Below are 144,179 nucleotides of genomic sequence, written 5' to 3'. Positions count from 1 at the left end.
TACCAAATATTACAAGAACTATATTCATGGTATTTCATTACAACTACCTACATTTTGACAAAAACATAAATCAGTGCAAGGAAGACCCTGCTCCTTGCAAACACGTGCTGCCTAGCATGTTTTCCCCCTTACATGAACTAATTAGATCTTGTAGAAAGTCCGATGCCATTTGTCCCTCAAAGAAAACTGGCTCTAACGTGTCATGTTGCGCAGTTTTCCAACAAAGGCACATGGGGAGCCATTACTTCGGTTGGCTAGATTTGCCGACAACCAAACTTTGATTTGCCACATTGTACGTAATACGTGATGCTTAAATACAAATTAACATGCCGAAAGCTTTTCGGTTGAATTGTTTTACACTGTCTTATCGGGGCCTTTTATAGCTGACTGCGGTATGGCCATTTGGGCTTTGCTCATTGTTGAAGGCCGTAAGGTGACCTAAGGCTACATGATTACCGGAACGGCTTGTTTTTGTCCTAAAGAGGTTGAATACCGACTTTTAACCGATTCCAAAAAAAAATTTGAAGTGAAGTCACACCAACCCAGAGCATGAACGACCGGCATAATAAAACTTTAAATGGAGTAAGTATGCTATTACAATTTGACACCAGGCACTCTGCGAGAGTAGCACATTTTCTCCGAATGTCATGCGAAATATTCATTGATACTGAAGAAAATGTTTCAAAAGACTTTGTCAAGAGACAAATAACAAAACTTATCAAATAGGTTGACAACATTGCTTCTGACATTTCCAACGATATGCATTTGTACTTGGTTATTTGCACGATAATAATCCCTAGATATATAAATATTTTCCATTTTTTGTCATAAAATTGAGGCTGCTTCATAAAGTACATACATACCGATTTGTCGTTGGCTTTGGTGGAGCTACATGTACTTAAGTCGGCTTTTATCTCAACCATTTTTATGCCCCAGCTACGATGGTACAGGGGCATTATGTTTTCTGGTCTGTGGCTCCGTTCGTTCGTCCGTCCATTCGTTCGTCCGCAGGTTAAAGTTTTTGGTCAAGGTAGTTTTTGATGAAGATGAAATCCAATCAACTTGAAACTTAGTACACTTGTTGCTTATGATATGATCTTTCTAATTTTAAAGCCAAATTATACTTTTGACCCCAATTTCACGGTCAACTGAACATATAAAATGAAAGTGTGATTTTCAGGTTAAAGTTTTTGGTCAAGGTAGTTTTTGATGAAGCTTAAGTCCAATCAACTTGAAACTTAGTACACTTGATGCTTATGATATGATATTTCTAATTCTAAAGTCAAAGTAGACTTTTGACCCCAATTTCACGGTCCATGGAACATGGAAAATTATAGTGCCAGTGGGGCATCCGTGTACTTTGGACACATGCATGCATTCTTGTTAATTATGCTTTGATGTTATTCGCTGTCTTAACAGCGTCTCCAATGAAAATATCGCTAGCAAATACAATGCTAGATTTATATTGTCCTTGTTGAGCAAAAAAGGCAATGACATCCCTGTAGTACTCTCAAGTTTAGCCTTATGTTTAGAGGAATTACAGTATGTCTTACTTATTTTATCAGGTAAAAAAGACTGATACTTTGTCAAAAGTGATGATTAAACAAGAGACTTTTTGTCAAGAATAAGGTCTTTTTTGGCATCTAGCGGGACCCGTTTTAACGAGATTGTTAAATTGTCCATGTGATTGAATAAAAAAACAAATCAAACACACCTGAAAACCAAACGAACCCGAAAATGAAATTCACTTTCCCAGTTCAATTCAACAAAAACGAGTATACAACAATACCAAACAACATAAATTAATCACAAGGCTTTGGAAATTATAAAATGAACAAGAAATATGCTTAAAAATGACTACAAATGACCTTCGCTAAATCGCTGAATGTGCGACTATAACTAGAAACCACAACAATGTCGGTAAATCTGTGACAAATATTCGGACTTGAAATCTGGATAAAAAGCAGATATTTAGTCAAATATTTATATTTTTAGGAATTAACTTCAAAAAGTAAATCGGGTCGATTGAAGTATTATACGGCGGCTTCATTGTTGTGCCTTTAAAATATATCTATACTGCACGTGCAAATAATGCTAGATGAAAAACGATGATTTTTACAGTGTTATTTTCAACCATTTTCAGATGCATTAAGCATTAAATTTAGGACTATTTGGAAATGCCCTTACATTGTATGAAGTTCACGAATAACTTTATTTACCTATTTCATTCAAAAATTATTTTTTAGAACGGGTTTGTTATGAAATTTGACTACCGAAACGGCAGTGGGGTATGCGATGCAAGTTGGGTAACGTCAGTAAAGGCTATTTTTAACGTCATTTGTACCACATTTGATATTGACGACAAATATTTTTCTAAAGCTGAATAATCGATAAACATTTTAGGACCTTAAAATTCCATGAGGTATTTAGGTAATTTTAAATCGTTAACTAAGTGACTTTTTCAACATTCGCCGCTCCACTATTAACTCATATAGAATAAAAAAAAATATAAATAAAATATATACTTTGTAGTATATTCATTTGGATTTTGATTTGTTTTAATGAATGAATAAAAATAATTTGAACATTTTTTAGCCAAGTAGCTGCATAGATGTTGATATGCAATTTTAGACTATATATTGCTCATAACTACTCAAAGCGTTTATTCATCTCCTTAAATCACGATGCTATTTTTTATCATTATATTTTTAGCCGGACAAATAGCAAAAGACTGTTAAAGTGCTATTTGTCCGGCTTGGCGGATGAATAGACATATTTTTACTGTTTGTCCGGTAGCCGGATGAATAGCTACTACCTAAAAGGAACGCTTACTTAGTAGAAGACACATTTCTCAAGATAACTATATTATATTTTTGACGGCCTATGAATCGATTTAGATATATGTGGCATAAGTTCCAATGATACATCTCTCCACCTCAGTAATTATTTATAAAAGTAAACCATTATAGGTGAAGGTACAGTCTTCAACACGGAGCCATGGCTTACACCAAACAACATGCTATAAAACGAGAACTACGTATGAACTGCATACACAAACTTGACGTTTACTTATGTTACAAGACCTATGTTGACATATAGCTAGGTGACTTTTATGTTTTATTTCGTTTCGTTGGGTTACTGCAAGATAAGCAACATATATCTAGCATATCTTTTTGTCTCTTTTTTCATTCAACAACTTGATATTTTGTAATTAAAACAGGAAAGTTATAATCCAATCACTTATAATATGGAGGCATGGATTAAATGTTATATAGGCAGAAAGAAGAAATGATAAGCAATTAACACAAAGTAAAGATTATGTGTGGTTGGGTATGAAAATACGTTCGCTATGATGATGATAATTTTTACTGTCATGAACTATATAACTATATATTGAACAAAATAAAATGATCATAACAAAGTGTATTGACAAATCGTTGTTAGAGAAGACAATTATCAGAAAAAGACTGTTTCCTTATTTTCAACAATAAGTTTACTATAACAAAAACAAAGACATATGTTCATGCGTTTTAAATTCATGTACAATATGACAAGAGCGGGAACGATAGCTCTACATAACATTTAATGAAAATGCTGATTAAGCATTTCTCACGGCTATTTGAAACTGGGAAGGGTTATGTTTATCATCTCTCTCACTTTTAAACATTCCACTCTAGTTTCCTCTGTAACAAGTGTCATTTATAATTAATCTGACAGAGCGGGAAATCATTAATGTCTGTAGTATTGTGCTACATATTGTGAAAAGGTTTCTACACGAGTTCATGTTTTAGTGTACGCAATTAACCTCCGATTCTCAACTTACATTTCGACACCAAAAAAATAATGTTCGATTCAAATATTAAGATCGATCTCCTTAAAACCACCTCTATAGGTAGACTTTTTAAGTCCGATTGAAGATCGATTCTATTCTTTTTTGTCAGTGTAAACGGGATCTAATTTATACAAAAATAATAGACAACTCTTCACTATCAAAGTCAGGTAGCTCATAATCAACACATACTGTCTTATTTTTGTTTTTGTTTTATTTTATGTTTTATTTTTGGATCAAGAAGAGCGATACATGCTTTATACATGGATATTCTAGTAATCATATTCAAACCACGTTGTTTGTCTCGCCCGCAAAAAAGTCTCTGATGGCGAGACATAAGGGAGCTACCATTTGATTTTTATGGGGGGGGGGGGGGGGCTAGGATGAAAAATTTTGTCCTGCATTTTTTTTAGTTGTAATCTCTATCCGGTCCTGCTATATCCTTTTTTTTAGTTTATCCCGACTTTTTTTTTTACATAAATTGTCATCCTGACTTTTTGTTTTTGCAAGTGTCTCATCCTGCCTTTTTTTTTACTCAAAACTCCTGTCCTGCCTATTTTTTTTTAAATTTCATCCTGGTTACGTCAGTTTGATAAGAACTACAAATGTACTTGTGATAAATCAATAACATTTTGTATGAAGTTGCATTAAGATCAGTTCATGATATTATTTGACGACTATTTTGAGGCATTGTTCCCTAGGTCCGGTGACTTCGAATCAATAAGCAATTTTTTCATGGTTAAGATTTCTGCTTAAGTCATTTTGTGATAAATGAAATATATTCTGTAAAAAAAGGTGCATTACAATCAGTATATATGTAGGACTCGGAGGTGCGATGGGGACGTTGGAGTGCGATGGTCACGCTGAAGTGCAATGGACACGCTGACGTGTGATGGTCCTTTCGCTGAAGTGCGATGGTGTTGCAAGACGTTCCAACATTGTGACTTTTTCGAATATAACTTTCAAATACAACATTGATTTTCATACGGGAGGATAGGGTTTTGTAGATGAGTGCATGTTTCATGCTCACACAGGAAATGAAAGGAAAACGAAAGAAAGGAACGATTCAAGTCAATATTAACAGTTTTGAGCATTACATTTGGGAGTTAAAAAAATATTTTTAACCATGTCAGGCAGTAAAATATGGGGAGCAACGGGACTGAATAATGATTTTTGTCAGCAAATGGGCTATCCTATGTTAGGAATAATACTGCACGATAAATACAACAGAAATAAAGTATACTGATATAATTTTAAAGATTAAAGTTAATTTATCTTTTAGTAAGATTCTCGTGATTAAATGTTGACAATTTAATAAAAAAAAAAATGTTAATGTTGTTTAAAATCGAGATAAATCCTGATTTCTAAAGACACCGTCGCTCTAGTATAATTGTATTGCGGTTACAGTGTAAATTGTCTGCAACATAGTAGTCCGAAATTAACCTGACTGCTCCCTACGCGTACTTCGTAAAAAAATAAATAGGAATAATTGTTGTGTTTGTCATAACATTTGATAAACTGATATGAACCCTGTTTAGTGTTATCGGATAGACATACAACCTTAATAACAAAAAATCACCTCTGAACACCCTTTATCTGACTCTATACTACTGCGCGCTAATCGGAAAATGACAAATTTGAAATTACATTTACAAAATCTCAAAAAGTCTTTGGTATGACTTGAACAGAAATTACAAGATTTTTCAAACGTGAGCCTAGCAGCTTTGTAAAATCTAAATAATTTGATTTCATTTTAACAGCTCATGTACATTTTTCTTTTTACTCAACGTCGCAGATTGACCATTGCACTACAGCGTAACCATCGCGGTTCGGACAACCATCGCGATTCCGAATCCTACATATATATCACGTCTTGTTAAGGCTCTGTCCTCAAGGTTCAGTGACTTGAATGATAAACGTGTACTAACAAGTAGTTATTAATATTAATAATGTCCAATATATTAAGTTTTCTGTTGAGTTATTAGTTTGGCAAGAACTACTTGTGATAGATCAATATTTTCTGTAAAGAGCTACTTACACAGAATAGACAACAGTATTTTCTATTAAGTTACAGTACTGTCTGTCTGCACCCAAATTGTCTAAAGATGGACAACACCATTTCTAACTATCAGCATTGTTTCCGATACATCTTAGTTTTATAATAAAAAATAGTATTTGGTATGATTGCCGTTGAGACAGTGAACTATTTAACTTGATTTAAGGTTGTAAACCTTAGTTAAGGAAAATAATTCTTAAAATTGTCAGTGTGTTTATGTCAACCATTTGCATAAGTATATTCTAAGCTTTTACAGGTTACATAGATTATTTCCAATTTGTTTCAGGTAAATGCTTAGAATATATTGATAAAACTTGACTTAAACAAACGCATTACTGATTTAAAGAGTTATCTCTCTGTAATAAATTCGACACCTTTGTTTGGAATTATATCGGCAATCGTACGACCTCAAATAATAATATAAACGATACTATATACCAATAGACGTGTCAAAAAAGGCTCCGACATGAAAAATATATAACAATTCAAATCGAGAAAACCAATGGCATATTTGATACTATTAACAGATAATTCTATGAATAACGAATATTACAGACATGAACAAATATCAATCACTGCATGAGTCCGTTCATTGGAATCTAAAACGTCACATCAAACATGGGCATAGCGAGCTTATGTAATACGATATATAAACTACCGCAAGACAGTGCCCTAGAAATATCACCGTACAGTATACGAAAATGGAAACTTTAGCAATATCCTTGTTCATATACTTCGGGTGGCGAGATAAAATAAAGAATTTGTGTAATAAAATAAAATACATGAAAAATACAACATGTATAGCTACATGTATAGATATAATATATATAATAAGAAGATATGGTATATAAATTGCCAATAAAACAACTCTGAGTCTCCACCAGATACAAAACGATGTATACATATAAACAACTATATGTCACCGTACAGCCTTTCACGATGATCGAAACTCACGCTTTTAGAAAATGTCAGCGCTATTGATCTCATTTTGCATCTCAGATTTTAATAAAAACTAACAGATCTACTTTGTATTTAGTTCCCGTTAGTATATGCATGCAACACAAAAGAAAGACTATAGTCCAAAGAATAGTGCCTGGTCTATTTGCCCGGCCAATGCAATGCGCATGTCTGATATAATGTGCGTTCGGAAGTGCATGTAATATTATCTTCAGTATCACCAAGCGTGTAAATCGATCACTGATTTTCAATTTTAAGATCATGGCTGAAAACGGCGATATCAATATTTGTGATAAAGTTTAAAAGTCTTCGGAATTTGACAATGGAACACGATAGTATATGAACTTCAGAGAATGATATAATCATATAAAAGGGACTCCAAATAATTGAAGTCACAAGGAAAAATAAACAACTTTGATAATTGATCGGAGAACTTTAGTTTTACAAAATTATTTGGCTAACTATAGCTGTGCAAATGGTGGAAAAGACGTTCAAAGCAAGAGTAGTTGAGAAAGGCATTTATAATTGCATGTCTAACTGAATAAAAAATTAGCTTAGTTACATTCCGAAAATGAATCTTACAAGTATAGCTCTCGAAATGGTATAATGGGTGGGGTGATTGAGGTTGCAAACTTGGAAGTGGGGATGTTGTATATACAGGATTATAAAAAGTGGGGTGACTTTATGTCAAGGGGTCTATGTCTCTTCGACAGCTTAAGACATATAATAATTTTGTACCTTTTCCAGCTAGACAAAATCCTTTACGTTAACTTAAAATGCACGAGTCAAACACTACCCAAGTTTAATTGTTTTATAAGTAATTTTTTCTCCTTCTTATATAAAAAAAAATATTGGATACTAGTATATATGATTTTTTTCTAATTATTCGTTATTCACATTGGACTATATAATAGTATGAAGAAAACAACAATTTTAAAGTACCAGTAACAAGATAAGGCCATAACAATACAGATTACAAACATTTACTTCCCTAGTGGTATTGAAGATTATATTACGCGCACACACAAATATAGTGACATTCGCATTGTATTGGCCGGACAAATAGTCCTAGTACTGTTTGTCCGGCTGGCCAATAAAATACGTCTTCAAAACACTTCTAACAGAATGACTTGATTGCACTTTAACTTGTACTCTGTGTACTACATTTTGAGAAAAAATGAGTTAGAAATTTTACAGTATAGTGATGAAAAATGGGAGAGAAATTGATAAAAGTTGAAATTGACTTGTTTTCCAATTCTAATGAAACTGCCATTTTTGTAATATTGATGTAACAATTTTCACAATAAAATACTATTACAACTAAATAGGGGGCCCGGTTAAAGTTATCAGACAAAGAGGTTCTTCTCAGTAACATTCAGGAATTTATCTAAGAGTTTACAATGCGATATTCAATCTGTTTTTTTGTAAAGTTGAACTACTGATCGTTTATACATTTAATAAGTCCATACAGTTAGGGCCTATATCGTTTCATTTCGCTTTTGACTTCTCTTACTAGAAATTCACCATTCCTCTTAATTTGGATATGTGCATTTGTTTATCAACTAAAATTTGCATCATTCCTAAACTGTACTTTAATTGGCTAATTCCCATCAAAGTCCATCCATGTTTCCATATTTAGATTGAGATTCTATTCCATCAAATGCCTTCAATGTTTACAATAGTACTAAATATTTATCTAACGGTTGTTACTAAAAAATAATCTTTGAAAACTTTGCTTAAGTATTTTTTTGGTTTTTTTTTTTGTGTACTGTTGTTTTTTTAATACCACTCTTGGTTATATCATGGAGGTAACTTTATATTAGTGGTGGAAGCCGAAATATTTAAAGGACCTCCGACCTTCGACAGGAAAAACAATTAAGATCGCAATCGAACATGAGAATCAGGCAAATTATGCTTAGAATTATTGCGTAGGTTCTTCTTATGTTTTCTGACTCATACTGCATGTGTACAATCCCCGTTCATTATCACAATATTTACATGGTTAAAAGGCAACATGAATCTCTCGGCACATGTGTATTGCTGCTTTAGTCACAACGAGGTCTTCAATACGGATAAGAACAACTCTTACCTCACTGGAAGTCTATAAACATTCATCAGAAACACATTAATTTCTGTTGTCCATCGATGCTGTATTTTCCTGAAGATCTTTCTTTAATATCAATGTATTTCGCTTAATAAATTGATGCATTACAGTTTGCAAACATGTAAGTGACGTTACGCGTGTTCAGTATTCAGTTGCGTAATACGTCTAGCGTTTCAAGCGATATGTTTTGTACATGGGATTGCGTATATATGATTTAAAAAAGAATCAATGGAGACTGCTAAGATGTCGTTTTTGGTGCAACCTTAAAAAAATACCTTGTGGATATGACAATACTGTAACGATTCATATATACCTATTTCTTTCTTCCTATAGAACAGTTCCAGGGGCGAATCTAGCCATTTAAAAAAAAGGGGGGTCCTAACCCTGGGCAAAGGGGTTTCCGATTACATGTCCCCATTCAAATGTATTGATCGTCCAAAAAAGGGGGTTCCAACCCCCGGACCCCCCCTCTGGATCCGCGCCTGAGTTCCATGTCAATTAGCATTTGTCAAATAACAAAAGGCGAAACGCTTAAACGCAAAACCGAAAATGCGAGGTCGACAACATGAAAACGCAGAAGCGAGAAATCGTAAAGAAAAAATATTTCGCGTTTCTTTACTAAGCGTTTTCGGCCTATTGAATATGTAGGGCGAAATTGCGAAATAGTATAAACCAGTCACCATACTGATCTTATCAAATTGATTAAACAGAAAAAGTGTCGTCACTTCAAATTTACCAGATGCAGTTACACTCACAGAAGATATTTTATAGCTTCGAATAATACTTTTATTGGATACATTTTCATATATATGGGTGTGCATGAACCGTGTTACTGGAAAAATGTCATGAATACAATAAATATTGAGCAACGGCGTAATTTAATAAATGAATCCCCGAAACGCGCGCAAATCACGGTAATTCGCCCTAAAACACACACACATAAATACAAATACAAAATTTTTAATATATATATATATATCAATAAAAGGGTCAAAGTTATTTTGTAAAAATTGACAAAAACTATATTTTTTTTAGACCATGCTTTTATTTCAAGTCTAATATCGTTTTGGTGGTTGGTTTTCTTCTTGGATGAAAAAGTGACCTTCACGTACAATGAGCTCGACGAGACTGATAAGAACACTCACACTGCAAATATGAAATTAATGAAAAATCTGTGAGGTGTATCAAGATCTTACTAATCTTTCTGAGTGTGATAAAAATATATGTGGCGTCGACACTTCAAATTTAATAGCATCTCAAAATTTTGCGATCACAGTCGGTTAAAGAGCTCTCAGTCGGTTAAAGAGCTCTTAAGAGCTCATGTTCATTGTTATTATGTATATATATGCAACCCGACTTTAAATAAAGATTACTTTACTTTACTTTACTTTACATTAAAAATATGAAGTTATTCATTAATTTGGGAGTTTAATCGTGAACACTTAATTGTTACATTGTCTTTACAACTTGGCAGTACATTTTCCAATTTGACAATATTGCATAACTCCGCAATGTCGAATCAGAAATTTTTATAAAAGGGATCTTATTTCAATAGATACTGCATAAACAAATAACCAAATGATAACTAGTTTTTGTCCTAAATATTGGGAGAAAAAAAAACTTTCGTGTGAATTAAAAGTGTAAAAAAAATTATGATCAGGAGATTTCTTTTTAAATCGAAAGGGAACATAAACAATTCACTAAAGTTTCATGAAAATTGTTGAAAGCAAGCCAGAAAACATGTAAATTCCCTCATTTTTATGAATAAAATCCTTACAACCAGGAAACATAAATCTAAAATTTATAAAAATCGAAAGGTATTTTACGTCAATAGATAAAAACAATTCACCACAGTTTAATGAAAAAATATTGTTCGACATGACGGACAGACAGACCGACAGATAGGCGATCAACAATGTTATAATCATATAATAACATTTGATGTATGTTTCATTATAATACGTTATTATTATTGGCCATCTGCAACTTCATTTTTTTTGGGGTAGGGGTGAGCAGCTGAGACATCAAGTACCCCACCCTTTTCATATATTTGGTTTATCAAAAATATATACCTTGTCATATATTAATGAATAAAAAACAGACCTATAGATATATTTGGATATTTTTCATCTTCTTGTACATAATAGTTTACAAAAATTTTGAGTGAGGTCCCGCTCATTTTACGTTTTTGTTTAGATGCAACGCAGTCGCAATAATCACACCTTGCTTTTCCAATAAATTCTAAACTCCTCTATTTGCCCCTTTTATATCTTCAACGGCTTAAATTATGAAGAAATTTCAATTTTAAAAGACAATAAATATTGTTTTATCAGATAAATGAAGTAACACTTCAGAACGTATCACTTTTACTGAGTTGACATTAATTAAAAACTGATTTGACGTTGCCTCTTGAAGGACGCTAACACTATATGCTATGGAATTTCTTCAAATGTTTCATGTATGCAAACCTTTCAATGTTAATTAGGTGGAAATGTCAAAATGATTGGATTTATTGCATATATATCTAACATCAGTGGAAATACCACATTGAATAAATAGAGTTTAATTGGTTTGACAAATAGCTGATGCATTTACAACTGAGGTTTAACCGCATCAGAAATAAATATGAACATTTGATTAGTTTCAGATACTTATAATATATATCCAGCAAGTGATAATATCAACCTATTGATATATTTAATCTGAATTTCTCACCCTTTTCATATATCATGAAGACCTATTCCAGCGGCTCATCCCTACCAGTCATTACATAGGAAGTAGCCCCCCGAGATCTGCAAATCTCGCGTTATTCCTTTTAAAAGTAATTGCATAACACACTAAAATTTATCATTCATGATGACACGAGGTCCCACAATAAAGTGCAAAGGTGAATTAAACAAAAACTTAATAAAAATCTTGTTTTTATGATCCTAGCTAAATATTGTAATTATAAGTATTAAATGCTTCTTTTTGTAACTCTATAGGGTCGTAAAAGCGTTGACCGTGTGCACATTTTTAGGATGAAGGGCTTCCGCGCTTCGTACAAAATGTACTTCGGTCAACGCTTTTACACCCAATGAAGTTTATACAGAAAAAAGTATTCAATTCTTAAAATAATACACAAGTAAGTCTTGTAAACGGGCGTATACAAATAAAGAACACTAATTTAGGACTTTAAAATTACCACTAATGTAATTTTACAATTTTTTATATAAGAATATTTTATTTCTAACATCATGCGTTTTATTCAAGAAAACCTAGAGGTATTGAAAAGTATTGCAATTGATATAAATAAATGTTTTAAAATGAGAAAACTATCATAATAATCAATAGAGTACAGATATTGTTTTAAATTTTTAAAAGACGTTGAGAATATTTGCCTGTTAATGATAGATATAAATGTTATGTCTTTTTTCCTTCTAATATGCGCGGGGCTCTGATTTGCAGGCTGTGGTTAACCGTTTAACATCTTATAATTCATATTTATATATGATTTATATCAACATCATTGTGTCAATTAACAAAATCATTGTAATGAATTACTTTGCTCTTCGTGGGCCCTTTAATTGGAATAAAAAAAGATATTTTTAAATAAATATTATCTGTTGTCCAAAATATTCAGATAAATACTTAGGATGAGTTTTGTTTCACCCGTGATATGATAAAGACAAATAATTACATTTGATGTATGTTTCATTATAATACTTTACTGCAGATCATTTGTTATTCCGTAAGCAATTGTATCAGTCAATGCAACCGCCTGTCCTGTGTGTAATCTATAACATTCAAATCGCTGCACGCCGATCATGCTAGTGCGATAAAACCTTGAACTTTAACAATTTGCGTGGGAGTGTAAACAATAAAGCTGTCATTTCACTATCAAGTATGTAATTACCACTTAACCAACGCTTCGTGCGTGATGTTGAACACGCGCCTTATTGTCAGAATCCCTTTAATAAAATTTGTTGCTATAAAAGACTATAACTACGTTCTACTAAAAAAACATGTCACAAGACACAGCATACATAAGTAATATGACACGAATTAAATCGAAATTAGGTGCAATTTCATTTTAACTGCATACGATATTATATAATGCTAATTTAATTAATTGAAAATTTACAAAGATAATCATATTATTCCAGTAAATAGTCCAGAGTCCCTCGTTCACAACTATAAGGACTTGGTAATGTACATTATAAAAAAAAAATTCCCTTTACAAACCTATATGTTCTGTTCTTTAATTGTGAACTAAATTACAACATAACAGAAAACAGTCAGGACGGTGTTGTACGACAGGACCGACATGGACTTTCTACACTGTCCCTCTGTACGATTACCAATGAGGAACATTGGTCAATTATTCCCCTTTAATGATAACACAGGTGGCAGTGCTGTAGATCAGGTCCAACACACACAGCATGTCTGATCTATATCCTATTTAGAATTACATTGTATATTTGTATATATTAAAGAAGCTTTTATTAATAATTGTCTTTTAACTGATGTTGTGTATCTGGATGTGTCTTGTAGAGGTGGACATATGTTTCAAATGGATGTGGATTTAAAATAAAAAATGGACAATTGCAACAAACAGGAAAAATATGAAAAGCACATAGAATTGATAGTCCTATATTATATGTATAATATATGAGGGGGATATTTTCTTCTATTGTATTCATGATTTTTTTTTACCTATTTTGCTATCTATTATTTTTCATTTTTATGATCAATATGCATTAATTTTTATATGAAAATATCAGCAGAAAAACGATAAATAACGCAACTGTAATGCTTAAATGCATATATTGTAGGACTAAAATAATGGTCAGCTAGCAAAAACAGCTTAGTTTGCTGTGATCTTTATTTTTTGCATAGTGATCATGCATCAGTTAAAAGTTTTGACAATGAAAACTGAAGTGAAATATTCAATAAAATTAATTTATAACTAATAAAAATAATTAAATTAACAATTTTAGATTTTATGATATTTTATGAACTGTCGGTTTGAAATACTTTTTTTATAAAAAGTAATTCTTTCATTTCAGCATTGAATTTTAAAATACTTTATAATTTTTTTGAAAAGATATTTGAAAGTAATAGTCATGTTTGTTGGCCCAACACTAATTAACTCCCAAACTACCTCAGACAAGTAAGGTCAACAGATCTAGTGTGATCAGTTTATTTCAGGATGTATATGGGCATTTGAGTGCTAAAACTGTAATCCACTTTACTTTGGCAAAAAAATATTCATTTTTGGTTCCTTGCCGCTGGTATTTCAGAAATCTATTGTTCAATTGCAGCAGGAGCTGTATTGCAGAGTATTTAACACTATTGGTTCTAACCCGAATAATTCAGTCGTTATATTCCGCTGATCTACGACGGTAACATTAACCTCATGTTGTAGAATATCGGACACAGAAAGGGCCTGAATTATTCGAATTATATTGGTTCCAACTATATCTCTTTTGATTTGATGTAAATTGTGCAAAGTCTTTCCCAAAATTCTGATTTCTGTCATTTGATTCTCATTTGAAAATTTTTAAAGTGTCTTGATGAAAAAACCCATCCAATTTGTAATTGAAAGCTAGGTTTTGTTTTTAAGCTGTCATATACAGTCATGGGACAAAAGTGAGTTCTCACTCAAAACATATCCAATCATTTCAACTTAAATCGATATTTTTAAAAAAAATATTACCAAGTAACTGTAGGAGCGATTTTTATAAAATAGATACCAAAAGATGTAAAAATATCTGAAGTTTTATTGTTTATTTAGTCATAATTTTCTTGAGTTTCGTTTTCATCATCTGATGAGTTAACCACAAATGCAAATTTTTACGATTTTAATTTGGTAAGAATAATAGAAAACTTTTCAAGAAATATTTTTCTTTGTGTTCATCTCTAACAACTCTTTTACATTCCATTTTATTTTAATTTATAAAAAAAAGAGATAATAGTCTTTATTTGAAATTATGTGAAAAAAATCTCTCATTTTTCTTCCACTGCATGATAATACACGTACACTCCTTCAGTTCTTTTTTTAGTTTGGGCAATATGTCCAAAATTTGACACATTTATCATTATTTTTTTTAATAGTGATTAAGATAAAAAATAATACAAATTAATTAATTATAATTAAGGCTTATTTTCAACCTAGATACATATTTGTATTTCATGTGCCAATGAATGCATGCTGACTTCTTATCATACAAACAGATGTTGTTGGACCTGATCTACCACAGCGCCATCTGTAATTAAGTGGGGATAATCTTCACCAATGTCTCTCATTAAAAAACTTTTCACAAAAGCCATCATAATACGGGGTGCCGAATAGGACTCTTGTGATTTTGTACTCGTATTCAATTTTGTACGGACAAAAGTGACTTTTGTTCAACAAAAATGAGTTCAGTTTAACAAAATTTGTAGAATACTACAAGTTTAAAATTTTGTCATACAAAATTATCTTTTAGTGGAAAAAAGTCACTTTTGTCATGACAAAATTCATTTTTGTTACACAGACTTGACTTTTGTTACCAGCTTTGAAAATTGGGTGACAAAAGTCAATTTTGTATGCAAATTAGTTTAGTTTGGATTATGTGAACTAATTAGCATACAAATTCAAAAAACAAAATTGAATCCTGTCTCACACAATTGACTTTTGTGTTTTTAATTTCCATATCAGGTAACAAGAGTCAACTGTGTATGCAAAACTTATTTGCACACCTTTTTGACAAAATTGACTTTTGTCATGACAAAAATGAATTTTGTCATCACAAAATTGAAGTTCTCATGAAACAAGTCTATCACATAGTTTTGTAAGACAAAAATGATTTTGTTATGTAATAATTAGTTTTGTACAAAACCACAAGAGTCCCATTCGGCGCCCCGTACATAAAGCCTTCAACAAAGAGCGAAACACTGTGTAGTAACGAGGTCTGAGCAGTTGCAATAAGCATGTTTATCAATTCCAATTTACTGAGACTTATATCCCGCATGGAAAGAATAATTGGGATCAAAACGGACAACCACAAATATTACAGAGAACGGAGTTGGTCTTTTTTAGGGAAAATTTACCCATACACATAAGAAAAATGCAGTGTCGGAATAATGGGTTGTCGGAGTAATGGTTTGTCGGAATAATGGGCTGTCGGAGTAATGGGTTGTCGGAATAGTGGGCTGTCGGAGTAATGGGCTGTCGGAATAATGGTTGTCGGACTAATGGGATGTCACTATCGTGGACATAGTTTTTAAGAGTTTTATTTAAGATGTTTTATTAATTCATGTATAAATTTTAATCAAGAACATCTTCGCGCATTGTTATGACATTTTATCGAAAAAAATATTTTCAAATTTTGAAAGATAAAAATCATGAAAGTTGCTCAAGAAGCCATGTGCAATTCAGTTCCAAAGTATAGCCCATTATAGTAAAGATTTTTTTAACAAATCTATCAAACAGAGATATTGTCAATGATAAATCTATTTATTGTACATGTATATAATGATATGTGTCCATGACCAATCTAATTAAAAACCAATCTCTCATCGCTCCCGTTTTCTGATATGTCGCGTCCGTTGGTCCATGACTGACTGAATTGTAAATGCAATCAACTTAAACATTAAGCCAAAATAAGTTTGCTTATGCGTTTGTTGTTTTGGGGCTTTTTATTGTTTTTAATTTGTTTCTGATTTTTAATTTACCATTATATGTAGTCATATGCCTTTTCTTAATTTGAAAATGTGTGTATATCAATGTATCAAAATCTATTATACAGAGAGTGCTACATAAAGATTTCAAACTTGACTATGAGTAAAGGGAGATAACGCTTTCTAATCAACTATATTACAAATAACTGTAATATAAGCCACATTATTTTTGCATGTAATATTACTGATATGCGTTATATTACTTGGATAAATAATCGCCTGGACTGTATATATAGGGGTGATTGCATGCATGCATTTTTTTTCTTAATTAATGTTCACTGTAGCTTATGTGTTTTTTTTATCTTTGATATAGCAGATAATAATCTTTCGAAATATGTAATGAAATGACCAGTGTAAGACTTTTCATCTCAATATAGAAAATATGTGTTATATCATAGTCATTCCTGTACTTTTAAAGAAAACAGAATATTTTTGTTTGATTCCTTTTTCGACTTGACAATATAAGTAGAAATAACTCAGATACAAAGGGAGATAACACAAAGAAAGTGACTATCATAATAGAATGTAAAGTTAATTTACATATTTTGTCATGCAGCAAAAAACAACATTATTTCTTATCTTAAAGCATATTATAAGAGCTAACTTCTCATATTTATCTTAAAATTTTATGGTGTAGTTTTCATTTTATCTTTCACAAAAAAATGGGCTTTCACTGCATTATCTTAACAAATCTGAAAATTCACCAAATATGTAGCCTGAAAAAAGCCCGGTGACCCATAATTTTTTATTTGTTTTCGAAAAAAAAAGCATGATACAAACTTCATTTTGAGAAATTATTCCACACTATGGATTCTTATGGTGACAATTCACTTGGAAACTCAACATATACCCTCACGACACTAATCAAAGAGGAAATACTGAATAATCATAGGTCTGTTCTATGTTCATTTGGAATTTCAACCAATGATGAGGAAATGGATCTTCCATCACTGTATTGGATAATCAAACTACATAAGTGTCCTTAAAACAACGATATATTGCTGGGTCTTCCAAGTGGTCTACGAAACCTCTTTCCAAATTATTAACATCTATTTTATCAGCAATCAAAGCCGTGCTCAATAGTTATTGTGAAACTTTTTTCTAGAATGTATACTAAAACATTCCAAAGATATTTGAGAGTATATACAATCTAAGACTCTCTCATCTTGCAATAGTATTAAACTTTTGACTTTCATACACTTTACACAAGTACTACCCATTCCAAACTAAAAGAAAAATTGAAAGAGTTGGTATAACTTGGTTTCCTTAAAAAGAATGACTAACGTAGATACAAGTATCTTGGTTTGGGGAGGGATAAATCCTACTTTGTAAAGAATCACTCTGATTTTAACCAAAAATTTTCTGAAACTGACATTATCAAGATGTTTGATTTCTTGATTGATAACAAATTTGTTACGTTTGGAGGACGTGTTTTTCAACAGATTGTCTGAATTCCAAGGGGAACCAAGTGTGAACTCTTCTCGCCGACTTGTTTTCGCTATATATATGATATTCTCTCACTAAATAATACAAAATTTTGTGACAATCTATCCATTCGAACTGGAGATAAAGGATACTACAGATACAGCTAAGTCTGCCTCATATCTGGACTTACATTTAGAAATTGACAATTATGGTTGGCTGAAAACAAAACTTTTCAACGAAAGAGATGATTTCAGCTTCCCAATTTTTGAACTTTCCATTTCTATGTAGCAACATTTAAGCAGCGCCTGCATTCGGAGCATATATCTCCCAACTGGTACGATAATCCCGTTTTTTTTTTTCCTATCATGATTTGCTTGATAGAGGATTGCTACTAACAAGGAATCTTTTAAACCAAGAATTGGGGAAGTTAAATCATCCCTTCGTAAATTTTATGGACACCATCACGAGTTTGTTGACCGTTATGGAATAACCGATTCAAAGATGATATCGGATATGTTCATTATGTCGTAACTACAATACCCTTTCCCTTTTCACGAATGTGACCTAAAGAATTAGACTATTTACCGGATTTGTAATAACATAATCAACACGAATGGTGTCACATGTGGAGCAGGATCTGCTTACCTACCGGAGCGCATGAGATCAGCCCAAGTTTATGGTGGGGTTCGTGTTGCTTAGTCTTTACTTTTCTATGGTGTGTCTCCTGTACTACTTTTTGTCTGTTTGTCTTTTTTTTAGCCATGGCGTTGTCAGTTTATTTTCTATCTATGAGTTTGACTCTCCCTCTGGTATCTTTTCCCCTCTTTCTTAAATGGTCAATGCATACTAAAATACAGAGTAGTTCGATTAGATATAGCATTTTTGATCTAATAGAATTAACAACATACATAGGCTACACTCAATTTTACATTTATCAATTGCAAGTTGTGTTAACATGATTAGAGATGAAAAACAGAAAAATCTTAGATACTAAGATTACTAAAGAATTTACCTTTAACGTGGTAACGGATTACATAATTTATTGAACGATGATTGGGCAGGTGAATATTTGAAATCTTGAGTTTCCAAGGATTGTCTTCCTCTTCTCAACCTGATGACGAATATATCGTTTTTCATCAGTATACCGTATCATTCACTTTTCGGGGACTCCATTTATGACTTAGAAAGAGCATGGCGCTGCACTCGTTTGTAGTGCTTTTTTGGTGTACTATTTTCAGGAGGTAAAATTTACATTTGTATATCTAAAATTGATTATTTATGTATTTCGATGTGCATGTGAAGATGATATTTTATTTCAGTTAATGACCTTTTGAAAGAACTCTTATATACCTATATGGAGTTATTTTCTTTCAGAACGTCAGGTCATTCTTTTTCAGAATCTACCCGGACGATACCATGTTTCAATGGTATATGCCCTCCGGTCGGTCTTTCATTTGATCAATCCTTACACCCCTTGGTGTGTTCTACGACAAGAAAAACCTTAAAATATGCATTATCTATAACACAAACCTTTTCCAGTTATAACTGAAGGATATTTACTTTTAAATAAAGTAACCATTGAAAGGCTTCTTTAAATGTGCAGGTATCTGCTAATCAATTCTATATTGAAAGAAAAGTTAAGTTGACAATTAATAACTTATAGTCAATAAATGTACAAAGAAGAGTTAAATCTAGGTAAAATACAAAATCTAAAAGAATTGCATGAACTCCTCATGGAATAAGACTTGATGGGTTGATATGGTAAATAAACTCATCATAGAAACCAGGACTAAATTTTAAATATACGCCAGATGCGCGTTTCGTCTACAAAAGACTCATCAGTGACGCTCAAATCCAAAAAAAAGTTCAAAAAAGGGGCCAAATGCAGTACGAAGTTTACGATTTTCTTGAAAGAGGGTTACTGCTCACAAGGAAACTATTAAACCAAGAGTTTCAAATGGTGAAGTTGAAATCATCCCTTCGTAAATTTTACGGACGCAATCACGAGTTGGTTGACCGTTATGGAATAACCGTTTCACAAATGATATCGGATATGTTCCTTACGTCGTAACTACAATCCCCTTCCCTTTCATGAATGTGACCTACCGAATTAGACTATTCACCGGATTTGATATCACATAAGCAACACGACGGGTGCAACATGTGGAGCATGATCTGATTACCCTTCCGGAGCACCTGGGATCACCCCTAGTTTTAATGGGGTTCGTGTTGTTTATTCTTTGGTTTTCTATGTTGTGTCATGTGTGCTATTGTTTGTCTGTTTGGCATTTTCATTTTTAACCATGGCGTTGTAAGTTTGTGTTAGATTTATGAGTTTGACTGTCACTTTGGTATCTTTCGTCCCTCTTTTACGAAATAAATGCCTATCATCGGGCTATGCATTTCATAGGAAAGCATTTACATAAACAGTCATTATTGACAATTTCAGTTTACTCAAAGAAAATTGTAAAAACACTTTATTTACCCTCATGAATCAAGTAAGTTTTGAAATTTCAATTCGTATCGTAATGCAGTTCATGTTATCAATAGTGATCTATGTGGAATTGCTAATTGCAAATTAATTAGGATAACAAGAATATGTCGCAATATTTTGTATCAACGATGTATTTTATAAGAACTTTAGAAATACACGTAACCAGATTACGATTTTAAATAGGAACTCCGATTCAATGTCAGGAAAGCGGAAATTAGCATTACTCACTATTAACTCTTAATATGCCATTTATTCCAAACCTTGTTTGTTATTTTAATTTTAATTTCAGCTTTTCTGATGCAGGTTTTTGGAGTCATTACTATTTATGTTCGACAGACACTTATTCCTCAGAAAATATATCTGTAGACTGCATTTTTTGGAGTAGTATGTATTGGTCTGAAAACAGGTAATAAATTAACGAATATACTTTTAGCAGTATAAATTGCTTAGGGATTTTTTCTTTTATGTTTGTTATATTTTGGTTCGGAAGTTCTTTCATACTTAAATGGTTTTTTTATTTAAAATTGTTCAACTGCCTGAAAGTCATGCATGTAGGAGCTTTAGAAGTAATTGACCCTGATTTTTTTTTAATTTAAGGTTAATCCATTTTTACAAGTATATTGTACATGATGAAGTCAATGATTTTTTGATGCTGAAATTCAAGCCAACTCTTTTGTGAAAAAGATTACTAGTAGAACCATTGGGAGTAAAACATTAACTACTCTAGTATGCATTTTTACCAATTAGATTCTAGCACTGCATCGAGTGTAATACGGGATATATTCACTCGATACGAGTGGATAAGTACAGAATTGCACGAATTTGGTGGTGGAATCTATTTCTCTACTGATTTTGTAACCGATATGCAGACAATCATTATCCTTCGTTTAAATTGAACTGCAAAAAGGGGCATTCTTTCCGTGTGACGTATCTGGCAAAGTCCCCCGATTTATGATTTCACAATAGGAATTTCCGAGGAAAGCAATACCATTTGATGTTATAATCGAATTTTGACCATTGACATACTGAGATCACGAATGTACCTAATGTCAAGAAGTAACACGCAAATTGAGAGACAATAATATGAAAATATCTGAGACAATATCTGAAAAAGTCTCATGTCCATGTTCCATCTTTCTCCAGCAATCATTATATTATTCAACCATCTTTTTGGAAAATGTCAAGTTTCAGTATCAACAAGAATATATAATGCACCAACTATTACGAATTAAACACTCTTTTTTTCTATTTCTTAAAAAAAGAACCCCCCCCCCCAGAAATATTTTATTCAGCGGTTACCTTTGGTTCATGTTTGTCATATTTGTGTTTATAACTAATAATAACTATCGATTGTTTTCAAGTTCATACTAACTATCGATTTTTTGTTTAAAGAAAATGATTTATGAGAAAACTTTTAATTTTCCTGTAACTAAAGTCTGCAATTTAGTGTTCTCGGTGAAATTTGGATACCTAGATATATTCATAACATACAAAAACTCCTATCTCTGGAAGTTTACGGGCATAATAGATAAGGAAAATTTAATATAGTAACAATAAAAAAAATAGACAAACCAATGTAAAGCGTAGCTCATGTTTCAGACACTTATAGTTCTTTATTATTATGAGGCTGACTTCATGCAGGAATTTCTTAGGAAGAAAGATAAGAAGTTAGCAATATCCTTTAACTCTACTTTCCGCTATATAAATGATGTTTTCTCACTAAATAATTCAAAATTTGGTGACTATGTGGAACCCATCTATCCCATCGAACTATAGATAAAGGATACTACAGATACAGTTAAGTCGGCTTCATATCTTGACTTACATTTAGAAATTGACAATGAGGGTGGGTTGACAACAAAACTTTACGACAAAAGTTAGGATTTCAGCTTTCCAATTGTGAACTTTCCATTTCTAAGTAGCAACATTCCAGCAGCACCTGCATACGGGATATATATCTCCCAATTGATACGATATTCCCGTGCTTGCATGCATTTCCTATCATAATTTTCTCTATAGAGGGTTGCTGCTCACAGGGAAACTGTTAAACCAAGCGTTCCAAAATGGTGAAATTGAAATCATCCCTTCGTAAATTTTACGGACGCCATCACGAGTTTGTTGACCGTTATGGGATAACCGTTTCACAAATGATATCGGATATGTTCCTTACGTCGTAACTACAATCCAGCCCCTTCCCTTTCATGAATGTGACCTACCGAATTAGACTATTTACCGGATTTTTTATCACATCAGCAACACGAATGGTGTCACATGTAGAGCAGGATCCGCTAACCCTTCCGGAGCACCTAAGATCACCCCTAGTTTTTGGTGGGGTTCGTGTTGTTTATTCTTTAGTTTTCTATATGTTGTGTCATGTAAACTATTGTTTGTTAGTCTTTTTTTCATTTTTAGCCATGGCGTTGTCAGTTTGTTTTAGATTTATGAGTTTAACTGTCCCTTTGGTATCTTTCGTCCATCTTTTAATACCACACACATGACATTTATGATGTACCGCGCTGTATGTCACTTCAATATTTAAACCTCAACAAAAGTGTCACGTGCGTAGTCTGATTTAGTGTTTCTGTTGTGTTGTTGTTCTCTTCTATTTGATACGTTTCCCTCAGGTTTAGTTTGTAACCCGGATATGTTTTTTTCTATCGATTGATGAATTTCGAAGAGAAGTATACTACTGTTGCTTTTATTTACCATTTTCAATGGCCCAAATTACTTCATTAAGGATTTCTACAGATTCAGAATTAAGTGTATGCTGCACTTTGTTACCCTCATAATTCCAGTGGTATTCATTATCTACTTTGAGTTTTATTAACCTGCGAGAGTTTAGAGTTAATGCCATCTTGTTGTTTAACAGCTCTGAAAATGTCCTGCAAAGAAACATCAGGAGATTTTTCAAATGGTGTTGGATTCTCTTGATCCATGGCCAAATTTAAGATGAAATTTACCAAGAATATTGAACTGTTCAGATCGACGGTGACGTGCTGAATAATTACATGGGCAATGATATATCGCGAAAATAATCGTGAAGCGGGAAAACCCAACGCCCTCTATGCTACATTGATGAAAACACACAGGAGAAATTAATTTCACTTTCATGCACCGGCCGTTTAAACGAATTAAATTACAATTATACACAGTTAAATGAAAATAATTTTGTTGTTAAGTATACTTCTTCTTCTGTCGATATAATCTTCCGTTTAGGAATACCAAGAAATGTCTTGTATGGCAATAAAACTAATCGAAAACTTAGTAAATGTGTAACGATATGGGCCTCGTCTTTATATCTTAGTTTTGGGGTTGCGACTAGTTAATGAACAAAAACGTTAACGTGAACGACATTTAATAAAAGAGAGAGAGTAACTCAAAAAGGCGTTTCCGGACATCACTTGTACAATTCCGTAAAACATAGAAACTAAAGGACACATATATAAAACATATAATATATCTTTATATACTGAGTGCCAATGAAAACGCAACACTTGGTTTTTCAAAAATGAAATTTATATTAGAAATGATAATCTTTCAAAATAAACTGTTTTTTTGAATTAACAATTTTAAAAATAGATCGATATCAAACACAAATGTTTCATTGTCATTGTTCGGGCGCATTAGGTAAACGAAACATCCAATGTCGAATTATCAACTCACAGTCCTAACTAAAAATGTTACAACTCCGTGGTGCAGCGCTAACTCGACAGCGCCGTGAAATTGATTATCCCTAATTTTTAATGTGTTCCCGAGGAATGTTATTCCACTTGTCCCGCAAAGCAAACTCAAGCTGACTTTATGATATTAGAGAGGTTTTCATCGTCTAAACCATGTCAAATCTGATGCAAAATTTGCTCGATCGGACCAAAATCCGGCGAAAAGCATGATTTTTTGCCAAGACGGTTGCCAAATGTCTATGTAACCACCACTGACGGTTTTTGGTACATAATGAATGATTTTTGGTCTACATAATACGATGTTTGCGCCAGACAGCCGTTCAGATGTCACTAAGAAAATACTGTGGTGCTCTTTAACAATTTCTGCGCAAATGGTGCTTTTCTGAAATTGCTCCAAAGTTGCTACCGTGACCACCATTGAACTCTCGTGACCTTGGAATATCCATGAGAGTCGATATCGGATATGTTAAAGACCTAATGTATCGGTCTTCTTGAGCGTTTTTTGCTATTTGTACCCCGAGATGTGGCTTATCATTAAATTATCCATTTTGGTTGAATTTGTGGATGATTTGGGTTATTGTGGAGGCTACAACGTCAGTCTTCTTGTAGTTGTATGCTTTGAAAGGCTTCTTTGGATCATGCCCAAAACTGCATGTCGCTGATTCTCAGAAAGTCCTGGCATTTACTCAGATATTAATTGCAGTTTCTTTACAATAAGGGCTGGAAAATTCATGACATTAGCCAATCTTAACATGTTTTAAATTAAATGACAAAATCGTAAAAATGGTGCGTATGTTGAAAAGCAGTGAACTCGGTTTATGTACGTTCAAAATAACCCTGACTACCCATTTGTTCCCAAGATCCCTCAACCGTAAAGTTGTCTACAGTTGTCTAAAAAGTAATTTTCAACCAGCTATACAAAGTTCTAATATAAATAAAATAAAAATTATGAGATTTTTTTGAAAAAACAAGTGTTGCGTTTTCATTGACACTCAGTATATATGTTCCAGACCATATGAGAATTCAGACCGTACGCGTACGGTCCGGACCATATGAGAGTACTCGCAGTTACTGACAGTTAGTTAAAAGCCAAAACAATCAAAAATTTAAAATCATGCATTTCAAGACAAAAGTCAACGAAAACACATCCCAGGGTTTTAGTATTTAACGTTATAGACAATCAAAGAAGAAATAACTTTTGCAACGTCAATGTTTTTATTTACATATGACGGAGCTCTGTACTTGTACAGCCCTTCTTTGTGTTATTGTGCCATGGTAAATTTTTGCTCATATATTTGTTTGTTTTTATAGTGATAAAGGTAATAACACAATGGTGACTGCTGTTCCTCTTTTTTTGACATTTATACCTATTATGTTTGTTTGTTTTGTAACCACATTGTTGTCAATATAATGTAATTTTATGCGACTTTCATATAAGTGAGAGGTTTGGCTAGTTATAAAACCTGGTTTAATCCATAAGAAAATGCTTGTATCAAGTCAGAAATATAACAGTTGTTTTCCATCCATTCGTTAAATGTGTTTGAGGTTTTGATTTTATCTTTTGATTAAGGACTTTCCTTTTGGAATTTTACTCGGAGTTCAGTATTTTTGTGATTTTACTTTTTTTCATTAGGTTTTTAAAAGGAAGTGTTCATATTTTGAAATTTTACTCTACGTTCAGTATTTTTAGGAAGTGCTCATATTTCAAAACGATAAAATGTGGGCCATGAATTTCTTCCTTTTGTTTGTGAATGTTATATATAGCCGTCGAGTTAGTTCAAAATCAAATTTAATGTTAGAATTTAGAAATGTACAATCTGACCATCAGTGCTTAGCATTAATAACATTTAAATCAGGCAAACTGTAAAAGTAAGAAGTGAAAAGGAGCATTTCTCTTGACCACTGCCCAAATTCGAACTCTGTTTTTGGGGTAAGTTTTTTACCGATGTGTATGAGTGTCATAAAATTTGGATATATGCACTTAATTTTAAGTGCAAAAAAAATGTCAAAGTTAACTATAAATTCGACCGTGGGCTACCGGCGGGTACACAACATTTAACTGGTTCATATATATAAATAAACCATCAGCGAAATTATTAATCAAAAAAGAGTGCTGGTTCTAAAATGAATTTAGGACCTTCATACACTTCACGTAAGACTCTCTTTGAAAAAAGAACTAGGTCGGTAAATATAGTGCAAATTAAAACGAAAAACATTGCTGCCTCGCCGACGTGCATCCTGACTGTTTATCAAGCACTGTACTTTCATAACACATAAATATTATACAATTGGTGATTACCAAAGTCAAAAGATTTCATTTATATCAAGCCTAGATGGTCATTATCGAATACAGACATTGGGATCCCGCTAACATGTTTAACCCCGCCACATTATTTATGTATGTGCCTGTCCCAAGTCTGTAATTCAGTGGTTGTCGTTTGTTTATGTGTTACATATTTGCTTTTCGTTCATTTTTTTACATAAATAGTTTTCTCGTTTGAATTGTTTTACGTTGTCTTATCGGGGCCTTTTATAGCTGACTACTATGCGGTATGGGCATTGTTGAAGGCCGTACAGGGACCTATAGTTGTTAATGTCTGTGTCATTTTGGTCTTTTGTTGATAGTAGTCTCATTGGCAATCATACCACATCTTCTTTTTTTATATTGTAACAATCAGGTCAAAAATGGCAAACTAGTTATATGTTTTTTGTAGGACATATATCACACCATATTATCGAAAGTGCAGTGCCACAATATGCTGTGATGGATATAAAGGGCAATCCTGCTCACAAGGTAATTAAAGGATTTTAAAAAAAAATCTGCCACACTTGCTAACGGGCATGGATTCATTTTAGCATTATCTTTTTTGAAAATAACAGCTTTATTAGTATAAGTAAGGTGAAGTTACTTTGTCTGCTGTTGCAACAATAAGTGTAACATAAACCCTACATGAAACACTAGTGAATGAATTTTGATCTAAAGAGCTAATTAAGGTCCTACATGTACGATATAGTATATATCTCTTATTGATTTGTTTCTTGAAATTTGGGAGAAGGTCAATTTCAATGTGTAATTTTGAAATCTGCAAAGAAAAATATGCCTTCATGACTTATTTTTTTTTAGATAATTTGGTTTCGAAAATATGCATACTATTTGAAGGGACAACCATGAAATGTCATCAATGAGGAAAGTAATAATACTTTTTAACGAAAAGTCATAACTCAACCGTTTTTGGTTTTTTTGGTGAAAAACGTCAACTTGATCCATGAAATCACTATTCACAGTTTAAGGTTAAACCAAATTAATATTTTCTGAATTTATATTACTATAAGTGAAGTAAAGAAATCGACAATAATTTTGATCGTAAGAAATAATAAAATATCGTTGATGTTTTCTTAAATTTTGCGAAGCGTTTTTCTAAACATTATATGATTGATTGCAAAAGAAATGCTTTGTTATGCATTTTCATGTCGGGCTTTTCAAAGCTGACTATACGGTCTGGTTTGGTTGATATTTGTCTCCTGGGTAATCATACCAAATGTCCTTATTTTTTTATAATTGTTCCAAAATGTAATGAATTGTTATGATTATTTTCATTGATTTCGAGACCAAAATTTGGCTATACTGCATTGAATTCCCTTGGAGCTAGGAAATCGTGTTATTCTACTTTTTGACACCCATTTTGTTTATTTTACGATAAGCATGTTAAAGAAAATGCTATATAGAGGATCGCAACCTTATTATTTATTAGAAAAACTAAACATAAATGTTACACTGATTTAGGTCTTTCTTTTTAATTTTTGGCTAACATTTGTTTCACGTTGCTTTGATGCATAGATCTATAATTTTATCTCATAGTATTTATTTTGTATCCGAAACAAAAATATGTGTACATGAAAGATGCTATTTGATATTGTTTGTTCAAATCAATAAAAACTTGGACTGAAATTTGTAAAATATGTAGTTAAGGAATTGCAAACTCAGCATTTAACGATACATTAATTGTACAAAATCAGACTTATAACCGTGGATTATATCACTAGAGCAAAGCGACGGGTGCCATATTTACAGCAGGATCTTCTTACCGTTCCGGAGCACCATAGAGCATACAAAGTTTGTGGTGATCGCATTGCTTAATTTTTGTTTTTTCTCGATTGTGTTGTGAAGACTGTCGTTTGTCTTTTGCTTAGTCCTTTTTTGTCCTTGCATAGTGAGTTCGTTTTCGATTCACGTGTAATACTTTCTCTATGATGCTTTCCGCCTCATCCTGTAATACATGACAATTCCTACTGGTCAATTTGTGAATGTTAATTTTTAATCTATTTTTAGATGGTTTCCATGGTTCAACGAGTTGTCCAAGTGGGGAGATCTGCTACTCACCCAACAACTGCATCTGTAGTCCGAGGCATTATATTCTAAATTGTAATGGTGAGATTAAGACATAATTTGATTGGTATTTTGTCCCTAATTAACTTTATTCATTTTGAAGATGTCTACATTTTATACAATACAAATCGAATGTAATATACATATATAATAAAAACAGAGAAAAGTATTACTTATGCCCTTCGATCATAGTAATGTTTGTATTCATTAAATACTATTTATTTATCATTAATTGGGCTTCGCTGTTTATCTTTTCGTTATATTTTTATATATGACATATATATAAAAAAAATATTCGATTGCTAGCATCGAAAAAAAAAATTCTGACTCAGAAAAAAATCCATACCCCTCGTTCCTTTTTTAAGTTAAGTGGTTGCTCCTTTATGAAACCATTTGGATGATTTGCAGTAGTTTAAAAATACTCAAAATATATCGATTACGCGTTAAAAAACGTAGTTTGCAGCATAAAAAGGATCGAGGATGTGTTAAGAATCACTACATTCCTGTTTCAAATGGTATTTCTTCTCCAAGGAGTATTTGGCAAAGGGAGGGGTAAGGATTTAAAGGTTTCGAGATACTAGACAAACAATAAAATTTACCTCACACATTTAATAGAAATGCATTTATGAGTGAATCGTTGTTTGAGTTAAATAACCGGCCGCTTGACCTTTTGACGCATACAACAATCACTTTTCCATTGTGGCGTCAGAAAATTTTACGGGAACCTGTGTGATATCAAGTAATAGCGGACAAATAGCGATAAGGTGTATTTATATGTACTGTACGTCCAGTCGATTTGGGAAGACCTTTTCAAATGAATTATGTGTTCGGCATGATCAAAGCTACGTAAAGGGTTTTTTTTTATATTAAATACATTTATCAAGTCTAGACAAATATTTCTGTGAAAAATTGTAAAAATAATTGTTCAAAATATCAGTTTTATTAAAAAATCGTTTTTTCCTTAAATATACATGCCTAGTTTTGTGTACACTTAATCTACACTAGGCCTACATTGACTATCGACTGTATGAAGACAAAACATGAGTTAAACTACAGGTAAATATTGAGTTTTATCAATGGGTACGTAATTGTTTTTAGTTTATGTTTAAGTTACGCTACCATAACACCGATTTTAGGTGCCCTTAGGTCAATGTGAAAACAGCCTTAGCTACAGTGTTAAATGAAAAACCGTTAAAAGTAAGTTTATTTTAAGAAGCAACAAGTTCACATGGATTTTACTTGAATTTACGGATTCTATAAGCGAAATAATCTTAAAGAATCTCGTTAGTCAACTAGTTTGTACAGGTATAGCCAAAACAACAAACCAAACCTTGTGTCATTGACACAAACAGGTAAATTAAGGTTTGGAAAAAAACAATGTGAGTAACAAAATCCGATACGTCATAAAGTACCAGTTATTCATAAATTCCGTTCTTTGCACGGCCTTGTGTCTGATTATTGGTATAATACATAATTATTTTGTTGGTCTTTATGTTTATATATTTTAGGTCTCTCCTCTTCGCGAGGGAAGACCTTATTCTTTTTCTAATGGTTTTTGTTTTTGTTTTTAAGGTCTTTCCCTACTTGAGAAAAAAACTTATTCTTTTTCAAATGGTCTCCCTACGTTTCTTTTACCAAGACCAAATATGGAACATCGATAGACCTTATCATGAGGTATTACCAGATGACCCCGTTAAGGATTTCATCATCCCCTTTATAAGTTATCTTCCTTTCAATGTTTTTTTAACATGGCACACTCTCTTTTTTTTGGAGATAGCATTACCTTATTTGGACGATGGGTAGATTTCATCATGATGTATTACCGTATGAGGCTGCGTAAGATTTCATCATTCATTTTGAGAGTTATATCCCCTAGAAGCAATTTCTTTTATTTGCATTTTTCTTAAAAGTTTTTAAGATAGAATCAATTTCAAAATGGCAGCATGTACAAGAACAGATGACAATGTTAATAAACATAAACAATTATTTTGCTATCAACCCTTATAAGGAGTCAGTTCCCTTGAGAAATAATACACGATTTTGAAAATTTGTATTTTGTGAACCGGATGTCGTAGAGACTTTGGACATTCACCTATAATCTTTAGGTCATGTGAACTTTAATTTGCAACCGAGGTTAAAGGTCACCGAGTGCAAAAAAATTTAACGCTGCAATTTCAAGCTTACATATTAAAACTAGAGGCTCTAAAGAGTCTGTGTCGCTCACCTTGGTATATGTGAACAAAGGAAGCAGACAGTTCATGACAAAATTGTGTTTAGATGATTGTGATGTGTTTGTACATCTTACTTTACTGAACATTCTTGCTGCTTACAATTGTCTCTATCTATGATGAACTTGTCCGTGTAGTTTCAGTGGAAAATTTTATGAAAATTGTTAAAAATTGATTATCATGATTATAAAAGACAATAACTTCTTCGGGGGTCAATAGACCGTTTTGGTCATTACGACTTATTTTTTAGTCTTAAATTGCTGTACATTATTGCTGTTTACAGTTTATCTCCATCTATGATAATATTCAAGATAATAACCCAAAACAGCAAAATTTCCTTAAAATTACCAATTTAGGGGCAGCAACCCAACAATGGGTTGTCTGATTCATCTGAAAATTTCAGGGCAGATAGATCTTGACATGATAAACAATTTCACTTCATGTCAGATTTGCTCTAAATGCATTTTACCCCTATGTTCTATTTTTAGCTGTAGCGGCCATCTTGGTTGGTTTGCCTGGTCACAAAACACAAATTTTAAACTAAATAGCCTAATAATGATTCTGGCTATATTTGGTAAAATCAGAGAAGAAGATTTTTGTAAAAGTTAACGACGGACGACAGACGCAGGACGCCGGACGACGGACGCCGGACGACGGACGCCGGACGACGGACGACGGACGCCGGACGACGGACGCCGGACGACGGACGCCGGACGACGGACGCCAAGTGATGAGAAAAGCTCACTTGGCCCTTCGGGCCCGGTGAGCTAAAAACTATAAGATTTTGCTGCATACATACTGGGTATAAAATATTCACCTAGACAAGCTCTACATTTTACACATGAAGCCCAAAATTTTATCCGACCGTCTTTCCAACAACAGTTATGACGAAAGAGTTCTTAAAAGTATAGTATTGAGTATATCTTTGAAAAAGTAACAGATATCAACCTACAGAAATATTAGTCTAAACTTTATAAATTACAAAAATGATCAGTATTTTAAGACCTTCAATTTGAGGTCAATGCCAGGTCATGATGAAATTTAACCTTGAACTAAAAAGTGAACTATGACCTTGACCTTGTGAGACTTTAAAGGTCAAGTGGTCCTAAGTTGAATGGTGATAGTCTTATGTATCTATGACTTCCGGTTTTCAAGTTTGGTATACATTATATATTTGATTATTCATTGTGACCTTGATGAACCGTGGAATCGTCCCATTTTTTACAATGTTAAATTAAAAAATTAATTTGAAATTTTCATGTTTTGCATTGACTTTGTAAGTTTCATAAGTTCTGTTTATATAGTTGATATTGCATCTGTTTTGGCACTTTGCCGAAAGGAGTCCTTTTATTTATCAAATTGAAGGTATGAATAAACTCTCGATAAAAATGAAAACCTTTTTTTTCATCCCAGGAGAAGGTTGGTGTCGTTCAGTGCAAAAAAAAAATCAAATTTCTCAGATGGTAAGGTTTTCGCATATCGAATGAAAGAGGACAAAGCGTACATTTCAAATTTCAAATTGACGTTCCCCAAAAATTTGGTAGGTGGGGTCATTGAGTGCAACACTTTTTTTTCTTTTAAGATAAGGTTGTTGTATATCAAATGCAATGTCATGATGTGTACATTTAAAATTCCTTACCTTCAAAAACGAGTTGGATAGGGTTATTAAGTGCAAAAATCCAAATTTCTAGAACATGGCGTTGTAGCATATTAATTGAAAGATCATCAAGTCTATGTTACATATATCATACTTCCGATCTCGAAAATGTATGCGGATGAGATCATTAAGTGTAAAAACCGAAAAGTTTCAGAAGGTATGCTTGTCGTTTATCACACGAATGGTCGTACAAAGAACATTACCAAAACATCACTTTTACGGGAAAGACCTTTCAATTGTTTTACAAACAATTGAGATACTAGTAAATTGATATATTTTTGTTTAAAAGTAGCATGTAGATGCTGTTTATTGACAACTTAATAATATCAATGATTTGTTTACGTTTATGCAGACAATGAATTTTCATGGTAACGCACTATATTAATTATGATGCCAATGTATTGGATACACAGCCAATTTGGCACATGTACTATTTTTGTACTTAAAGTCTGTAGTACTGAAAATTTACTTTTGATATTAAGCACTATTTCTTCACTTTTAAATTATTGTACTATTTACGTACCTGTATTTTACAGTACTTGATTTGTACTTAAAATTGGGTACAGAAATAAAACCAAAAGCGATCACAATATTCCATGTTTGAAAATCATAATTTGAAAATAGACATACTATCAAAATGCTGAAAATGTGACGTTGTAACCAAAAATATTTAGTACTTAAATTTTCAATTACAAATCAAGTACTGTAAAAAACAGGTACCTAAATATTACAATAATTTTAGAGTAACAAATTAGTACTGAGTATTAGAAGTAGATTTGCAGTACTTCAGATTTTTGGTACAGACATAGTACCTATGCAAAAGTAGCTGTGTAAACATTTAATAGTGTCAGTGTTTTGTTTACTATAAAGCTGTTGATGATTAATGATGTCAGTCGTCAAATTTTTGGTTTCTTTCTGATGTCATGAACTAGCTATGTATACACTCATTCAAACTAACAAACTTACACATTGTGAGATGTTTGTTGTAGAGATACAATGTAAACAGATGTTTATCCAATAATAGTTTGTATAGTTTCTGTTCAACAAATACTGGTCACTTCAGTTGCCCTTGTTATATGTTGGATACATTTGATGACAAGAAAACATGTGAAGGTAAGTGTTTTGAGATAACATATTAGTTTAAAACTATAACAATGAGGAATGGTTGTTAACCTATAAATGTACTTTAATCCTAAATAACCTACGATTTCTAGGAGAAAAGTTAAAAACAAACGAGAACTTTTCAAACGTTTAAAAACCCCGTTAATTTAATGCATATTGGCTCTAAGTCGGTTAAATTTTCCGAAATAACCCGAATTATTTCACACATTGCTGATACTAGTACGTTATTAACCAGATAATAAATCGACCTTATTTAGATTCATATACATGTGACCAAAAAGTAAAATCACAAAAATTCTGAACTCAGAGAAAAATCCAATCGGAAAGTCCATAATCACATGGCAAAATCAAATGACAAAACAAATCAAAAACAAATGGATCAGAACTGTCATATTCCTGACTTGGTACATGCATTTTCAATGTAGAACCTGATGCTTTTGATGACAGTCTCATCAAATTCCTTTATATTTACAATGATGCGTGAACTAAACAGACATAATAAATAAAATAGTCAAAATAAGGGTACAGCAGTCATCATCGTGTAACAATAAATTGTATGAGTGGGACATGATTTTGCATCACTGTACTGAATGATATGAATATGGTTTATTCATGTAATTTGTTGGGATCCAGGATATTACGTGACTAATGTATTTTTTCATTTCCAGATGTTAATGAATGTATGGTAAACAATGGCGGATGTAGTCACATATGCATTAATGGAGATGGTTCTTTTGAATGTCAATGTCATCTAGCTATAGGTTTTGTTCTAAACAGAGACGGAAAAACATGTACAGGTGTGTTAAGTTATGCAGTATACTTTTTTTAGTTATTTCATTGTATCCTAGTATTTCACAAATATGAGATGCTAGAGTACTTGATGTATTATCTGCATTAAAGTTTGATTTTATAACTTGTTCTGCTTTAATTATGTAGTCGAGGAAATTATGTGACCTATTTATGTAGCATTTTTACTGTTGAAGCACAAACCGTGACCTATTATACTCAGTTAGAATAATAGTTCCAGAAAACATTAAGCGAGCCTTTCATAGATGAAAATGAATGTTCCATTTCAAACATATTCTCTCCTGCCCAAAAAATAACAGAATAGAGGAAACCGATATACCAAGAAATAAAACCACTAACCTTTCATCGAAACTTAAATTAAGCACTTCATTTGAATTGTACCCGAATATTGAAATCTTTTAAACTTAATTCGATTAACTCTTCTGTCCAAAATACTATCTAATGTTGATCGAAAAAAGGTTCAAGAAAAGTGTGAAATTATGACAAGTTATTTAAACAGTATATCGGGGTAATGCTACGGAAGCGTATTAGCGCCACACATTTTTTTTCCCTATGTTTGCGTTATAACGCAAACCTTTGCGTTAAACGCAAAGGTAATGTTTGCGTTATAACGCAAAGGTTTGCGTTATAACGCAAAGGTTTGCGTTATAACGCAAAGGTTTGCGTTGAAACGCAAAGGTTTGCGTTATAACGCAAAGGTTTGCGTTATAACGCAAAGGTTTGCGTTGAAACGCAAAGGTTTGCGTTATAACGCAAAGGTTTGCGTTGTAACGCAAAGGTTTGCGTTATAACGCAAACATAGGGAAAAAAAAAATGTGTGGCGCTAATACGCTTCCGTATAATGCTGTTTGCTTTTAGAAGACCATTAATTTTAAATTCCAGTGACATCTCTCAATCTTGTCCGTGATTTAAATAGTACACATTTACAATTCAAGATAAAATGAAAATAAAGATGATAGAATTTAAATAGACCAAAGGTACATATCCAAACGTTTAAACCCGCTGCTTTTTCTTGCACCTGTCCTAAGTCATGAACATGATGTTTAGTCGTTGTCATTTGTTGATGTGGTTCATTTCTGTGTCTTGTTTCTAGTTTTTTACATAGATTACACAGTTGGTTTTCCTGTTTGAATGGGTTTACACTAGTAATTTCTGAGACCCAATATAGCTTGCTGTGTGAGCCAAGGTTCCTTGTTGAAGATCCTACTTTGAACTATAATGGTTTAATTTTACAAATAATGACTTGGATAAAGAATTATTTCATTTGAACTCATACCAAATCTTCTTATATCTATATGAAACAATAAATACCTCCTCAAAAGTGACAAAATCTTTCAATTCGTAAATTTGAACCCTTAATTGCAGAAATATTATATCTATAGTTTCTATGTAAGAATTGACTGATAATAAATGTTCTTGAATGAGAACCTGAGTTTCACGCTTATATATTGACTAGTTTTAGATTTTCCTATGGGTCACTCATTATCTCTTGACCGGAAGTCAGAATAAAATAATCGGAACGTCTCGAAAGTTTTGGATCAGTTATATTGATAGTTATCCACGTCTTTCATACGGTCCTCTATGGCTAGGCTACCTGACATTGTAACAAAATTAATTGGAAAGTGAAAAATTAAAGACAAAGTTACCGTCAATATTTTTTTAAATATAAGAACCAAAAAATATTTTGTGAGTTGAAACTTGCGGCATATGGTAAGGATTTTGCGTATTGTTGAAGGTTGTACGATTACCTTTAGATGCTTAAACCAACATTGTTTGTACAGTTGATGTGTCTCATAGGCGATTGTTCCGCAACTCCCTAATACTAAATTGTTCAAGAAATCTTATGTTGAATAAAATCGGCCGCAGTGAAAAAAACCAGTACCAAGGGCTGGCAAGACGATACAAATCGCCGGCATTTTAAATATTGCCAAGTAGTTGTTCTTCTGGTAACAAAAATTCCTCTTAAGAAAATTAGAGTGAACGAGAATCACGACCCCACACTGACGCTAGGCAATAACTTGAATAACGCTGCCTCGGTACTTGGAGGATAAATGTTAAATTCGCACTTTTAAAAAAAAAATAGGAATTTATCTTTGTTTCAAATGGAGAAATACTTGGCATGAGTAAATTTTATCCTGTCCAGTACTATTGAAACTAGAGGCTCCAAAGAGCCTGTGTCGCTCACCTTGGTATATGTGAATTAAACAAAGGAAGCAGGCAGTTCATGACAAAATTGTGTTTAGATGATTGTGATGTGTGTGTACATCTTACTTTACTGAACATTCTTGCTGCTTACGATTATCTATATCTATAATGAACTTGTCCGTGTAGTTTCAGTGGAAATGTAGTAAAAAACAAATTTTATGAAAATTGTTAAATATTGATTATAAAAGACAATAACTTCTTAGGGGGTCAATTGACAATTTTGGTCATTTTGACTTTTTTTTAGTCTTAAATTGCTGTACATTATTGCTGTTTACAGTTTATTTCTATCTATAATAATATTCAAGATAATAACCAAAAACATCCAAATTTCCTTAAAAGTACCAATTTAGGGACAGCAACCTAACAACGAGTTGTCCGATTTATCATACAGATAAATCTTGACCAGATAAACATTTTTACCCCATGTCAGATTTGCTCTAAATGCTTTGCTTTTTGAGTTATAAGCCAAAAACTCCATTTACCCCTATGTTATATTTTTAGCCGTAGTTGCCATCTTGGTTGATTTGCCCGGTCACAAAACACAATTTTTAAACTAGATAGCCTAATAATGATTCTGGCTATGTTTGGTAAAATTTGGCCCGGTAGTTTCAGAGGAGAAGATTTTTGTAAAAGTTAACCAAGATTTACGAAAAATGGTTAAAAATTGACTATAAAGGACAATAACTCCTAAAGGGGTCAATTGACCATTTTGGTCCTGTTGAGTTATTTGTGAATCTTACTTTGTTGAACATTTTTGCTGTTTACAGTTTATCTCTATCCATAATAATATTCAAGATAATATCCAAAAACAGCAAAAAAAAAAAAAAATTACCATTTCAGGGGCAGCAACCCAACAACGGGTTGTCCCATTCATCTTAAAATTACAGGGCAGATAGATCTTGACCAAATAAACAATTTTACCCCTTGTCAGATTTGCTTTACATGCTTTGGTTTTTGAGTAATAACCAAAACCTGCATTTAACCTCCATGTTCTATTTTTAGCCGTGGCGGCCATCTTGGTTTGATGCTGGGTCACACAATTTTTAAACTAGATACATCAATGATGATCGTGGCCAAGTTTGGTTTAATTTGGCCCAGTAGTTTTAGAGAAGAAGATTTTTGTAAAAGTTAACGACGACGGACGACGACGGACGACGACAGACGACGGACGACGGACGCGAAGTGATGAGAAATGCTCACTTGGCCTTTTAGGCCAGGTGAGCTTAAAATTACACATTACATTTCCTTCATATAAGAAAATAACTGGAAGATAACCCATCAAATTTCTCTTCTTATTTAATCTATGAACTAGGTTTAGTAACCATGTCACCTCAAGTTTACAAAATATTTTATAGAAATCCCCCAAATATAACGGTTCTTTGAAATACCCAAGTTATATGTTTATGGCACGGAAAAGTTTTACTGCAATAAAATGTAGGATTAATTACCTACAACTGTCAAATGCAAAGGAATATTTTTTTCGACCTTTTTTCGCATACAACAGGATGTGACGTACCTTGATTTGGTGGTATTACACCTAAACAAGAGAAAGCGGTATACTACTGTTACCTTATTTTACGTTCTGTCCCTCATATATGAAACATACTAATGAAAAGCGTTTACAGTTTCTCCCTTGTTTTTAAAAGGTGTTTTTTTCTACAGATAACTTAATCTGCCGTATAAGAATTTCGCAATTTTCGGGAAAATCGTAAATTAGACAAATTTTAATGATGACAATAACATACACCTACTGCGTTATCCTGTTTTATAAGAATGACCACATTAACGTATTGGTAATTTGTGAACATCTCAGTCTATAATATGGTGGGGTGTTTTAAGCTTCTTAATTTCTGATCTAGTCCATTACTTCGTCTCTAAAGTGTTTAATGGATGAACATAACCACGGACCGTTTACGACTTGTTATCTACATGTATATCTAACTTATATTATTGTCATTAAATTTACTGTATTTTAGATATTGATGAATGTACAACGACTTCAAAATGCGCTCATTTATGTGCAAACACTGTTGGATCATATCAGTGCAGTTGCAGAACTGGATATGAACTCGCATTGGATGGAGTATCTTTTTCAGGTGTTTTTACGTTTATGCATTTTTTCGTGTTGAAAAAATCTGATATTTTTTAATTATCGAAATTAAAGTGTATAATTATGCTCTATGTAAAAGCCTCAATTCCAGTGTCTTTTCCTCCATAACATAAGATTTTCGAAATATTCAGTTCGTGGAGTACATTGGCGAATATATCTTTTGATGGATCAATCTCTACAACAACAAAACAAAACATTCTGCGGGTTGTGTGTGTGTGTGTGTGGGGGGGGGGGAAGGGGTCATCAACTTCAGGCTTCCGATTCCTTTTAATTCATATTAGCTAATGGCCATTTTAGTGATTTAATGACTATGATAATTAAGAACCACTAAATGTCTTCTGTCTACATTTATGCATAGTGTTCTTGTTGGACAGTAGGATTTAACCTATATTTCCCTGAATCTCTGTCCAGAAAAGTTCAAAGAATATCATTCTGTTCGTCCTGATGAATATGAGAGTTGTGTTTAAATTGATGTTGAGGAAATAAAAAAACAGACCCAAGATATACAGAACATATTAAGTGACCTTCTGAAATTTTTGTCTTAGGAGACATTGGTTAGTTTGTATACAATATATATCATATGCTGGTTTTCTTTTGATATAAGATTTATTAGTTGTTCTAGGTGTAAATTGTGTTTAACTACTAATTTCTTGTTACTGTTTCTTGTCATTAAATACGATTATTAATCAAAATCGCTTCTTAATATTTGTATGCATCAAATTCTTCCTTTTATCCGTTTTAGATCTTTGGCAATTACATGTTCATGATTTATAACATATGCCTATGCCGTAACTTCAATCACGTTTCCTTTTCGCGAATATGAGCTACCTAATTAGACTATTTACAGGGTTTGTAATAACATAAGCAACACGACGGGTGCCACATGTGAAGCTGGATCTGCCTATCCTTCCAAAGCAAAAAAGATAAACCCCTGTTTTGGTAGGGTTCATGTTCCTTTGTCCTTAGTTTTTTATGTTGTGTCTTGTGTACTTATATAAATCTGTTTGTCCTTTTCTTTTTTAACAATGGTGTCAGTTTATTTTCGATTTAAAAAAAAATGTATGTGTTTGAATGTCTCTCTGGTATTTTCCCCCCTCTTTTATATAGAACTTCTCGTTTACAAATTAAAAAAAATATTCAGGTACTAAGGTTCCAATCCCTTCAGTCAAAGTTCATCTTAAATACATTTGGCTATTCTATTTATATACTTTTGGATCGCAAAGCTCCTGGAAAGCAATTCATACGCAGGAAATAACACTTTATATTTATTCTATTTTCAAGCGCTGAGCTGTTTGTGCCAGAGATTTGTTTCAGCTAAAAAGTTGATGTTTCAGCACTGACAATATGAAAAATGTATACTTATTTGACATATCCCGTTCATCCATAAGGCAATATATAGAATCTGACGGGCCAAACTCCTTCAGATAAGTAAGCTATTGATTATATATTTTGAAATAAAACATTATTTCATTGCAATGTATCTATTTGTTTAGATGTCAATGAATGTTTGCTGATCAATGGCGGTTGCGATGAAATATGTGTCAATACACCAGGTTCTTATCATTGTCAGTGTCAAAATGGACCACCGCTGAACGCTGATGGTAGATGTCCAGGTAAGTTTTAGATACACACACCACAATTTAGCAATATATATATATTTATGTTGTCTGCAATTTTTATAAATATCCAATTACAAGGGATTTCCAGTTTTCTTTTTTTTTCTAATGCAGTTACCATCTGCTTTGCTTTACAAAGATGGCTTGTAACTTCAGGATTTATCCATACTCTTTTTAATGGAATATAATAGACTAGAATAATTTCTATTGCTAACCACAGCTCCCAAAGCTGAGATGAATCATTACATTAAATGTACATACAATGATAACAATGCAGATGAAATAAAAATAAAATACCAGATAAAAATAAATCAAACTATTAAGACCAGCAATAAAATTCGGTATGTACATTGAATTATAAATTATGTCCAGTACCCCAGTTCTTTAATACTCACCTATATGTATAACTATAATTTTATTTGAATAAAAATCTATCAATTAGCTGTGATACTTGTATGAATTTCCTTTTTTTTTTTTTTTTTTTTTTTTAAATTAGACAACATATTTATTTAAAAGTTTGATAATCTTGGGATCCTCAGAGTTCATAAGCCGGACAAATTGACTCATCAGCTAATGTTTTTTTTATTTGGCACCCTGTGTTCTATATAACTAAAAATTGCCTGCGCTCTTCTATATATTTTCGACATTTAAGTGAAAAATGTAATTCAATATTAATTTAACAAATTCGACATATTCTATCATTTACATCTTCATTTTTTTTATTTTCCTGCTTCTATTTCCAATTTATGTGCACTTAGTCGAAATTTAGTTATCATATGTCCTTTTTCATTATTCAAATCTAAATATGGTTCAAATTTAAATTGAGATTTAAACAGTCTATATGTACGCCATTTGTTAGTCTTATTACCATCTCTAAAATCGGAAAATATTTCGTTTTTCCAAAAGGGGTTATATTTTAATTTTAATTTTGAAAAAATCTCAGTTTTTTAAATTTAAATTTTGATATTTGTAAATAGCTCAATCAAGATCATGTAACTCTGATGATTCTTGCATTCATGCATATAACAATGTATCACAATTTTGAACTATATGTTTCTAGTACTTTAACATATTATAAATGGTTGCTAGAAAACGCTGTTAACGACCAACCTCTCAAAACACCAATAGTTGGGGTTTTCTTGTTTACACCTAATAAATGTTTACACATTTTTAAGTGCAACGTTTCATGTTCAAATTTTATCATAGATTAGATAAAAAAATAATATCATCTTGGGGTTATTTATTGTTTTGTATTTTTTTTTTCAAGAAACTCCACATCCCACTACCATATAATAAAATGGGCTTAACTGTGTTATCAAAAATATGAAAAAATGTTTTTATCTTTGGTTTTTAATAACCAAATGCCTTAAAAGGCTGTAATATGCTTTTAAACCTTTTTGATAAAAGAAATGTTTAGCTACTTTAAAACTGCCAGATCAGTGGAATATATCTCTAAGTTAGCGATAATCTTTAGCATTTTCTGACACATTATAGTTATAAAGGAATTTTTGGGAATTTACCTTTTCTGATTTATTACACATTTTGTCGTTTCCATATTATCACCTAAACCCCACATTTTGCAATATTCAAATAGTCTACCATCTACTTTAATTTGACCACTAGTTAGTACAGATATCCTATTTATCTTGCTTTAACTAGATATAACTCTTCTTTCACATTCGATATATCAGCGATATAATCTACTGTCAATTAAAAGTTATAGGTGAACTTAATATGAAGACAAAGATATGTTATATTTGTATTATAATAGACTGCATAATATGAAGACAAAGATATGTCCCAAGTGAATAAACCTCGCCGTGTTGGTCGAGACTTTTTAAACTTTTGGTCCTCGATGCTTTTCAGCTTTGTCCTTGTTTTGGCTTTTTTCTTCTGGGCGTCGCTGGTCAGTCTTGTGTCGACGTAGCGCACGTCTCGCATATTAAATGTTTAACAAAGTACCTTTCGTTGGCTATTAATCGTTTGTTTCTTTGTCCTATATTTTCTCCCATTAATTTGTATTGTAGTCCTGTCATTTTAATGTTATAAATAGCATTGCTATTAAAACGGGAGGTTTGACATGACACAAAACCAGGTTCAACCCAACATTTATATCTTAAAATGCCCTGTACCAAGTCAGGGAAATTGTCATTGTTATATTATAGTTCGTTTCTGTGTGTGTTACATTTTAATGTTGTGTTTCTGTTATATCGTAATTTTTTTATATTTTATGTCTTTCCCTCAGGTTTCGTTTGTTACTCGGATTTTTTCTCTATCAATTTATGAATTTCGAACAGCGGTATACCACTGTTGCCTTCATTTATATTCAAATATACTTCAGGGACAGAAAATCCTCAATGATTAAAATTTCTGTACTTTATCCTTTAACTACGAATGAAAGAAACAAGTTGAATTGTACTACGAGATATGTTTTGTTGTTATCGCAGAGAAGGCTTGTGCATGATGATGATTTAGATGAAAGAATACATATACGATATATGAAGCTTAACATCTTTGTACATTTTCCATGATACATCCGTCAACCAATAGACCATAATGTTAAATTAAACTAGCTATACAATGATCTTATGCTACAAATAGGGACCAGGGACAAAAAAGGCTTGTTTTGCATATACATTTTGGCAGTGAGTTACTTACTGTTCTTGAGTTATGTCCCTTTAAAACTTCAACTTTTGCTATGTGTTTTAGTTCCGCACTTGTACTTCAGTTTGGTTCATGCTAATTTTATGAAACGCATGTATACACAATATTAAGAGCCTAAACTAAAAGACAGAAATTGAATTTGAGCAGTAAGTCATGAGCATTTACCGTTAGAGAGGTATTCTCTTTTTAACTCTGAAAATGACAAAGTTTGAACGGGGACATACGTGTCCTAAGATTCTTCTTTTATTTTATCATAATGCCAAACAATAGCTTTCAAATATTAACACGACGGGTGTCACATGTGGAACAGGATCTGCTAACCCTTCCGGATCACTTGGGATCACCCCCGGTTTTTGGTGGAGTTCAAATTCGTGTTGCATAGTCTTTAATATTCTATGTTGTGTCTTGTTTACTATTATTTGTCTCTCTTTTTATTTTTTCATCCATGACGTTGTCAGTTTATTTTCAATCTATGATTTTGACTGTCCCTCTGGTATCTTTCGTCCCTCTTTTAGATATACCACTGATAATTAAACACTGTTCTGTTTGGTTTGATTACATAGCATAATGTATAGTTTATGATACTGGTTATACATTTTAATCTATTGTTTAAGGATTTAACTGACGTGTCTCAAATTATTTAGAAATATAAATGTGCAATACAAATACATTAACATGGAGTTATAGTATGATTTTCTGTGGCAGATTATAACTGAAGAGTTTCAAGTATTACATGTTCTAGGCTCAATGCATATTATGTATAGAGTGTAAAACATTTACCATTCGGGGGTATCGAATCCAAAACCATTACATAAATAGTGTGGCCGAAATCCTCAATAGCCGGTGTAAAATTTAATGCAATACAAAGTAAAGTTTAACAAAAACAAACCAAAACAAAATGTATAATGTAACCGTGTGCGTAATATCACTGGCTACTCGGCATATTGTATGTAAGAGTAGTAAACTAAGTTGCAGTAATACAATTGAATGTCTAACGCAAGTATGTCCTACAGTTATTAAATATGAAAGACTAAAACCCATTTAATCACCATGTTTCACACACATATACATGCATATATATAAAACACTTGCATTAATTTATTTCTCGATTTTATCAGAAAGAAATAGCACATACGTTGGATTACAGCAAACATTATTCGAAGTTCATAAAATAGCACGCAGATTGCTACCCAAAGGATATGCTGTGCTCGAATTGGCATCATGTGGTGAAAAAGGCATATCTAAAAATATTATTAGTTTGTCTTCGACATCGTCTTGGTATACACTTTCAACTAATTCAAGCATTTATTTTACCATGGGAATTGTATTTGTTGAATCTGGAGACTTTGCCTTGCCAGTTTCTATATCAGGGTTAGAAGTAATTTCAACGATTTCTAATTTCGAGTTAATTTACGGATCTTTGAAGTACTCTTAAGCAGATGGAATTGAGTTAAACAATAAACGAAACCATACCTGTTTCTTTTTTGAAACAACACCAAAGGATATTCATGAATTAATTGGATCTGTTATACCAACATTGTTTGATAGACTATATGAAGTATTGCCAAATTGGATTTGTTTCAGCGAATCTGGGGAAAAAGAACTTTCAATCACTGAATTAAAAACGAACTTGCTTTACGGAGAGGGATTGAGCGCTATTCCTGACTGTGAAGGGGCTCCAGTTTACGACGATCGTCTATACAGTGTATTCAGATTTGGAACTAATATGTCAATTACTTTATTTGAGAATGAGGTCCATTTACCATCCCCTTTGGCAGGAAATAGATTTAGCCTTGTAGTTGACATTTGCCAGGATAATGGAGGAACAGCATTTCTGCTCATACCACCAGAATCGCGCGACTTTCTTGAAAACTTTGATATCTTTAGATCTCTAAAACAGAGTTATGGAGTGATCTTCAAACCGCATGGAATAGGATTGTCATTAGCTAAACACATTGATGTAACTCACAGTAAAAAAGAAATAATTGCATGGAATGGAGATAATTTCTTTCAATACTCGTAAGTAGTCAATGAGTTGTTTAATATGAATAAGATGTGGTACGGGTGCCTATGAGACAACTGTCCATCCAAGTCACAATGTATAAAAGTTACTAATTAAAGGTAAAGTACTGCTTCAACACGGAGCCTTTGCCAGCTGAAGCTACAAAAGGCATAAATGACTGGTGTTAAACAATCCAAACAGGGAAACTAACGGTCTTATCTATATATATAAAAACGAGAAACGAGAAACCTTTTAACCCAATCAACAAACGACAACCGCTGAACGACAGACCTCTGACTTAGGACAGGTTTATACAAATGAAGCGGGTTCAATCATGTGTTCAAGCATAAAAGGATAACAATTTTTGTTTTCAGTTATAGATAAAATGAAAGTAAAACTACGGCTTTAGACAGTTATGATATTCTGTCAGTAAAGCTCAAACGTAAAATTGTACAACCAAGTACAAATTTGTGGCATGTCATGGTGAGCTGTTTATAAAAAAAGGTTCCCAAAAAGAATTCTGTATTCTATCCATGTTTAATTTTCCATGAGGAAGCTGGTTCTTAATTTTGTTTCAATCTAAATCTAGCAACGGCAAATTAATGATGGGAGTTTTATGAATTATGCCAGAACCACACTTAGCATTATTGAGCTACTGATCCCTTTGTGGAAAAGCAGTAAACCACAAGCAAAAATGACCTAGTGCAAAAAAGATACGTATTATATATATTTGTCTTACCTCCTATACATTTCTAGGAATATATGATTGGTTATATTTCATTTTAGGTTAGAAGTAAGGTGGGGCTTATTTCAATACACGGTTAGTAGTTGATCTACGGCTTTGGCACTATTTGATTATTTATATTATTAAAAGTTCTTTTTATTATTGTTATATCAAGGTTGTTGATATTAAATTGCATTAGTTTCTTTGTTTGTGCAGACCAATGAAGTTAGGTTCTTATTATTGAACACTTGAGTTCTTTGATATAAAAATGAATAGATGTGGTATGATTGCCAATTAGACAACTGTAGTCTAAATTCAACAAATAACTAGAGTCGGTAAATATATTCGTTACATAGTGAGGTTGTGACCTGATACGATATACACGGGGTCAGTAAATTCCATATGAGGTTCGAGCGTCGATCTCAGCCTTTATGGAATTTGCTGACTTCGTATAATCTTATCAGGTTACTTGCACAGTATGTACCTGACAAATGTTGCGTCCGAATATCTATTGTTAATTTAATTTGAATTAATAAAAAAAACACTTCTCCAATCAATTAAAAAGGAATTTCGTAAGGATTTCTTTGTTTGTATTTAATTTAATTTAATTTTATGCCTTCAGAGTTTTCCCATCCGCTAACGTATGGCTTCACAGTAGCTTTGAATGGGGATTTGATGCAGATTTCTTCAGCCTTAGATTAGAAGGGGAAATTGATTTATTCCTAGCAATGCCAAGTATATCTAATGTCAGAAACAATACAAACTTTTAATGAACACAAATAGGAATAAATCAAGCATGTTTTATTACTATATTTGCAATTTAGAAAGAATGGTAGTAAACAATTGTTATAACCTTTTGTGTGTTTGCTGTTATATAGTCTATACCTAGTTTTTTTCAAACTGTCTAAGGTAAATGTGTCACTTAATGTCAAGATGTGAAAGATTTCCTACGTGTATTGGTTGGGAAACGTATTAGAGGACTATGATATGTGGTAATATGCTCATCAAATTGCAGACGGTACTACATACTTGTATCTTCGAATAAATAAATTCCATGAAGAAAAATAAATACAATAAGTTTTATCAGAACAAGACATTTTCAATTTCAGAAATGAAGTGGCGTGTACGTAATGGTAGACCCTGACAATATAACAAAAATATTATGAGTTTTTCTCATTGTTGAATGCCCTATGGTTGTCTTTAACTTTTTAAATCCACTTCATTTATACAATGGTGGGTAGTTGCCACATGGCAATCATACGCATTGATATCTTTTTTTAGAATGAAAGGGAAATTGTGCATTGCGATATTCTTTTTGATGGCCCCGCAACAAAGTTTTCGGTTCCATATAGTTTTACCCTTGTCCGAAATCCCGAAATTCCGAGATTCCATCATTCCATCATTCCGTCATCCCGCAAGAAACGATTAAACGGTATTTTTCTCTGAACGCTTCCAATGTTGGGATGATTTTTGGTTTGTGAGTTCACCATGATGAGTTACAGATCAAGTAGAAGTTTCGTTCCGCTCTGCTAATTTTTGCTGAAATTACGGGCTTTGGACTTTGATAAATTGTTGAAAATCCCAGTTATACGGACTTTTTTTTTAAAACTTTCAGATATTGGGCTGATTTTGTATGTGAGTTACTCATGATGAGTTACAGATCAAGTTAAAAAAAATCCTCTCCATTAATTTTTGCCAAAATTACGGGTTTACAACTTGAAAATTGTTGAAAATCACAGTTATACGGACTTTTTTCTAAACGCTTTCAGATATTTGGCTGATTTTTGGTATTTGAGTTATTCATGATGAGTTACCTATCAAGTGAAAGTTTTGTTCCTCTCCATTAATTTTTACCTAAATTAAGGGTTTACAACTTTGAAAATTGTTGAAAATCACAGTTATACAGACTTTTGTCTATAGACCTCCACATATTGAGCTTAGTTTTGTTGTTCAAACAGTTATACAGACTTTTTTTCGATAGGCCTCCACATTTTGAGCTGAGTTTTGTTAATTTATAATTATGAATATATTATCAATATGAGACTACCATCATGTTTGTGTCCACATGTGTAATTGTAATTGCAGATTTTTCAACTTTTTGGGACGGGGCCATTCATGACGCTTTGACACATCTAGTTTTTATTAAGTTTGATTTTTTTATTTGTAGTTGCTGAAAGGATTATTTGTTGACGAATGGAACGCATTGTTACTAGTTAAAGAATTAGGTGTAACACCTGTATTAAAATTCAAGTTGTTTAACAAAGATGTAACCTTAGCACTTCAGGACATCATGACTGCCAGCATAGACGCTTACATGGAAATAGGAGGTTTGTCATGTCTATTTCATTTTTGTCTATCATAAAACACTGATGGGTGTTGTTTGTTTGTTAATCTATCATCTTATCACAATCTTGTCATTTAGTGTTTGTACCAAATACACAATCGTTAATGCTTTCAGTCAAGAGGGGGTTGTCCCTATGTGCCCATCTTTTTTCTCTTATGTAGTAGCCCGTGTTTTCATTACCCCAAATGTGTGTTCTAAATATCCAGTGAGCTCCTTTTAAATCTGCAGAATTTGGAAACGTTTGTTTTGATTTTTTTTTCGAAATATATTTATATCTTTTTTCTCAGTCTAAGACTATTTATATTCAGTCAAAATGAATGTCCTTGTAATTCTTTATCTTCTCTTAAAACATTATAATATATTTTTTTTTGTTTTTTCAAATAATTTGGCCTCGAACTTTAACGGAGAGAAAACATTTGTCGGAATGCGCATTTTGATGCATTAAGAATTTTTCCTTTAAGTTTATTATCACAAGCCAACTAACCTTTTCGACTTTGTTTACTATCCCATTTATCAAATCAGAATTTAAGGTCTTTCCACATTTTCTTTCCATATTTTGTTCTTGCATTGTATTGTGGTTTTGCAAGATGTCGCTTAGATTTTTCGCAGTTGGTTATTGTGCTTTTGAAACTGACATCGTTTATTCGTACACTTTACGTTATAAGAGTTAATTACCAAAACACTTTTTTTCGTATATCCACTACTCCTTCACAACCGTAAAAGATTACGACAAAAATGTTTTACTAATTTGCTTTTACGTTTTCTTAGAGGCTAGGTCTCAAGAGTGCAAGCATGGGAACTAAGCTATCAATTCTTATTTCGCGTGTTTCAATAGGCTATATCTCAAAAGTTAAAACACGGGAACTAGACTATCAGTTCCCTTTTCACATGTTCCTAAAGGCTAGGTATCAAGTGTTCAAACACCTTAACAATGCTATCAATTCTTTTTTCGCGTGTTCCTAGAGGTTCGAACCCAGGTGTTTGAGCAAGGAAACAAGCTTACAATTGTTTTACGTGTTCTTATACATGTTGGAGGCTAGGTCTCAAGAGTTCAAGCATGGGAACTAAGCTATCAATTCTTATTTCGCGTGTTCCTAGAGGCTTTGCTTGGTCTCAAGTGTTTAAACATGGGACTAGGCTATCAATTCCCTTTTCACATGCTCATAAATATTTCTAAAGGCATTTGTTCAAGTGCTGAAATATGGGGCTATCAAATCCTTTTACGCATGTTCCAAGAGGCTATGTCTCAATTGGTCAAACACGGTAACTAGGCTATTAATTCCATTTTCGCGTGTTCAATGAGGCTAGGTCTCAAATGTTTAAAAACGGGAACTTGGCTATCAACACATTTTTGCGTGTTTCTTGTGGCTCGGTCCACGAGTTTAACAAACCAACCAACCAACCAATCAATCATTGCATGCATGTTTCAGTCCCATGTGCTTAATACGGGGTCCAAGATCTCATCTGTTTTGTGTTCACCTGTTGTTTCAAGATGCCCTGTCCTACGTGTTTAATTAGTCAATCAATCAATCAATCAATCAACCAATCAATCAATCAATCAATCAAACAATCAATTAATGATGTTTTGGAATACCGTTAACAATTGTTTTCAAGACAATTGATTTTTTTCTTCCGCATATTTTTTTTACTTCGCTGTTTGATTGTTTAACAAGATGTCGCTTATGTATTTGTTATATGATGTTAATTGACACCGCTTAACTAAATACTTTTTTTTATGTCAGAGTAATCAACCCACACACTGTTTTACTTATTATTTCTACTACTTTGCAAACTAATAAGAAATCGACAGATGTATTTTGCCAAATTGTTCGTTGCATCCTCAGGATGTTACGAATTATTTTGACCGAAGCGTTACGAACACTCCATATTAGAGTTATTGCCCTTATGTTTTTAAAATTGTAGATTTGTATTCGTAACTTGTAAACCATAAGTGATAGAGACCTAGGATGCTTTGATTTGAGGTCCTTGGTCCAATAATAGAAAAATAAGGTCACGGTCAAAGGTCAAGGTGAAATTCTAAATCTTAATTTGATCTTGTTATTTTTCATTATCACAAGCAATATGAGATATAATAGACAAAATATTATGACCAAATTGTTATATGCTACATGTCGTAACATAAAAATTTTGATTGAACAGGTATATTGACACATAGTGGAAGTCTTTTCCTCTCTCATATTTAAAACTAATGAATGGTGATATAACTTATTTACCAAATATAGTAGAGACATAGGGTCTTTTGATTTGATGTCCTTACTGTATGACATTGAAACTAGGGCCAAGGTCATAGGAAAATTTAATGTTAGATATATTGACCTTTGCCTGAAATTCATATTTATACATCATAAATCAATTGACTGTATGCATAAAGTTGCAAGTCAGACAGGAAGTGACCTTGTGGAAACATGAAGTACCCATTTATCTTACTTATCTTATCTTTTTGCGCTGGCAATGACATTTTAAATTGAATTTTAATATTTTCATATCAAAATATGTCTTTATATTGGTAGATAAACTCATCATAGATACCAGGACTAAATTTTGTATATACGCCAGACGCGCGTTTCGTCTACAAAAGACTCATCAGTGACGCTAGAATCCAAAAAAGTGAAAAAGGCCAAATAAATTACGAAGTTGAAAAGCATTGAGGGACCGAAATTCCTAAAAGTTGTGCCAAAATGCAACTCAGAATGACCTTCTTTTTTCTTTTTTGTTTTTTTTAATTTCTGGTTTTTTATTCCAAAACAACACTGTTACTGACACTTAAGATTATATATTTTTGTATGTATTCTTAATAATGATAATAATAATAATAATAATAATAATTAATAATAATAATAATAATAATAATAATAATAATAATAATAATTATAATAATAATAATAATAATAATAATAATAATAATAATAATAATAATAATAATAATAATATAGGGTGATTGCATGAATATTGGGGAATATTGTCTCGAGTAGAATTTTATATTGCACGAGCTTGCGATTGCAATATATGTTTTACGAGGGACAATATTCTACAACATTCATGTAATAACCCTTTTATTGTATAGCAATAGAATATTTGAAAGTAAAATTGATTTAAACTAAGATTTTGTCGTGGATGACGTCATGAATTTTGAAGATTTATTGCACTAGTGCAATATTATAATTTATTGCACGCTAACTTTTGGTTACTTTCTGTGGGAAATATTATATTATAATAATAATAATAATAATAATAACATTATTATAATGATAATAATAATACTATTTTTTAAGTTTTTTTATACATATCTTAAAAAGTATATATGGGCGTTGTTGTGTCTATGACACAACACTAAAGCAATACAAAAGCATTATATTTGTTTCAGGACAAACGGAACGTTCTTGGTGTGGAAATCATGCAAATCCAGAAGGTGTCTTTATATCTTTTATGTCAAATTTAAATCCATTCCGAGATGTTCCACTTATACAAGACTGGGTGTTTGATATGAATATAAGATTGTTTGCATTTTTCACTACCAGTCCTAACCATATGCCGACATCAAATACTACAATAAATGTTCTGACTGACATAGAGGATTTTAGTGCCGCAATACAACGATTTGGAGATATATTAACAGATTTAATTGTAAGATTTGGGAAGGATTTGTCACATACCGTTCAAACATTCATACACGATTTTCAGACATTAATATTATCATTTGTCCAAATGCTTACAGATGTTATAAAAACTGGACAATTCAACATAAAACAAATATCTGAAATTACCGGTAATATATTTACTACTTACATTGACAGTTTTAAAAGAAAGGGACAGGGTGTGCTCGATTTGTTAGAGTTTGAGGGAAGTGTCGTTGCTTATAAAATCGCTCGATTTATCAAAACTGAACAACAAATCATTAGGAAAAACGTCGACAAATTATTATCAAGGGTTAGGAGTCAAGTTTTCAGTGCAATTAAAAATTACAACGGATTTGGAATAAGATTTTCTGTCGATTTATATCTAATCAAACTTGGATTTGGTCAAATGGACATTGAATTCATATATTCAGTTGACCGTCTTGGTCAGTGCAGTAAATTCAACAAAGTGTATGAAATCTTGAGTGGTGAACCATCAATAAAAATTCTTGCCAGTCCAACCATTCAAAAACGATTAGGGAAAATGCAGAGTCTTGGAAAATACAAGAAATTGGGATATTTTTTTCAAATTTGAACTCAGTGACTCTTTAAGTATTGCTTTAAGTAAGATATCGGTCAAATTCGTAGCCCATTTGCATGTGCATGCTGAACTCTTGGGAATGAAGGTATCAGGGGACGTGTTGATAAGTAATAAGGAGTTTTTTATAGCTCTTGAGGGAAATTTATGGAATGTATACTTTGCCCGACTATCTCTTTCAACCGAGCTAGGAGATGACTGGTACAATTTAAATTATCATTTAAAAGGAGAACTAGTGGTGAAAAGGGGAGAACATGATTTTGGAGGCAGTTATCTAGATGGACTACTTATTTTATCACAAAAAGCCGCTGATGGTGCAAATAAACGACTGAATACAGTTAAAGAGAAGCTATCGTCTGCACAACATAGCATTTCATTTATCCAAGATAAATTAACTGTAGCGATACAAAAAGTAAGGAAGTGTAATGCTGATTTCGATACAGCTGTTTATTCTATGAATAAGGCAAAACAAGCCCTAGATCGTGCGAAAGGTCCTTTTGAAAGGGCCATCGATAAACTCGATACAGCAAAGAAACATATGGATAGTTTATGTAAAATAAAACGTTGTCATAGCTTATGTATTCCTGGAATAAAATTCAAAATATGCAAAAAGGGATGGTTCCGTTATCCATGCTTTAAAATGACCAAATGTATGATCCGGATACCAAACATTGCATGCGGGATTGCTAATGTAGCATGTCGAGCAGTGCGAGCAGTAGCCTATGTTGCGTTAGAAGCTGCTAAACTTTTTGTTCGTGTTCCAATCCTGGCATTAGATGCAGCTAAAGTCGCGGTATCTGTTGCCCAGCTTGTTGTTGACAAATCAAGAGTCGTTCTTGTTTTAGCAGAAGGTGTGCTTGATGTTGCAAAACTTGACCTAGAAATTGCAAAGGGGATACTCGAGGTTGCAAAGGCTGATATTGATACCGTAAAATTTATTGTAGGAGCAGCATTGCATGTTTTTGATTTAATTGTGGAATATGGTCTTCAGTCACTTCTTGATGTCAGAAACTGTAGATTCGATCTTGAACTTTCAACTGAAGACAAAGACGTCTTCGATGTGTCGTGCGAACTTAAAACTTTTCAGCTTCATTGGCATACATTCAGATTTGAATTTGATTTTAAAAAACCAAAGCTCAGCATGTGGAGAATAGCCAAATCTACTATTAAAACCTTGATGGAAATCATTGGAGACATATTTGGGAAACGTAAAAGAAGGGCAATTGTGTATGAGTCAATGTCTAGGTTGCATCACATAATACAAATTTATAAAAGGGATGAGACTAATCAGTCTGAATATATGAATTTCACAAGCGAATATACAAATGATTCGTTTCCATATTTTGATGATATCTCTGAAATATACTTCAAGAGCAAATTTAAAAGTCGGGTTGAGTACTTTGCTTTCAATTGTGAATCGTTTCGTCACACATTCTCATTTCTATCAGAATCAATTGAAAGCCTTAATATAATGACAAATGAATCTACTATTGCTCTAAATGACGTAATGTATGTAAGATATACGATAAATAATATAAATAGGACGATAAATATCGACAATTTAACAGCTGAGTCTCTTGGAATAAGCACCGACTACGCTCTGCGAGAATTTAACCTTACAGATGAAGATATACGAAATGCTATAATTGACAATGCTACAGATATGACTTCTGATGATTCGTCTCTCTCGCAAATGGCAAATATCTCAAATATCGCAGCGGAGCTTCTTGATTCACAAATGGCAGATGCAGATTCCATATCTGTTATTGATCACTGGATTCATGGAATGACGAATACTTCAAAGGAATTTTTTTACGAAACAGATTGCTCGGATTTTCAGGACTGCATTTTGTACTCGTTTTTTCATCTCCATGATATACTCGATGATGAAACAATACCAGACCTAGAATACAGTAGAAATGTATTAACTATCCTTGAAGATCAGTTTTCAGAGCTCATCGTTAACAGCAGTAGATCAATAACAGATACCAATAGACTTTTAATAGAAGTAACCGAATTGTTAACAAGGTTGAAAAATACTAACTTGTTCTGTACAGTTCCTCCTAATGTTTCAATTACAGTTCCGAAAACAATAGCTCTTCTTGGATCATCCATCAGTATCATTTGTAATGTCATAGGGGATCCAAGAGCTTTTATTAGCTGGTACCACAATGGAACTCTTCTATTTGGTGCAAATAAAGATGAACTGCTGCTCATTAATATTCAACAACCTCAAGAAGGAACATACAAGTGTATAGCAGAAAATATTGTTGCGAATGTATCCTCAAATGACACTCAGATTTTTGTTAAAGGTACACTTATTTATTATCTGTTCAGTTCTAAAGCTGTGCATTTTTAAAGACTATAAATCGGGGATTTTGTTATATTTTTGTTACGTTATCGTTTTGTTTCACTCCAAGAATACAGAAATACAAGCTAGTAAAGTTACAATAAAAAATCTGAAATTGTCATCTTAGTGACCACGCAAACAATAAATGCACCATGTCTGTCATCTTGTTTTAAAAACAAATGAATGGAATTATGACCCGAACCTTACCACAATGATGTATGAAGACACAAAAAGATGCAACATTCTTTTTTGTTTAATATAAAGTATTTTTATCATTGCAGAATGTCCCCCTGGTACGTTTTTTTACAAAGGAAAGTGTTATTTATGCGCTGTTGGTATGTATCAGTCCAAAAGGAATCAACGCAAATGTAATGCTTGTGGATCCGGACTTAAAACATCTGCAACAGGATCAAAGGAAATGTCTGAATGTTTTGGTAAGGTATATCAATTATATTGTGCATGTAGGGAAAAGTGACAAGAAGCTGAACATGAATTAAACTATAATTAGATTTTGAGACATCCGCCGGCCTTTGGGGATTATAATAGAATTAGATAATGGTATATGGCAAAATAGAAAATATGTAACGATTTAAACAGATGCAAATAACAGTTTAAGTTTCATTAATTTTTAAGTGTATAACTGTACTTTTTGACTCACTTTGTTTTGTACAAAACTATTTTTCACTAAGGATGTGTCAATAATGCGATAACAGTTTATTGATCTCAAATAAACAAACTTACTTCTAATTTAAGTCTATGACTTTTTTAGTATTTGGGTTGTTTAATAACTTTCAATATGATTTATTGTGAATTTGTGATTGCTTGACAACAGTCTTTATAGAACAAAACAATAAATCCAAATAAAATAGCATATGGAATTAATTTCCCAAATTTTTCTGTAATGTATTTTGTTATGACCATGACAATTTGAGTAACTATAAGACCAAAAGGAAACTGAAATTGATTGACCAGTACCCCAATGGTGATTTGGATATTAATAGTTATCAAAGGTACCAGGATTATAATTTAGTACGCCAGACGCGCGTTTCGTCTACATAAGACTCATCAGTGACGCTCATATCAAAATATTTATAAAGCCAAACAAGTACGAATATTATCCAAATCTCAATTGCATAGAAATTTTGGTCATCTTCACATCATCTGTGAAATGGTTGCCAATGTGGACGTCCGTTTGACCGTGATGATCATAATTCTCAGCAACGCACGGTCAGACGCTTAATTAGATGCCTTATGTAACATGGGCATAACGCTCTCTGTACGTTAATAAATACTTACATAAACTTTTTTTATGTCCGTAGATGCGCCAGGCTTGTTTTTCAGTTTCTAACCCCTGTCCAGCAATTCTTTATCCGCGTTTGGTTTACTTGTAAGAATTGCCAGCTTTAAAGATCGTTATCTTGATGTTGTCGTTTAATAAACAAGAAATATTTGCCACTGGATGTAAAGCAATCAGAAATTAAACAATCTAAGTTGATTGATAATGTCTAACGTTCGATGTTGTCAATTGTGTCGTCCTCCTTTTAAATTTCTATCGAAATTTGGTATTTTTTTTTCTTTTCTTTTCTTAATGTAATTTAATTCAATTTTGCCTGAAGAAGTTGTAACCTAAGTTTCCAAATAATTCCATTGATTAATCAACGGAAAAATAAGAAAAGTGTGTTATATACATACATGTAGTAAGCAATAAAATACCCGGAAATTACAAATGTCAAACAATTCAAACGAGAAACTAACTGCCTTTATGTACAAATTAATGAACGAAAAACCAATACGTTATACACAGTTACAAACGACAACAACTGATTTACAACTCCTGACTTGGGATAGACACATACAGAATGTGGCGGGTTTAGACTAGTTTCTAAACGCTCTCCTCATCAAACGGGACAATAGTGATAACGTCATAACACATTAACAAACTATGCAACACAATAACCGATAAAAAGAAAACCAAAAAGAAGAACCATTGTATATTGAAAAAGATATCACGACTCTAAACTTTGCGGTTAAATGATCTAATTGCTTTTGTAAATTGAACATATTATCATTATGTTTAATCTATTTCCGAAGGATAAATTGATTGATTGATTGGTATATGTTAGGTAAAGCCACTTTTAGCACAGTTGTCTATGTCGCCGTGGTCAATATGCAATGTTGATAAAGCCGTAGTACATGGAAATTACGTTGACGAAGACGATACAAGAGAAATTCCGGTTACAGTTATTACATCAAGGAAACGTTATTTCAATTAGATTTGGATAATTGAAACTATTAAACAAGAAATAACCATTGTGACAGATTGGGAGTAACTGAATAATGATGTTTTCTTTTTGCACACACTGAATGTAACATAGAATGTTTCTATTTGACAGATCCAGTGAAGGACACAGATAAAACAAAAATAATTGTCGGTGTCATTATAGGAATCGCTGTAACAGTTGTTATAGCTGTTATCGTCCTTGTGTTCAAATTGAAGCATTCAAATGAGACGAAAAAAAAGTAAGTCCAAGCATACCGTACCGCGGAATATTTTATTTCAAATTCCAACAAATTGAAACAATTTTTCTGTTCAGGTCACTAGCTCATTTTAGTTCTCTTTGATGATTTATTTTTTCCCCCACATATTTGCTATGAGGTTTATACGACAGATTTTTTTGATAAAACATGTATCGTGCGGATTTAAATCGGTATTATAAAAAGTATGTTTATATTACACTCGTATTTATGTCTCAGTGTATATGTAGATTTATTTGAATTATCTTCCATTTTAGGTCACATCCAGATGCAGTAAAAAGACATAATTCTGTAAAGAAACCAGTGTTAAATCATGCGTTTGAAGACCCAGTTTCGACAGGCGAAGACCATTAGTTTATATATTTGTGTCGTTTTTGTAGAATATCATTCAAATAATCAGAAATAGAATTTTTATTTATAGAACTTAATTACAGGAATATATCTCCCTCGTACAACATGTACACAGCTCTGATTCCTTGTCCGACTTTGGCTTTTCTTTTTGTTTTGTTTATAAGCCCTCCGTTTTTTTAGAAGCTTTAAATTTTCAAACATTTTGACCTGGATTTTCAAATATTTTGACCTCGAACATCAATGAAAATTCATTATTGTCCAAATCATCATTTAAATAAATATTTACTGTTGATATTATAACAACTACAAACAGTTTACAATAGATAAAAAAAACTATTGCGATTTGCCTTCTTCAAACATGATCAAGTTTTATATGTTTTTATGATTCAATAGTTTTAATTCGCATTCGCATTTTTGCCAACATACTTTTAGCTAGTAAACAAATACATACTGAGAACAACAGACAAAAACACCTTATTGTTTTAAGGGAACATACATGTAACACATGCATGGTTCAAATAAAATTGTTTTTCTAAGTTATTCTCATTACTTGAGGACGACTTTTCTACGATTTTACAAATTTAATCGATTAAAAGTTACAAACAAAAAGAACTCCAAGTTTATTCAAAACAGGAAAGTCCATTATAAAATGGCAAAATTAGAATCTTCAAACACACCAAACTAATGGAAAACAACTGACATATTCCTTACTTGGCACATGCATGAAGTTTCTTTATGTAGAAAATGGTGGATTAGACCTAAATACATGTAGATATCTGAAACTTTACTTTACAAACATCCTTTACTAAAACGATTAATATAATATGTAGTATCAGTGTATATAAAGTGCGAATCCAGCTAGTTCATTTTTACTGTTATATGCGGGTATGTCTATTGTAGAATAAAGGATCATGGGAAAACTGTATTTGTTTACGTTTTGAAAATATCAAGTTAATGGATTTTAAGTTAAGTTTTAACATATTTTCATTGTGATATGTCTTTATAATATACAAACAAAGAAGTAAAGTTCAAAAAAGTGTTATAAAAGCATCATAATATAGCATATCGATTATTGAAAGCGATCCATTTTAACTATACAGTCTTTTAACTAAGCCCAAGAATTTGCATCAAAATGATGTTGAATAAAAAGTGAACTTATTGTTTTGGCTTTTATCTAGCTGTCAGTAACTGCGAGTACTCTCAAATCGTATTTTCTTGTTAATTCGACCTGTTGATACTGTTTATAATGCTTTTTTGTCATTTTTTACTTATATGGATCTTGTCTGTATACCAGCTTGGATTATTTGTAATATCTTCAATTTTTCACCTATTCTTACAACATTTGTATAAACTTCAAGATTATAAAAAAACGGTTTTTTTCTAAAGTGAACATTGATTGGTTAAATATTTCTCAGTGTGTTTGAATTTGTTTGTTAGCCTTTTGGTCATGAATGTTTGTCTCTAATATTTAATTAACTGTGCATTTGTATTCAGATATCGCAGATCAAATTTATTCGTTCATTGTGTAATCATACGTTTTTTGATTGAGTTAAGTCTGCCAATTGATATTTTATCGTATGTTTTTCTATGTTGTGATGTTATGCTATTGTTTCAGAAAAAGGGAGAAGGTTTGGGCCCATTAAAACGTTTAATCCCGCTGCAAATGTTTGCACCTGTCCTAAGTCCGGAATCTGATGTACAGTAGTTGTCGTTTGTTTATGTAATATATACGTGTTTCTCGTTTCTCGTTTTGTTTATATAGATTAGACCGTTGGTTTTCCCGTTTGAATGGTTTTACACTAGTAATTTTGGGGCCCTTTATAGCTTGTTGTTCGGTGTGAGCCAAGGCTCCGTGTTGAAGGCCGTACTTTAACCTATAATGGTTTAATTTTTAAATTGTTATTTGGATGGAGAGTTGTCTCATTGGCACTCACACCACATCTTCCTATATCTATTATCTCCTGCACCACTTCCAAAACACAATATTTTCAAATTAAACTGTAACATCAATTATATTATGTTAGTTCACAGATGCCACATGGTTTCTTTCTCAATTTATAGGTGACAATTGCAAGAAGAGATTATAATAAATACACAATACCTATCAAGAAATGTATCTTTTTTTCTTATATATATATGTGATTTTGATTTTTTTTACAAAATTAAATTTTTTCAATAAATTGCAAGATTAAAATATTAAAAAAAAAAATATTTAAAAATAACTGGGTTTTCAAATTAATCTTAAAAGTCAGGATAAACAACATCAAGAACATTTCCATAAAAAATAATTAAACACCAAAAATTAAGAAAAAAGGGGGAGGGTCAACCCCCAAGGTGCCTGTGCATTTTCCCTAAACTTTTAAAGTTTAACAATTTCTTGTTTTAAACATCTGTTTGTTGTAATAATATCAGTCGCCTTATCAGTATGAAATGACAGATTTATAGCACTACTTAACCATTTTATAATTGAGAGAAGATATGAATTTTTCACTTTCTTGTGCATAGATGTTGGACTGTATAGATGCGATGAATTATCACTGTTAGTGCAGTCATTATTAATGTAGAATTTTCAAAGATGCGAGGAATTTTTATTGTAGAATTATGTGATAAATGCACTTGCAACAAATGAAAAAAAACTTGGTTGATGACTTTAGGATTTATGATACATGTATTTCCAAATTGAAATACAAACTCCTCATTCATTCCTCATCAAATATATAGCTTTTCAAACTTGTAACAAAAGCGATTCTCAAAATGTCATATGGTATTCTTCAGATTACGTTTCTCCTTGATTTTAACTTATATAGGGAATCACTGGAGCGTGACAGCAGCGGGCCCTCTTAGGCAGTCAGTGGTCCCCTACTTATGAAAAATTCTAGATCCGCGAATGGATACTACCGCAGAGGTAAAACCATGCACATTTGGGTTATTGTACACGAAATGCATGCTACAATTCATTTTTGTTGATTTTAGACCCTTTGTAACTCAAAATTGAAAAAGGGACCAAAAATATAAAAAAAAATGCATGCATCGGATACATTTATTATTGAAGGCATGACTGTAACAATAGGATGAATATACAAAAATATCTTATTCTGGGGTCGCATTGGGGGGTTCTGATCCCGGATCCCGCTTACTGTTTTGGCAGATTCCCGTATTCCGCTTATTATTTTGTCAGATTCCCGTATCCCGCTTATACTATGCAGTTCTAATTTTTTGTAATTATCCATGTCCCGCTAGACTTCATTTCCCGTTTTTCACTACACAATCATTTGACTTTCACCTGTCACGCTTGCAAAAAATCGGCAATCCGGCGTGACGCTTATACCCAAATGCGACCCACTATTTTACTCTATTTTGACTCATATTAAGCCCATTATAAATATATTTAAAAAGTAGCGTAGATCTTTTTAACCCTTTTTATCCCGTCTCGTTTCGTTTTTGAGCCATATATAGATGTCGTATGTGACAATGAGACAACTCTCCATCCGAGTCACAATTTATAAAAGTAGACAATTATACGTCAAAATACGGTCTTCAACATGGAGTCTTGGCTCACACCGAACAGCAAGTTATAAAGGGCTCCAGTGTAAAACCTTTTAAACGGGAAAACAAAGGTGCAATCTATATCAAGATGTACGTAATTAGCGGTGAAGTGTAATTGAAATGGATAAAAACAATAAGGATAAAGATCCCTATACGCTTTATAAGAAACTAAATGGAATACATTTGAAATAAATGTTATTTCAATTGAATTTATTAGAGTGTTTTAAAACCAAACTTTCCTCCGTAAGTTAAATTTTATCAAATCTTTCTCTTACTTTATCTATTGTTTGAGCAAGTCGGCTAAATTAAGGCTTTACAGCTAATTTCCTAATGCACGTAAAGCAAAACTTTGGTTGGCTTGCTTGCTTGCTTTGTTTGTATAATTGTTTATACAAACTTTGTAAATAAGATTGACATTTTTAAACAATATGAATAGGCATAGTTTAACCTGTATTTTTAATATTTGAATTAAATTGGGTGTTATCATAATGATTATCCAATAAAAAGAGCAAGCAAATCAACTAAAGTCTTGCTCTACATGCTTAAGAAATGAGCTGTAATAGATAAAAAAATAAATAAATTATACAGTGAAAATGGACCGCATATACAATACGTCTAATGATTCGCTCCACAGTGAAAATGAAAGAATAGTATCATTATTCGACAGTAAACATGACTAGCATTACGAAATCATCATAGTGGAATTTAGTTAGATATGAAGAAACTGAATGACAAAACATATTCTACGTTATACAACTATTATAATTGTATTAAAATGAATATTTTTTACTGCAACAACATCTCACCTGTTAGTTATAAAGCACCTGCACGATCTGTTCGTGAAATGTCCTAAATATTCACCTATATTGGTATGTATTTCACAGCTGGATGGCTTTAGGCGCGATAAAACCCCGCTCGCATCTCTAACTTTGTTTTATCAGTATTATGTATTTCTGAACATATACATTTTAACTAATTTTCTTCATTTTCTTCAAAAATAAAAAAAAGTTCGTCTGTTTATTTATCATTCTACATTAGACATTTATGGCATATACAGTAAAAATGATATTTTAGGATCCGCACTTTACATACACTGAGTATGTCATTTTTTTCTCTCGTGTTTTTTTTTTTTTTTTTATAGCTATGACATTTTTCCTTCATCAAATGAGTTTGATTGTCCCTAATATATATATCTATTTTTTAAGCATGTCTTTGTAATATTTAGGTACACTTCGCACAATACATCATTACGGTGTTAAAACCTCGGTATAAACACAGTGTGATACTGTGTGTTATCCTGTGTAAAGATTTGTGTTTAAAAAATTGGCCCGTGTGGAATGAAAGAGGGACGAAAGATACCAAAGGGACAGTCAAACTCATAAAATCTAAACAAACTGACAACACCATGGCTAAAAATGAAAAAGACAAACAGAGAAACAATAGTACACATGACACAACATAGAAAAACAAAGAATAAACAATATGAACCCCACCAAAACCTAGGGGTGATCTCAGGTGCTCCGGAAGGGTAGGCAGATCCTGCTCCACATGTGGCACCCGCCGTGTTGCTTATGTGATATCAAATCCGGTAAATAGTCTAATTCGGTAGGTCACATTCATGAAAGGGAAGGGGATTGTATTTACGACGTAAGAAACATATCCGATATCATTTGTGATACGGTTATTCCATAACGGTCAACCAACTTGTGATGGCGTCCGTAAAATTTACGAAGGGATGATTTCGACTTCACCATTTGAAACTCTTGGTTTAATAGCTTCCTTGTGAGCAGCAACCCTCTATCAAGAAAATCATGATAGGAAATGCAAGCACGGGAATATCGTATCAATTGGGAGATATATACATTATGGGTAAGGTGGTTTTACCTCTTTCACAGAATTACTTTGAAACTGATATAGTTGTGCCCTTCAAATTCGAGTTGATGTGATCCTTTTTTTTTTAAATTACAGTGTTTTGTTAGTTTACGGAATAAATGGAGAAATATATACTTAAAAATAATTTAAAAAAATGCAGAATTAAAGTGTTGCCTTCTCCGCTTTTTAAGAAAATCGACTGTAAGCTTCTTAGGGCCTACATGTAGATAAGATTGCGTCGTTCACTATAATTGTAAGGACAATTAATATTGTCAACTTACATTATACGTAATCAAAATAGTGAATAATAAAGCCAATCGGTACCAAGGATAATATTTTTCGATTCAAACAACTATAAATACACAACTTTTTTGTTCATAATTAAATGCCGATGTTGATAATATACATAAAACATCGCAAAATATTCTATAAGGTTTTGGAAAATAAGTCATTATAAAATAGGAGATGTGGTATGATTGCCAATGAGACAACTATATTCCACCAAAGTCAACATGAAGTATATGTAAGCAATTATAGGCAACTGTACGACCTTCAAAAATGCAAGAAAAAACCAATATCGTATAGTAGGCTATAAAAGGTCTCGACATGAAACAAATGAAACAGTTCGATATTAGAAAACTAGCGGCGTAATTTATAACAAAACAATTTACAAAAAGACAAATATGACAGAAATGAACCAACAAAAACCACTGAGCAACAGGTTCCTGAGTTTGGGCATGCATAAAAAATTATATAGAATGTCACGGGGTTAATAATTTTTTCAATCCTCCCCTTCACACTGAAAAGTGGTGTAACAGCACAACTTAAGAACAACTATACAAATCTGTTGAAAATGCTAGGCTCATTCTATCGATGCAAAGCAAAAAAAAATATCAAACAAAAAACAGACCGGACGTGGCAGTGTATTTATCATCCTTCGACATTCCTAACGACAAAACGACACTTTTAATTTTTTTACCTATTTGTATTTATTATTAATACCTAGATTTCACATTATCCCGTGGTATAGGTTAATTAAGAAAAGGGTTTCGCGCGCACGAAATTCATTGAGTGTTATTTTCATATACAGCGAAAATAGCACAAAAAACTTAATGTTTAAAAATAACATGTTAAATTTTTAAAAAAAAGTACCGCATGAGACGACTATCAAATTTTAGAATGGTAACAATTACTAACAACATACTTGATAATCAGAGACTATCTTTGAAAATGTTTCGCTCCATTTTGTCTATTGAAAAGACTCTTTCTAAAACTTTAATTGTATTAAAAGTCAACCCGTATATATTTTTTTTAACTAACAACATGGCAGATTAAAAAGCAACAGATACAATTGTAAGAGCTTAATTTATTACGCTTGAAGATTAAGACTTTAGTTATTTTGTTTTATTTGTTCTTGTGAACGTTTGCCCAAGCATTGTAATTAAGATTTTCATCTGTAAACAATTTTATAAACAGGAGGAGATGAACCAGTATACATTTTATATTGTCTTATCTGGGCCTTTTATAGCTGACTATGCGGTATAGGCTTTGCTCATTTTTGAAGGCCGTACGGTGACCTTTAGTTGTTAATATCTGTGCCATTTTGGTCGTTTGTGGATAGTTGTTTAATTGGCAATCATACCACATCTTCTGTTTTATACATGATACTTAAATGTGATTATTTGATAACGTGAAATAAATCTACACAAACAAAGCAAGCCAACCAAAGTCTTAATCTTCAAGCTTTGTAAATTAGCTCTAGTGTAAAAGTCCTTAAAGTTATTTTAACAACCTAAAACGAAGTTGGTTTGCATTGGTTTTAAATCAGAATAATCCCAAATATATTTTTCGGTGGACTTGATGCATAAGATATGTTAGCCACTTTGACATATATTTCATCTCCTGCTTCCAAATAAGTATCACCACTGATGTATGTGTCATATCTGGAGAAAACAAGATTCTCAGAACGTTCATACGGATGTTGTGTGCACATGATCTCGTCTTCCTTCTTTGAATTCTTTATGTTTGATTTGTAAATTACATGTTTCATGTTCGGGCTCTTAGAATGAACTTCAATTGTGTTGCGCTCAGTGTCCGGTATTAAATGATAGTTAAACTCAATAGCGCTGTACACATGGTAAAGTCCACTGACCGGGACACGAACTCGTCCTCTGTGTAGGTTCATACCGTTTAACAATAGACAGTTGTTTCCTCTGTACCACTTCTTCACCGGAAGTATCTCCTTTTTCGTGTCATCTAAAATAATTCTATATAATTTAACAACTATTCGGTATGTAAGGTTTAATGTTAAAAAATGCAATTTATGTTACATTGTACATGTTTCACATTCCTATCTATAATTAACCATTGAACTGGACGAATTATGGAATTTAAATTGACAGTTTTGACATTTGTTATTTAAATCACATAATTTACGAACGAACTTAAATAGTTTAACTTTAGTAAAAAAATAATATGAACACAAACACTATTTACATGGATTGTTTGTCCAAATTGATTCAAAGCAATAGCAATTATTATTTTTCTTATGTCTAATCTATAATATTTAACATTTTTTTATATACTTGTACACAATCCTTAGTAGTCAGCACTTCTGTGTTGACATGAATGTCAATTATATGGTTATTTTCATTTTATAACTGTTTGCAAAAGTATGAATTATTCGAAAAAGTAAGAATTTTCTTATCCCAAGCATACCTTCGCCGTATTTGGCACAACCTTTTTGAAATTTTAGGTCCTCATCGCCCTTCAACTTTATATATGTTTGGCTTTTAACTATTTTGATCTAAGCGTCACTGATGAGTCTTATGTAGACGAAACGCGCGCCTGGAGTATCAAATTATAAGCCTGGTACCTTTGATAACCATATTGAAGTATCCCACATGAGTTCCTTTCGCAAAATATCTTACGATAAAAAAAATGTGATTGTAAATTGTTTTGAAATTTTAATGGATCGGGTGTATTATATTTTCGTAAGACATTTTGTGAATTGATCGACTTATTGTGTACATGCATATATTCAAGTCGGTTAACCTTACCACGTCAATTAAGCTATATTTGACATGTGCTACTGTTGTGAATGTTTGCATGTTCGTGTAATGAAAATGTTGGATGCACGCCAATGAGACAGCAGCCTAACGACAAAAAATAATCAAAAAGACATTTAGAGGGTGACATAGAGTCTTCATCAACATACAAGCAACAATTTTTGTCGAAGGTGATACGTGTAGGTGTTGGTAGTAGTTTTAAATTTCACTATCATAATACCTATAAGTTTACAATATTGATGTGATCCCTGTTATCATTTGTGTGTACCTTGAATGGAATCTAAATCATTCCATGATGACATTGTCAAGCTCTTTTTTTAAATTGTTTATCCCTTTTTTAACCAGAATAGCAACTTAATATTGGGTACGTCGATTTAATAAGTTTCCCTCTAAAATGATAACATATTTGTTTTCAAATTAGCAAGCATAAGATGAATAAAACAAATAATGAATTTCATAGAATAGCAACACATTGCATAGGTTGTGCCATTTCTATGGATAATTTTTTTTTAGTGAAATCAAAATGCATTTGTTTGTCTATGAGTTTTACCTTTTGTTGGCATGTCCGTGTCTTCACCAATCAAATGGGCGACAGGTTTGACATCTCCGATGTAACCTTCATGCATTTTGACTGAAAATATACACACATTTGAATTCAGATAATAAGGATAGTATCAATTTGCGGCTGCGTTTTATTGACACTACTTTTGCCATTATAAAAATACAAATACTTAAAATTGCTTTTAATTTCCCAGAAATCGAATAAAGTATTTGACCGAGAAAATGGTTAGCGTACAATGCATTTAAGTAAGGACCATTGTGAATTGCTTGAAGTTATGAGAAAACATTGACATCATTTGAAGTAAAAAAAATAAGTTTAGCTTTTTCTTGTAAAAACCTTTCCTTTGTTGTTTTTTCACATTGTGCGTTACAATTATGAATGAAATAAACGTTAACGTAAAAAAACCCACCTCAAGCCTACTTATAGTAGACGTCATGGATGGGGTACTTAGTATCAGGATTCCATCCGTTCGTCCTTTTTAAAATCAATCATTGTATCAACATTGGGTACTGAAGGTTTGCATGGTTTTCTTCAAAGTTTCAATCTTAAAATATAGGTTAACCTGCACGATATTGATTGAATATACGAATGGACTGAACGCGTTTTGCAACCATCAAAATATTTACAAAATGAATGTTAGTTGGGGAGTTGTCCTATTACGCCTTGGCTGCTTTACTGACAAGAACGTGGACAGTTCTGTAGATGTAGCTATTATGGTTGTTACCTGAAGAACTCTTGAACATATCTCTGTATTCTTTTGATATAGTCATCAATTTCTCATCAAAAGTCTATATGAAAAAAATATAAGTAGTACATATATCACGAAAAAAAAATTTGCAAACATAAATAACGGCTTTACTGAGGACTGTTTATCCAGTACAGATAAAGATTGTAATATTTTAAATCCAGCGCTATACATATTTTAAAAGTCTAGCGGTGTAGATAAGAATGAGGTAAATTCAATGAAATGTCAAGTACAGTATAGCCCTTTTCACAAAAAAATCTTAAGGATTAAATTTATCGCAAGTCTCTCTTTTAAATATTCCTTTACAATTCAACTAAATATATTTATCATAAGATTAATTTTACACTTCAGATGTAAATGCAAAATCTAGCGCTGGAGATGTATTGACAAGTAATGTAGATATAAATGTTCAGCACTTTTTTAATAAGATGTACAACTCTGCCAATGTAAAGCTTTATCAAAATCTGGAAACTTTGTATCTTAAATGCTTGACTTTAGATTTCAAGCGCTGAAAATATAGAACTTCAGCGCTGGAATATAGATTAGTCTAGCTTTTGCATTTACAACGAAGGAATTTAACATATCCCGCTCTTGTATTAAAAATGTATAGCGCTTGGCTTTATAATTACAGTGTTTTACTCTATATCTACAGCCGCCCGACTATACATCTCTAGTGCACTTGTTATACCATATCATATTTATATATATATATATATATGTATGCATGCTACATCTACATGCATGTACATATGCAGCGCTGGAATTCATACCTATAGTTCTGAACTTTTAATTAACATGAAGAATCTAAAAGAAAAACCCACACACAAAACTTTATTTGATTAGCAACAATGTTAAGTTATTTCACCTATTGACTTTATAAATCGTATACCTAATCTAAAGATCTGTATAGTTGTACAATTGTTCTTAAAGAATTTTAAGTATGCTTATATATATATATATGACATTCCATATCAATGCCTATGACATACTTGATAAATGATATGCATGGTTGTTCTTTAGTACTGTTATTACTTGATTTTAATAACATTTTCACTACATTGGGTTTATATATGTCAAATAAATTATCTGCCGAATATATATAAATTATTATAATTAGTTCAAACATAATATTAAACATTTTTTAAAATACTTCCCGGTTAAAGATCAGAGATGAACTATTTATAAATATTTACCTTTTCTGTGTATTCTTGTAATATTTCAGCTCTGCAACCACATTTCATATAATCAGAATTCTTTTCCATCTCAAGGCACATGTACCCACAATTTTCTGCAGGGGTAGATGGTTCTGACATATCCCATAGAATTCCCAGAACAATTATTAAAATTAATACGTTGATAAGAAATACAACAACGATAGTAATTTTTACATGACTTTCAAAATACCTTCGGATGTCTTGATACGGCATTTTTCATATTCCACAATCAAATTTTTCTACTTTCGCTTTCTAATTTTATTCACAGCAAAACTAACAAGTTATGTAAAGATAAACGCCTGGATCCGATTATACACTAGTGATGCATGTAAATCAAGTCCTGTCCAGTAAACAACAATTCTGAATCAAGTGTCGACAATGGCCTATTGCTATGTAAAGCAAAATGCCAAAAATTTGCTTGTTTATGCCAACATTTAGACAAACCACAACTGCGCAACTCCTACTTTCGGTCTTCTCAATCTTTATATACACATGGAATAATTAAAGTATTGCAACACCAAATTGAAATTGAAATTAAAAAAAACCCTCTTTAATTTTTTTGTGATAGAATTTGTTAAAATAGAACTAGTTAAACATTATTTAAATATCACCTGAGTTTGATCAATATTTATCGACTCGATAAGTTCTTATCTGCAAATGCAGCTACTGTACCCGTAAACAGCAAAACAGGTGTTTTTATCCTCATTGTTTTCAACACTTTAAATAAAACCAAGTTTATAAAGTTATGTGATTGACACCTTGTAATGGGTCCTCCACAACTCTTAACCGCAGCAAGATGGCAGATTATCAGCATGAGGGAAGCAGGAATATCACTGTGACAACTGCACGTATTGTTGGTCATCACCATTCCAATATTAGTCGTTTTGAGAATAAAAATCGGGCAATAAACGATGTTAAAGACTATCGGAGATCAAAAAGACCCCCTCTTCCATCTGCTAGGGAAAATCAAGCATAATAAAGCTTGGTCAGAAAAAAAACCACTGCATACAATACAATCCTAAAAAAGAGAGTGGTGGGCATACAGGAGCCATTTAACAAACATTGTTCGAGATCGACTCATCGCTACTGGTTATCGTGCGATACGACCATTTCGGGAACCTTTGCTTACGAACAGGCAACAGTTGTCTGTATCCAATGTAGTACAGAGCTCGCCAAAGTTGGAAATTAGCATCATGGAGGAAGATCCATTGTTCCAATGGAATTCGATTTATCTTCCTTGGGCCGATCGTAGCCCGGATTTGAACCATATCGAACATATATCCGACACTATGGGGCGTAATGTGCGCGAAAGGACACCCAAGTCCAAACACGCGATGAAATAAACAATACCCTTCATCAGAAATGGTTGCTGCTACCTTAATTTAGCAACAAATTACTAGTAGTCGATTTATGGCAGGAATCAGAAGACGTTAAGTGGCGGTTAACCGTTTATATATGGAGGCTGCGAACAAAGTACTAATTCTTTGGAGTACAACGATCAACCATGATGTGAACAATCATCTTAAGATTAATTTTGAAATGTCTGACATTGTAGTAAAAGTTGTAAAATGCAGCTTTTTGTACAAAAACACTAAATTTAGGTTAGATTAATCATTTTTTTTTCAAACATTTTTTGTTCGTTAAAATGCCAATGTCATCATTAACTATGTTTCAATATTAATTTATCATATTCCATCCAAAATAGAAGGCTGATTTTTCAAGTTATCAAAAATTAAGGTGTTGCAATACTTTTTTCCGTGTGTATAGTTATACTGTAACTTATTTTAATGAATTAAATGCTCTGTTGATTTAATGAACCAGGTTAATCATTATATAGTCAAACTTAATTTTTATGAACTTGTTTTTTCCCCATCTATTTCTCATGTAACTATACATAGACAATAATAGTGCATTGACTTGACATATCAACGATATAAGGATGAGGCTTAGAAACGGGGAAAGCGAGGCTATGTCAAGTCAATGCACTATTATTGTCTTTATACTGCAATCTTAAAAAAAACATTTTTAATTGTTGTTTAATGTGTTAGTTTCATTATTTGATTTGAATATTGGAAACTCTCCCTTTTATAAAAAGGTCCCATATCAAGCAGGCGGAGAAATATACAACACAATGAAATGTACATTTCCTAATGAAACCCTTAATTGATGGTGAAGGAATTGCTTGAGAATGAACTAGAATATCAACAATAAGCATAAAACAAAATGATTTAAGTGAAATGTTGGGTTTTTTTTCTCAAAAAATTGTAAAAGAAATAAGTTTGCGTCGTTGTATACATTGGAAACAAGAACAGGTTGAATAGGTCGTATGAATAATTAATAACAATTTCGGCAATTTCTATTTAAATATTCATGAGGAAAAGTGATATCAGGTCAGTGACTGTATATGACAAAGAAATATACAGTCAACGCATTTTGACTGCTCAAATAGAACGAGTGCAGTATAAATACATTTCTCTAACTCTATGGAAACTTATCCCTTTCCGAACCCATTGTATAAAAAATTTAATCAACGTGTGGTTGCTAGTGATCTCAAAAGATCATTGGATGATTTCAAAGGTCATTTAAGTTAACCTTTTTAGCTAACTGAATGAATAAAAATATGATAACAGGTGTTAATGAAATTTACAACTTCGTGCAATGTGAAAGGCACTCGAAGGGGATTTTTGGTTAACAAAAAAAGAAAATGTCTTATTAATCATTAGAAAAACAGATTCTTACATAGTTACTTGTGGATTATCGGATTTATCCAATCTCGATAGTTAAATTATAAATTTTAAAGTCCTCGCCGATGCGGCTCGGACTTTAAAGTTGATAATTTAACTCGATTGGATAAATCCGATAATCCACTGGTATCAATGTAAGAATCTATATGTTTCATTCAGATTAAATAAAAAAAAAAGGTGAATACTATGCAGATATATAAATATAATAATCTTTATTTGCAAAACATACAAAAACCAATTTTGGTTGTGACAAATACATTGACAAACAAACATAATGAAACATAATGAAAACTCGACAATATTATAAGAAATATGATAAAAACAGTTACTGTTCTCCTTTCCTCAGTTCTAATGACTCTTTAATAAAAGAAACAACTGCTTTTACATCATTTGGTGTTGATGGATTAAGTATTATCACGAGTTTATCAGTAAAATTAAGTGTATTAAAATTTACATAAAATTTTTTTTTGTATATAATATTTTAGAAAGATTTCTCTTTTATTTTTATTTATTTTACAGTTGAAGAAAAAAATGAAATTCATCGTCTAAGATATTACATATTTTACATTTTTTTTCATTTCGTGGTATTTTGGTATATCGTCCAGTTTCTATGAAGAGACAATGATCGCTTATTCTAAATTTGGTTAACATTTTTCTTGTCTCTTTACTTGGGTGTGATAGGTAGTATTGCATTTGGTTATTTATATTAGATTTAAGAAATTTATATAGATATTATTTTCATTTAAGTTATTTATTTTATCATCAATAAGAGTTTGATTATAGTTGATATAACCTTTTTTTAATTGGGGTTTTAACATTTTAGTCTGTTTTAAAGTTTTAGTTTCCTCAATAAGTTTAATGTCAATATTTATATCTTGTGACACATTTTTTGCAAAAGTATACCAAGAGTATGTTCCCTTGGTATCTAAACTTTTAGTTAATTTAAAGGCTTCATTAAGAAGTGGGTTTAGATTTTCATTATTTAATCTAGATAGGTACATCATAGTTTGGGTTTTTATGAAAGTTTCTAATGGCAAAAGTCCTAGTTAATTTCTAACAGCTAGATTTTTTGTCCCCAGTACTTGTTTCATTAAATGTAGCTGGTTTTTTTCTAAAACAGTTTTATCAATAAAATCGATGCATTGCCATGTAATACATAAAGTCTTAAAATCTATTTTTTTCCAAATTATTTCTTTTATGTTTTATAATGTATTTAATTTTCAAACTGTTTATTCAAAGCATTCAGTAGAACAAACTAACTTTGCATGCCCTTCTCTGAAAGAAGCGGGTAACAATACAATTTTGAATACTTTTTTTCAGGAACTGACATTCAAAGTACTTTTAGTTAAAACTTTTGTTCTAAGCTTCATGCGAGCCTGTTTTTCTTTTGTTATGCATTTTTATGTTATTGTAATAATTGCCTGCGGTCTACCTCTTGTTAACAAACAAAAACCTAACAAAGTATTATACATATACATATTTGTTTTATGTAAGCATGTTATTTATGTATGATCGACTTTATTGTATGATGCATTTCACATTCAAAGCTGATTTATATGTTTACAAAATTTAGAATTTAAGGCTTTTTTACGTCAGTCATAGATTACCTTAGCTGGATTTGGCAAAACTTTTAGGAATTTTGGTCCTCAATGCTCTTCAACTTCGTACTTTATTTGGCCTTTTTAACTTTTTTGGATTCGAGCGTCACTGATGAGTCTTTTGTAGACGAAACGCGCGTCTGGCGCATATACAAAATTTACTCATGGTATCTATGATGAGTTTATTTACACCCTGTTCATCAAGTGGTTATATATAAACTCTTCATAGATAACAGGATTAAATTTTGTATTTACGTCAGACGCGAGTTTCCTCTAAATCAAAATCAGAACTGAAACAGTTATGTCAAAATTAGTATTGAAACAGTACTGGCGAAACCAGTACTGAATCGGTACTGTCAAAATTAGTACTGAAACAGAACTGTCAAAATCAGAAATTAATAAACAGAAAGTATAACATAATAAGTTTTATGACTTGCTGAACAGTACTGATATATACTAGGGTAGAAAAACGTGAGTAAATTCTTGGTAGTGTACAAAAGACTCATCAGTGACGCTCGAATCCAAAAAAGTTTATAAGGCCAAATAAAGTAGGAAGTTGAAGAGCATTGAGGACCAAAATTCCTAAAAGTTTTGCCAAATACGGATAGGGATCTTTTCCTGAAGAAGAAAAGCATAGTATTTAAAAAAATAAAAAGTTTTGTAAACAGTTAATAGTGTAATTTCATATAACGACCATCCATCAAATTTAAGACACGCTTTTTAAAAAAGATACAAATCATTGTGGTGGACGATATAAATCAAGAGATGGTGAGCATAGTGGCAATCATTTTTGAAAACATTGTGAAGGTGTCTATAAAACAAAAGATGACGAGCTTAGTGGCAATCATGGTGGAAATCATAGGGGTGGAGGGTGGATATAAAACAAAAACTGGTGATCATAAGGGAAATCATGGTGGAAGGCATGGTGTGGTGGATATAAAACAAGAGCTGGTGAGCTTAGTGGCAATCATGGTAGAAATCATGGTAATGGTGGATATAAAACAAGAAATGATGAACATAGTGGCAATCATGATGTGGGTGGATATGGAACAAGAAATGGTGAGCAAAGTGCCAATCATGTTGGGAATCATGGTGGTGATGGATACAAAACAAGAGACGGTGAGCATAGTGGCAATCATAGTGATGGTGGATATAAAACAAGAGATGTTGAGCATAGTGGCATCATGGTGAAAATCGTAGTGATGGTGGATAAAAAACAGGAAATGGTGAGCATAGTGGTAATGGTAGTGTAAATCGTAGTGATGGTGGATAAAAAAACAGGAGATGGTGAGCATAGTGGTAATGATAGTGTAAATCATGGTAATGGTGGATATAAAACAAAAGATGGTGAGGGTAGTGGCTATCATGATGGAAATCGTAGTGATGGTAGATATAAAACAAGAGATGACGAGCATAGTGGCAATCATGATGGAAATTATGATGTTGGTGGATATGAAACAAGAGAGGGTGAGCAAAGTGGCTATCATGGTGGAAATCATGGAGGTGGTGGATATAAATCAAGAGATGGCAAGCATAGTGACAATCATGATGGAAACTATGATGGTGGTTGATATAAAACTAGAGATGTTGAGCATAGTGGCAATCATTGTGGAAATCATGGTGGTAGTGTGTGAATATATATAACACAAAAGCTGGTGAGCATAGGGACAATTATGGTGGAAAGCATGGTGGTGCAGGATATAAAACAAGAGCTGGAGAGCATAATGGCACTCATGATTGTGGTGGATATAAAACAAGAGATGGTGAGCATAGTGCCAATCATGACGGTGGTGGATATAAAACAATAGATGGTGAGCATAGTGGCAGTCATGATTATGTTGGATATAAAACAATAGCTGGTGAGCATACTAGTTTCAATCATGATAGGGGTGGATATGAAACAAGAGATGGTGAGCATAGTGCCAATCATGACGGTGGTGGATATAATTAGTTGTCAAAAGTACCAGGATTATAATTTTATATGCCAGACGCGCGTTTCGTCTACATAAGACTCATCAGTGACGCTCAGATCAAAATAGTTAAAAAGCCAAATAAATACAAAGTTGAAGAGCATTGAGGACCCAAAATTCCGAAACGTTGTGCCAAATACGGCTAAGGTAATCTACTCCTGGGGTAAGAAAATCCTTAGTTTTTGAAAAATTCAAAGTTTTATAAACAGAAAATTTATAAAAATGACCATATAATTGATATTCATGTCAACACCGAAGTGCTGACTACTGGGCTGGTGATAACCTCGGGGACGAAACGTCCACCAGCAGTGGCATCGACCCAGTGGTGTAAATAGTTATCAAAAGTACCAGGATTATAATTTTATACGCCAGACGCGCGTTTCGTCTACATAAGACTCATCAGTGACGCTCAGATCAAGGTAGTTAAAAAGCCAAATAAATACAAAGTTGAAGAGCATTGAGGACCCAAAATTCCGAAACGTTGTGCCAAATACGGCTAAGGTAATCTACTCCTGGGGTAAGAAAATCCTTAGTTTTTGAAAAATTCAAAGTTTTATAAACAGAAAATTTATAAAAATGACCATATAATTGATATTCATGTCAACACCGAAGTGCTGACTACTGGGCTGGTGATACCATCGGGGACGAAACGTCCACCAGCAGTGGCATCGACCCAGTGGTGTAAAAAGTTATCAAAAGTACCAGGATTATAATTTTATACGCCAGACGCGCGTTTCGTCTACATAAGACTCATCAGTGACGCTCAGATCAAAGTAGTTAAAAAGCCAAATAAATACAAAGTTGAAGAGCATTGAGGACCCAAAATTCCGAAACGTTGTGCCAAATACGGCTAAGGTAATCTACTCCTGTGGTAAGAAAATCCTTAGTTTTTCGAAAAATTGAAAGTTTTGTAAATAGAAAATTTATAAAAATGACCATATAATTGATATTCATGTCAACACCGAAGTGCTGACTACTGGGCTGGTGATACCCTCGGGGACGAAACGTATAAACAATAGATGGTGAGCATAGTGGCAGTCGTTGTGGAAATGACGATGGTGGTGGATATAAAACAATAGCTGGTGAGCATAGTGTCAATCATGATGGTGGTGGATGTAAAACAAGAGATGGTCAGCATTGTTTGTTTGGGTTTTTTTTAGTTTTTTTTTTGTTTTTTTTTTTATCTCAAGCATGTAATATAACGATCATGAGTTGAAAGCGATATCTTCCTTTTTTTTTGTTTTTGTTTTTTATCTCAAGCATGTAATATAACAATCATGAGTTGAAAGCGATATCTTCCGATGAACTTTATAAAAAAGGACAGGACGTTCTACAATGTACTACCTAACCTTGGCTAATCAACTTTCTGCTTAGACACTGGTTCTGTCTTATGAAGGGAAAATGGCAGCTGCAAGCTCTTGAATACCAAATTGGATAAGAAATATAATAGTAATGTGCAGGTGAAGTTGTTATATTGCACAGTACTGATCAATTGTTCCTCTATGTAACATGCACTACTTTTTTGTTCTTTGCGCAACAAAACTTGCTGTATGATATCCTAAAGTTATATATTTATAGCATATTCTACCATTCTTTTATTAATAAGCATTGTGATTTATTTCGTTAAGACGATTGTTCAATTTCACATATGGATCTATAGTATACAGTGTTAAAAATCAAACGTTTTGATAGAATAATTTTAGAGAAAGATCGAGGTTTAAATCATTCATAGTTTTTCTGATGAACCTCTTTCACTGAAATACTTTTTTGTCGTTTGTTGAACATGCAGATCAGCCGACAATGTTTGTAAGACGTTTTGTGAAATTGATATCTCATTGGATCCATGAGAAGGTACAATCCATTTAACGTAGCTCTGTAACTAAACATCCCGTCATTGTGTTCAAGTTATTTAATGAATGGCTATTATCTATTTTGAATTTATTGAACCATAAAACTAATTTTTGACTCTTCACATTGAATAATACGCGAAGCGGATTATGTAAAATGTGAAGAGTCAAAAATTAGTATTATGGTTCAATAAAATCAAAATATATTATTGCCATTCATTATAAATAAATTTCTATCAAAAATAAGGCTCAAATAACATTTTATATTGTTTATATTAACAATAACAACGTACACACATGTTGGCGTATGAATACACAACGTCAGAGTGGGCGTGTCGCTATCAAAATTGACAACATTGAAAATAAAACTAATAATTTTAACCAATCAGAAGACAGTAAAAACACCAAATTTATTTATTGTTTTTTGGTTAATAAATATATTTTCGTCTATGATTTTTCTAATGTGCTTGGTCTATATGCCTGTTTTCATGTTTCTTTGTTACATATGACGTAGCTCTGTACTTATACATCCTGTTATTTATTTTGTAATGGTATTTGTTTTATTCCTGTCTTTCATTTTAGCAAAAGTGCTTTGTCTATATGCCTTTTTGTGTTTCTCTGTTACAAATTAGTTTGTTTTTATAGTGATAAAGATTATAACAGAATGGTGCCTGCTGTTCCGCTATCTCTCACATTATTTCCTTTTATGTCGGTTTTGTTCCAACTTCGTTGTCAATATAATGGAATGTATGCAACTGTTATACATGCAAGAGGTTTAGCTAGCTATAACACCAGTATTTATCCACCATTTTCTGCATTAGAACATGCCTGTACCAAGTCAGGAATATGACAGTTGTTATCCGTTCGTTTGAGTTTTGGTTTTGCCATTTAACTTCGGACTTGTCGTTTTGAATTTCATCGGAGTTCAGTATTTTTTTTTATTTTACTTTTTATTTGTCACGGATTCGTTTTTTGTAAGTGGGATCATCTGAGTGTTCTTGTTTTCCTATTTATTTTACAAACAAATCGCAGTAGTGCGACTTTCATATAAAACATTTATTTTAGGAACAATAATATATATATATCGTGAAGATGTGATAGACATTTCATAGCTTATTGGTCTCTGAAAACGGACTGTCGATCATTCACAGTTTTTCAAGAATGAATTCGACTGTTGATAAGATATCTGAATGTTTTGACCCATTATGACAAAGTTTCCAGTAAACCTTTTTAGTGTTTTGCCTATTCTCTAGCGTAGTCATCAATAGACACCATGAACGAGGATCTGCAGACCTATTCAAGGCATAAAACCATGTAGAACATATCTAGGATTTCACGTTTATCCTTTCAATTGCATTTGGACTCTTAACTTGCTCACTTACAAGTGTCTGAGTTTGTATTTTTCTTATGTTGTTATAATATTGTGTTCACACAATTTTCTCTTTCGGATAAATTATTACATTTTGACGTCGACGTTAGTATAGTTTAGTTCTATTTTCAAAACATTGCACGTCCGATCTATTAAATCGATGAAAATGAATGATGCAACAACAACAAAAATCATCAGATCCAGATTTAGTTTTCTAAACATGAATTTTTAATTTCAGTTTCTTGTGAATAATTCTGAGTTTAGTATGACGTCAACTAGTATACATATTTGTTAAGGGGCCAGCTGAAGGACGCCTCCGGGTGCGGAAGTTTCTCGCTACATTGAAGACCTATTGGTGGCCTTATGCTGTTGTCTGCTCTATGGTCGGGTTGTTGTCGCTTTGACACATTCCACATTTCCTTTCTCAACTCAAATATTTCAGTATCGAATTAAGTAAAAATTACATGAAATACCAAAGAATTATGCCTAATTATTACAATATCGACAAAGGAGATGCTACCTAGAAACATCGTCTATCATCCTTGGATATACGTAACTGCAGTTACGGGTATCACATTTACCCTGGAATGATATCGGAATTTCGATACAAAGAAGATAACTTAAAAAAAATGCCAAATATAGAAAAAAAATAATAGCTTACTTCACGCGCGGCTGGCGTACAAAAAAATAAACTATAGTTGATAAAATTTCTTTATGTTGAATTCATAATAATCTCTAATTGTTTTGTTTGAACCATTTATATAGTTTCAATATCTGTAATAATATTACTATAAATGTATCACAGAAAGCCAAACAAATGTTGCTGTTTTATTGAATTTTACTTTCAAGAAACTGTTTCAGCAGTATCGCATAATGTCTTCAAAGCTACACCACTCTTGGCAACAGTGACAGAGTAAGTCTTTTTCTCTGTTCCGCTTCTTAACAATGGAAAATGGATTATTGCTTCTTTCTGAAAATACATATAAAAGTATTAGAGGATTTATTTATAGAAAGCAAAAAGCGTTTCTATCTTACAATATTGAATCTCTAACGATTTTTTGGATATTCAAATTAACATTCAATTTTCCTGAAACTTGCTATTTGATACAGTATTGTGTTCCTAGATGAAACTAAATTATCAAGTACGTTTTTAATGTGATCATTTGGTTACTTTTTAAACTTTTTTAATAGGATAATCGAATGAATGTATTAAACACATATTTTGCAATATATAAACGATACTCGAAATACTAATCATTCGAAATATATCTTATCAAGCATTAAATACAGTATCATTTCGATTTTTTCGACATATTCCCATGACGTAAATAACCTATATATTTAAGATCATTTAAGTTTGAGGCTTTCAGGTTGTGTAAAAAGTAATTAAACAGATACTGCCCAAGTCACAATATAATGATTTGCGTCGAGTAAGCTCGCAATATGTTGACAACTGAGCGAAAGATGTAATTAAGAATAAAAAACTAGCGAATACCTACAAAATTGGAAATATTTTCCAAACAAATGCAACTATATTAATAATCTATAATACTAAAATAACGAGGTCCAATTTGTCATCCGTGATCACATAAAAATGACAAATCCAAGAATTAAACTGTATATATAGCTAATATAGGACAATGGTGTCGATTAAAAATTACACCACTCCAGACCCTTTTGTTTTCCATATATTTTGTCAATAATTAACAAGTTCCGGGTCGAATCCGATACCGATAACAATATTATAATATATATTCACATGTTACCTATTACCTTATCTGTACGTTCCGCATCTCACAGGTGCACCACCAAAAGTTGTATTTAGGATGCTACATGTATTAGACGGGTCATAATTACAGGGTTGACACTACTAAATTAAATCATTGCCAATTTGTTCCCTTTTGTAGTACTTTAATCAGTAAGACTTTCTAAGATGACCATAAGAATACCAAAAACCTGCACTTGAAAATAAGGCGTATAGGTAGTTTTCAATTTGTTAGCGAGAATGATGTAAAACAGTGAATCAAAGAGTTCAACTTTAGTTATTACTTATATAGGACAATGCTGTTGATTAGAAAAATACTCCATTCAAGGACCTTTTGATTTTCAAATAATCAATATTACCAATAATTGATAAGTTCCAGGTCGACGGGTTCAAGCAGAAAGATTTTGAAAGCAGAGATATTTTGAAAGCAGAGAAAACTGTGCATCTTATAATCGGCATGACTTTATCTGATGACAATTTTCCGATAATATGATAAAACGAAATAACATTTTTTGAGCAGTTCAAAAATAGCAAACAATGTTCATAAAATTTAGAATTGAAAAAATGATTGTGCCAAAGAGACAACAACCCGACTATAGAGTAGACAACAGCTGAAGGCCACCAATGGGTCTTCAATGCAGCGAGAGATTGTCAACTGGCCCTAAACAAATACGTATACTAGCTCAGTGATAATAGACGTCAAACTATAGTCCAGTTTGTACCAAATAAACTAAAATTTAAACTGTTGATTAAAAAATACTCCATTCAAGGACCTTTTGGTTTCCAAATAATTAATATTATAGGGTTATTGCATGAATATTGGGGATTATTCCATATTGATAAAATATTAGTAGGTTTTTCTATATGAATGGAATTTTGAATAAATAAGCATATTCACCTGCGGAAAAAGGATATTCACCGCGCAAAACGTCGCGTGCTTTTAACGTGTATAATTTTGGTAAAAAAACGTTTGATGTACAATTGGTTTTGGTAAATATTTTCCAGTACAATAATTTCTCTCGGAATATGGAATAAAACATTTACTGTCTTTTGTTTCGGTAAATATGTGGTTTTATTGACTTTTGAAAAACTGATATTCACTTCGGCCGTTGGCCGCATGGCTCGAGGGCTGATATTGACCGAGGGCTGATAATACATGCGATATGAAAAATGACATGTAATGATCTTTTTATCATATGCTTCAACAGTTGAGAAAAATAACAGATTCATATATTGATCCTTTTACGTGGTTCCTGAAAAGAAGTTGAAAGAGTAAAAAGTTCACGGACGTCGGACCCAAAATTTGATACATTGAATATGAAATCTTTCTATCATATGCCTAAACAGAGAGAAAAAAAACACATTTTAATATGGACAAATCGACACAAAAAAATGTCAACGATATACGTATTAAACATTGATTGGAAAGGTCAACTTTTTAAACTAACTTTCTAAATTATGTTTCAGAAAAACTAAAAAAAATGCATTTATTTAATAATTTTTTTTAATTTTTTTTTTTAATTTAATTTTATAATTTCACACAATATACTTTCCAGTATTCAAATAATTGTTTTGTACACTACTTTGTAATGTTTTTCACTGAAAACATAGCATTGAGGTGTATTTTCCGGAATTTGCCGAGTATCACCGGAATGCCATGTGATAACGTTACGGAAAGGCATGTGATAACAATCGAAGCATCTGATAAACTTTTCATATCAGCCCGCTCAGCACCAATTCGAAAAATATGGAAAATACTTTAATTTAATACTATTATAATACGGTAAAAATCATATGTTATTTAGTCTAATTATATGATAAGTATAGATTATTACATGGCATTTTTCATATCAAACCCTTTATCGGCCCAAGGTTGTGATATCAGCCCAAGAGCCGGAGGCTCGAGGGCTGATATCAGGAACGAGGGCCGATAAAGGGTCTGATATGAAAAATGACATGTAATTATCTTTTTATCATATACTTTAGCAGAAGATATACAGACAAGAAATATTAAAATTTAATTTTTGTTTGTCTTTGAACTTTCAGAAAATATTTACAGACAACCAAAACAAATTCTTTACTTAAATTGTTTTATTGATAACAAGCATTTTATTTGTTTTTTCATGTTCTTCAATAATATTGGCACCTCATTTATATCTTTCAAAACAAGTTTAACTTAATTCATTTTTGCTCCTCAACTATTTTTGGAAAAGTCTTATCAATTGCCGTTTTCCGCGTTCTGTTGTCGTTTTCTATCAAATTTCCGGAAATGCACGAAGTTGCATGTGATAAACGTCACGGAAATTAGCGGAAAGGCATGTGATAACATTCCGGAAGCAGTCAATAAAGGTACCTTTTTCAGCCCGCTATGGAAATTCTTAAGAATCTGGTCAATAAACCTAGTAATCCTTTCATAGCCTTTTGATATTTTTAAATGTTATTGAACTGTAAAATTTTTGTAATATTTTAAACAAGTATATGATAATAGAATTTATTGCACGCTAACTTTTGGTTACGTTCTGTGGGAAATATTATATTGCTATACAATAATACCAATAATTGATAAGTTCCAGGTCGACGGGTTCAAGCAGAAAGATTTTTCAAGCAGAGAGATTTTGAAAGTAGAGAAAACTGTGCATCTTATAATCGGCATGACTTTATCTGATGGCAATACCAATACTACTATAAGATTTACACATAGTTACACACTTTAATTCACGGGTGTGTTCTAGTATAATATATATTAAAATTTTCAGATAATATGATAAAACGAAATAACATTTTAAGAGCAGTTCAAAAATAGCAAACCATGTTCATAAAAATAAGAATGGAAATAGGGATTGTGTCAAAAGACAACAACCCGACTATAGAGTAGACAACAGCAGAAGGCAACCAATGGGTCTTCAATGCAGCGAGAGAAACTCCCGCACCCGGAGGAGTTTGTCAACTGACCCTAAAGCAAATACATATACTAGTTCAGTGATAATAGACGTCAAACTAAAGTCCAATTTATACCCAAGAAACTAAAATTTAAAATCATACAAGACCAACAAAGTTCAGAAGTTCCTGACTTGGGACAGGCGCAAACATGCGGCGGGGTTAAACATGTTTTTTTTATATCTGCACCCTCCCCTATATCACTAGCCAATGTAGAAAAACCAAACACACAACAGTCATCACAGTAAATCTCAGTTTAAGAGAAGTCCGAGTCCGATGTCAGAATAAAACACCACAACTCCAAGGAAAATTCTGATAGGAAAGTCCCTCATCAAACAGCTAAATCAAGAGCTTAAACACATCAAACGAATGAAAAGCAACTGTCATATTTAAAGGCAACAGTAATATACTGCTGTTCAAAAGTCTTAAATCGATTGAGAAAAAAAAATCCGGACTACAAACTAAAAACGAGTAAAACACATCAACTATAAGACGAAAAAAAAACCAATAGAACTATGAAGTACAGCAAAAAACAAACTTTAAAGCAACATACATAGAAACGAACTATTAGATAACAACTGTCATATCCGTGACTTGGTACAGACAAAAAAGTGGTTGCTTGAGCCTGATTTTGTGGATATCAAAACCTCGCTTCCTGACTCGGTACAGGCATTTCCTTGTGTAGAAAATGGTTGAGTTGAAAGGAAACGTAACCAAGTCCTAATTAACTCGTCAAACAAACAAGAATTACAATTTTTCAAACGTCTACAGCAGATATTTATCCAAATTGGCTTTACATATCATTGCATTTAAGCGCAAACAATGATCACTTCTACTATACTAAAAAAATACTACTCTTATTTTCATAAAGAAAAGTTCAATGACAACATCAGATCAAGCGGAACAAATAGGTTTTTAGTGACTTGTTTCATTTGTAGACCGTCTATTTTCATAATTAGGTGAATATTGTAGGGAACAGAATACCAAAGTTTCACAGATAGTTTATTTATCATTAACATATGCATAATTTCATTCAGTATTCAAGAAATTGCAACTGCTTCTCATATTTTCAAGCACGTCACCCGTGTCTCAGCAGTAATTTTATAAGTCGAGGTTATGTCAAACAACGTAACGTCTCTTACTGTTTTTAAAAAGGTTCACCATTACCTTATTTAACATCAACTTTACAAATAACACATGATGGTCTTTACAGTATAGATTTTAGACGTTGTTTATCGTCTTTATTACGTGTTAAAGTTCCATTTGTTCTGTTTTGCTTGTATATTTTTAACCTTTTTTGTTATGTCTTTTTTTATATAGCTCGGGCCAGGTGAGCTTTTCTCATCACTTGTCGTCCATCGTTAGCTTTTACAAAAATCTTCTCCTCTGAAACCAAATTAAACCAAACTTGGCCACAATCATCATTGGGGTATCTAGTTATAAAAAATGTGTGGCGTGACCCAGCCAACCAACCAAGATGGGCGCCATGGCTAAAAATAGAACATAGGGGTAAAATGTAGATTTTGGCTTATAACTCTGAAACTAATGCATTTAGAGCAACTCTGACATGGGGGTTAAATTGTTTATCAGGTAAAGATCTATCTGTTCTGAAATTTTCAGACGAATCCGACAACCTGTTGTTGGGTTGCTGCCCCTTAATTGGCAATTTTAAGGAAATTATAACGTTTTTAGGCTATTATCTTGAATATTATTATAGATAGAGATAAACTGTAAACAGCAATAATGTTCAGCAAAGTAAGATCTACAAATAAATTGAATGACTGAAATGGTCAGTTGATCCCTTAAGGAGTTATTGCCAATTTTAGTAATTTTTTACCAATTTTTCTTTATTTTTTCTTATCTTTTACAAAAATCTTCTTCTCTGAAATTAAACCAAAGTTGGCCACAATCATCATTAGGGTAACTAGTTTTAAAAATGTGTGGTTTGACCCTGCCAACCAACCATGGCAGCCATGGCTAAAAATATAACTTAGGGGTAAACTTTATATTTTTGCTTATAACTCTGAAACCAAAGCATTAGGAATAATTCAGACATGGGGGTTAAATTGTTTTGAAAGTCACGATCTTTCTGCCCTGAAATTTCCAGATGAATCCGACAACTGGTTGTTGAGTTGCTGCCCCTTAATTGGAAATTTTTATGGAAATTTTGGTGTTTTTGGTTATTATCTTGAATATTATTATAGATAGAGATAAACTGTAAACAGCAATAATGTTCAGCTAAGTAAGATCCACAAATAATTGAACATGACCAAAAAGGTCAGTTGACCCCTTAAGGAATTATTGCCCTTTATAGTCAATGTTTAACAATTTTGTAAATTTTGTAAATTTTTGTAAATTTTAAGAAAATATTTTCCTCTGTAACTAATGGCCAAAGTTCATTATAAGTTGAGATAATTGTAAAAAGCAAGAATGTTCAGTAAAGTAAGATATACAAACACATCACCATCACCAAAACACAATTTCGTAATGAATCCATCTGTGTCCTTTGTTTTATATGCACACAGACCAAGGTGAGCGACACAGGCTCTTAAGAGCCTCTAGTTTGAGTATATACTTATTTTTCTGTAATTCAATGGTTGTCGATTGTTTATGTGTTACATATTTGTTTTTTGTTCATTTTTTGTACGTAAATAAGGCTGTTAGTTTTCTCGTTTTGAATTGCTTTACATTGTTATTTCGAGACCTTTTATAGCTGACTATATGGTATGCTTTGCTTTTTGTTGAAGGCAATACGGTGACCTATAGTTGTTTACTTCTGTGTCATTTTGGTCTCTTGTGCAGAATTGTCATTATCAATTATACCACATCTTCTTTTTTATATTATGACGTGGCTTGGTACTTATACACCCGTCATTGTTTTTATTATGCTTTTGTCATTTTTTTATGTCTGCTTGTGTACTTTGTCCTTATGCTATTTTGTGTTTCTTTTTTTAACAGTTTTTTTGTTTTTAAAGTGATTAAGATTATATTCTAATGTTTCACTGGAATCCCCATTTTTTACGGTTTTACATACGGTCTGTTTGTTCTGCTCACCCATTGTTGTCATTATAATGGAAATAATGCTATTGTCAAACGAGTGAGAGGTTAAGCTAGCTTTGAAATCAGCTTTAATATACCCTTTTCTACATAAGCAAATGACTACCAAAGTCTGGACACTGACAGTTGTTTCCATTCATTAGATGTGGTGAAGCTTTTGATGTTTTCCATTTTGTATAAGATTTTCCGTTTCGATTTTGAATTGGAGTTCGTTATTTTCATTGTTTTATTTATCAATATTACTGTGAAAACGAGTGTACGCTCTCTCAATCCATTTTTTTTTTATCAAAACCGAAACATAAACTTTCAAAAAAGATAACATGAGGTATGCAAAGGTTTTGTTATTTGACCGATATTTGACCGTTTAGTATGGATTACTTAACCAAGATCATGTTGTCCTGTGGTATTTGATAGTTGTTATCTGTCACGATAACTTGCTTTTGTTTAGTAATTAAGTACAAAATAGGATATTGATATTATCTTCTGAATTATATATTTTTTGTCAATCCCAAGTTTTTTTATACTAGTAGTTTGTCATACGGTATGCGTTTTCCTAATGGCTGAACGCCGTATGGTTACCTATATCTGATCACATTGTTGTACCAGCTTGCTCTTCTGTATAAGTGGTCTCATTTCCTTTTATATGTTCAATCAATTTTGCCGAAGAAGACGTTCACTTGAATTATCTAGTAATCATTTGCCTTATTTGCATTGAACATTAAAAGATTCAAATTGAAATGAAATAAAAGAAATTTAAAACAAAACATATATCTTACCAGACACAGCCCTCTTTTTAACGCCAGACATTACTCCACATACAAGTTCAACAACACTACTAAGTTCATTAAAACATTCTTCATGCGATACTGCTGTTATCATTTGACCATTATCACACACATAACAATGACTTCTACTAAATAATATCATAAAGGTTCCAAAAAGTCCAAACACAATTCTCTGGAACTTCATTGAAATGTGTTAACTAATGTACAACAATCGAGAAACATTTCATCAACATTGAGATATTTATACTTATATGTCAACCCACTCACTTAATACGTATTTTTCATTTGCTTTGGTAAATAATATTGAATCTGAGCCTTTGGCAAAGACTGTACAGACTTAAAATAAAAGATGAAAATAGCAGAATTATTAGTTATAATATCTAAGTTCCCTTCAGTGGTATCGTTTCATATAATGACATATATAGATAAGTTAGTAGACATGTTGCACTTATTTTTACACTTTAATCAGTTTCTTCAAATACTCCTCTGCAGTAATAATGAACGATACATGAATAATGTCTATTTACTTACTTAATGAATTATATGATTTTTTGTATCCTTGATTCTTCTTTCGTTTTATAGAGAGTATATAGACAGGCGATTGCCATACACATTGGAACTCACTGTGTTTCACTAACCGCAGATCTGTAGTTCTTAAAGACACAATTGTTCTTTACATGCAAGAAATATTAGCCCATATATGTTGAGTAATCAAAATTCCATCACTTATACATCCCAACGAAATGTATTTTGACGCGACTGTCATACAAGTGGGATGTTTAGCGCTCCGAAACCAGGTTCAATCCACCATTTCTACATTTGAAAATGCTTGTACCAAAACAGCAACATGAAAGTTGTTGTCCATTCGTTTGATGTTATTAATCATTTGATTTTGCCATGTGATTAGGGACTTTCCGATTGAGTTTTCCTCGGAGTTCAGTATTTTTTTTTATTTTACTTTTTGAAAGATAATTCTGAGGTAGTATGGACCTAAAATGAATTGTTCTTATCAGATGCTGACCAAGTGTTTTTACCTTGAATCAGATCCATTGGCAAAGATGGCTGCCAAAGAGGTACTTAGTTTAACATAGGACCCTACGGGAAATACTTACATATGTCTTTTTTTGAAAGCTACTTAATGGAATGAAATAAAACATGACATGAATGTTCCTGATGAGGTGCTGACCAAGTGTTGTTACTTTGTAGGCAATCCATCGTGTAAGCTTGTCGCCAGACCATGTTGGAAATATATACAAACGTCTTCTTCAAGTAAACCGCTTGATGGATTGAAACCAAACATGGTATGAATGTTTCTTTTAACGTGGTGACCAAGTGTTGTTACTTTGTAGCTGATTTTTACAATTAAAACGAAATTATCTGTTTTGCCTGTTAACTTTACAAAAGTCTTTTACTTTTAAACAAATGCGGGAATACTTTTTAACCAAATTAGCCTTAATCATTTGGGTTTCTGATATTATTTGAATTTATTTTTACATTAATTTTAAACCCAAAGTAGAATCAGGTGAGAGACACAGGCTCTTCGACTCCTCTAATTTTTGGAAAGAAGAGGAGCACATTTCGGTTTCCTTAAGAATGTCGAGTATTTTATTTTAATCTGGTCCTCCAAACGTAACGAACAATCAAACAGCGTCCACAGTAGGACTAATCATTTTAATGTTTATGTTTAGAGTGAGGACACTAGTGTAAAGAGTTTATAGCATAATTCTGCTATACTGGTGCAAGAGGATATATATAAATTTTGAACATATCTTTGGCGTTGACATGAATATCAATTTCATGGTATTTTTTTTTATAAATTTCCTGTTACAAAATTTTGATTTTTGTTTTGGAAAACTAAGGATTTCTTAGCAAAGGAATAGATTACTTTAGCAATATTTGGCGTACAACAAATACATATTCTCAAATAATCGATTTCAAATTAGTTTATCGTCTTTTATTAGCTCTGCCAATATCAATTCATATTTTCAAAGATACATGCGACTAGCCTAATATTGTCAAGATGTTTTAATCTTTAATCTAAGTTAAACTATCACTAGGCTGCTCTGTTCTTTTACTTAAATATTCTTAATGTATCTGCGTGACATTAATTAATAGATACTCAATTTTTTCTGATTTCAAATTTAAAGTAGTAAGAAAATGGTGATAGTAAAAATATACTTTTGAAGAGAGATGGAATTAAATATTTTCAATTGCTCTTAGTTACATCAAGCAGATCATAGTACGATACAGCCTTCTTATAAGAGTAGCATTGTTGCATTGTAGTATCACTATGTACAAGTCTGGCATTCTTTACTTGCAAACTCACCAAAAGCACTTAATTACAAACTTTTTAAAGATTCTTTTGGAAAACATGGGTATTTTGAAGTTCTTGGTAACAAACTGTCTATTATTTTTTGTACATCTTGGACCACAAATCGCAAGCTCCGTATTGAAATGGGTAGATGGAATAATATAGCTAAAAATAATAGAATCTGTCCTTTAAGTAACAAATATGATATTGGTGACGACATGCATTACATAGTAGAATGTAAATACTTTGCAGAAAACAGGAAACATTGTATGTCGCCATATTATTTGAAAAATGCAAATACTGTCAATTACAAGCAAATTATGTCTTCCAAAAACAAATAAGAATTGATTAAACTGTGTAAACTTTTAAAGGTTATTAACACAGGTATATATGCTCCTGCCTAAAATTCATTTTGAATATTGTTTTATCAAATGTTTAGTTTGTTCAGTATTATTGTAAATATTTTACATAATTGTCTACTCTATACCTTTATAAATATATGGTTTATTGAGAATAAAGATATATACCAATGTTGTTATTACCAATCATATCGATATTAATTAGCTTTACTTTATCGCTAAAGGTACATTTTGAACTTCCAGTATTTGACAAATATATAAATAAGAGGGCGATTAATTGTTACAAATGAAAATTGTATTAACTAAAAGCAAAACAAAATATAAGTATTTATGTTTGTTTCCTCAGTTTAATTATTTAGGGTAATGGTTGTTGAGAACATCAGCTTTTGGTTCACATGGTTCATAAGTTACTTCGAAGCATTTGAATAGATTACCTTAGCCGTATTTAGCAAAATATTTTGGTATTTTGGATCCTCATCACTCTTAAATTTTGTACTCGTTTTCGCTTTATAACTATTTTGATCTGAGCGTCACTGATGATACTTATATAGACCAAACGCGCGTCTTGTGTATTAGATTATAATCTGATACCTTTTGATAACAATTTCCACCACTGGGTCGATGCTATTGTTGGTGGACAGTTTCGTCCCCGATGGTATCACAAGCCCAGTAGCCATTATTTGCTTGTTGACATGAATATCAGTTACATTGTCATTTTTATAAATTTTCTGTTACAAAATTTTGGTGAAAACTACAAATTTTCTGATCCCAGGAATAAATTACCTAGCAGTATTTGGCAAAAGTTTTTTGGAATTTTGGGTCCTCAATGCTCTGCAACTCTGTATTTGTTTGGCTTTATACCTATTATGATCGGAGCGTCACTGATTAGTCTTATGTAGACGAAACGCGCGTCTGGTGAATTAAGTTCTAATTATAAGTCTGGTACCTTTTATAACATATTAGTGTCTACATCCGTTTCGCACTTTACACGTTGTAAAATAGGTAATTTCACAATACATGCGAAGGCCAATGTTGATAGCTGATGTAATTGAATTTGCTATTTGATATAACGTTGATAAGAAGACTTATGTAACTTTGGTATCCAGTCCACGATAAAATATCCAGTTCTCCAAAGTGTGTTACACAAAAGTTTCAATGTTGTTTGAGTGCGATTATTTTTCCAATAAAAACGAAAATTTTACTATTACAGAAACAGATTAAACAACGTTGAGAACTGGAATCCCTTGATGACAATTGCAGTTTTGAAACTTTAAAGATAATTATATGCTCGCCAAATGATTGTTATGTACTATAATGAAATTCAATAACTCTAATTGAAGCAATATCCAATTCTTTATGAAACTTAACAGAACGAGTATTTTTTAAACATGTTATTATATGAAGGTATCTTTTCTCAATTTTAAGTATGTCTTTTTTCTGTATTTTGCAGTTTTTAAGACCTGAATTGTTAAAAAATACTGTTCTCAATGAACTGGAAGAAAATTTTATTGGTCAATTAGAAGACGAATGATGAATTGAACCTATATACATATCTATATATATATTAAGTAATTCTCTACTCTCGGCAGTTTCATATTTTTAAAAATGCAATATCTACATTATCATCTATCAGCATATCCGCCCTTTCATAATTAAAGTCTTTGGTGTCTCAAGGCATGTAGTAAATTGCAGAATCAATAATAAGGTTTACTAGTAGTTGATGCTGCTCATCTTGCACTGAATTTACATACATTTATTAACCTGTTTAAAGTACAGATTTCTTCTCACTCTTGAGGTTTTGATACCTTTTCATTTGATAAAAGTTTTGAAAGTAATCAAACTCTTCTAGTCTCCTTGTGCGTGTTTTTTTTTTATCTAGCATACTTTATTATTTACAAAAATACTTAATACCATTATTTTCATAAGCTTTATTACAAAAGATAATAACAAGTTATTTGGTAGTAGTTATGGATGTAGTTAGAAGCACTGATCAATTAGGAGTAGAACATTTACTAGATGCAAAGATGAAACGGAATTAAAATAATTTTTTTTTTGCATTTTAGGTAGTAACCAGTACATAGTAGAGATTTTCAAATGTTCGGAAGAGGCTTTATTCTGGGTAGTGACATTGCTATGCTTGTTAATAATTTGGCTCTATGGAGCTTCCGGACCTGAATGTAGAAGATCTGATAATTTCGTTTCGGAGAACTTCCGTTGAGAATATGCGTCACACCACCACTACAGGAACACAAACCTTTTTGCAATTACTTGGACTCTATTTTTTGATCTAGAAAAAAATAAAATCAAACTTCTGCTGGGTTTTTAGAAGAATACGAAATAACAGTTGGTTCTATATACCAAAATATTGAGGTATTTGGCTATGGATGGTTAAGTCACTGAATATACTAGATAAGTTAAGTTAATACAATCAATATTTCAGTTTGTGTGCTATTTTTTGCATATAGTTATCAAAGGTACCAGGATTATAATGTAATACGCAAGACGCGCGTTTCGTCTTCATTAAACTCATCAGTGACGCTCATATCAAAATAGTTATAAAGCCAAGCAAGTACAAATGAAGAGCATTGAGGATCCAAAATTTTAAAAAGTTGTGCCAAATACGGCTAAGGTAGTTTATTCATAAGAACATCCGTAGTTTTTCGAAAAATTCAAAGTTTGAAAGCAGGAAATTTATAAAAAAAAAAAAATGACTACATAATTGATATTCATGTCAACACCGAAGTGCATGTTTGTCTTTTAATGTTTTAGCCATGGCGAACTCAGTTTATTTTTGACTTGGATTTGTTGTCCCCCTAGTATCATTCGACTCTCTTTTTTTAATATATCTGCATTTTTATTAATTAAAGAAATTTACCAATATCTTTCTAGTCAATAGATTAAATACAGAAAAATATTGTTTACATTTTTAAGTTTATAAATGCTAGAAATACATATAGGCAACAGTTGTTTACCAGTGTTCTAAAGTCACCAATCGATTTAGAGGAAACAAATCCGTGTTAGCTACCTAAACAATCCGTTAAAATGATAACACTTTAAGATAGAAATGTATTACAATGTATCCTGGTATCTACGATGAGTTTATTTACACGCAAACACACTTATAACAGTTGGTTCTATATATCAAAATGTTGAGGTATTTGGCTATGGATGGTTAAGTCACTGAATATACTAGTACTAGATAAGTTAAGTTAATACAATCAATATTTATATATATATTATATATCATAATTTAAGAAAATACCGTTTATGGTTTTTAGGTTTATCACTACTAGGAAAAAGCATTTGATGACAAAATGCTGTAATTATACGGGGGTATTGAAACAACGGGTAAAAAATGAAATGTTATCACATTCCAGAAAAAAAACCATATTACTTATTTATTGGTATCGGACCAAGTTTGCAAAATAGCGGATGTCTGCCCATGTATTGTTCTTATAGATAAAAGATCAGCAAGTGTATAATTGTTACGATATTAAATACGTTAATTAAGTTTTTTGCGTTTATCATAAAGCGTATTATTTTAAATCGTTTATCGACAATAGTGAAGGCATCGATATAGGTTTTAGCTATGTGTCCATGTCCTAATATTTTAATATTGCAACTGAGAGAATAAGCTTTTTGAAGTCTTTTATTTTCCAAAATAATTCACGAACTTCAGGAGATTTTTCAAATTGCTTGTGTGATTGTCCTGGTTGTTTCTTAACGATTTCAAGTCGTTGGAATTTTATAAATTTTAGATTGTAAATATATATGCTTGTCTAAATGTTGAAATATCAAACTTTAAATTTTCTATGTCTTCAAAAGAGATTAAGGTGTTGTTGTCCCGCATGTCCCACATATTGATTACCACACTTAGGCTTGGTTCAAGTTAACACACATAGAAGGTTTTGGGATTTTCAGGCTATGTCATAGGGAAAAAAAATGAAAAAGCTCTACCTTTCACTGTTGACCTTGTAGTATTTTGTGAATTTAATCTAAAACAAGTTATTTACGTTTTGGCATGGCAATGGAAAATTTGTGGAAATCCACGTGCATTTTTGTTTAACAACCTGGCTGTAGAGGCATCACAAATACGCTTATTTAAACACGTGGATATCCACAAAAATGAATGTGTTTTTATTAATTTTCTTTCCATTTCGTAAAATTATGATTATTTAGATACGGGTGTAGTAGAATTAAAAAAGAACCGGAGGTTGTAATACTGAATAAGGATCACTATCACAGAATATGAAATGATAGGCAATGCAGCCGAGAAAAAAAAACCTCTTTTAAATCTGTTATAGAAAGCCCGACGTACAGATTTAAGTATTACACAACAGACATATAAAAAACTCAGGGCAAACACAGAGATTGTTAGAAATCTTAGTTTAACCATAGCCGGAGGCATTAATAAAAATAGCAAGCGTGGGTGAGTATTTATACATCCAGACACAATAATATTCAATTAACAACTAAGAACAAAGATATAATAAACATGTGAAGCTCTCTCACAGGCAAACAACAAACAATTGAAAAATATTATATTATATATTTCTATATAGTAATTTTTAGAATGAATTGACCATTACTTCAAACCTGATCAGCTGTCACATTTTCTATTTCAGTAACAATGGTTTTATTTATAGGAACTTTTTTTCATATCAAAATTGTATCAAATTGTAACGGGTGTGTTTAGCTTTCATAATGAATAAAGCATCCAAGAGTTAATGAACGCCAGTGTTATCAATAGTTATTCAAATCATATACATCGCTTAAGGTTCAAAAATAAGAATATACATAGAAATATCTAATGTATAGATGGTCTAAAGCTTTCAATTATAATAATACTCGAAAAGTTCACTCATTCATTTTGACTGAAAGGAAAATATGAAGAAAAGGACTACGACAAGGAAGTGTCGACTAATTACTTTACTAGTACATAAGTCTTCTAAAAGTATAAAGATAAATAGGTCGACACTTTTCGTAAATAATTCACTAGTATAAATATATATATACATGTGTCATTTCTCTTGATGTCGACTGAATGTAGTTATAAGTGCTGCACAGCATTTGGGTTTGTGTGCTATTTTTTGCATATAGTTATCAAAGGTACCAGGATTATAATGTAATACGCAAGACGCGCGTTTCGTCTTCATTAAACTCATCAGTGACGCTCATATCAAAATAGTTATAAAGCCAAGCAAGTACAAATGAAGAGCATTGAGGATCCAAAATTTTAAAAAGTTGTGCCAAATATGGCTAAGGTAATTTATTCATGGGATAAGAACATCCGTAGTTTTTCGAAAAATTCAAAGTTTGAAAGCAGGAAATTTATAAAAAAGAATGACTACATAATTGATATTCATGTCAACACCGAAGTGCATGTTTGTCTTTTTATGTTTTAGCCATGGCGAACTCAGTTTATTTTTGACTTGGATTTGTTGTCCCCCTAGTATCATTCGACTCTCTTTTTTTAATATATCTGCATTTTTATTAATTAAAGAAATTAACCAATAGCTTTCTAGTCAATAGATTAAATACAGAAAAATATTGTTTACATTTTTAAGTTTATAAATGCTAGAAATACATATAGGCAACAGTTGTTTACCGGTGTTCTAAAGTCACCAATCGATTTAGAGGAAACAAATCCGTGTTAGCTACCTAAACAATCCGTTAAAATGATAACACTACAAGATAGAAATGTATTACAATGTATCCTGGTATCTACGATGAGTTTATTTATACGCAAACACACTTATCACATAGGAACGCACAAACAAATAATATAATAGTCGACACAACATGCAAACTGCGGAACAACTACATAGCTTGTTCAAGAATTTAGAGCAAAACTTTAATGTTCCTTCATCAAATTTTTTTTCTCAAGAAAACACCAGCGTTTTCAATTAATTTTTTGTACATGTCAAAAGAATTCATCTGTTTTCTCTATCATTAATTTGAAGACAATGTTTTGATATTTTTCAAAGAGTGTGTGGAAATCTTCTCGTAACTAAAGCAAAATCGATTGCGATTTTCTTTTAACTTTTTTCCTAGCTGATGCAGCGAATCCTTATTCTTATTTCATATGTTACAGATAAACAGTGTGCACTCATCTTGTACCAAATTTATTGACACAAAGAAAGAAAGAAATGATTCAGGACGAAAACAATTAAAAAGTAAATATAGCGCAATTAAGGATGATAACAATAGATTTAACATACATGCTTTGTAAATTGATCCAAGGTCTAAATTACAACTAGATTATGTGCATTTATATGATATTGATAACAATTTACCTAGCAACATGTCACCTAATGCACCATATAGAGTTGTTGCAAAAGCTGACCTTCTATGCTTAGTGGTAAGCAAATATATGATAGAAGCATAAACCTTTACTCTTCAATGAACGAAAAAAAATATATTGACAATTTCAGCGATCCAGTAACAATGACTGCATGAGATATACCAAAATAATAAGTCGTGAGGATCAAGGAATCTGATTTACGACAACTATAATGTTAATAGATAATACAGTTTACGAATACTAGGTATCCGGGTTTTTTTATTTTAAATTTTTGTTTGATTTGTTTTTTTGTCTCTAATATTTTTTTTACTTTGCAATAGGGATTTCATATCCTTTTTTTGTTTTGTTTTTATTTTATTTTATATGTCTGCGTTTGATTTAGGTCTTTTCTCACTTATCAGATAATGGTTGATTAATTTCTGTCTTTTCTGGAGTAAGAATTGGTTGTGAAAAAGTAAACAGCATTTGAAGATTGTTTGGCTTTAGAAATTAATAATGAACTGTGTATCCCGAAATGTGTGTCATTTCTATTCATCTTGGTGGTTCTAAATCATATATGTAATTAGACGTGGTTCGTGATTTTCAAGGGTGACCGCGTTTGTTCTAGTAAATATGATAAAACAAACAGACTTTTTTTCTGGCATAACGTGAAAAAATGTTACAATCTTATTTATTATTTTATAGAAGGTAAATTAGTACTTTTATAAAAACAAAAACAAAATAAACTGACCCTACTTTGTATGTTTTATAAAAGGCAACAGTAGAATATCGCTGTTCAAAAAGTCATAAATCGATTGCGAGGTAAACAATCCATGTAAAAACCAAAATCAAGGGAAATACATCAGTTATAACATGTATAAGATGAAAATAACGGAACAACATTAAGACTGAAGTACATCAAAATCAAACGCTAATGCAACATACATAGAAACGGAATGTTTGATGACAACTGCCATGATGTTCCCGAAAAACGTTTAAATTTAGCCTTACGATGCTTTATTTTAAAATACAAATTAGAGCCATTTTAATACACATATCAATGCAAATGTCATCGGAATTACGTTCATAAAATCTATATAAACCCAGATGTTCAGACACATTAACAAAATCTTTTTTGCATTTAAACAGGGATTAGGAAAGAAAATTAATTTTTTATGTTATTTTTGAAAAATGATGATGTTTTTAATGAGAAAAAAACAAATACCAATGAATTAAAAGTAATACGCTTTTAGAGTTAAAAAGTTAAAAAAACGTATTTTTCAAAACAGGAAACAAAACAGTAGACTAGTCAATTTATCTCTAAAATGAATCAACCTGCAACTAATTGCATCACAAGTTTTTAAGTCACGGCCGACACTCGGCTAACCGAGAGATAGGTCGGTTAATCTATATTGAGTATGCGGCTATATCGGCGGTGGGTCTGTTAATCGGGTTGGCTAAAGTCTGTTAATCAGATGTTATCGTGAAAATCAGTGCAAGGTCAGCATATTTCATTGTATAACTTTTTAATTATATTTATATCATAAAAACTATTCATGTCTGACAAAATGATTTGGAGTACTGAATCCAGTGGTGTAATTATTTTTTTTCTAGCTTCAATAAACGATCTATAAAATGAAAAGGCGAGTTACTCATCAGTAAATTTATACACATTTTACACACACAAAATGTACACAAAAATGACAAGTTGGATGAGTTTACTTGCATGCAATCTTTTGAACATCGAAAAAAGACTGGCATTATGTTTGTTTAACATATTAACATCAATATGTGAAAAAATCTACACGAAAAACTGTATTTTTGGTGACATAAATCAATTTTTGATAAACATTTGGTCTGTTAATGGGTCGGATGTATAAAACTCGGTCTGTTAATTGGTCTGTTTAGAGTTATGAATGACATTACAAGTATAATTTAATTGCTATATGGGGTGTTATCTGAATAAAGATATAGGCCCAAGATAAGTGGCTAGAATAAATGGAAACAACACATGAACAATGAAACATAAGTTTAGACAATGGAATCTGAAAATTGATAGAAATGATTTTAAAAAGTGAAAAATCAAAGTAATATTAATTTCACCAAAGAATGGTCGCATATATCATATGGATTCTGTTTCATTGATATACATGGCACCAATTTGTCATTTACATAGTTAACAAGTACATAAATCAGAAATAAACTTTGTAATGTTTTGATTTTTTTATCAAATGAACTGAAATATATGTTTATACTAATGCTAACTATATGCGGTATGGGCTTTGCTCATTTTTGAAGGCCGTACGGTGACCTATATTTGTTAATGTTTGTGTCATTTTGGTCTTTTGTGGATAGTTGTCTCATTGGCAATCATGCCACATCTTCTTTTTTATATAGACAAACCTTAAAACATCAACCTTTCTCTAACACCACCTTGAAGGTCACTCTATAGAAAAACAAGCACGTTTGCGGACTGCGAGTCGGCTAAATGACTTACAATATCATAGGAATACATCATTACTCGAAAAATAAAATTAATATTATGCATTTATTGTGATTTACAGGAATATACAATTGTCTTGTTGTTACACATTCAATCAGCACCCAACACTTATAAAAAAAAACCTTACAAATGTCTTTTTCCTGTTTAGAACCACGGTTTAGAACTTGGTACAGACATTTCCTTAGGCGGCAGAAAATGAGAATGATGACTCGGTACAAAGGAAAATACATACCGGAAACAAACTCCTCATATATACCAGGATTGAAATTTGATATTTGCGCCTTATATTTACGCCAGACACGCGTTTCGTCTACGAAAAACTTATCAGTGACGCTCGAAAAAGATGTTTAAAAGGCCAAAAACAAAGTTGAAAAGCATTGAAAAAATACAACTAATACCGGCGTCACACAACAGTGTATAGCTCCGGCGTGTTAAAAATCATTTACGCTGTCAATATGCTTAAAGCGTGTACTAGAAGCGTACCTAAGGCTAAGTGTTTATCCGGCGTCCAAGAAACGTATGTTGGCGTAGGTTGTACGTTTTTTTCTGCGTTCATCAAGCGTATTTACTTTCCTTCAGTGGCTAGAGGGGGATGGTTAATATCTCATAAACATGTTTATCCCCCCCGCAATTTTGGTATGTTAGTCTTATATGATTTTTAATTTTAGTTTCTTGTGTATAATTCGGAGTTTATTATGACTTCAATTATCACTGTACTAGTATGCATATTTTTTAAGGGGCCAGCTGAAGGACGCATACGGGTGCGGGAGTTTCTCTCTACATTGAAGACCCATTGGTGGCCTTTGTCTGTTGCCTGTTCTATGGTCGGGTTGTTGTCGCTTTGACACATTCCCCATTTCCTTTCTCAATTTTACTTTTGTATTTCGACGTACTTTAAACTTATGCAACGCGCTTTGAACGATTGCTTAGCGTTCCTGTGGCCGTGCAGCTTACCTATACCGACTTTGTCAGTTTTCTCTGTACGTTTGGTGCACGCTGGTCTATGGCTATCTATGACGCCGGCATAAGGTAATCTATTCCTACGGTAGAAAAGCCTTAGTATTCCAAAGAAAACGCATGGAATTTTACCAGCTGAATTGCAACACATGACAGATTCATAGATATTACAGACTTTGAAAAGACAAAAAAAATAAGGCTAATTGATAACTTGGCGTAAAAAATAAATTCATGCGAATTCGAGCGGCCAATCAGTCCATATAACGCTAATTTGAAGTGACACACCCTTTTAATGACATGCAGAGAGAATTGTTTTTTTAAATAAAAGTGCTCTTTCTATAAGAATACTGTTGCACCGTATTGTAATTTTTTCATCATAAGTACATCTCATTTTTTTTCAATGTGAAAATATAAACTCAAGGTAGTAAGACTATTGTCGTGGCTAAATAACTCTTAAATGACACGATTTATATTGTCCAACCCATTAACAGACTGTATTCCCCAAATATTCATTAAAATGTGGTATAACTCATTTTTTATAACAATTATGAAATATTTATCAATGAAAATTGATTTTTTTAAAACCAAAGTACTACTTTGTGTCCTTTAAATCATATTTAAAAACGGTTTTTGGCCTTTTATCTAAAATATTGCTATGCGTACAAGCATAAAAACCACATACTTGCGCGACGCCTTTTCGTTTTACTTAAAATTGCGCAGGCTATGCATTTTTTTTAATGGTGGAAAATGTTCTATGATAGAAATCATTTTGTCAGACACTTTTCTTTTTTTGATGTGATACTCATAATATGCCAAAAAATCTGTATATTTAACAGAGTTTAACATTAAATTATGAGTTTTACTCTAAGTGCTAATATGAATATAGACTTGTTCTAACACTATTATTTATATCAAAAGTCTACATTATAGATATAATGTGAGGAAAAGGTTTGTGGGGTAAAATATGAGGATTTTAACGACAAAGTAATTAAAGATTTGAAGAATGAAAATATTATTTATTGTTACATTTATAGATTTATAGCTTGTTGAAGACAGAACAATTTATTCAATGCATGTAGTATATTATGTAGTCCTTTAGTTATAAGTTTTCAGGTTTAAGTTATTTTGAGGTGAAATATGTGATGTTTAGAGAAATAACGCTGAAAATGGGAATGAAGAAAAGCTCAGTTATTAATGGTTAAAATATAAAAATGTAGTCTTTATAGAAAGTAGAACATACTATTGTATGTTCATACTGTGAAGTCCTATTGTTATCGATAACAATAATTGGGTGAATTTGGTATATGATTCAGAAAGAAAAACGCTGAAAACTAGATATGAAAACAATCTCGGTTAGTTATGATTGAAGCTTTTGAATCTAAAAGGTATACAGAATAAAAAAAGCATACTACATGTACTAGTATATTGTTTATAGTATCAAGTCCTTTAGTAATGTGAATTAAACACAAATGGTAATTGTTTGGGTAAAATGGGGTTTCTAGAGGAAAATATGGGTTAACTGAATTGAATAAAACTCAGTTATTCATAGTTAAAACCTTAAAAATATGATCTTTATAGAAGACACAGCACACGCCCAGTAAAGTAGAAGAAGAAAGTGTTGTTGAAGTTTGAACATTTTATCTTATGTGTCTGTTATATATTTATAGCTATAATACGTGAAAATATAATAAAAAAGACCCATTTAAATGTAGTTCAACAATAACTTCAAATCAGTTGCTGACTTTGATTTTGTCATGTTTATTGCTGACAAATTTGTTTTCCTAGCAAACTTGCTTGACCATTGACTGTAGTCATTTTTGTGATATCATTTTTAATTATTAGTTACTTGTTCGACGTCTTAATTGCATTTAGTGGTCATTTGATTAATTATATCCATATCTTTTTGACAATTGCTACAATGGATTTTTTTTCTTATAGTGGTGTTTCATTTTTGTAAAACGATAACAATAGGCAGTTCAAATAGTTCCCTTGGAGGAATAGTGTTACAAGGAATTTTCTAGATATTTGATGTTTGAGTATTCTTACAATCAGTAGTCTCAGTCTGAATACAGCACTGTTAAATTAATCGATATTTTTACTTCCTAGATATACATTCATGTTATTAAAAAATATTTTATCATAAGTAATGACGGAAGAAAATTAATCAATGGTGAATACAACAACATATGAAGATGCATTTTGATTCTGTTTTATTAGTTATAAGGTGTAATACATGTACCACCATTGATTTTCCACCTATAAGTTTAATTTGCACTTTTTCAAAAATTGTGCAGAATTGTTTGTTTCAAATAAAGAAATACTTGGCAATAATAAAGTTTTATTCTGTAAATTACTATAGACAAAATTTCTCATTTAATTTCATGGCATATACGAAAATAGCCATCACTGGAAGTTGATCATTAAACTGGTACCCTTTGTTTATCCATGTACAAGCTTAAGTAACCATGTGACCTGGTGTTTCCAAAATATTCTACAGAAATATTATCTTATTTTTTTCAACATTCAATGATTTGTTGGTATTACACCTTTTGCATGAAACAGCATGGGACTAAACGAGCTTTAGGTGTAAAATCCCGGATCCGTCTGTTCTTAGCAGCTTATTAATTGTGCCAGACCGTCGGCTCAATGGGCACAGAAAAGAGAACCCATTTTTGTGTAATCATCCTTTTTAATTTCAACTAGAATCCTTTATATAGATATATGAAGATGTGGTGTGAGTGCCAATGAGAAAACTCTCCATCCAAATAACAATTTAAAAAGTTAACCATTATAGGTCAATGTACGGCCTTCAACACGGAGCCTTGGCTCACACCGAACAACAAGCTATAAAGGGCCCCAAAATTACTAGTGTAAAACCATTCAAACGGGAAAACCAACGGTCTAATCTATATAAACAAAACGAGAAACGAGAAACACGTATTTATTACATAAACAAACGACAACTACTGTACATCAGATTCCTGTCTTAGGATAGGTGCAAACATTTGCAGCGGGATTAAACTTTTAATGGATCAAACCTTCTCCCTTTTTCTGAAACAATAGCATCATATCACAACATAGAAAAACACTCGATAACATATCAATTGGCAGACTTAAATCAATCAAAAAACGTATGATTACACAATGAAATAGCTTCACAAATAAAGTGCAGGAGTAATTAACTTTTTTCTTCTGATATTGTGAAATTGTTTGAACACTTTTCTCCTTTTTTATCGAACTAGCAATGTCTTAGCAATTTTGAAACTACACTTTGTGTAATAGTTTGTGGCATCAACTTCTCCTACGGCTTCCAATCTAGATCTGTGAAACTTCATAGAAATTTTTCACCATACTACAGTAATGCTCCTTATATTATTTGGGGTTGTTCTATATTTCAGTATTGCGATTTAAGTCTTTTTGCTGCAATATGTATAGATAAACATTGCAAGTTTTGTGTAATCAATGCCTTCCGTAGTTTGCGGTTGACCGACTTGGTCAAAATGGAAAAAGTGGAACCTGTTTTATAAGAACAACCTAGATTACAGAGAGAATGTTTAAGGTTGTGCGGATGGTATTATGAGGTTGTTTAAAGATCCCCAATTCCTTACATTTTTTCATTACCAGATATTTCATTTTTTTTTTTTTTAACTATTCTCCATAGTTGAAGATTAGTTATTCTATGAGTAATTATTTTTTAATGCATCAAACTATTAATTTTATAGGATTAATATTATTTTGATTGAAAAGAATAAATTTTTGAAGGAGAATTTATTAAACTATTTTAGGAACCGATTTTAATATAAAATTATACGAAGTATTATTTACTAACTTTGACCGAAAGCAGAATATTTTCATGGATAAACGAGAAAAAAAGGGAAACTATATTGTACAATTCTTATGTTCGAGTTCATATCCTTCAAATACCATCGAAAATATTTAGTTTACTTCGAGACGTTGACCAAAACATTCCAATTTCGGCACAATAAACCCTAGTCATGTCTTAAAATATCATTTCTTATTATTTAGAAACTATTCCTTATTACTCCTGACAATGTTTGATTTCATAACTTTAGTATACAATTCACCATTATTACACCTCATTATGCTATATCTATTTTTATGTTTCTTCCGTTTTTGTCTGTAGAAATAAAGTCAGTTTGGCCTGAGAGCATTTTAATAAATGATGATTTAACAACTTTCGTTGATAAAAAGAAAAAGAATTTTACATGATAGAAAACTATTTTTTAGGAAATAATGACCGATATTCCCTAAAAATATCATTTCCCCTCATGACTAACATTCAGATAGAGAAGTTTTAAATGAAATGAGAGAGAACCACATAATTACTATTAAGGTGGTACCCAACACTTGCACTAAATTAATTTGTCTCGTTTAATTTTCATATTCCTGACATCGTACAAGTTTTTCCTTTTGTTGAAAATAGTTGACTAATTCTGATTTTATACAACGTATAGCTAACTAAAACTCTCAATATATTAGCATAAAACAAAACTACGGCACCTTCGGTATCAATTTTGAACTCAAACAGAAACATAAATTAAAATCTTAATTGGTTTGTGTTTATTTTTTAATCTCAAACGCATTTAAAAAGAACAAAACAAATAGGTAAAAACATTAAAAATTAACGGTTTTGTGTGTCTCTAGTCTGACTTAATATTGTTAAAATACTAATGAATAGACCAGAGAAATTTTTGGGCATGAGGGGCTTCTTCTACGCAATAATATATTACTTAAGAGGACAAATTCAGTGCATACTTTTCATAATCTTCATCTTTACAATTTCATATGTAGACATAAAGAAAATATCCGAAACCCTTAAGAAATCAAAATTTAAACCAAACAAGGAATTATCTGCTTATTATGTTGTTCGTGTATTTATCATTTTGGTCTGTAGAAATTAAGTCAGTTAGCCTCCAAGCAATTAGAAAATTCCATGATGTAGCAATAAATGATTATCAAAATAGAATTTTACAGTATTCAAAACAAATTGTTAAGGAATGACGACCGATATTTCCTAAAATAAATGATGCATTAAGCCTACTTTCTATTTTGTCTTAAAACCCAACGGGTTATATATTTAATTCAGATGAAAAAAATGTGTGTGATCTTTCATTTGTTAGTCAAATACAAGATACTGATGATTTACGTTTTTCGTGGGTATAAGGATTTATGAAAGCAGCAGTTGTATCACTGAACTAGTATATATTTGTTTAGGGGCCAGCTGAAGGACGCTTCCGGATGCTGGCATTTCTCGTTACATTGAAGACCTGTTGGTGACCTTTAAATGTTGTTTTTTCTATGGTCGGGTTGTTGTCTCTTTGAAACATTCCCCATTTCCATTCTCAATTTCATGTTGTTCGAAATTCATAAATCGATTGAGAGAAAACAAATCCGGGTTACGAACTTAAACCGAGGGAAACACAACAAATATCAGAAGGAAATAATGGAAAAACAGAAGCACTGAAGAGCAACACCAACAAACATAGAAACTAACAATGTGAAAACAATTGTCATATTCCTGACTTGCTACGCAAATATTGGTATCAACGAGAATGAATGTATTCACATAATCTATTGATTTAGACAAGAGTAAAGATGACCACTGAAATTCTGTGTGCGAACTTTTTCACAATCGTTCAATCAAAAATTGAAAATTTGGGGGCGGGGAGATTTGTTTGTTTTATGGTGTTTTTTTGGGGGGGTTTTTTTGGCTGTTTTTTTATCATTTTTTTTTAAATCATAGAAAGAAATCATAAAAAAATCCGTAAGGGTTACATTTTACTCGAATTCTGTATATTCCAAAAATTCGAAAATGACCCACTGAAATCGTTATTAGTGAAGTAATACTATCTATACATTTTCAGTCTATGGAAGAAGCGAATCTATAAAAACTTTTCTTATATCACATAGCGATATTGTCTAATATCAATTGTAAATATGCAGACATTCAATGCGGAAAATGTTGTTTTCGGCAACGAAAAATTAAGAAAATACTAACTTTAAAACTTATGGTTCAAATATAAACCACAATTGAGTCTAAATACACATTCAGAAATTAGTTAGAAGCAAACGTATATGTTCGTGTAAAATGAAGTGCGGTGTTTTTCTTAAATACATCAATATACAAATGCTGTTAGTTCTAATATCAATGCGATACTTTTAAAATATCATAGCGGTTATATCACTATAAGTACTTATGAGTATTAATATTTGACTGATGTACCCATATTTTGACAATTTTACCTATTAAGTCGGTTTTGTTTACGCATCGTTGTAAATATATGACAGAATTTGATGAGACAGTCATACACGTGAGAGGTTAAGCGCTATAAACGGAGATTAACTCTACCATTTTTCAAATTTTGAAAATGCCAGTAACGATGTGGTTTAATAAACAATGTCGTATTCAAATAGCTAAGTATCAAAATTATTGTTCACATATATAACATTTAGCAAATTTTAGAATGAACGCACCGAAATAATATATATATATATATATCTGATATGCTCGCAATGCATGCATGGAAGACTTTCTATATTGATAACAATAAAACTAACTTGTGACAAAGATGAATCATTCTGTCCTCGTTCAGATTGATTCAAGAAAATCTGACCTTTTATACAAATTAGACCGTTGGTTTTCCTGTTTGAATGGTTTAACACTAGTTATTTTTTGGTTCCCATATGGCATGGTGTTCGCTGTGAACCAAAGCTCCGTGTTTAAGGTCCTTATTTGATCTATAATTTTTAACTTGAAACAAATTATTACATTGATGGAAAGTTGTCTCATTCGAGCTCATGCACAATCTTCTTATATCTATAAATCTTTAAAATTTCCCCTAATAAATAACTACTTTCCAGTCCTCCAAAAATGTCACTTGTGTGCTGAATCTTTTGATAAATGCAATATGAACTAGCACACTTCTAAAGCTTTGACGGTAACGACACTAATGATGGTACAAGAACGATTACGTCAATAAAAATACCAAATGAACAGCACTGAACAATCTAAATTTATAAATATAGAAAAGAAATATACTCATTTCTAACGTCAACAGACATTTACATCTTATTTATTTGTTTTCAAAACATTGTTTTCAGTATTCATTGAAGAAATGAATGTATAACAAGCGATACGGATTGTTATTTTGCACTAAGACATGTTTGTGTATTTATACGATCGGTCACTAGTCAAAAACGAAAGTCAAATCTCTATGGAAACAATACATCGGAATGCCCTCGCGGTTATCGCGATGTAAAAGAGCGTTCACGCGGCGAGCTGATTATGTTCATAGAGATATCGATTTACCAACGGGAAAAGTCTTTGATTTCCCAAAGAACTTCTTTCGTTCCTATCTTAATAAATATATTTTATGTTTGACAAGATTTTTGATTTTCGTTGTATCTGTAGTTGTTCAATTTATAGTCTGAGGCTACTCAGTTGGTATCTGCAAAGTTCGAGACATCAACATTTGTACAATTTAATTTGTTTGGAATATTTATTCTACCGTTTAAATATTCATTGTTATTTGGAGCTGTGTTTGATTGGATTGTCTGAATGAAAGTTTTTTTCTTTTTTTTTCTTTTAAGGAATGGTACTTTTTGTCTATTTCGACATTACCCATGATGATATGCTAACAAAGGTCTCGATGGCGTCAACTTAGACAATATCCTTCATCATAAATTAGTTTAATCGAAAATAACTCCTTCTTTCTTAGACCAGTCTGTACCTATCATTTCTTATACCTATACAACACCTATTGCAACTAAAATTTTCAATTACAAACACGTTTTGCATGATCTCGATATTGACAACTTCAAGTCTAAACCTCCTGATTGCACTTGTGTTAGTTCCCAATTCACATATAATCCTGCTGGCCACGTTATTACCGGTGACCTCAACATTGTTAATAAAACTTCTCTACGAAATGTGTTATCGAAAGGTCCTGAATATCGTGAGCCTAAATCCATCAATTGGAAATACAACTTTAAAATTTTGATGGATTCAGCCGAGGATTATGCCAGGCAATTGGCTAAGCGCGATAGGGAAGACGTAGATATAGGAAGATGTGGTGTGAGTGCCAATGAGACAACTCTCCATCCAAATAACAATTTAAAAATTAAACCATTATAGGTTAAAGTACGGCCTTCAACACGGAGCCTTGGCTCACACCGAACAACAAGCTATAAAGGGCCCCAAAATTACTAGTGTAAAACCATTCAAACGGGAAAACCAACGGTCTAATCTATATAAACAAAACGAGAAACGAGAAACACGTATATATTACATAAACAAACGACAACTACTGTACATCAGATTCCTGACTTAGGACAGGTGCAAACATTTGCAGCGGGATTAAACGTTTTAATGGGCCCAAACCTTCTCCCTTTTTCTGAAACAATAGCATTACATCACAACATATAAAAACATACGATAAAATATCAATTAGCAGACTTAACTCAATCAAAAAACGTATGATTACACAAAGAACGAATAAATTTGATCTGCGATATCTGAATACAAATGCACAGTTAATTAAATATTAGAGACAAACAGTCATGACCAAAAGGCTATCAAATAAATTCAAACACACTGAGAAATATTTAACCAATCAATGTTCACTTTAGAAAAAAACCGTTTTTTTATAATCTTGAAGTTTATACAAATGTTGTAAGAATAAGTGAAAAATTGAAGATATTACAAATAATCAAAGCTGGTATACAGCCAAGATCCATATAAATAAAAAATGACAAAAAAGCATTATAAACAGTATCAACAGGTCGAATTAACAAGAAAATACGATTTGAGAGTACTCGCAGTTACTGACAGCTAGTTAAAAGCCAAAACCAATTAATAGTAAAAAATCATGCATCAGAGACTAAAATCGACTAAAACACATCACAGGGATTTAGTATTTTAACGTCATTAATAGTCAAAGAAGACATGACTTGTGCAATGCCAAAAATAAATGTATCGACAGGTAGTAGTATAGTGAAGAGCGACTTCTATAGAAATAAAAGTTAACGTGGCTGTGTCCCCTATACATCTCGCCTCAAAAGATAATGAAATTTAGTTATGTTTTAATTTGCTAATGACAAAATCAATATTAGTGCCAATGTGAACTATATTCAGAGATCTAATTACAATATTGGTACGATAACCCTTACTTATAAGTTTGTTCAAAGGTTCGATGAGTTTACAAGGATCACATAGTGATTTCCTCGCTTTAAGTACAATATTACCATAAAATTTAGGATGAGAAATACCATTTTTAATAAGCTTTCTACAGGTATAGCCAAATTTACTAATCAAATCTTTGTATCTATGAAAGAATTTAGTAAAAGTTTTAAGTAATTTATGGTATCGAAATCCCTGACACAACAATTTACCAGTGATGCATTGATTACGTTCGTTAAAATCTATGACATCAGAACACACACGGGCAAACCGAACGAGTTGCGATATATAAACACCGTATGATGGAGCCAAAGGCACATCGCCGTCTAAAAAAGGAAAATTAACAATAGGAAATGAAAAATCGTCTCTTTTGTCGTAAATTTTAGTGTTTCCGAATGGATTATGGCTGTGAGGTCGTTGTTACAAATCAGAATTAAGAAGCTGAATGGGTCCATCAATGCCAATGCTACGTCAATCTTTAAAGACCCAAATGTTGCTAAACACCTATCCAACCTCCAAGATAAATATGTTGTTGTCCCGCAGACAAAGCCCCAAATAACATCGTTTTGGTGTGTAAAAGTCATTACATTAACTGCTTGATACACAAATAACGTATTGACAATTCACTTGGTACTCAACATATACCCTCACGACACTTACCTTAGAGGAAATCCTGGATAATCATACTCTGTTCTTTGTTCCTTTGGAATTTCAACCAAAGATGTATAATTGATTCTTCCATCACTGTATTGGATACCTAAACTACATTGCTGGGTCTTCCATGTGCTTCAGGAAACCTCTTCTTAAATTATTAACATCTATTTTATCAGCAGTCAAAGACGGGCTTCAAAGTTATTGTGAAACTGCCTATTCTAGAGGTGGCGTGATTCAGATTTGGATACTTTAAAATTCCAAAGATCTTTTAGAGTACATACAATCTAACTCTCTTTCATCTTGTAAAAGTATTAAAACATTTGACCTTTCTACTCTTTACACAAGTATTCAACATTCCAAACTAAAAGACAAATTGAAAGAGTTGGTATTGCTTTGCTTCATAAAAAAGAATGACCAACGTAGATACAAGTATCTTGTATTAGGAAGGAATAAATCCTACTTTGTAAAGGATCACTCTGATTCAAACAAAAAATTCTCTGAAACTGAAATTATCAAGATGCTTGATTTATTTATTGACAACATATTTGTTACGTTTGGAGGACGTGTTTTTCAACAGACTGTCGGCATTCCAATGAAAACACACTGTGCCCTTCTGCTTCCCGACTTATTTGTTTATTATTATGAGGCTGATTTCATGCAGGAACTTCTTAGGAAGAAAGATAAGAAGTTAGCAATATCCTTTAACTCTACTTTCCGCTATATAGATGATGTTCTTTCACTAAATAATTCAAAAGTTGGTGACAATGTGGAACGCATCTATCCCATTGAACTAGAAATAATGGATACTACAGATACAGTTAAGTCGGCTTCATATCTTAACTTACATCTAGAAATTGACCATGAGGGTCGGTTGAAAACACAACTTTACGACAAAAGAGATGATTTCAGCTTTGCAATTGTGAACTTTCCATTTCTAAGTAGCAACATTCCAGCAGCACCTGCATACGGGGTATATATCTCCCAATTGATACGATATTCCCGTGCTTGCATTTCCTATCACGATTTTCTTGATAGAGGGTTACTGCTCACAAGGAAGCTTTGAAACCAAGAGTTTCAAATAGTAAAGTTGAAATCATCCCTTCGTAAATTTTACGGACGCCATCACGAGTTGGTTGACCGTTATGGAATAACCGTTTAACAAATGATATCAGATATTTTCCTTACGTCGTAACTACAAACCCCTTCCCTTTCATTAATGTGACCTACCGAATAAGACTATTTACCGGATTTTATATCACATAAGCAACACGACGGGTGCCACATGTGGAACAATATTTGCTTACCCATCCGGAGCACCTGAGATCACCCCTAGTTTTTGGTGTGTTTATTCTTTGGTTTTCTATGTTGTGTCATGTGTACTATTGTTTGTCTGTTTGTCTTTTTCATTTTTTTGCCATGGCGTTGTCAGTTTGTTTTAGATTGATGAGTTTGACTGTCCCTTTGGTATCTTTCGTCCCTCTTCTATAGCATTGTGACCTCAAGGGTGGATCCCGTCGTTTTCTAAAAGGGGTTTAAAACCAAGGATAAAAGGGGTGTCCAACCATATGTCCCCATTCACATGCATTGATCGGCCAAAAACAAAGGGGTTTCCAAGACCCGAACACCTCCCACCCCCTGGATCCGCCACTGGACCTATATAAGAATATAATATGTCGGTAGACTATTTACAACTGCATTTGAATTCCTCCATTACATCATCACTTCAAATGGAACTATTCGGTTAAACCATGTGATTAAAAACAATAGACTGAACAGGTTGTTAACACTTTCAACTATCAATAGGGTCAAGCAACATTTTCGAAATGAAAAGTTCATGTAAGCGTTAATTGTGTTACAGATACGAACTTTTAGTGATATTGATTCTCAAACACTAAGCCAGTCATGAACTAAGTTTGTTAATTATGTTTGCGGTTTTCTTGCTATGCATTGTGAAGTGTCGTCGTATTCATTTTATATTAGAAAACTAAAGCAGTTACATTAGAAAAGTATAGCATTCATAAATTTTTGATATTAAAAAAACATCGCATTGATATAATAATGTACATGTAATAACATGAAGAAAAAAAAATTTACTAGCCCAATAAAGTAAGCTCTGTTAATTTGCAAATGGAAATGTTTTCATCTTCCATATCCCGGTTTCGAACTCCTACTACTGAGATATCGTGGCAACAAATCGCCTTGCTTACTACCAACTAACTACTTACACTATGCCTGACGCGCTAAACCACTCGACGACCCTAGACACTACAAAAACCAAGCTTTCGGTGGCTGAGTTTACCTAGCCTTGTTTGTTTTTATCTAGTGTCGTAACACAATACATGAGATATATGAGGCATAAAGATGGAATTTTACAGATCAGCTGGATTATCTAAGGACCTTACAAATTATTTATGATAGTTTAAACTAATTAACATCGACTTCTACCTATCATCGATATCAAAGTTTCATTCCGATTAAGCAAAAAATTGAAATGTCCATCAAGAAATAAACGCATTATAGATACCGGGATTGAAATTTTATATTTACGCAAGGCGCGCGTTTCGTCTTTAAAACACTCATCAGTGACACTCGAATAAAACGTCAACGTAAAATGTCAAAAAGGCCAAATAAAGTACGAAGTTGAAGAGCATTGAGGACCAAACATCCCTAAAACCATTGTTCTAAAATCTGTTTTATTTAGGTACAGTTACCTTAACCTATCAATCCCAATCTCAAAAGGGTTATTCCCCTTTTCTATATCTATTGCCCTATCTATATAACTTTAATTCAAATCAAACATGGCAAGTTACAATCCGGAAACCATTTTCCCAAATGTTTTGATTTTTCTCATCTTTGACCTATTGACAAAGAGCGTACTGTATAACATACATAAAAAGGTTCATATTAAAATTCTTTCCCACATTTTTTTAGTTTCGACCAATTAAAAGACTGTTAACATGTATTGTGATGTTGTCCCGCTCACTACTGCGCAACCAGAGTTTTAAAAAAAACTCGACACAAGCATTAGTTGCTTTCCCCATTGTCTAGATAGTACATTATGAGGGTCGCTAAAAACTGTTTTTATGTCAGGTTTATAAACATACAACTTTGATAATTTTACAATTAGTCAGAAACAAAACCCAAAAAATAAACATTATGTCGTAAAGTCTGTTGAAAATCGAAACACTTTTTATATAATTCTTTATCGATAAGATGATACCAAGAAAAGTATATTTTATGTAATTATCTCTTTAAACTTGTTTGACAATATTCTCTTAGACAACCGCACTCACAATAACTATATATAAGGTTCAAATCAGGGCTTATCATTATTTGAATGGTTTTCTGTTCTTTCATCTAAACAAAAAAAAAAGGGGATTTAAACGCCTATGTTAAGTTGCAAAAATACTAATTGCGTATCTTTTGGATCGACAAAACCACGTATTTTTAATTAAAAACAAATTTTTAACTTCTATTATAGCAATTTCTGCACTTTTTTTTATTCTATTTTTATTTTTAAGATCAAACATATTAGGACAATACAATCGTTACATGATTTTAAACTAGATTTTAGAGGAATGTTTTTGACAAAGTGTGGTCAGCTGGTATCAGGGGATAATGTTTCCTGACGAAGACAGATTCGAAGCGTTTGTAAATGCTTGCTTGAAAACTTCAGCCCATGTGAACAAATAGCTAAACGTCGCAATACCACATATGATAAATTAATTAAACTGAGGAAACACACATTACTACTAATAAAATTTATACATCTAATAAATACAATTTTCATTTGTAGTAATTAACCACCCTCTTATTTGATATATTAGTCAAATACAGGAAGTTCAAAATGCACCTTTAGCGATAAAGCAAAACTAATTAATATCGATATTAATGATAAAAACAACAATGCTACGCTAATATGAAGGTAATATCGTACAATGGGCTGCTCGATGCTACTGAAAGCAATATAAAATATTATTTTGTTTTGTTTTAGATCCCTTTTAATCGCGTTTTTTAATTGGAAAGGTGTGGTCTATCTACCTCTTCAAAATTGTATTTTAATCACATTGTTATTTTATTACTTTTAAGATTTGAAAGCAGACAATTTTTAGTATCTTTAGAAAAAAATCAATTTCAAACTTGTACATAAAAAACGGTAAGGTAAAAGAACAGGGAAGCATTAAGGTTTCATAATAGTTTAACTTAGATTAAAACATTTTTACTGAAAGATAAATTAAGTTGCATTCGGGGTTCGAGCGCATTTATTTTTATTTGTGTCATAGAAAATATGATCAGAGCTAATAAAAAAACATAAACTTATTTTAAATGAAATTATTGAGAGTATGTATTTGTAACATGGAAAATTTCTTAAAAAACATAAGGCCAAAATAAATAAAAAACATGTTTGTTTCTATTCCCTCACTCGGGTCAACAGTAAGCCCCCAGTTCAAAAAATTATTTTCCACAAAAAAATCTAAATTATTTTTTTTCCTAAAAAAAAATTCGTTTCCATTTTTGAAAAGTGCTTGAAAGATAAAAGATTGATAATCTAAATAAATACACTCAAATTGAGAACAAATAACTAATAAGTGGCATCGACTGGACAAATCAAACAATTTATGTGACCATGTAATAATATCCAGTTATAAAAAAAATAATCAACCTGGATCCCTGGACTGTTTACAAAAGGTAGACCCAGGGTATGGGAAACAGCTATTCTTTAAAATGTGGCCTTACTGTTCATGGACTGCATGAAATAAAACTGTATTTCGTCTGAATAGATTAGTATGTAAAGACGCGTTGTCGGACTGGTTATGTTAGAATAAAAAAGGATTTTCTTTTAAAACAGGAAGCCCAGCAATACCCATTGCAAACAACATTGTTATATTCAATGATTATTTTTTTAGTTATTCGTCAAGCGTCTTGTATGATTTTTATTTTTATTTTATACCATTTTAGTGTGACCAAACAAACTACAAAAGGAATTGATTTAAAAAAAAGGTATATTTATATATTGCTGAAGAAAAGACTGAAATCGCGATACTGAAATATAGAAAAACAACTCAAAAAAATATAAGGTGCATTACTGTTAAATATGGCAGAAAAATCAATTTCAAACTTGTACATAAAAAACGGTAAGGTAAAAGAACAGGGAAGCATTAAGGTTTCATAATAGTTTAACTTAGATTAAAACATTTTTACTGAAAGATAAATTAAGTTGCATTCGGGGTTCGAGCGCATTTATTTTTATTTGTGTCATAGAAAATATGATCAGAGCTAATAAAAAAACATAAACTTATTTTAAATGAAATTATTGAGAGTATGTATTTGTAACATGGAAAATTTCTTAAAAAACATAAGGCCAAAATAAATAAAAAACATGTTTGTTTCTATTCCCTCACTCGGGTCAACAATAAGCCCCCAGTTCAAAAAATTATTTTCCACAAAAAAATCTAAATTATTTTTTTTCCTAAAAAAAAATTCGTTTCCATTTTTGAAAAGTGCTTGAAAGATAAAAGATTGATAATCTAAATAAATACACTCAAATTGAGAACAAATAACTAATAAGTGGCATCGACTGGACAAATCAAACAATTTATGTGACCATGTAATAATATCCAGTTATAAAAAAAATAATCAACCTGGATCCCTGGACTGTTTACAAAAGGTAGACCCAGGGTATGGGAAACAGCTATTCTTTAAAATGTGGCCTTACTGTTCATGGACTGCATGAAATAAAACTGTATTTCGTCTGAATAGATTAGTATGTAAAGACGCGTTGTCGGACTGGTTATGTTAGAATAAAAAAGGATTTTCTTTTAAAACAGGAAGCCCAGCAATACCCATTGCAAACAACATTGTTATATTCAATGATTATTTTTTTAGTTATTCGTCAAGCGTCTTGTATGATTTTTATTTTTATTTTATACCATTTTAGTGTGACCAAACAAACTACAAAAGGAATTGATTTAAAAAAAAGGTATATTTATATATTGCTGAAGAAAAGACTGAAATCGCGATACTGAAATATAGAAAAACAACTCAAAAAAATATAATGTGCATTACTGTTAAATATGGCAGTGGCAGTGGCATCGACCCAGTGATGTAAATAGTTATAAAAGGTACCAGGATTGTAATTTAGTACGCCAGACGCGCGTTTCGTCTACATAAGACTCATCAGTGACACTCATATCAAAATATTTTTAAAGCCAAACAAGAACAAAGTTGAATAACAATGAGGATCCAATATTCCAAAAAGTTGTGCCAAATACGGCTCAGATATCCTGGGGTAAAAAATCCTTAGTTTTTTGCGAAAAATTCAAAGAACATGGTTACTAAATCTTGTACACATTTAAACAAAGGGTGGCAATTTGTTGGTCAACTCCCAGTGATTGTTATTATCTTACATGCAATGAAATGGTATGTGAGATTTTGTTTATAGTACTGGACAGGATAAAACGTTATTCACGCCAAGTATTTCTTTATTCAATAAATGCAAATTTAACATTGACTTATAGGGAAAAATCAATGGTGGTACATATATTACACCTTTAAACAAATAACGTTGATTCAAAATATATTTAGAGAGATATTTATACAATAATAATATAAAACTGATAACGGAAATTTTAAACTATTTCCGGAAACTCTTTTTATCAAACAAGCTAGATATAACAATAGATAAATAATAATTTTCATATAAACTGGTTTATTCTTCATTATTTAAGATGAAATATTATGATTTAGTTTAGATGAATTGGAATGTAATATTGATAATAAGAGAGCAACTTTGGATTTCTTGTAAATAAATAAGGAGACCCTTCACTAGAATGTTTGACAATTGAAGTAAATTGTTGAAATTTTTTTTTATATATTGTTGTTCTTTCCATTGATTCCTTTTATTTTTCCTCATTATTTATTATGAAATAAACTCTTAATTCAAAGAAATATATATCCAGAAAGTAAAAATATCGATTAATTTAACAATTCTGTATTCAGACTGAGACTACTGATTTAAGAATACTCAAACATCAAATATCTAGAAAATTCATAGGAACACTATTTCCCCCAAGGGAACTATCAGAACTGCCTATTATAATTTGTTTAGAAAAACACCACAACAGGAAAATTCGGTAGACTTTCATTGTGGCAATCATCAACAAGAGTAAAAAAAAGTGTGAATGTAATTAATCAATTGAACACTAAATGCAATTCAAATTTTATAAAAGTATCTAACGCCACAAAAATCATTACAATCAATGGTGAAGCAAGGACACTAGATCTGAAGTTATTGTTAAATAGAAAAGGGGAATGTGTCAAAGAGACAACAACCACACCAAAGAGTAAAAACACAGCCGAAGGCAACCAATGAGTCGTCAGCACAGCGGATAAATCCCACACCCAGAGACGGAACTCAGCCTGCCCCTGAACAAAAATGTGTACTAGTGCCGTGAAAATAGAACACTCTGACGAATGTGTTTCAGTTAAACATCGTTGTTTATTTTCATTAGTTTTATTTTAAGATGAATGAGTTCACCTTTTTTCTTAGCATACATTAATATAAAATAGTTCCAATCCTAAAAGTAACTAATTAAAATAAATGTCAGTTTACATAATAAACAAAATCAATTATTCTGAATACGTAAAATATTTTGACTTCGTCACATCTATTTTTATATAATGGTGCTTTACAATATCGATAATGGTATTTTTTAGTAAAATATTGATGATGTAAACAACTTAATATCATTGCACGGCCTTCAATAATGAGAACCCTTATACCATATGGTAACCTATACATGGGATAGTGTGAAACAATTTGTAATAATTCTAAAAATAAAAAAACACAGTTTGAAATAAATAGTCAAATCTATCTCAAATATATTGGATTGTAGAGTCGCTCCCTAGGAGCATAATATTATGATACTGATTAATTGATCAGGTATATGACATAATACATGATTAAAAACGATAGATTATGTAACTATATCCATCAGATGTGATCATCGCACAATAGATGTATAATGCAAGTCAAAAATTAATTTAAATCTCGAACGCAGAAACCAAATAAGTTTGCGTGATATAAAATTGTAAAACTACTTGCGATAACGGTAAAACATACATACTAAAATTCTTGCTGAATGAAAATTAAAAAAACCAACTATTTATTGTAATATTTTGATCATTTTTGGAGCGGTATCATTGAAATTGTAAGCATGTATCTAGGCCATGACAAATTAAAAGTATTAAGATGAGTAACATTTTAAGTAAAATAAACAATTAAAGTAATTTCACTGTTACATAATTTAAAGTCAAATTATAATTTACCAATAACATTGTACATTTTTTATAAATGTTCTATATTTGGTGATCATAAATCACTATTTACGGTAATGTACTTCTATAAATATAAATTCATATCTATATATGTACATATGAATATATCTGTACTTTTACAACCTTACATAACCATGTATGTTATTTTCGTAAAATGAATAAGATTGTGGTTTCAAATGAACTTAAGAAGCATGTGGGCTATCAAAAAAGTTGTTTACACCTCCAAGTTGTTGAAGTACGTACAAGTTTGATAAATAAAGGGTCATTATGTGTCAAGTTTTGACGAACAGAAGGTCATTAAACCGATTAACATATCTTTTTCTGACCACAATAATATTGATGTTTGTTTACATTGTACGACCAAACGAGTAACAATAGTTATTTATAGGAAAAGTATGCTGTGAGTTCATTGTCTACCTATTTCCTTATTTTTGTCAGTGATATTTGCACATCTATGCTTATGGTTTGTTTATTAGTTACGTCTATATTGTAAGTGAGCAATGAAAAAAGAAAAATCACAAAAATACTAAATTGCGAAAATTCAAAACGGAAAGTCCCTAATCAAATGGCAAAATCAATTGATAAAGCACATCATACGAATGGACAACAAATGTCATGTTCCTGACTTGATACAGGCATTTTCAAATGTAGAAGTTTTTAAAAAAACGTTAGTTGTTTGTACCGACATTTTACTTATACTTTTCTAAATCAATTTCGTTCCGTACAAAGCTAAGTCATACACCTGTGTTCATAATCTAAGATGAATCTGGAAAAATCTATCGTTAGATAAATAGTAAATTATAAGATTGAAGTGAAATGATACATATTACATTTATATTAATTTATATAACATTGCATCGTTTTTTTGTATCTTGCATTTTTTTACTGAACTAGAATTATACCACTTTGACTATTTAAAACCAGTTATAGATTTCGTCTGAACAGGTTGGGTTTTTTGTGGGTGTTTTTAGTTACTGATATACATGTACTGTATATAATATTTAAAAAATACATTTATATTCTGATCTGTACAGTATCGCCTATACTAGCTTCGGTGCTGGAGTTGTCTACGTTGTCGACATACTGTATTAACGCTGTCAACAATAAACTTACGCGGCAGATGCGCTCGACTCAAGTCCTTAGTATCTAGAATTGTCATTTTTTTAAAGGAGTGTCAGTATTTCCCCGGAGCTGACCGTCATGAAGCAGCACCAACCCATAATACGCCCAGAGAGAGAAAGATGGAGAAAGAGAGAAAGAAACAGAGAATCATATGTGTTTAAACGCATTTCAACTCAGTGGTTAAGAAGAAAAATAAAACGATTCCATTATTCTTGGATATAATGTCAGGCATCAATATGTTTTACAGGAAAACATGTAAAAAAAGGTTTTTAATGATGAACAATTGAACTTTCATAACTTCAAAACATAATGAGATGAAATAATAAATTATTGTTAAAATATCGTTTGCCCATATAATTAATTCAGTTTGGGGAAAGAGTCCTGGGGAGCATCGCCGTTTTTTTTTATATTCTTTTGATTTCTCTCTCAATCTTAAGTTTTTTGTGTACCGTTTGATTTGTTTGTTTCTCTTCTTCGTTCAATAAATGTTTTTCTTGGGGTTTTTTCTCGACATATGGTTTTGATTGCCTCTTTTAATCATTTTTGTTTTTTTTATTAACTAATCTGCATTAATGTCATTGAATATGGTTTTGTGTTGTTAAACAAGTATTCTCATATCACATAACAAAAACGCTACTCTCAAAATATTCCCCTATAGATTTAATACTACAGAACACATGGTTTTTATCAAAATATAATTTCTTTAGGATGATTTCTCCAAAAATTCTTTATTATTTCGTTGGATTTTTTTTTTTTTTGTTTGCTTGGTGTGAGTTTTAAACTTTGGATTTCAATCATAATTACACTTTTGTAAAAAAATAAATAAAAAAAAAGAAGAAAGAAAAATGAAATTAAGTTTTTATGGTGAAAGGTTTTTTTTTCAATGTTTTCAAATGTATCATACTATTTTTAAAAGGTCTACAAAATAAATTATTCCTAAGAATACAAAATCATTCACAAGTTTCAAGTAAAAACGTTTTTTTTTTTCCTACCGCATTTTTGAAATTGTATTAAATACGTATTTATGGGTTGTAACATTCTTATGTATTAAAAGGGACATCGTATCGTTATAAATAAATGAATCATTACAAACCATTTCAAGGTCACAATATATTTTATTCTTTATAAATAAGGTTTTATAAGTCACACAACCACGTCTTTGACTCTACGTAAAATATGTATTTGACCTATCAAAAATAAGAAATTTAAGTGGGATGTGCCATATAACTTGTCTTGTTTGTGAAAGCTTTTCCTGTTTTATAATAATGAGTGTATGATAATAATGGTGTTTGTTTATTTCTGTTATGTATTCTTTATATTTATAACACTATTTCAAAAATCTGTTGGACGAATCCAGTGCGACAATGGAGAAACTATTTCAATGTCTATGTTTAAGGATTGTCATAGTGAATTACATAGTATCTTTGAACTTATATGTAGTTTATTTTCACCAAATATGGATTTAAATATTGCTGGTGAGTAGACATTTATCTAATCAAGACTTTACTTGATACTGCAATGGTTTTTTGAAGATAATTATAAATATATTACATTTATTTATAAATATATAATTTATATATGTTTTTATTCTTCAAATTAGTTATAATTGGTTGACAAATTTCATAGGTTATTCATTAAATCATAAAAAATACATTCTTCTATATTTACAAAAAATTATTCAATTAATTGTTGTGATTCTGTTTTCCAATATAATTGTGAAATATCTAAATTTGATACTTTTTTATGCTTGAGTCGTTATATAAGAAATTAAAAAAACATTTATTATCTTAAATTTTATTAATTGCATTTTAATAAAGTGATATGGAACGGATGAACAATAGTGCACGAGATCATTTTTCAAAGATACAATAAGTCAGACAAAAAATACCAAAAATGCCTTTTTAAAAGCCACCATAAAGTGTTAGCAATATCTAAATTTATATAATTTTCCCTTTTCGTTCTCGTATCGCCATGTAATGAATTAATTATTGGATCTTTTTAATTGAAATTTTTTTCTCAAAATATTGGAAGATTTAAGAAAAAATCCTCCATAAAGTGTTAGCAATATCTAATTTCATATAATTTTCCCTTTTCGATTACGTATAACGTGTATTTGAAAAAAAATTAATTAACTATTATCCAATATGAACTTCAAACCTATACATAAGAGTTACATTTAAGGTAAAACTGAACTGCTATGTTTCGTTCAATATTAATTATGTATACCAGGAAATGTTAACAATGGTATAATTGTCATTCCAGGTGCTCCGGTTGTTGGAGATAGATTAAATGCCACAGAAAGACTGGTTTGTGGTTGTTGTATGAATGATTGTAGTTTAACTGAACTTAGGAACTATTGTTGGTTGCAAAATACGAAGCTGTGACTTTCTGGTGAATTTATATTTATTATATACACATGTTAAAAATTGTTTGACAATATTTATTTTATCTGTTCACTTTCAAAGAAAAATAAAGTGTGCTGGTTTCCAAAATCCTTTTATATGTATTTTTTCTATGTGAATGTATCAACAAGAAAAACAAAAATGAATAAACAAATATTTTTGTATTTATATATTACCATGATACTATTAAAATTCATATTTTCAACGTACGCATTGTTGATTAAATGCTATATTCCAATTTTTTTCTCGTCCACTATGTATTTCATATATATATAAAACTGAATTTATGATTTAGTTTATATACAAATAATTGCAAAACATCATTTGTTTGATAAGAATCCATTCTTCTAGCAAAAGACATTTATGAGGGTATGGATGGGGGGGGTCTGTTATTCTGTAAACATTTAATTTTCACCCCATTTTTCTCTAATCTTTAAAAAATTAACCCCTTTTTTCTCTAATCTTCCAAAAATTAACCCTTTTATTCTCTAATCTTCTATTTTTTGGGTCATTATTCTCTAATCTTCATTTTTTAAGGGCATTATTCTTTAATCATTTAACCCCATCCAAACCCTCATTTATTGGCGTTCCAAAATTTGACCGTTGATTTCGAAATAAAAAAACATAAAAGGTACTAATGTAAAACTTGGTGTATAACAACCAATCAACACTATTTTATAGTCTTAATTGCTATAAAAAAAAAAAAAATATTTTACAAGGAAACACCAAAAAAAATCATAAAGATACATAAAGACACAAAGCAAAAATTAAAAACAAAAATTTTTAAATTACCATATATATAGTTCAATTACACAATGATGAGACGTAAAATACTTCCAGTTTTAAGTTGAAAAGCATTGTGAATTATATCATGTAGATGATTTATCAATATCATAGGGGAATTGGCGGTATACAGACAGAAAAAAATAAAAACTTTAAAGGAACTGTTTTGACTTAGATTTTTAGTATTTTGACTGACAATCGTTTTCCCTTTTTCAAAATCATAAAAACGGTATCTCATTTATACTCTTGCCTATAATATTATTGCGCATGTGTGTGTCCTGTGTAGACAATGCGTTGGACTGTCTGAGTTTTCCATAGTATGCGTATAATGTCAGTGATGGGGATTTTTGCACTTTTTCCAAAAAAATATGTTTGTTGGTAGAACCATTGTTATAAAATAAGTTGCAGTTGACAGTTAATAAAAACATAAAGTTTGCATTAAAAGAAACGGATAACCTGTATGAACGAAAATAGCCTTTTCAATATATTTCATACAGAAAGAAGCAATAACCCTAAGTGTTGTGTTATCTTTGTTTGAATCTTCAAAATTGATATTGAATATTTGAACTACTATTGTTGCCTCTAAAAAGAAAGACCATGGAAGTTTGTAATTTTCATTTTTGCTTTAGAATTACAATCTGCATTGTTTTGTCTCTGAAACTATTCAAATTATAATAATTAACATTGATAACACTGTATGTACTTGCAAATATTTCTTCATTATTAACTATTTCTGTACTAAAAAGTAAAAACACAAAAATACTGAACTCCGACGAAAATTCAAAACGGAAAGTCCAAAATCAAAAGGCAAAAGCAAAAGTCCAAACGCATCAAACGAATGGATAACAACTGTCATATTCCTGACTTGGTACAGTCATTTTCTAATGTAGAGTGGTAAGTCTTAGATATTACAGTTATTCTCCATTCTTTGAAGTGTTTGAGCTTTTGATTTTCCCATTTGCTTAGAAACTCTCCGATAAGAATTCTCCTCGGAGTCTTTTTTTTTTTTTAAATCATTTTACTTTTAATCACCTTTTTTTTTAATTGTTCATATATTAAATTTAACAAAAATGGAACAACAATTTGTTTATTGGTAAACAAGAAGTACCGCTACCTTATCCGAGGCTCGTTATCACTAACTCGTTTCGAACATTATATACTATGTCAATAATATAAAATAAGAAGCTCATCATTAAGATTATCGCACATATACTTATGTAGCAAATATATTTAATGCATAGGTTATAAAAAATATAGAGATTGAATTTTTAAGAAGAAAAATATAAAGATATATATCAAAAGTATGTCTAGATTTTTTAGCAATCAAATAACAAAAAACACAGAGAAAAATATATTATTGAAAGAAAAAAGAGAAAACAAGTTATTTAGAAAAATGTGAAAGATTTTTTTTTTCTATATGTTTAGATAGATTAAATAGTATTTTCTCATATAAAAGCCAATAATTCAAATGACAATTATATTTCTATTAATGTATAAACATATAAAACTGTAAAACCAAATAACTAATCTTTCACTTAAAAGATTGCAAAAGCAGTCATTCTTATCGTGTGTTTTCTATGTTGTGATGTTATGCTATTGTTTCAGAAAAAAGGGAGAAGGTTTGGTACCATTAAATAAAAGCAACAGTAGTATACCGCTGTTCAAAACTCATAAATCCATGGACAAAAAACAAAATCGGAGTAATATCATTTAAGATGATCCTGGGGACACCTGATAAAATCGGTGTTGTTGTGTCCTTGACAACAGCCGATTGACACCTTTTTATCCTGGGCGTCGTGTCATCCAGTATAATATTATTTGTTCTATTAGTTTTCATGCTATTAGGCTACCGGACTGGTAGAATCCTCGGGGACAGATTGTCCACCAACAGAGATTCCGGTCCGGTGGTGATAAATAAAGGCAACAGTAGTATACCGCTTTTCAAAACCCATAAATCCATGGACAAAAAACAAAATCGGGGTAACATCATTAACACGTGTAATCTCGCTGCAAATGTTTGCACCTGTCCTAAGTCAGGAATCTGATGTACAGTAGTTGTCGTTTGTTTATGTAATTTATACGTGTTTCTCGTTTCTCGGGTTTTTTTTTTAAATAAAATAAGACCGTTGGTTTTCCCATTTGAATGGTTTTACACTAGTAATTTTGGTGTTCGGTGTGAGCCAAGGCTCCGTGTTGAATGCCGTACATGGACCTATAATGGTTTACCTTTTTTAAATTGTTATTTGGATGGAGAGTTGTCTCATTCCACATCTTCCTGTATCTATTAGTACAAATATCTACTTTTTAACACCAATTAATTGTTCAATGCTATATAAAGCCTTTGTTTTAAATTTTAAATCTCCAAATATTGAATATTCTCTGGGGTTTTCTTTTGGGAAAGTCAATTCCTGTTTGATTTTACTGCAGCACATGTGAAGTTCGACAAACAAAAACAAATGCATTTATCTAGAAAACCAAACTATTGTGAATAAAAATTAATTCAAACAATTTTAATAATTAATGAAACCAAAAAAAAAAAAAAATAACCCAAACCCAAAACAAATCACCAGAACTGAGCGTAAGGAATATAAATTTCATTCAATTATTCATCAGTAAAAATTATTGAAAAATAAAAATTTAATTAAGACTTTATAACTTTTACCCGTCCGAAGCAGAGACATGTGTATATGTACGCCAATATTAATCATAAGCTTGAAATTGCGCTCTTTTTCTGAAATACTTTTAAAATTCTTTAGGATACTTATGAATAAAAGTTAACTGTAGCGAATTTTCAAACGTTTTTCCTTTAGATGTAGAGACTCGATTTACCTTAATACTTTTTGAACTTACCATCGAACATTTAAGAATAGAATGATAAACATATAATTCTAAACACTGATTACGAACTCATAATACAATCGGGGGTAACCGCATATCTGCAGCGAAAGCTACGCAGTATCAGAGTTGAAAAATAATACTCTTTTAATTTGAAGCGTTCGATGCGCTTTTCAGGATAAACCTTCGCCAAAAAGTCTCTAAATTTTAAAAGCCAGAAATTTACGTTTTTCTGCAAACTTTAGGAGATAGATATGAAGTTCTTAAAATATAACGCTAAATTCGTCTACTCAACAACTTTATGATGGAATTGAAACGCTTTTCATGTTTGCTATAGAAATTCTAAACTTATCAGCGAAGAAAAAAGTAACATAAAAATCATACCGTTGCTTAGGCACTCATAATGACTTTGTATTCAAACGTTTAACAATTCTTAACATCTAGCAATTATAATTTTGAATTTGAACTAGACAAAATTGAAAAGATCAAATTAGATATATTTACTTATTTCTAAAGGAAATGCTACTTGTTGTTTACCTTCGTTCGAATTTTACCACAAATATCCAGCGTATTCAGACTGTCCTAACAATGAACCAATAACTAAATCACAATTATTATCTAAAACAATAACAAACATATTTGTTTATAAAGACACAATTAACACTATGTTTTTTGTTAGTTTAAATTATTCTGAGACTGTAATTTTTATCAACAACAAAAAAGTTCGGTAGGTTGTTTACCTTGTTGTTTATTATGTCGACAAATGTCATACTGGAATTTATTACATATACAAATGTTTCATGGAAAGCAGGGTAATTAAACACTGTTTTTGATCATTTTTGAGGTCGTGTGTTCTTTCTTCCATATATTCAATAGGACATATAGAACTCGATTTACCTTTGAATTGGCAATGAACTTGTCATGTCATATGTTTATGTGTATCTTGGGTTTTATTTGACCGTTAGACTTACAATACATAGCCTTTTGATTCATGAACGTGTGGCTTTATTAGAAAATGTTGTAAGGGAGAAACAAAGTTTAAAGGGCCAAATTAAGTACGAATTGATAGGTTCGGTATCATTGTTCACAAGGACATTTTGATATATTATATATCAACATGAGGCATGATTCAAAACAAGAGAAAAATGTCTCAAAGTTTAATTACAAATGCATTGACAAGTCCAAATATGTAATCCATTTCTGCAACCAATCGGTCTTTACTTCCATCTAGAGGTATTGTAAGCAAAAACTGATTCTCTACATTAAGTTTCGACAGAGCCTATGATTTGCTTAGGTACAAAAACCTTATATAAAAATGGAAAGCTTCAACAATATAGGTAATGTTCCAAAAAGTTTCAACATATTTTCGGAAAGTCGCAGAATACAAGACAGATAAACGACAGTTGTTTACTCCTTCCATTATAAGAATTAAACGCCTTTTTATAGGAATGTATTGGTGTATAAACTCGACCAATTCCCTCAAAGGACTTTTATGATATATTTGAGAATGATTTGGTCCAGTTTATACACCATATAAAAAAAAATGTGTATGTGTGTATGATCTATCAACTGTCGATGATCACAAAACAGCTTTTTATCTCAGAATGCATTTTGTTCATTAATCATATAACAATTGTAATGCTCAGCAGATACTATTGTTTTTCACTTCCCTTATAATAGTCAACTCGATGAAGGAGTTTTTACTTCGATTTGGAAAAATTTGCATAAGCACCGATCTTTTTACTAAAGTCAACCACAGTCGAAAAAGGTCGAGTACTCGGACACAGGACAATATTTTTTGTGTTGATAGACTCTATCAATAAAATAACAACGATACCAGTGAGAATTTTTTTTCTCCCAAAATAACCCAAACTGATAAGTCATAATAAGAGATGACAATAGATGATAGCCTTGGAGAAGAAACTTGAAATTGATAGTTAATAGCAGACACTTTATTTATAATATATACATGTATGTATGTTCATAGTATACAGAAACGCGAAAATAATGGAATATGACAGATAACCAAAAAAAACCCGGACTTTGGCAAAAATGGAGAGGGCTTAATAAAATAGTGCTGTCTCTTCAGTACCAATAAATTTTTATACCTTTTCTGAAATTCTTTAGACATAACATTCTTTACAAAAATTCTCCAGACAACAGTTTACCTACTTTCATCCAAGCTCTAAATGCCCGCGTTTTCGCGGGTGTGTTCTAGTAATTTTTTTAAAATTGGAGATAGGGAATATATTTTTCCACACTCGGTACCATTATCACACGTAGATTGTATATTTATGTCATTAAATAGGCCTGGCGTAGAATATGTTTGTTGGCTAACACAAAATATGTACCCAGTGAAATTTGCTCTGTGATAAAAAGTAAAGCGAAAAAAACTTATTATTATCCAAACGAATGTGTTGGTGTATCATTTTATTTAACGACTTACGTGCAGTGAAAATAGATTTTGTTAGCGTCGGTGTTATTATCGCCGCCATCTTGTTTACACATGTTACATTGGTTACAAGAAGAAATTCGGTCAACGTCTTCTTTTGAAAAAAAACCAACGTCAAGATCAACTATCGAAAGCAAACATATCAACTTATTCCCTATTATGAAAAGCACATAAGAGTTATTGGTTGATAACGTTTGATTTTTAAATTCATATTGACGATTACTATTTTGTTAAACTTTTTACATACAAAACGGATATTTTTAATATAAAGCAATGACGAAGTTCAGGGTTTGCTTAAATAAACTATTTTGAATAAAACAAAATGAAAAACATTAAATGAGAAAGACTTATCTAATTTTATTTAAAAGAAACATACTGTTATTACTATATCAAATAATTTCGTATCGTATTATTTAATGAGATAAAATTTGGATGAAGTATATACAACATGCATAAAACATTTGAAATTATTCGAACCTTTTTTTTTATATACATAATAGATCTAGTACCATTAAAACTTTCATCATTATCATAAGTCACACTACAGTTAGGTAAATTGATATGTTCCTATTACAATATTTAAGAATAAAAAAACCAGATATGTCCAACGGAGATTACACAGATGGGAAATATATTACCAGTAGTATTTTGTAAGAAGATGCTTTTTCGTTTTTTTTCTTTTGAAATCCTAAAGATAGTCGTTTCGTTTGTTGTTATTGATAAATTGTGACATATATTTATAGGGAAAATAGGTTTAGTGTTGGTTTACTTTAAAAATTGTTAACCACTCTTGAACTTGAAAATGATAACATTTTAAAAATTTCAATGATTTTGTCGGGTTTTTTTTTGTCATTGATCATTTGTTAAATATAAAAATGTAATTGTTGAACGTATATAACATCTTTAGCTAATTTTATTTGGCGTATGACTTATATCTGTCAGTTGCGAATAGCTGTAACCATCACATTTTATTTGTTGTCAACATGAATTCATTAGTATTTGCGCATACATTAACCTAAAAGACATCAAATCCCATAAAAAACAACAATTTAAAGTAAATGTATAGCTACAAATTTGTGGTTAATTTTTATTTAAACATTTTATCTTATTAATGCGTTTCTATTTTGTTTAAAAAGCCGAAGATAACGAGGGGTCATTTAAAATTCACAAGTCATGAGAAACGGAAAACGCAAAAGAAAAATATGAAAGACGACAAAAAGCAAGTCCTCAAAACACTACTAGTATATAGAAATCTATAGTTTGAGAATAACGCTTCTCATCCGGGTGCTGCGTAAAAGGAAATGCCTGAGAGAATTGCTCCACATGAACAATAAACCTTCTTTAAAACTTTGTTTTTAAGAACGGTGCCATAAATTAACTGAAAAAAACATTAAGTAAAAATAGCACATAGCCAATCATAGACGAAATGAAAAACAAATGACATAAAGACAAAGATGGAGAGTTGTCACATTGGAACTCATATCACATCTTCCTATATCTATAATAAAAAAAAAAAGCTTTCGAACTTAAATCTGCATTTACAAAAAGAAAAAAACAGTCAAACAGATAAATGCGAAGTACCCTTAATCAGGTGATATTTCTGGCTTTGATTTAGTTTGTATTCACTTAGAACGGCATCTTAAAATCGCTTGAAGTTCATTTAAAATCTGTTAAACAAATTTCACGTAACAGTATTATTGATTAAAATTTTCAGATGGCACCTAATCAGAGGAATTTACAAGATCAAGTTATGTGGGTGGCTATATATTTAGGCATACATTGTCTGCACGTTATACTTATTGATCCTGTCAAACATCAACATTGTTAGATTATATATTTGTGCCAATATAAAAGCATAAGAATAAAAAAGAGAGACATCGCCAAGGCCAAAATAAGACAAAAAAGAATACAAAAACGTATGCACATAAATAATAAAGTAAATCCAACTAAAACACAGTGGTGTAATTAGTTGATAGAAATTGAATAAAGAATCGTGAGGAAGGACTAGTCATAAAGGCTTTAAAATGCCAGGCATGTATCGATGTTAACAATCTATAATGATGTAAGATGTAGAATTTTTTTCATCAATCGTTTTCTCTACCAACAGGAAGGTGTCTATTTACTGTAAAAGTCTTTATTTAACCACACCAACATAATTGTCCATTAAAAATGCCAGGCTTGTATCGATGTTAACGATCTATAATAATGTAGAATTTTTTCATCAATCATTTTCTTTCTCAATGGGAAGGGGTCTATTTACTGTAAAGCCTTTATTAAATCACTCCAACATAGTTTACCATTTTCAACCAGTGAGTACTAATGTTTTGTTTTGATAACAGATCGAGTAATTGTTCTGAAAACCTCAAAAAATAAATATGTTTCCCCATTAAAATAGCATGAAACTCCACCAAACGTTAACAGTGACATAGTTTTGTCTATCACAGCTTTTCATCTTACATTGTCTTAATAATCAACAAATATACACCTCTACATTATAAAAACCACAATCAAGGACGGACATTTTAGTATAACTATTCAGATTAATCAAACTGCAGGACATGGAACTACTTCCTTGTTTCCGAGATAGTAAAATGGTTTTCTCTCGCTTGTACGTACAAGGTTAATAAAAATAAACACTGTGGACAAGATAATACGTGACTTGGTTTAATGACCTTCTATTTGTCAAATCTAGACATGTGTGACCCTAAAGTTATCAAACTTATACGCATTAATACTAATTATAGCTGTAAACATTTCTGATAACCCACAAAGTGTTCTTAAGTTCATTCGAAACCGCAACCTACGGTTAATATAAAAAATAGTGCACTTGTTGCGTAATATTATAAAAGTACAGATATTTGTAAGGAGATTCAAATATACATTGGTATATATTATTACGTTTGAATCCTTAATATAATAAACGTGTTGCGAGAAAAATAGTTTATAATTATTATCTAAATGGCGATTGGAATTCAATATAAAATTCTGTCTGTACCATTATTTTAATTTCTGCACCAATTTCAATTCATATTCAATTCAATGTTTTTGCATTGAAAGTACAATTATATTTTTCTTTATAATAATCTTTGAAATTCATAATTAAGAAATAAGATGTGTTTCGTCAATTTACTATTCAAACAACCATTTTAAAATATGTTATTTTCAGGTACTATATCTAATAAATGCATTCGAATTCAATTTTTGATTTGTTACTTTACTTGTATATTTTGTAGTATTTTTTCGCGATGCGCACAGCTGAAGGTGGATTTTACAGTAGCTATCGTTGTATCGATGAACTATTTTAGAGGTATCCTAAAAATGAAAGCAACTGTTTCAAAGTGTTGGCGCACTTTATATTTCATGACAACCACCAGAACAAATATATTAAAAGAACAAATTGATGATTAATGCTTTGTTCGTGACATTGTAGAGACATTACTGTATGATTACATTTACATTTTGATACAGAGTTGAATGAAGTAATAAACTACAAAATCCCCCTAATAATACATGCACTTAAACAAACTAGGCTTCTTTGAAAAAGATATGATGTTACCCATTAATTTCTTTATAAACAAGACGTTTTGTTGTAATTTCTTACTGTTTGTTGTCAATTAAACAACTATTTGGTTATATAAATTGTCAATTCAAATTATATTTTCTCTAAAAATAAACTTTCATAATTAATCTAATATATATTTCCAGAGTATTTAATATATCCTTGTCCTATCAAAAGTAAGAAATATAAGTGGGGTGTGTCTATTTCTGTCATACGATTTATCTTGTTTGTACTCACATTTTCCTTTTTAAAAAAATGATTCTATAATAATAATGAGTTTCATGTTTTCTTGTTATTACTTGTTTATAACTATTGCGTTTTCTCAAAAAACTTTGGGAAGGATTCAGTGTGGAAATGGTGAAATCATTTCATTGTCAATGTTTAAGGACTGCCATTCGGAAATTCGTAGCATCTTGGAGATGATATGCAGTTTAGCTTCTCCGAAAGCAGAATTACATATAACTGGTAAGATTTCATATATATTATAACTTGCATCGCATAAAAGCTATCGGGCTTACAATTTGGGAACGTTTTTCTGCAACAAAAGACTGGTTCACTGGGCTTAAATGGAAAAGTGTGAATGACAAATCAGATAAGAATAAAGTTGGAAAGGATTGAAAACCACTAAGTTGTCTCAATTACAGCGGGAATTTCAAGATTTTAAATTTGAAATATTCCTGATGAATCCCTGATGCTGCAAATGACATTTCAATGACTGTACCATGTCAGATATATGACAATTGTTATTCATTCGTCTGATATGTTTGAGGGTTTAGGTTTTGTCATTTAACGTTGGATTTTCGGTTTTGAATTTTCATCGGAGTGCGGTATTTTATTTATTTTACTTTTTCCAAGACAAATATTTAAATAGTGCTTATATACTTTTTAAATTGTTACTGGGATGGGGAGTTGTCTAATTGACACTCACACCACATCTTCCTATATCTATCTATAAATGTTATACTTTGCAGTCTACATATCTATAGGTTTTTTTCCCCTAAAGTTTTCTTGGTCTTTCTTCCAAGTCATGAATTTGTTTTTTAATCCGTCTATGGATTTTTTAATACGATTTTCAGTATTTGAAAGAAATTTAAACCTATGGTGGTTTTTTTTATGTTTAATTGCATTTACCTTAAATGATAAAACTAGTCATACATTATTGCATGAGACAATATTCTAAAGATAAATACAAATTATAAGGTTGTCTGCATATTCATATCTCAAATCTTGTAGAATATAGGTTATCAAAGGATGAAAGATTGTATATTATGATATTCTTTGACGTTGATGATCTTTTAAGTCACTCTTTGGCAGAATCTAGAAATATAATAGATATAGGAAGATGTGGTATGTGTGTCATCAAAGTCATAATTTGTAAAAGTAAACCTTTATAGGTAAACGTACGGTCTTAAACACGGAGCCGCGGCTATGAAGGGCCCATAAAATTACTAGCGAAAAACTATCCAAACGGGAAAACCAACGGTACAATCTATATAAAAAAAGAGGAACGAGAAAAACTTATAAACCACATCAACGAACGACAGCTACTGAACATCGGATTCCCAAATAAGCATACTTTATCTCCATTGCATTAATGTTTTTAGAAACGTTGTCTAAAAATTAGAATAATAATATCTAAGACCCCTTTAATTTAAAGCATATTTCATTTCTATTCCGCTCACGTGTTTCTGTATAGTTTAGACAAAAATGAGAAACAGATATAATGTATAAATGTTGTCACCTAACATAATATATATTTTATCTGTAACTTGCACAGATGAATTTCCTGTATTAATAGTTCCCGGACATGTTTGAATTATATCATTTTCATTTCAGGTGTTTTACAAAATAAATTAAATGCCACAGAAAGACTAGTTTGTGGTTGTTGTATGAATGATTGTAGTTTAACAGAATTAAGGAACAACTGTTGGTTGCTTAATAATTAACTGTGACTTTTTCATCAAATTCGGAACATTTTTGTCAAATACAATATGTTTTTGAAAGTATTATTCCAGCTGTTAAAACTTTGTCGATTATGTAGTTTTGTGAAATTATCTATTCAGTTTATGTCAATAAATTTACATGAGTATTGTTAATTTCCGAGGTCATATTTTGAATACTGTTAGAAAGGTACACCATTTTAAAATTTCTTGTTACCATTTTAATACTTATCTAAACAACTATGGTGTACAATAAACCCATCATAGATAGAGGATTAAAATTTAATCTTTGCCCCAGACGCGCGTTATGTCTTCAAAAGACTCATCAGTGACACTCATGAATAAAACAAATGTTTAAAAGGCCAAATAAAGTACGAATTTGAAGAGCATTAAGGACTACTGAGTCGGTGATACCCTTGATCAATTACCATAACAAAACATGCGCAATATTTGATTAACCATGTAGTGTTGCATAGGAGAATAACATTGGTCTAATAATGAATTGCAATTCATCGGATTGTATAAGTGTATTTTGAATGTCAGAAATAAGTGTTTCTTTGTTTCGATAGCAAACCGGATCAAGACTTGATCAGTTTGGGTCAAATTTAACGGCTTTTGCTATTTATGTGTGTATATTCAAAACAAGAATGAATTTACATTCATACCATGTGTGAGTTCTACAAAGAGGGAAACTGGTAAGAAGGGCAAGATATTCTACTATCAACTATAGATCACCCTATGGCCTTCAACAATGAGAAAAGTCTCCTCAAACTCGCCTATAAAAGGCCTTGAAATACCAAAGGTAAATTAATTCAACAAGGAAAATAACGGCTAAATGCATGTACAAAAAATGAACTAACAACAAATACGTATATATACGTAACACAACAACAAACGACAACTACTGGATTACAGGGTCCTGACTTGGGAAAAGCATATACATTCAGAATATGGCGGTGTTAAACATGTAAGTAGGGATTCAAACACACGTTATCTTGGACAGTGATGTAACAGTACAATATAAGAACAAACTATAAAAATCATTTGAAAAAGTCTTAATTAACCTAACAAATGGATACAAATATACAAATAGAAATGCATCAATGAAAAGCACAGAGTGGATGTGACTGTATAGTTGTACAACAAAATGACACTAAATACAGACATGAGAGTACTCGCAGCAACTGACAGCTAGTTTAAAGCAAAAACAACTAATAAAAAAAACATGCATCTAATTTGGATTAAGGTTTAAAACGTCATAAACTGTCAGAAAATACATGACCTTGTGCTTTTCCAAGATACAGGTACCTACAGATTGCAGATCATTAATGTTCCCATGAATAAAACAATACCATTAAGTTTGTATTTAGTTTACTGATAACAAAATCAATATTAATACACAGAAAAACAATATTCGAAGATTTATTGACAGTGTTTAATTGGTAAATTTTAGAAAAACAATATTCAGAGGATCGATAAGTTTACTAGGAGAATACCAACGCCCTGATTTATACTGGTAAGGCCGTAGACATTCTCTTTCGAACTGTTTCTTCTTTTATTCCGTGGAATTTTCAAACTTGGTTTAGCACTTCCGATTCTAATTTATGCTTCATATAACCCTTCACTGAACCTTAATTCATCAAATTTAAACCGATGTTTCAGAAACATAATCTTGAAGGTTATTTTTGGGAAAAAAATCATTGCAAGTGATTTTAATTTTTTTTCCATAATCCCTCAGTAAAAATACTTATAAACGAGATATGCTGCGTATGTCAATGAGACGGCAATCACAACAACAATTAAAAAACAAAAGGCATTTGACAAAGTCATAAAGGCAAAAAGACTAGAGGTCATGTTAAATATGTCAAGGTTTAAGAAATAGATTATGGGACGTAAATATGCGGGTTACAAGTTTCATGTTTGAACTATGGGAGCTATGTTCTACTTTTTTTGAAAAAGAACTAGTACGTTAACAGTTTAACTTTGATGTGCTATGACATAAACATTATCCACAAGTGTGCTCACGTTGGACGAAAGTGATTCCTTACTTAATTAAGACTTTAACTAATTCGTGGATCCGAAGTTCTTATAATCATTAGGACCACAACAACATAAATATTTGAAATCAAGTGATGCATACATAAGTTGAACTGCAATGTGCTGTACAGAAAGATTCATATATAATAAAATTGAGAATGGAAATGGGGAATGTATAAACATATAAATATATAAACATGATAAAGTTACCAATTGTGTGAAATTAAATATTTGCCTCTCTGATGAAAAGAGCTATTGAATAATCTCATACGTCAAAATATCTCGGAGCGATCCCTTAAATTTCAGTACTCAAATTAAGGACGCTTTTTTATACTTAAAACAAAATGCAAATAGTCTATAGGCTAAATATTGTATTGATTCTTTTATAACACAATCGTAAAATAACTGTTTTCCCTTTGCCGATTGTAGATTGATTATTGAAATAGAAAAAGTTGCTGCTGCTCATTTAAAGCATTATACGTTGAAAGTGACACATACTATCTATTTAAATCATTTCTTGATGATTTTTTTTTAAATTTCAAATGAGGTTAGCTTTTTAAAAATCGGATTTAATCAAAAGACTTTCATAATTACACATATTACGCACAGTTAAAATGTTCTCTCCGATGCTCTTTATTGTCAATGAAAACCTTATATATACCTCTCAAGGGAAACCATTCGATCATGGTAATAAAAAAAATGCCGAATAAAGAACAAGGCTGAAGAGTATAAATGACATTACATTTCAAAAGGTTTTGCAAAACATAGCTACGGCAATCTATTCCAGGGGTAGAAAATTATGAGTAGTTCGAAAAATGAAGTTTTGTAAACAGTTGTACCAGTATGACTATATCAATCATTTCAACATATAAGTGCTGAATACTTGAATGGTGATAACTACATCAGCAGTTGCACCATAACTACTACATGTCGAATAAGAAAGAAATGAATGAGGTTTTAAATTTCATAAATGCTTTTTGTTAAATATTTGTTTGTTTTTATTGTGATTAAAATTGAAACATAATGTTTACTGCTTTACCCCTAATTTTGACATTTGTGCCCATTGTGACTGTTTGTTTTGTTCACACATCGTTGTTAATAAAATGAAATGTCTATACCAAGTCATGAATATGAAAGTTGTTATCTATTCGTTTGATATGTTTGAGCTTTTGATTTTGAAATTTGATTAGGGACTTTTCGTTGTGAATTTGAGAGTATTTAGTTCAATTTTTTTTTTGGTGATTTTGCCTTCTACCTTTAATCATAACTTGTAATTTAATGTACTGGATTGACGTTCTCCAGAATATTTCCATAATTTTGTTAACAAAATATATCTTAAAATTATACTTCAGGAATAGATTTCTTGCGCTGTATATGGCAAAACTTTTAAGAATGTTTGGTCCTCAATCCTTTTCAACTTTGTACCTTTGTTTGCTATTTTTTTTTTTTTTAGATTCAAGCGTCACTGTTGGGTCTTTTGTAGACGAAACAGGTATCTGGTGCAAAAATAAATTTCACTCCTAGTATCTGTGGGATGAGTTTATTACCATGAAAGCACATTGAATACTTGTCATTTTCAAATTGGTATTTTTTGCACTTATTACTTATTAAGTTGGTATGTTCCTAATGATGTTAAGTATTTCGGACCCTCTGAATTAATTGATTTATTTCATTTAATAAGAATTTACTGTTTTTTCAACGGTTAAATATTTATAAACTTCAATAATGTTTATGCCATAGGACATAGCATAATTCAAACAAGAAACTAGTAATCAGCATATTAAAGTCACGTAATTCATTTCTTAAACCTTGACACATTTTATCTTAACCTACAGTTATTTGGCCTAAATGGCTTTATCAAATGACTTTTTTTTAAATTTTTGTTATGATTGCGGTCTCATTCACATATGCAGCATACATCGTCTTGTTGTAACTGGGCAATAACATAATTTTCACATGTAAACTGTGAGAGTTGGCATTACTCAACATATAAATTTGAAGGCTGAATTTTATTTTTTTGGGCTTTTTCTATTTTGTGCATTATTTTCCAATTGCAACTTTTTTAATCTTCTATTATATTGAATATATATGGATACTTAAAGACAACAACGTCGATGATAGTATAATTTGGTCTTAACTGAAGGGTTAATTTATGGAAAAAAATAAAATCCGGTGAATTGATGTTGTTTCCAAATCGCCAATAAACTGTCAAGATTATAATACTAAGTTTTGATCAATTAGGTTTATGTGAAGGGTCATATGAAGCAATGAAGCAATTATATGAAGCAATTAAGGTTATGTGCAGGGTCATATGAAGCAAAAGGTAGCTTCAGAAAGTGCAAACTGAAAGCAATATTTAAAAGGGCACAATAAAAAAGAGGAAACAATTCGAAATGGAATATCTACGGCCTGATTTATACAAATCAGTATAAATCTGGCCGTCTGTATTCTCCTGGTAAACTTATCGACTCTTAAAATTCACTTTTTAAAAGAAGGTTACCAATTCACCAATTATATATTTGAATATTGTTTTATTGGTATAAATATTGTTTTTGTTGTCAATAAATTCAATCAAACATTATTGTTTTATACATAATATGTATATTCATTGATCTACAATGTGTCGATATATGTATACCTTTATCTTGGCATTGCACAAGGTCAAGTATTGTTCTGGTTGTTTATGTCTTTACATGAAATCTAAATAATATGCATGATTTTTAATTAGTAGTTGGCTTTTAACATGTTGTCAGTAACTGCGAGTACTCTCACATCTGTATTTAGTGCCTTTTTGTTGTTTAGATGTACACATACACAGCAACGTCCACTCTACTTGTGTTTTGTTTGGTGTATTTTTATTTGTATCCATCTGATGAATTAATTACGCCTTTTTCGACTGATAGGTATGGACCTTCTGCTGTTGTGTTTTTTTATTTTGGTCGGGTTGTTGTCTCTTTGACACATTCCCCATTTCCATTCTCAATTTTATTTTATGGTTTGTTCATGTATTATCCTGTTACACCTTTGTCCCAGGTTAGGTAGAGTGTTTGGATTCATGCTAACTTGTTTAACAACGCAGCATTCTGAATGTATATGCCTGTCCCAAGTCCGGAGCTTATAATTCAGTAGTCTTCGTTTTTTGCTGTGTTGCATATTTGTTTTTCGTTATTTGATTTAATACATTAATCAAACCTTTTGTTTTCTGGATTAAATTAATTTACATTTGTTATTTCGGTGACTCTTATAAATGTTACACAATATGTTTATTTTATTTTATAAAAATGATAATTATTATTTTGATATAGTAATAGATTCATAACAAGGAAGACGGAAGAGTGCATATAAATTGGATAGTTGTGGTGAAATTCAAATAAATATAAACATCCAACGTCATGTCAGTACATATGTAAATATACACAATTTTTATGAACATTTAAAGTTCAAATCAATCAAGAATTAAAAGCTATTCAAATTTTAAAAATTGATAATTAGCAATTACTAGAAATTAAACGTCCTTATTCTTACCACTTTTACTGCTTTCAACAAAATTAGTTTGTTTTTGTTCTTGATGATATCTTATTTTTTCTGTTTATATTTTTTATTAATAATAATCGGTAGGGATTCGTTTTTTTTTTGTATTTTTTAATTGTGTCAGCACGTGTCCATATATGACCAAATTTGTCATAAAAGGAAAATAAATAACAATTTTTACATATTTTATATGTTAACAAATAAAACTTGCTTCTTGACATTGAACTTGTCCAATTAATCATAAATATTATATTGTGGATACTACTTCATAAGATAATCTGTCATGTTCAAAGATATTAAGTACGTAAATGTATACTAAATATATACGCATTATAGATACAAAAGAAAGGTAGAAGATATAAAATACATACCAAGGCAAAAGATAGTCAATCTCATAAGTAACAAACTTACCAAAAAAATGACAAAAAAGTGAAAAACTGTCAAAAAAAATTGTCTACAAAAGACAACATAGAAAATTATTGACTGCGCAACACGACCCCGACCAAAAATCGGGATTATTTCAAGTGCTATAGAAGGGCAAACAGATCTAGCTGTACATCTATCGTGTTAATCATGAAGGTACTACCCAGATGATCAACCAAACTAGATAGATGATCACATTCGAGGAAAAGAGGACATGGTTATGGATACGACAATTGGAACATATACGTTCTTCATCCTATAATACATATATTCAATAATGGTCAACCATCTCGTGATGATGTGTGTAAAACTGTCAAAGGGTGACCTTAATTTCATCATTTTGAACTCTTTGTTTATTAGCTTTCTTGTAACCAACGACCCTCTATACAACTGTGATATGTATACAGTCAAAAGGATTCATTCATATCAACTTTTATTGACCGTAAAAAGCTTTGTTGGTGAGGTTGATCATTGGTTTCCTTAGAGTTTAATCTAAAACGTCATGAATGAATGCATGTTCGGGTTAGGAAGTTATACAACCCTGGACTCTTGGTGGTAACATTATCGGCCTAATTTATAAAAGTTTACGATAAACAAATGTGAAAGATATGAGCCAACGACAAACAATGATGCTCCTGGCATAGAGAATGTGGTGGAAATAAACATGTTTGTATGCCCTTAATCTGTGCCACTGGTGGAACAGTACAACATAAGAACAAACTTCAGTTAACAACGGCTAAATTCATTAGATGGATACAAATAGAATAACATCAAACAAAAACACAAAGTGCACATGGACGTGGATGCATAGGTTCTTTAATATATTACCCAAACCTACTAGACACTTAGTACAGATCTCTTAGGGCACTTGCAGTTACTGACAGCTAGTACAAAACCAATAACAACTTATTGAAAAAAAAACGTATCTAACACTAAAATATCAATCAGTTTAATGGATTTAGTGATGTCATTAACAGTCAAAGAAAAACATAAATTTGTGCAATTCCAAACTATAAGTATTGACTGATTGCAGCACCGTGAAAGTACATGTGTGTGCTAATAAAATAAATATTTAAGACAATAAAAACAATACTCATTATGATTAAACTACAGGGTTGAAAAAAGTTATCCTTTTAGCATAAGTTTAATATTTAAACGATGGACAAGTTTAGCCGGATTTTATCTAAATTCACGTGCTTGCGGTTTACAATATCACTATAAAATTTATGATTTGCTTTTCAGGTTTTTGGTACAACCAAACTTGCAGACCAAATATTTGTATCTATGAAATAATCTAGTAATGGTTTTAAGTAATGGTTGGTAACGAGATCCCTGACTGATCAATTAACTAGTAAAACATAGATTACGCTCATTAAAATCCAAAGTGTCACTATAGACTCATGCATAGCGAACGAGTTTGGATATGTAAACACTTTAAGACGGTATCAAAGGAACATCGCAGCCAAAAAATGAAAAATATACAATAAGGAGATAGAAATCCTCCCTTTTGTATATTTTTAGTAGAGAGATTAGTTATTGCTGTGGATTTAGATTTATCTAAATTGAGTTTCTTTGAGTAAATTTCAGCTTTTAGTTAGAGACTTGATTATGTAACGAAAAATATCATCATTGTAAGCGTAAGTGTTGTTGAATTTGTAAATTAACTGGAATTTGAGCGTATGAAGTTTGGCCGTAAACTGATTCATATTAGTAGATGAACAAGTCTGCTATTAGAAGGGTTGCAATTTGTGATCATATGAATATCTACAATCTGTCGATAAACTTTATTGCTGAAACGTACACTCATCAATGTTATAAAGGAGAAAGTTTAGTGCTTTGATCATCTCATCCAGTATATAGCATATATTCGCCTTTCTAATTCGACAAAACAGTCGTATATGACTTTACAGCAAACAAATTTGTAACTAGATTTATCATACGACCATTTAATCAGATGGGAAAAGTTTTGTTTGATAAGATTGGGTGGAAGTGTAGTAAAAAGAGTGTGAAAGTCATAACTGTTAACCGAATCAAAAGGATCATCAAATGCACGTTATTTATTCAAAACATCCAAAAAGGGTTTACACTCCAAAAATGGTTTATTCTACTGTGTTTCCATGTTTTATTACAAAAATTAACGCTAAGTTATTTCATAATAGTTAAAAGCACCAAAATATAAGTAGTACAACACTTACTAGAGGCCGAGATGAAACGATATTCCAGGTTTTTTTGTGCAGTTTAGGTAACCAATCGATGTGATTGACCTTCAGATGTTCTGAAGAGGCCTTGAGCTGAGCTTTGATGGTGACATGATTATTTACTATAAATAAAAAAGAAGATATGTAAAAAGAAGAAGATGTGGTATGATTGCCAATGAGACAACTGTCTACAAGCGACCAAAATGACACAGACATTAACAACTATATGTCACTGTACGGCCTTCAACAATGAGCAAAGCCCATATCGCATAGTCAGCTATAACAAAAGGCCCGGAATGACAATGTAAAACAATTTAAACGGGAAAACTATCGGCCTTAATTTTGTACAAAAAATGAACGAAAAACAAATATGTCACACATAAAAAAAACACAACCACTGAATTACATGCTCCTGACTTGGGACAGACACATACATACATAATATTGCGGGGTTAAAATATTAGCGGGATTCCAACCCTCCCCTAACCTGGGATAGTGGTATAACAGTACAACATAAGAACGAACTATACAAATCAGTCGAAAAAGGCTTAACTCATCAGATGGACAAAAATATGACTATCTATAAAACATACGTCCTTGGATGTAGCTAAATGTATACTTCTGTTTTAAAGTACATCCGTGTAGTACTTACGTCATGCCACCAACTTTTTTGGCGGTTTTGTCGGCCGGTACGAGCACACAATGATTTGATAGTATACGATGTGTACTTGAATTTAAGTTTTTAATTCTAGAAATGGGCGTCTGCCTTGTTATGAAATCGTTACTAAATCTGGAATTCAAAATAAAGCAAAAATTAATCATAAATAATTAATTCTTCTCTTGTTTGTGTAACATGTTTTACCACAAAAATCTAAAGACGCATATTATTTTGTTTGTGTAACCAAATTTACCACAAAAATCTATAGGAACATTTCTGTTGTTTGTGTAACCAGTTTTACCACAAACATATATATAGACTCAGACAACTTCCTTTATGTGGCGGGAACCTCTTAATTATTGATTATCATTACGTCATAGGAAAAAAAACTATTAATTGTTTGTAAGTATAAACTCTCTTTTAGTTTTTTTCTGTACTGAAAATCTGAATATCGATCAGGTTCTAATTTGCTGGTTGTAATATTAAATTATCACTAGAACACACCCGTGATATCGCGGGTCCGTGACTGAATTAAAGTATATAACTATGCGCAAGACTTATTTTTGTATTAGTATTGTCATCTCATAAAGTCATGCCGATTATAAGATAGTTATCGCAGTTTTCTCTGCTTTCAAATCTTTCTGTTTGAACTTTTCAATAATTGGTAATATCAATTATTTGGAAAACAAAAGGTTCTGGGATGAAGTATTTTTTTAATCATCAGCATTGTCCTATATTAGTTATAAATAAAATTGAATTCTTTGATTCGCTGTTTTACGTCATGCCGGTGTCCTATAGCCATTATTCCCCCATGCCAAAATTTCCGGGGGGAAATACTGGATCGATCCAATATTTCCCCCCGGAAAAACTGGCATGATCCCACTTTTCCCCCTCAGCGTTATAAGGGGAAAACTAGGATCAGGCCAATTTTTCCCCCGTAAGTAGCATGATAAGCTGAATTTTCCGCCTTGTAATATAACGTCGGCGACGTCACGATAAGATTTTTTAAATGATAGTTACTTTTTTTTCAGCTTATAGTTACCAAAGCTTCATCGTGTGAATATACTTTTGATATGTATTTATATGTGTTTTTCTATTTTGTGATGTTATACTATTGTTTAAGAAAAAGGGAAAAGGTTTTGTACCATTAATACGTTTAATCCCGCTGCAAATGTTTGCACCTGTCCTAAGTCAGAAATCTTATGAACAGTAGTTGTCGTTTGTTTATGTAATTTAAACGTGTTTCTCGTTTTTTTTGTTTTTTTTTATATAACTTAGACAGTTGGTTTTCCCGTTTGAATGGTTTTACACTAGTAATTTTGGGGCCCTTTATAGCTTGTTGTTCGGTGTGAGCCAAGGCTCCGTGTTGAAGGTCTATTATGGTTTACTTTTATAAATTTTTATTTGGATGGAGAGTTGCCTCATTGTCACTCATATCACATCTTCCTATATCTATATGCATGTTATATATTTATTCACACGAAGCACATTCTGATCACATCCATTCTCTTTCGTGGACCCTTGGTATCATTCAAATAAATACAATTACTTTAAGCACTTCTGGTCAGTCAGTAGTTTTTTCCTTGCATGCGGACACATAGACAGTCATTTAAAAATGTAAAAAGACTAGGGGACACATAGAAAGACTGTTGAACAGAAAGATAGACTTGTTGACTCATAGACAGACTGATAAACCTGTAGACAGATTTGTGTAAATGTGAAAGAACAACAAATTTGTATATTTATAAATAAATCTAATTCTAACACTGTTCGGTTTAATTTCCAGACTCTATATAAACATAGTGAAATCTATGATGGGGGAAAGATTGGCATAGGGGAAAAGTTACTATATGTATACGTATTGTCAACTTTCCGCAGGGGAAGAATCACAATGATCCAAAATTTCCCCGGGGGAAAGATTGGCTCATGCCAGTCTTTCCCCCGGGGGAAAAACTGGCATGGGGGAAGAATGACTATATAACACCGGCTAACAAATTGAAAACTGTACCTATGCGCCTTATTTTTAGTATTCGTATTGTATCTTGTAAAGTCTTACTGATTAAAATACTACAATAGGTAACTTCGATATTTTTTTGGTAGGGGTGACCCATGTGCCCTCAAAAAACGTACCCATATTAATATAACATTCACTGAAATTCAGTACCTATAGTTATATAAATATTTAAGAAAGAATGACCTATAATAAAATTGAGAATGGAAATGGGGAATGTGTCAAAGAGACAACAACCCGACCAAAATAAAAAAAAACACACAACAGCAGAAGGTCACCAACAGGTCTTCAATGTAGCGAGAAATTCCCGCACCCGGAGGCGTCCTTCAGCTGGCCCCTAAACAAATATATACTAGTTCAGTGATAATGAACGCCATACTAATTTCCAAATTGTACACAAGAAATATACTTATATACCATATTAAAAAAATATGACGTCAAAACGTTATTGAAGATCAAATCAGGAGACACATTTTCAGGGGTCATTTGGGAACTTATTTGAAAGGTGAACTTTCAATTGAATTTTTTAATTTAATATAATAATTGACCATTAATAATTTAAGATTCTCAATAGCATATTTATATATGATATGTAAATCATACCCAAAATCAATATACAGTTATCAAACGTAAATGCATTTTAATATACGATGTCATTAAAAAAGAGGGTCATTCTTATATAAAATCTCGCAAAATTATGACCCATATTATGGCACATCTCCGTATACCCAATAAGTACCGATTATCAGGTTATCTGCATGTTGATATCGTAAAATATCAGCTGCGAGACATAATATGAAGCTTTTTGTCGAGTGAGCGTAGCGAACGAGATCAAAAAGCCTTCATATTTTGTCAAGCAGTTGATATTTTACATTATCAATATGCAGATAATCTGATAATCGATTTATCGGGCTATATTTGCGTGTTTCAGAAGTGTTTTCTTTGTTTCACCAGCACACAAA

The 144,179-nt window shown here is 31.7% G+C and overlaps 5 protein-coding genes and 1 long non-coding RNA gene across 7 annotated transcripts; 4 read left to right on the top strand and 2 right to left on the bottom strand.

The window, feature by feature from the left end:
• Positions 1-33,526: 33,526 nt before the first annotated feature.
• LOC134687917 (signal peptide, CUB and EGF-like domain-containing protein 2) lies at positions 33,527-45,058 on the top strand. Its single transcript, XM_063548375.1, has 5 exons — positions 33,527-33,634; positions 34,312-34,440; positions 38,632-38,751; positions 40,259-40,378; positions 44,164-45,058. Exons 1-5 carry the CDS (start codon positions 33,598-33,600, stop codon positions 44,478-44,480), a joined length of 723 nt encoding a protein of 240 aa, XP_063404445.1. The 5' UTR covers positions 33,527-33,597; the 3' UTR covers positions 44,481-45,058.
• A 1,341-nt stretch (positions 45,059-46,399) lies between these two features.
• LOC134687916 (uncharacterized) lies at positions 46,400-54,707 on the top strand. The gene is made up of 3 exons (XM_063548374.1): positions 46,400-46,517; positions 47,939-48,098; positions 51,501-54,707. The coding sequence occupies exon 3, from the start codon at positions 52,431-52,433 to the stop codon at positions 54,705-54,707; it is 2,277 nt and encodes a 758-aa protein (XP_063404444.1). The 5' UTR covers positions 46,400-46,517; positions 47,939-48,098; positions 51,501-52,430.
• A 317-nt stretch (positions 54,708-55,024) lies between these two features.
• On the top strand, positions 55,025-57,936 carry LOC134686259 (uncharacterized). The gene is made up of 3 exons (XM_063545930.1): positions 55,025-55,132; positions 57,092-57,218; positions 57,491-57,936. The coding sequence occupies exons 1-3, from the start codon at positions 55,036-55,038 to the stop codon at positions 57,585-57,587; spliced, it is 321 nt and encodes a 106-aa protein (XP_063402000.1). The 5' UTR covers positions 55,025-55,035; the 3' UTR covers positions 57,588-57,936.
• A 6,412-nt stretch (positions 57,937-64,348) lies between these two features.
• Positions 64,349-69,301, bottom strand: LOC134687386 (uncharacterized). The gene is made up of 4 exons (XM_063547644.1): positions 68,571-69,301; positions 67,357-67,420; positions 66,621-66,701; positions 64,349-65,258 (listed from the first exon to the last, which is right to left on the bottom strand). Exons 1-4 carry the CDS (start codon positions 68,802-68,804, stop codon positions 64,822-64,824), a joined length of 816 nt encoding a protein of 271 aa, XP_063403714.1. The 5' UTR covers positions 68,805-69,301; the 3' UTR covers positions 64,349-64,821.
• A 9,516-nt stretch (positions 69,302-78,817) lies between these two features.
• On the bottom strand, positions 78,818-125,058 carry LOC134686258 (uncharacterized). Of its 2 annotated transcripts, none has more exons than XR_010101582.1 (2): positions 124,946-125,058; positions 78,818-79,089 (listed from the first exon to the last, which is right to left on the bottom strand). XR_010101582.1 is itself a non-coding variant. In XM_063545929.1 (2 exons), the coding sequence occupies exons 1-2, from the start codon at positions 86,845-86,847 to the stop codon at positions 78,977-78,979; spliced, it is 306 nt and encodes a 101-aa protein (XP_063401999.1). In that variant the 5' UTR covers positions 86,848-86,863; the 3' UTR covers positions 78,818-78,976. The 2 variants fall into 2 exon arrangements, 1 of the variants encoding a protein (XP_063401999.1); XM_063545929.1 differs by lacking the exon at positions 124,946-125,058 and adding an exon at positions 86,655-86,863.
• LOC134686257 (uncharacterized) lies at positions 119,552-120,880 on the top strand. Its single transcript, XR_010101581.1, has 2 exons — positions 119,552-119,863; positions 120,651-120,880. It is a non-coding gene; the product is annotated as an uncharacterized LOC134686257 (long non-coding RNA).
• Positions 125,059-144,179: the final 19,121 nt, after the last annotated feature.

The sequence above is a fragment of the Mytilus trossulus genome, chromosome 10, assembly GCF_036588685.1.
Source record: "Mytilus trossulus isolate FHL-02 chromosome 10, PNRI_Mtr1.1.1.hap1, whole genome shotgun sequence".
In the NCBI taxonomy this organism is placed as follows: Eukaryota; Metazoa; Mollusca; class Bivalvia; order Mytilida; family Mytilidae; genus Mytilus; species Mytilus trossulus.
The sequence above is the reverse complement of the archived record's forward strand: the minus strand, read 5'-3'. Positions and strand labels throughout refer to the sequence as shown.

What these genes read in the sequence shown, in the direction of transcription:
- LOC134687917 (XM_063548375.1), top strand. Translation starts at nt 33,598, where the DNA reads ATGTTGGATACATTTGATGACAAGAAAACATGTGAAG. An exon ending in AGACGGAAAAACATGTACAG is followed by an intron (nt 34,441 to 38,631) that starts GTGTGTTAAGTT and finishes ACTGTATTTTAG; the next exon opens with ATATTGATGAATGTACAACG. An exon ending in CGCTGATGGTAGATGTCCAG is followed by an intron (nt 40,379 to 44,163) that starts GTAAGTTTTAGA and finishes CGATTTTATCAG; the next exon opens with AAAGAAATAGCACATACGTT.
- LOC134687386 (XM_063547644.1), bottom strand. Translation starts at nt 68,804, where the DNA reads ATGCCGTATCAAGACATCCGAAGGTATTTTGAAAGTCATGTAAAAATT. An exon ending in TACAAGAATACACAGAAAAG is followed by an intron (nt 67,421 to 68,570) that starts GTAAATATTTAT and finishes TTTTTCATATAG; the next exon opens with ACTTTTGATGAGAAATTGAT. An exon ending in TATGTTCAAGAGTTCTTCAG is followed by an intron (nt 66,702 to 67,356) that starts GTAACAACCATA and finishes GTATATTTTCAG; the next exon opens with TCAAAATGCATGAAGGTTAC.
- LOC134686258 (XM_063545929.1), bottom strand. Translation starts at nt 86,847, where the DNA reads ATGAAGTTCCAGAGAATTGTGTTTGGACTTTTTGGAACCTTTATGATA. An exon ending in TAAAAAGAGGGCTGTGTCTG is followed by an intron (nt 79,090 to 86,654) that starts GTAAGATATATG and finishes ATGTATTTTCAG; the next exon opens with AAAGAAGCAATAATCCATTT.
- LOC134686259 (XM_063545930.1), top strand. Translation starts at nt 55,036, where the DNA reads ATGTATCAGTCCAAAAGGAATCAACGCAAATGTAATGCTTGTGGATCC. An exon ending in GGAAATGTCTGAATGTTTTG is followed by an intron (nt 55,133 to 57,091) that starts GTAAGGTATATC and finishes TCTATTTGACAG; the next exon opens with ATCCAGTGAAGGACACAGAT. An exon ending in TCAAATGAGACGAAAAAAAA is followed by an intron (nt 57,219 to 57,490) that starts GTAAGTCCAAGC and finishes CTTCCATTTTAG; the next exon opens with GTCACATCCAGATGCAGTAA.
- LOC134687916 (XM_063548374.1), top strand. Translation starts at nt 52,431, where the DNA reads ATGAAGGTATCAGGGGACGTGTTGATAAGTAATAAGGAGTTTTTTATA.